The 144,179-nt window shown below is 44.0% G+C and overlaps 1 protein-coding gene across 1 annotated transcript; it reads right to left on the reverse strand.

Moving 5' to 3' along the window:
* Positions 1-29,255: 29,255 nt before the first annotated feature.
* MAT1A (methionine adenosyltransferase 1A) lies at positions 29,256-117,575 on the reverse strand. The gene is made up of 9 exons (XM_069755815.1): positions 117,353-117,575; positions 75,336-75,413; positions 72,636-72,758; positions 72,429-72,541; positions 53,273-53,416; positions 37,524-37,742; positions 37,203-37,385; positions 36,982-37,115; positions 29,256-32,911 (listed from the first exon to the last, which is right to left on the reverse strand). Exons 1-9 carry the CDS (start codon positions 117,444-117,446, stop codon positions 32,809-32,811), a joined length of 1,191 nt encoding a protein of 396 aa, XP_069611916.1. The 5' UTR covers positions 117,447-117,575; the 3' UTR covers positions 29,256-32,808.
* Positions 117,576-144,179: the final 26,604 nt, after the last annotated feature.

Consider the following 144,179-nt stretch of genomic DNA (forward strand, 5'->3'; position numbering starts at 1 on the left):
CTGCCCCATATTCTCCAGTATTGCCCCAGTGTGTCCAGCAATCTGCCCCATGGTCTCCAGTATTGCCCCGGTGTGTCCAGCAATCTGCCCCATGGTCTCCAGTATTGCCCCGGTGTGTCCAGCAATCTGCCCCATGGTCTCCAGTATTGCCCCAGTGTGTCCAGCATTGCCCCCAGAGTCAGACATAAAGAAAAAAAAAAAGTAAAATCCTCACCTCTCCCGTTCCTAGCACAGGTACGATGCAGTCAGCGTCTCTCCGGCTCTGCGACGCTCAGGACAGAGAGGCTGAGCGGCGCGCACAGTGATGACGTAATCGCGCCCTCTGCTCTGAGACGTCACAGAGTCAGAGGACGCTGTAGCTGCCGCAGGAACCAGGAGAGGTGAGTATTAGAGCGGGGGGCGGGGGCCCGGGGGTGGGGGGAGCCTGGTCGTGGCGGCGGACGGCGCCACCCGAAGATTCTGAAGATTTAAAGGGGCGTCTTTTTTTTTTTTTTCTTCTTCTTTCTCCTCCTGCAGCGCCGGCCGCCCCCCGAATTGTGCTGCTCGGGGCGGACCGCCCCCCCCCCCGCACCCCCCTTCCTACGCCACTGCCAATGGAGCATGACTGCTGACGTCAAGCTGATAGACAGCCGACTCCCTCCTACCCAATTGCTGTCAGAGAGTTGTCATTCAGCATGATGTGGCACCCCTGAGGGTCCAGTCACCACAGAGGTACTGCACCTCAGCCAGAGGTGTGGAGCCCCAACTCTCTGGTATGGAGGGGACACTGTAAAGAACATTAACCCCTTTCTGACCTCGGATGGGATAGTACGTCCGAGGTCAGAAGCCCCGCTTTGATGCGGTCTCCGGCGGTGAGCCCGCATCAAAGTCGGGACATGTCAGCTATTTTGAACAGCTGACATGTGCCCGTAATAGGCGCGGGCAGAATCGCGATAGCGGCATTTAACTACCGCATCCGGCCGGTCGGCCGGAAATGACGGCATCGCCGACCCCCGTCACATGTTCAGGGGTCAGCGATGCTTCAGTATTGTACCCATAGAGGTCCTTGAGACGTCTATGGTTACTGATCCCCGGCAGCACACCTGATTTTCTGCTACATAGCAGCAAACAGCAGATCGCTGCTATGTAGCAGAGGCGATCGTGCTGTGCCTGCTTCTAGCCTCCCATGGAGGCTACTGAAGCATGGCAAAGGTAAAAAAAAAAGTTAAAAAAATGTGAAAAAAATGAAAAAATGTAAAAGTTTAAATCACCCCCCTTTCGCCCCAATCAAAATAAATCAATAAAAAAAATCAAATCTACACATATTTGGTATCACCGCGTTCAGAATCGCCCGGTCTATCAAATAAAAAAAGCATTAACCTGATCGCTAAACGGCGTAGCGAGAAAAAAATTCAAAACGCCAGAATTACGTATTTTTGGTCACTGTGACATTGCATTAAAATGCAATAACGGGCGATAAAAAGAACGTATCTGCACCAAAATGCTATCATTAAAAACATCATCTCGGCACGCAAAAAATAAGCCCTCAATCGACCCCAGATCATGAAAAATGGAGACGCTACGAGTATCGGAATATGGCGCAATTTTGTTTTGTTTTTTTTAGCAAAGTTTGGAATTTTTTTCACCACTTAGGTAAAAAATAACCTAGTCATGTTAGGTGTCTGTGAACTTGTACTGACCTGGAGAATCATAATGTCAGGTCAGTTTTAGTATTTAGTGAACCTAGCAAAAAAAGCCAAACAAAAAACAAGTGTGGGATTGCACTTTTTTTGCACTTGGAATTTTTTTCCCGTTTTCTAGTACACTACATGCCAAAACCAATGATGTCGTTCAAAAGTACAACTCGTCCCACAAAACATAAGCCCTCACATGGCCAAATTGATGGAAAAATAAAAAAGTTATGGCTCTGGGAAGGAGGGGAGTGAAAAACGAACACGGAAAAACGAAAAATCCCAAGGTCATGAAGGGGTTAACACTTGCACCCATCACTAGACCTCTCCAGGCCAGGGAGGGATTAAGTAGAAGGTGTGGGTGGAGACAGTTAGAGGAGTTGTTATAGAAACCGGTGAGGAGTTAAGTGGAGTGAATGAGAGCTGGAGCCAGGGACTAGAGCTGTAAGGAGAGAGAGGAGAAAAGGAATAAAGGGGTTCAAGGTGCATGGGAAGTGTGGAAACCACCCATGGGGCCTGCATCCATGCTGACCATCGTCAGGTGGAGGGTCCTGGTCGCAGTAGGGGACCAGCCCCGAATTAGTGGAGGAACTACATGTCCCAGCTAGGAATCCAGAGGCTGTCGTGTCTGCATGTGCGACAGCCAGATCCACACATATCTCACTAAAAAAGGAGCCAAAGAGGGTCAAGGGGACAGTAAGGATGTAGCCCAACAGGACCCACGGTGACCAGCTTGTGTATGAAGTGCAGGGCAGGAGAGGTGGAAGCCAGCGCAGTGAGTCAGACAGAAAAAGGCACATAAGAAGGGGGTTTTGGACAAGTGCCAAAAGCTACTGGAGAGTTGGCTTGACCACTGACCCAGAGGACACAGCACCCGGCTGTGTGACCAGACCGGGAAAGGACCCAAAACTTGGACTTTACCATGACAGCTGCTTTGTCTATTAGATAAACTACAGTCTTGGCCAAAAGTATTGACACCCCTGCAATTCTGTCAGATCAACTCATTTTCTTCCTGAAAATGATTGCAAACACAAATTATTTGGTATTATTATCTTCATTTAATTTGTCTTAAATTAAAAAACACAAAAGAGAATGAAGCAAAAAGCAAAACATTGATCATTTCACACAAAACTCCAAAAATGGGGCAGACAAAAGTATTGGCAACCTCAGCCTAATACTTGGTTGCACAATCTTTAGCCAAAATAACTGCGACCAACCGCTTCCGGTAACCATCAATGAGTTTCTTACAATGCTCTGCTGGAATTTTAGACCATTCTTCTTTGGCAAACTGCTCCAGGTCCCTGATATTTGAAGGGTGCCTTCTCCAAACTGCCATTTTTAGATCTCTCCACAGGTGTTCTATGGGATTCAGGTCTGGACTCATTGCTGGCCACCTTAGAAGTCTCCAGTGCTTTCTCTCAAACCATTTTCTAGTGCTTTTTGAAGTGTGTTTTGGGTCATTGTCCTGCTGGAAGACCCATGACCTCTGAGGGAGACCCAGCTTTCTCACACTGGGCCCTACATTATGCTGCAAAATTTGTTGGTAGTCTTCAGATTTCATAATGCCATGCACATGGTCAAGCAGTCCAGTGCCAGAGGCAGCAAAACAACCCCAAAGCATCAGGGAACCTCCACCGTGTTTGACTGTAGGGACCGTGTTCTTTTCTTTGAATGCCTCTTTTTTTCTCCTGTAAACTCTATGTTAGTGCCTTTGCCCAAAAAGCTCTACTTTTGTCTCATCTGACCAGAGAACATTCTTCCAAAATGTTTTAGGCTTTTTCAGGTAAGTTTTGGCAAACTCCAGCCTGGCTTTTTTATGTCTCGGGGTAAGAAGTGGGGTCTTCCTGGGTCTCCTACCATACAGTCCCTTTTCATTCAGATGCCGATGGATAGTACGGGTTGAACAAGGCAGCTTGAACTTGTTTGGATGTTAGTCGAGGTTCTTTATCCAACATCCGCACAATCTTGCGTTGAAATCTCTTGTCAATTTTTCTTTTCCGTCCACATCTAGGGAGGTTAGCCACAGTGCCATGGGCTTTAAACTTCTTGATGACACTGCGCACGGTAGACACAGGAACATTCAGGTCTTAGGAGATGGACTTGCAGCCTTGAGATTGCTCATGCTTCCTCACAATTTGGTTTCTCAAGTCCTCAGACAGTTCTTTGGTCTTCTTTCTTTTCTCCATTCTCAATGTGGTACATACAACGACACAGGACAGAGGTTGAGTCAACTTTAATCCATGTCAACTGGCTGCAAGTGTGATTTAGTTATTGCCAACACCTGTTAGGTGCCACAGGTAATTTACAGGTGATGTTAATTACACAAATTAGAGAAGCATCACATGATTTTTCGAACAGTGCCAATACTTTTGTCCACCCCCTTTTTATGTTTGGTGTGGAATTATATCCAATTTGGCTTTAGGGCAATTCTTTTTGTGTTTTTTCATTTAAGACAAATTAAATGAAGATAATAATACAAAATAATTTGTGTTTGCAATCATTTTCAGGAAGAAAATGAGTATTATCTGACAGAATTGCAGGGGTGTCAATACTTTTGGCCATGACTGTAAGTGTGATTTAGTGCCTCTTGTGTTAAGATCTATGTACAGTCAGAATTGCAGCACTGCCAACAAATTGTAATCCCTATGACATTAGGTCCAGTCACCGCTCAAGAGACCTATGAGATAGGGACTCATATTGAGAGCGAAAAGACTTTTAAGTGGGAAAAGAGAATGATGTACTGTAGAGATGGGCGAACATGAACAGTAAAGTTCGGCATCCATACCAAACACCTACTGAGCAGGCACGGATACCGAACACAGACTTCACCAGAAAGCTTGTGTTACTGTTCGAGTTTGGTCCCCGAACACTGGGTGTTTGTCGTGCGGTCATTTGCATGATAGTGCAGCAAACACATCTTTTAATCAGCGGTAAAATCATCACCGCTGGTCACACATTGTCAAAAGACAGCATGAGCCTGCAGCTTTGATCGGAGGTAGCTATAAAGTTTGCCTCCGGTCACTGGTGTCAGCTGATGAGACTACTGCTCCAATGAGCCAACGCCTGCTGCCGCTAATATTGGTGAGAGCATAAGCGGCTGATGGGAGTATTCATCAGCCAGCTCCTGCTCTGTAAATAAATAAATAAAAAAATAAACTGCGTGGGCTCCCCTGTATTTTTTTTATAACCAGTCAGGCAAATACTCATGCCATATTTTCTAATTATTTAAATAAATAATTTAAAAAAACAGTGTGGGTTCCCCCCACTTTTGACAACCAGCAAAGTTAAAGCATACAGCTGGGGGCTGGTATTCTCAGGCTAGTAAGGGGCCATGGATATTGGGCCCCCTAGCCTAAAAAGAGTAGCCTGCAGCTACCCAGAAAAGGCGCATCTATTAGATGCACCAATTCTGGTACTTTGCTATTTGGGGGTTGATGTTACCTTTGTATTGTCAGCTGACATCAAGCCAAAGAATTAGAAACGGAGAGGCGTCTATAAGACACCTATCCATTACTAATCCTTTAGTCACATGGTAAATAAAGACACAGCCAGAATAAAATCTTTTATTTGAAATAAAAAAACACTTTTACTTTTTTATTTAAAAATAACAATCACAGTTATTCTCACCTAACGTCTAGTTACACTGAATCCATCGTCTCCTGTAATAAAACAAAAATAAAAACAGCAATATCCCTCACCTATCCGATGTTCTGTCCCAAGCTGTAATCCATGTCTACGGGCTAAACAATTCTCCTGGTTAATTAGGCAGTGAATTAATAGTGAGGGGTCGATTTTTGAGGCAACAAAACAATGATGACTATTAGATGTCTGTCAGATACCTTCATTACTAATGCTATGATACAGTGTTATAAAAAACAAAAATACTTCATTGAAAAACTAAATTAAAATTGCTAAGCTATACCATTCCCATTTTATCATTTTATTAAAGAACCAGACTCCATCTTGGTGCACCGTAGTCCATCAAATACAATGTAGTCCAAAAAAATGATAACAAAAATGAAAGAAATCTCTGATATTTAGTTTCGCACATGTTTTCTTAAGTTACACAGCGTTGTCCTCTTTTTTGTTGCAATGTTTAACCTTTCTTATTTCTACAGTAAATGAATAGTGGGCCCGAAAATGATGTTATCTGGTGGGCCTTGTGTTCTCCAGTCCAACACCTTAACCTTAACACTCAAACCATCCTATCCATTTCTTCACTGGTGTAAATAGGAAGAAGAGGGCCCTGTGCAAGAACAATAAATGAGCCCTTTCCAGTGCAATAGCTCATAACGCAAAATTCCACCTGCTTTACAGGTTGTAGTGGCCCCTATATCTCTTGGACCCCTATGCAGCTGCACAGGTTACACCAATGATATGTCCACCCCTGCATCCCTTCACAGTCACCTTTCAAACATTGTTGTCCATAGGCACCTGTTTACTGCACTTGTTACCCCAGCCTTTTAAGGCTATGTGCACACTTTGTGGATTTAGATGCGGATCCGCAGCGTTTTTGGACACGTGTAATTGCATCAAATCCACAGTGTAGTGGCTAAGCAATGTTAGTCCATGGGAAATTGAGAATTATTGTGCACATGCTGTGGAAAACAAAAGGAATTGCAGTGTTTTATTTTCCACAGCATGTCAATTCTTTTTGTGGATCTGCAGTGTTTCTGCACCCATTGACTTCCATTGTGTCAGGCCAATCCACAGCAAAACCGCAGTTTAAAAACAAGATCTGCGGTTTTGCTGCGGATGTGCCTGCAAGAAACGCTGCAGATCGGGAGGGGGAAGAGTGTGTGGGCAAAGTGTGTGTGCAGAGAAGATGTGCATGTCTGTGTTCGAGTGTTTGTGTGTGTCTATGTGTGTCTGTGTATGTCTGCAGGAGTCTGCGGGGGTGTGCGAGGCTGTGTGTGTGTGCGGTGCTGTGTGTGTCTGTGTGTGTGCGTTGGTCTGTGCGTGTCTGCAGGCCTATGTGTGTGTGCGGGGCTGTATGTGTGTGTGTGCGGGGCTGTATGTGTGTGTGCAGGGCTATCTGTGTGTGTGTGTCTGTGTTATGGCAGGCATCGTCTGATGGGACAACTAGTCCCATCCGGCTATGCTTGCTACAGTGACAGCTAGCCAATGATGGGACAGCAGTAGTCCCATCATCCGGCTACTGTGTTCAAGTGTAAAAAACAAACAACCACATACACACATATTCAGTGCATACATTTAGACATACAGTACATACAGTACATACAACATACAGTATATACTCACCATACAACTAAACCCCCAAGGCCTCGATCACCTGAAAAAAGAAAATAAAAAATAATAAACCAACAGTATACTCCCTGATCCGATGTAATCCTTTTAATATTGAGTGTCTCCTGTGGAGAGCTGTCACATCGGCAGATGAGACTACTCTCCAGGAGCTCCGGTGATACAATGATGGAAGATATCCTTCCTTACTGCATTCCTCCACCGCTGTGAGTGCAGAGTTCATACTGTCACTTGCGGCATTGCTGTGTGGGAAAATTCTCATGCAGCAGTGTCGTAAGGTGAGAGGTCATTGAACCCTCAGTGATAACACTGCATGAGCCATTGTCTCCTGTCAGTGTGACACTGGAGGTCTATAGAGCTGCCACATCTCCTGATTCAAAGGTGACATTAACCCCCTATTACACCATTTTCCACCAATACAGGGCAGTGGGAAGAGAGAGACTAAGTGCCGGTATTTTGGGGGCGGCTGGGAGCTGGTATTTGTAGCCGGGGGGACCCAATATCCATAGTCTCTTCCTAGGCTATGAATATCAGCCCACAGTTGTCAGCATAGCCTTTTCTGTGGCATGCCCACAGCATGTGGGTTTGAAATAAAACCACCTTTTTTCACCTTTAATCTATGGAGTGCTGCCTGCATTTTTTCCTATGTCTGGATTGAGGCAACTCTTGGATATTTTGTCTGGGAGGCGTGGACCCACCTGTTCGTTAAGTGCTGTTCCAATTGTCTGTGCTTGGATCTATAGATAGATAGATAATAGATAGATATATAGATCTATTGATAGATAGATCTATAGATAGATAGATACCTCGCCACACTGTGGTGAGGCAAAAGCATCCCATGACTGCACACAGAGCCTTCCCTCTTGTTTCCTTTCCACAGCACAGGTTATGAGGAAGCTGCAGATTCTAGTGTATCAGAAGAAACTGTTTGATATTTTAGATTCAGCGTTGGAGGAAGACATCATCCCTAAATCTATCTGGGAGGGACTGCGTTCTGAATTACCAACTGTCCCTACACTATATTTGTTACCCAAAGTCCATAGGAGTATGATAGATCCCCCTGGGCGCCCTATTATATCTGGGAATGGGAGTTTATTGGAACCAGTTTCTAAATTTTTGGATTTTTATCTAAAACCTATTGTAGCGGAATTACCATCATTCATTAGGGACACTACTGAAGCCCTCCAAAGATTGGATGGTATACATATGAGCCCTGATATGTATATCATAATGTGCGACGTCGAATCATTGTATACGTCGATACCCCATAATTTTGGCCTGAATGCGGCTAGGCGTTATTTATGCAGCCGTAATCTGGATACGAGCTTTATTGAATTTCTGATGGAACTTTTGGAGTATGCATTATTTCATAATTATTTTATTTTCAAAGATCGGTTCTATTTGCAAAAGAGGGGCATGGCTATGGGTGCAGCATTCGCGCCCTCTTACGACAATCTTTTCATGGGGTCATGGGAACATGATTACGTCCAAAATGAAGAGCACACCATGACTGGCACAGTAATATCATGGATGAGATTTATTGATGATATTCTGTTTATTTGGCAGGGTCCACGAGAAGAACTGGACAACTATCTCCAATATTTAAATAGGAATGATAATAACATCAAACTTACATGGATGATAAAACAGGATGCCATCAATTTCTTGGACATTGGTATTAAGATTGACGAATCGGGCCATCTCCATACATCGATATATATCGGAAGGAAACTAGTGTTAACGCACTCTTACATGCTCAATCTGCCCACCCTGCCCATGTCATTCGTGCGATTCCAACTGGTCAATTCCTTAGAACGAGACGGATTTGTGATCAAGACACTAATTTTGAAGAACAAGCAGAAGATCTCGCTGATAGATTTCTGAAACGTGGATATAGAAGTGATGTCATACAGAGAGCTTACACGAGAGCAAAAAGTACTGATCGACAGACTTTAATGACTTCCCGAAAGAGGAATAGGGAAACAGATGGACCAATACGCTTTATTACCAACTATCACTCAAGATGTCGAGAAATGACTGATATATTTTCAAAATTTTGGCCTATTCTTTTACAGGATCCAAGTATATCAAAAATAATACCTAAAAAAAACCTTATTGTCGCAAGACGCTGTAAGACTTTGGGTGAGTCATTGGTCCATAGTCATTATGTCCCTCCAACATCTAACTTTATTTTCAATTCGAAGGGCCCTAAATGGGGGTCATACAGTTGCGGATCATGCAAAGCTTGTAGATACATGACAAAAACGGATGTTTTTTGTAATTCAACAAAAACTCGAGAATATAAGATCTTACATCATCTGAATTGCCGTACATCGATGGTAATTTACCAAGCGACATGCCCTTGTGATCGTATATACGTGGGCATGACGACAAGGGAATTGCGAGTCCGCATTTTGGAGCATATTAAGGACATTAAAACAGCAGAGAAAGTTGAGATTAATGATGTCAATGCTATGTCCAGGCTGAAACCTTTAGCGAGACATTTTCGCCATCATCAGCCTAATCAATCACACTTGCTTCAGGTAAAAGGAATAGATCGGCTACACTTGGGTAATAGGAGAGGGGATGTCAGCAAAAGACTTGCACAGAAAGAGTGCAAGTGGATTACTATGCTACAAAGCATGACTCCCGTAGGCCTCAATGAACAATGGGGATTTTCGAGTTTTCTCTATACCTGCTTTATCGTGCTTTTCAATCTTCTTCCAATGTTCATATATATATATATATTCATGAACTTATTATTGATTTTCCTTTTTCTGAATTACTGTTTTCTCTTATTTTTAGTATTTAATTAAAATGTATTCAATACATTATTGATTAATTTACTGATTTAATAAACAAAAAATTTTCTTTACAGGTTCAATCATTATTTTCTTATATATTTTTCTTGTACATTTTTTATTATAATTATTTTTCATATTTTTTATATTTTTATACAATTCCTGATTCATAATTTTTATTTTGTATACTAATTTTATATTATATATTTCTTTATATATTTTTTTCTTTATATATTTTTTTATATATATATTTTTTTATTTTTAATAAAATTTATGGCTCCCTTTTTGTGTTCTTCCTTTAGGTGTAGGGTGCTTCTGGTTTCTAGTTTAGGCTTTTTATTTGTTCTTATATCTTTTTATTATTTTTTACTCATTTGGGGCTGGTAAACATGATTTTTTCCCAAAAAATTTTTTTCATTGTTTGCTATACATGCACTTTATATAGGGATTTATTTATTTAATGGTGTATATATATTTTTTTTATATATTTTTAATATTATGGATTTAATTGTTTTCCAATATTGGGAGATATTGTATTCATGTGTATGTGCAGGTGTATGTATTTATGTATGCGGATATATGTATATAATTATTTTATTTTTGGTTGTGTATGGTAGATTGACTGATTTCAGGAATGACTGTTGTGCGCATGATTCATTTATAATTATTTACTTACAATTAATAAATTACAGTATTACAATGAATTGTCATGAATATACATTGTCTATTAAGTATTGGCATACTTTGTGCCCCAATGTCTGACTCCCAAACACTGATATATGCGTTTCCTGCTCAGTATTGTGTTCTATGCCCTCTTGTTTTCCCTTAAATATCATGGCTGCTGGGACGCTGTGCGCCGGACAGCGCGTGCGCGCGCTTAGTCCTGGCGCCGGGGGCTCGGCGCGTCATTGATTGCGACCTTCGGACGCACTCGCTGACGCGCTTCCGGTCTCCGGCTCTATGGACGGAGCTGCGCGATCGCTCTGTACCGGCGCCATGTAATTATGGCGCCCCTTATTTCATTCTTTGCAGCTGTGGGGATGCTATTTATATGCGGTCGCACCCTACACACGCCAATCCCTGACGAAGCGGTTGCGAAACGTGCGTTGGAGTGGTGTGTGCGGGGGCTGCGGCATGCATATCTGGTTGGTAACGGCTGAGTTTACTTTATTCATTATATGTACGCTTTTCTTATTTCTGTATAGGTATAGCCACACACTTGTTCATTACATTGTTACGCTATCAGCATCCTTGTATACTCTGGGGCTGCTATACAATCGGCTAGTGTTGAGATTCCCATATACTCCTTTCCTTTTTTGCACAGGTTTTTACATGGTAATTTTCAGTATATGAATTAACACTATTATATTTATACTCAGTTTTACTGCACGCACTAATGGTTAATATATATACATATTCCTTTATTTATTCATAGTTTCACATTTAAAAACACTTTTTTATTATAATCTTTTACACATATTTTAGTTTTCAGGATTGATTTACACTTAGTTTTATTTATTTTTTCTTTTTTGCACACATTTTATTTTACAACACATATTTTGTATCAATTCCTATTTAATTTCCCTTATTTCTCATCATATTACCGATTGTATTAATTACATAGATCTATTGGTAATGATCAGGTGTGTGGACCAATTCAAATGTTGCCCATATTATCACAAGAATTATTAAATATTATTTATTTATTATCATAATTCTATTGAATAAGTTTATACTTATTTGGTTTTGGTCAGCCATATTGTTATTTTCTCGTCAATTATCAAGATTTCTTGTATTACTTTGTATATTTAATTGATGTTGGATATTATTTTTATTAATTGTTGCCAATCAGTTTCTGCGTGCCCTAGCCCCCTCGCATACTTGTTGTATTTTATTTTTTAACCAATTTTTCGTATATTTGGATACTGTCACATACAATAATAAAATTAAAAGAATGTTATTTGCTGTGTTCATGTCCTCTTTTTAACAAATAAAATTATTTTATTAAATTTATGATTGGTTTGTCAGTAAATATTTTTTTAGGTTATACAGTGGGGCAAAAAAGTATTTAGTCAGTCAGCAATAGTGCAAGTTCCACCACTTAAAAAGATGAGAGGCGTCTGTAATTTACATCATAGGTAGACCTCAACTATGGGAGACAAACTGAGAAAAAAAATCCAGAAAATCACATTGTCTGTTTTTTTATCATTTTTTTTGCATATTATGGTGGAAAATAAGTATTTGGTCAGAAACAAACAATCAAGATTTCTGGCTCTCACAGACCTGTAACTTGTTCTTTAAGAGGCTCATCTGTCCTCCACTCATTATCTGTAGTAATGGCACCTGTTTAAACTTGTTATCAGTATAAAAAGACACCTGTGCACACCCTCAAACAGTCTGACTCCAAACTCCCCTATGGTGAAGACCAAAGAGCTGTCAAAGGACACCAGAAACAAAATTGTAGCCCTGCACCAGGCTGGGAAGACTGAATCTGCAATAGCCAACCAGCTTGGAGTGAAGAAATCAACAGTGGGAGCAATAATTAGAAAATGGAAGACATACAAGACCACTGATAATCTCCCTCGATCTGGGGCTCCACGCAAAATCCCACCCCGTGGGGTCAGAATGATCACAAGAACGGTGAGTAAAAATCCCAGAACCACGCAGGGGGACCTAGTGAATGAACTGCAGAGAGCTGGGAGCAATGTAACAAGGCCTACCATAAGTAACACACTATGCCACCACGGACTCAGATCCTGCAGTGCCAGACGTGTCCCACTGCTTAAGACAGTCCATGTCCGGGCCCGTCTGAAGTTTGCTAGAGAGCATTTGGATGATCCAGAGGAGTTTTGGGAGAATGTCCTATGGTCTGATGAAACCAAACTGGAACTGTTTGGTAGAAACACAACTTGTCGTGTTTGGAGGAAAAAGAATACTGAGTTGCATCCATCAAACACCATACCTACTGTAAAGCATGGTGGTGGAAACATCATGCTTTGGGGCTGTTTCTCTGCAAAGGGGCCAGGACGACTGATCCGGGTACATGAAAGAATGAATGGGGCCATGTATCGTGAGATTTTGAGTGCAAACCTCCTTCCATCAGCAAGGGCATTGAAGATGAAACGTGGCTGGGTCTTTCAACATGACAATGATCCAAAGCACACCGCCAGGGCAACGAAGGAGTGGCTTCGTAAGAAGCTTTTCAAGGTCCTGGAGTGGCCTGGCCAGTCTCCAGATCTCAACCCTATAGAAAACCTTTGGAGGGAGTTGAAAGTCGTGTTGCCAAGCGAAAAGCCAAAAATATCACTGCTTTGGAGGAGATCTGCATGGAGGAATGGGCCAACATACCAACAACAGTGTGTGGCAACCTTGTGAAGACTTACAGAAAACGTTTGACCTCTGTCATTGCCAACAAAGGATATATTACAAAGTATTGAGATGAAATTTTGTTTCTGACCAAATGCTTATTTTCCACCATAATATGCAAATAAAATGTTAAAAAAACAGACAATGTGATTTTCTGGATTTTTTTTTCTCAGTTTGTCTCCCATAGTTGAGGTCTACCTATGATGTAAATTACAGACGCCTCTCATCTTTTTAAGTGGTGGAACTTGCACTATTGCTGACTGACTAAATACTTTTTTGCCCCACTGTATATCTTTTGAGTAATATTTACTTAATTGGTCACACATTATATTTTGGTATTTCTTTTCTGTATAGGATTTCTTTGCGTTTTTTTGAAAAGACCAGCTAATATGGATTACAAAAATCGAGACACAAATTGGATGTCACAACTTAATAATATCTTTAAGGAAGTGGGAAGGTACACCAGTGAAGGAATACCTGATAATATCCAGGAAGATAAAACATATTTGAAAGAATTGTTATATAAAAGGACTAAATCCTGGTGGAACAAAAGTTCACTTGAACAATATATACAACGAAATCTGATACCTCGTGGACTTCGCATACAGGTATTCCCTTCGTTCTCATTAGATGATATATTATTGAAGAAATGGGAGGATGCGTGTAATTTATGTTCGCGCACTTTTATGGAAATATTGATTGAAATTGATAAGAGGATTGTGGAGAAATTGGAAGCAGATATCAAAACCATCCAGGAGAAAATTCAAAAGAATCTATCTGCGGAACAATTAATGAGTTTTGATAATGATCTGAATGCATCCTTCACTAAGTGGGAATCGGAAATTCAAAAGCTTAAAGTGACCAAATTCCAAAGGGATTTACATGATTATCAGGATGGGAGGATATATAAATGGCGTGGAAAACCAGCTGTCAAGAGATCTGTATCAACTACTTCTTTGGCTAGTATCAGCTCATCAAGTGCAACAAATACTTCAATTGGGGATTCTTCAGAAGTGTTCAGTGGATACAATACCAGATTCATGGGTGTTAAAAGGAAAAATTATCGGGAACAAGATTACAATAATGAAGGTACTTTGAAGGTAATTAACCTTTCGAATATACAATTGACACCTACCCAGATTTCCGTATTATCCCTTGGATTGGGCTTTTGTCCTACAGCCAAATTAGAACAATTTTCGGTCATTAAGGATACCTTTCTGTTTGCTCGGAAAATCTTATTAAAGAAGTTTCATACTGATAAATTCATGTCTAATGTTTTCTCCACAGAAGAGGAATTGGAAGCCTTACAGGCGCTTGAAGCCTTAATTGCAGAGCAAGAGGATTTACCAGGTAAATTTCCGGATTTTGTTAAGAAAAGATCAAGAAATTTTCCTCCATTAGCACAGAACTCTTCTGTGGAAGTTTTCGTTAAAATGGTATGTGATGAGGTGAACAAGATATCGGTGAATAGGTCGTATGATAATCTCCGGTATGAACAGAGGATGGCACTTGATGAGTTGACAAAAATGAGGGAAGTTGTATTTAAACCATCCGATAAGGGCGGGAATATTGTTGTATGGCCATGTACACAATATGAAAAAGAGGCATTCAGACAGTTAGGAGATGTATCTTGCTATGAGCGACTGTCCCAAGACCCCACTTTTTTGTATCAGAAGAAACTGTTTGATATTTTAGATTCAGCGTTGGAGGAAGACATCATCCCTAAATCTATCTGGGAGGGACTGCGGACTGAATTACCAACTGTCCCTACACTATATTTGTTACCCAAAGTCCATAAGAGTATGATAGATCCCCCTGGGCGCCCTATTATATCTGGGAATGGGAGTTTATTGGAACCAGTTTCTAAATTTTTGGATTTTTATCTAAAACCTATTGTAGCGGAATTACCATCATTCATTAGGGACACTACTGAAGCCCTCCAAAGATTGGATGGTATACATATGAGCCCTGATATGTATATCATAATGTGCGACGTCGAATCATTGTATACGTCGATACCCCATAATTTTGGCCTGAATGCGGCTAGGCGTTATTTATGCAGCCGTTGTTAGGAGTCGAGTTTCCTCTGCTGCACAGGGGGAATCTCGATCCGTGTCTGCTGCGGTCTCCCATTCGGTATCGGCCGCAGTGGGCTCTGCTCAGCGGAGACGTCGCTCCCAGCGTCTCGCTGGGGCTGATTCGGTGCATAGGGTCACTACTGCCTTTTCTGGCTTTCCTATGGTACCCTGCACTGATCTGCGGCGAGCGAGCCTCTCTGGGACTAAGTCCTTGTTTACTCACACTGAGCATGCCCAGGGCAGGGTCTCCCATTGGAGGTCGGGGGCCACATGTTCGGTCACATGCTCAGGTGCTGCAGTACATTCCTTTGGTCCTTCTGGAAGGTCCTGAAAGGGCAAAACATGCTCAGGTACTGCAGCACATTCCATTGGTCCTTCTGGAAGGTCCTGAAAGGGCAAAAACTTCAGTAGCAGCTTCCTGTGCTGCAACTATATAAACTACGCATGACCGCACGGCCATGCGCTAGTATCGTCTTATGCTATATGCTTTGCGCCAATGTGGTCATGTGTTTAAATGTGTTCAGGGACCCGGCTGAAATAAGCCCCTAGAATGCTGGCACCTCCGGCGAGGAGATTGTGTTTAAGTGTGTTCAGGGACCCGGCTGAAATAAGCCCCTAGAATGCTGGCATCTCCGGCGAGGAGTTTTGTATGCATGCATGACCACTCACTGCTCACATCTGGGTAGTTGGCCTGTGCCTCTGTGAAAGTCTAACAGGGCACAGAGCTTTCCTCTCGCGGTTACTCTGTGAAGCTAACAGAGTTGGTATATACCGCCATATAGAGCCGCCATTATTTAGCAGCAGGTGCTTTCCTGCACGGTGGATCCCGGGTTGCGAACGCACCAATTCCATTTAATAAATTATATATTTGGTGCATTCCGCCAACCCTAACAGTATACTAGCGCCAGGATCTGGCTAAGTAATGGCGGATGAACAGCGATTGCAGGGGTACATCCAGCTGCTGGAGGGCCGGTTGGCGTCTCTTGAGCGTGCAACCTCGGCGGTGGATGTTACCGCAATAGCTGTTCAGGCTGCTAGCGTGGCTGCAGCAGCTTTACCCACTGCCACCTCTGTTCCAACCCTATCTCACCTTCCTTTGCCTGAGAGATACTCTGGGGACAGTAAGTCCTGTAGGGGTTTCGTGAGCCAATGTGGTATACACCTCGAGCTTCTGGCTGCACGTTTCCCTACTGAGCGGGCAAAGGTGGGATTCATAATCTCTCTCCTGTCGGACAGAGCGTTGGAGTGGGCTACGCCGCTCTGGGAGTGCAAAGATCATGTGGTGCGGAGTGTTCCTAGGTTTCTGGACACTCTGAAACAGGTCTTTTTAGGACCTCAAGTCACCCATGATACAGCGCTCCAACTGCTGGCTTTGACTCAGGGTTCAACCATGGTCAGCCATTTTGCTGTTCACTTCCGGACATTAGCGTCTGAGTTGGAATGGCCAGATAAAACCCTCATTCCCGTATTTTGGAGGGGGCTGGCTGACCATGTGAAGGACGCTTTGGCCACTAGGGAGATTCCCGCCACACTGGAGGAGCTCATAGCCGTATCTACTCGTATTGACCTCCGTTTTAACGAGCGGAGGTTGGAGCGAGCCCAGTGTAGGCAGAGGTTTCGGCTGGCTCCCACCTTCGCCAAACCTTTGGAATCTCCAGTCCAGGCATCCGAGTCACTTGAGGCCTTAGAGGTGACATGAGCGGGATCCAAGTCTCAGTCTGCCCGTGCACATAAGGTCCGTCATGTTTGCCAGCAGTCAGGACACCTTGCCTCCAAGGGTCCTCAGCGGTCGGGGAAACGTCAGCGTCTAGTGGCAGTTGGAGGAGGTACACTAGACACGGCGACGTTTGCCTCAAAGTTGTCCTTCAAGGGGACAATTACCATAGGCCCATCCACTCTTATGGTCGAGCTATGCGTGGATTCTGGGGCAGAGGTTAACTTTATGTCTTCCGCTTTTGCCCAGCGTCACGCAATACCCTTGGTGATGCTCGCCAAGCCGGTAACCGTTCGAGTGGTAAATGGGTCAACACTACCTTCACAGATTACCCACCAAACCATTCCTTTCACGCTATCTGTGTCTCCATCACATCAGGAGATAATCTCCCTATTAGTCATTCCTGAGGGAATTGATGAGGTCCTGTTGGGGATACCATGGCTTCGCTACCATTCTCCTCATATTGAGTGGTCCTCTGGGAGAATTTTGGGTTGGAGTAAATCTTGCGAGGGTAGATGTCTGAGGGAGTGCGTTCAGGTTGCTACTACACAGGTACCCGCAGATCTTTCCTCTCTCCCCAAGCACTATTAGCCCTATGCAGACGTGTTCTCCAAAAGAGCTGCGGAGACCCTTCCGCCTCACCGCCCCTATGACTGTCCTATTGACCTCTTGCCTGGTGCTGAGCCTCCCCGGGGTCGAGTCTATCCGTTATCTCTCCCGGAGACGGAGGCAATGTCCCAGTACATCCAGGAGAATCTGGCAAGAGGATTCATTAGGAAGTCAGTGTCACCGGCAGGGGCAGGGTTCTTCTTCGTACAGAAGAAGACTGGAGACTTACGTCCATGCATAGACTACAGGGGTCTTAACGCCATCACCGTTAAGAACAAGTACCCACTACCCCTGATATCTGAGCTGTTTGATAGGCTACGGGGAGCGAGGGTATTTACAAAGTTAGATCTGCGGGGTGCTTACAACCTGATTCGCATCCGTGAGGGGGATGAATGGAAGACGGCTTTTAACACCAGGGATGGGCACTATGAATATCTGGTGATGCCCTTCGGGCTCTGTAATGCCCCAGCCGTTTTCCAAGACTTTGTGAACGACATCTTCCGGGATATGCTCACCACCTCGGTCGTAGTCTATCTGGATGATATTCTCATCTTCTCTCCAGATATTGACTCCCATCGGAGAGATGTTCGCAAAGTCTTCGACCTCTTACGGGCAAACTCCCTCTACGCCAAGTTGGAGAAGTGTGTGTTTGAGCAGGAGTCCTTGCCTTTCCTTGGTTATATCATTTCTGCCCAGGGTTTGGCTATGGATCCTGCCAAGCTACAGGCTGTAATGGACTGGCAGGAACCCCATTCTCTTAAAGCGGTGCAGCGCTTTATGGGGTTCATTAATTACTATCGCCAGTTCATTCCACACTTCTCAACTTTGGTAGCTCCCTTGGTTGCCCTCACCAAGAAGGGAGCAAATCCCAAGTTGTGGTCAGAGGAGGTCTCCAAAGCCTTTCTCTCGATCAAGTCACACTTTGCTAGCGCTCCCATCCTACATCGCCCCGATGTTGATAAGCCATTTATCTTGGAGGTGGATGCCTCATCCGTTGGTGCTGGAGCAGTCCTTTTCCAAAAGGATGCTCAAGGTCGGAAGCATCCTTGCTTCTTCTTCTCCAAGACCTTCACACCAGCGGAGAGGAATTATTCCATCGGGGACAGGGAGTTGCTGGCCATGAAGTTGGCTTTTTCGGAGTGGAGACATCTCTTGGAGGGAGCTCGCTTTCCCTTCCAAGTCTTCACTGACCACAAGAACTTGGTGTATCTGCAAACGGCCCAGCGGCTGAATTCTCGCCAGGCTAGATGGTCCCTGTTCTTCTCCCGGTTCCATTTTACTCTCCATTTCCTCTCCGGGGAGAAGAACGTTCGTGCTGACGCTCTCTCCCGCTCCGTGGTGTCATCGGAGGAGGAGGAGCCTCGGCTTATTGTCCCTTCTGAGAGCCTGAGAACTGTAGCTCCAGTTTCGCTAGAGTCTGTGCCCCCGGGCAAGACTTTCGTACCAGCTAACTTGCGACCGGAGGTTCTCTCTTGGGCTCACTCCTCCAGAGTGGGTGGGCATTTTGGGACCAAGAGGACATCTGAGCTTCTGGCGAGAACATACTGGTGGCCGCATATGGCCCGAGATGTCAAGGACTATATTCAGGCGTGCGCTTCTTGCGCCCAGAATCGGTCTCCTCGGCAACGGCCTGCTGGGTTGCTTTACCCTCTACCGGTGGCAGACAGGCCCTGGGAGATGGTCGGGATGGACTTTGTGGTGGGTCTACCCAAGTCGCGTGGCTGCTCCATTATTTGGGTTGTCACCGACCATTTCTCCAAGATGGTGCATTTGGTGCCGCTTCCTCGGTTACCCTCAGCACGGGCCTTGGCGGTGTTGTTCATTAAACACGTTTTCCGTTTGCATGGTATGCCTGATAAGATTGTCAGTGATCGGGGTCCCCAGTTCGCATCTCGGTTTTGGAGAGAGCTCTGCCGTTTACTCAGCATAGAGTTAAACCTCTCCTCTGCATACCATCCCGAGACGAATGGGTTGGTGGAGAGAACCAACCAGACTCTGGTGACATATTTGCGACATTTTGTCTCTGCTAGGCAGGATGACTGGGCATCTTTGCTACCTTGGGCGGAATTTGCCCTGAACAACGCCGTAGCCGATTCCACTGGTCAAACTCCTTTTCTCCTTAATTACGGCCAGCATCCGCGTGTCCCTGTGCCCATGCCCGTGTCATCCACCGATTCTAGGGTGGCAGACTTGGCGGTGGAGGCACGTGACATCTGGGACCGCACACAGGATGCCATCCGGGCCTCCAAGGAGAGAATGAGGGTTTCGGCTGATACACACCGGCGCCCCGCTCCGGTCTTTGCTCCTGGCGACTTAGTGTGGCTCTCCGCCCGTAACATCAGGCTGCGAGTTGAGTCCACTAAGTTTGCTCCTCGCTACATTGGCCCGTTTAAAGTTCTGGAACAGGTCAACCCTGTGGTCTACCGTTTGGCTATTCCTCCACGCCTTGGTATCACCGATACTTTCCACGTTTCCCTCTTAAAGCCCGTTCATTTGTCCCGGTTTTCCGAGTCATCTGCTGGGACATAGGGTTCATCCACGGATGAGTTTGAGGTGAATGCTATTGTGGGGTGCAAGGTGGTACGTGGCAAGAAATTTTATCTGGTGGACTGGAAGGGTCACGGCCCAGAGGATAGAACCTGGGAGCCTGTGGAGCACATTCGGGCTCCGCTGCTTATCGCAGCTTTTGAGCATAGTGAGGCTCAAGGAGGGGGGGCCCTAGGAGGGGGGGTAATGTTAGGAGTCGAGTTTCACCTGCTGCACAGGGGGAATCTCGATCCGTGTCTGCTGCGGTCTCCCATTCGGTATCGGCCGCAGTGGGCTCTGCTCAGCGGAGACGTCGCTCCCAGCGTCTCGCTGGGGCTGATTCGGTGCATAGGGTCACTACTGCCTTTTCTGGCTTTCCTATGGTACCCTGCACTGATCTGCGGCGAGCGAGCCTCTCAGGGACTAAGTCCTTGTTTGCTCACACTGAGCATGCCCAGGGCAGGGTCTCCCATTGGAGGTCGGGGGCCACATGTTCGGTCACATACTCAGGTGCTGCAGTACATTCCTTTGGTCCTTCTGGAAGGTCCTGAAAGGGCAAAACATGCTCAGGTACTGCAGCACTTTCCATTGGTCCTTCTGGAAGGTCCTGAAAGGGCAAAAACTTCAGTAGCAGCTTCCTGTGCTGCAACTATATAAACTGCGCATGACCGCACGGCCATGCGCTAGTATCGTCTTATGCTATATGCTTTGCGCCAATGTGGTCATGTGTTTGAATGTGTTCAGGGACCCGGCTGAAATAAGCCCCTAGAATGCTGGCATCTCCGGCGAGGAGTTTTGTATGCATACATGACCACTCACTGCTCACATCTGGGTAGTTGGCCTGTGCCTCTGTGAAAGTCTAACAGGGCACAGAGCTTTCCTCTCGCGGTTACTCTGTGAAGCTAACAGAGTTGGTATATACCGCCATATAGAGCCGCCATTATTTAGCAGCAGGTGCTTTCCTGCACGGTGGATCCCGGGTTGCGAACGCACCAATTCCATTTAATACATTATATATTTGGTGCATTCCGCCAACCCTAACAGCCGTAATCTGGATACGAGCTTTATTGAATTTCTGATGGAACTTTTGGAGTATGCATTATTTCATAATTATTTTATTTTCAAAGATCGGTTCTATTTACAAAAGAGGGGCATGGCTATGGGTGCAGCATTCGCGCCCTCTTACGCCAATCTTTTTATGGGGTCATGGGAACATGATTACGTCCAAAATGAAGAACACACCATGACTGGCGCAGTAATATCATGGATGAGATTTATTGATGATATTCTGTTTATTTGGCAGGGTCCACGAGAAGAACTGGACAACTATCTCCAATATTTAAATAGGAATGATAATAACATCAAACTTACATGGATGATAAAACAGGATGTCATCAATTTCTTGGACATTGGTATTAAGATTGACGAATCGGGCCATCTCCATACATCGATATATATCGGAAGGAAACTAGTGTTAACGCACTCTTACATGCTCAATCTGCCCACCCTGCCCATGTCATTCGTGCGATTCCAACTGGTCAATTCCTTAGAACGAGACGGATTTGTGATCAAGACACCAATTTTGAAGAACAAGCAGAAGATCTCGCTGATAGATTTCTGAAACGTGGATATAGAAGTGATGTCATACAGAGAGCTTACACGAGAGCAAAAAGTACTGATCGACAGACTTTAATGACTTCCCGAAAGAGAAATAGGGAAACAGATGGACCAATACGCTTTATTACCAACTATCACTCAAGATGGCGAGAAATGACTGATATATTTTCAAAATTTTGGCCTATTCTTTTACAGGATCCAAGTATATCAAAAATAATACCTAAAAAAACCCTTATTGTCGCAAGATGCTGTAAGACTTTGGGTGAGTCATTGGTCCATTGTCATTATGTCCCTCCAACATCTAACTTTATTTTCAATTCGAAGGGCCCTAAATGGGGGTCATACAGTTGCGGATCATGCAAAGCTTGTAGATACATGACAAAAACGGATGTTTTTTATAATTCAACAAAAACTCGAGAATATAAGATCTTACATCATCTGAATTGCCGTACATCGATGGTAATTTACCAAGCGACATGCCCTTGTGATCGTATATACGTGGGCATAACGACAAGGGAATTGCGCGTCCGCATTTTGGAGCATATTAAGGACATTAAAACAGCAGAGAAAGTTGAGATTAATGATGTCAATGCTATGTCCAGGCTGAAACCTTTAGCGAGACATTTTCGCCATCATCAGCCTAATCAATCACACTTGCTTCAAGTAAAAGGAATAGATCGGCTACACTTGGGTAATAGGAGGGGGGATATCAGCAAAAGACTTGCACAGAAAGAGTGCAAGTGGATTACTATGCTACAAAGCATGACTCCCGTAGGCCTCAATGAACAATGGGGATTTTCGAGTTTTCTCTAGACCTGCTTTATCGTGCTTTTCAATCTTCTTCCAATGTTCATATATATATATTCATAAACTTATTATTGATTTTCCTTTTTCTGAATTACTGTTTTCTCTTATTTTTAGTATTTAATTAAAATGCATTCAATACATTATTGATTCATTTACTGATTTAATAAACAAAAAATTTTCTTTACAGGTTCAATCATTATTTTCTTATATATTTTTCTTGGACATTTTTTATTATAATTATTTTTCATATTTTTTATATTTTTATACAATTCCTGATTCATAATTTTTATTTTGTATACTAATTTTATATTATATATTTCTTTATATATTTTTTTATTTATATATTTATTTATATATATATTTTTTTATTTTTAATAAAATTTATGCCTCCCTTTTTGTGTTCTTCCTTTAGGTGTAGGGTGCTTCTAGTTTCTAGTTTAGGCTTTTTATTCGTTCTTATATCTTTTTATTATTTTTTACTCATTTGGGGCTGGTAAACATGATTTTTCCCCCGAATTTTTTTTCATTGTTTGCTATACATGCACTTTATATAGGGATTTATTTATTTAATGGTGTATATATATTTTTTTATATATTTTTAATATTATGGATTTAATTGTTTTCCAATATTGGGAGATATTGTTTTCATGTGTATGTGCAGGTGTATGTATTTATGTATGCAGATATATGTATATAATTATTTTATTTTTGGTTGTGTATGGTAGATTGACTGATTTCAGGAATGACTGTTGTGCGCATGATTCATTTATAATTATTTACTTACAATTAATAAATTACAGTATTACAATGAATTGTCATGAATATACATTGTCTATTAAGTATTGGCATACTTTGTGCCCCAATGTCTGACTCCCAAACACTGATATATGCGTTTCCTGCTCAGTATTGTGTTCTATGCCCTCTTGTTTTCCCTTAAATATCATGGCTGCTGGGACGCTGTGCGCCGGACAGCGCGTGCGCGCGCTTAGTCCTGGCGCCGGGGGCTCGGCGCGTCATTGATTGCGACCTTCGGATGCACTCGCTGACGCGCTTCCGGTCTCCGGCTCTATGGACGAAGCTGCGCGATCGCTCTGTACCGGCGCCATGTAATTATGGCGCCCCTTATTTCATTCTTTGCAGCTGTGGGGATGCTATTTATATGCGGTCGCACCCTACACACGCCACTCCCTGACGAAGCGGTTGCGAAACGTGCGTTGGAGTGGTGTGTGCGGGGGCTGCGGCACGCATATCTGGTTGGTAACGGCTGAGTTTACTTTATTCATTATATGTACGCTTTTCTTATTTCTGTATAGGTATATCCACACACTTGTTCATTACATTGTTACGCTATCAGCATCCTTGTATACTCTGGGGCTGCTATACAATCGGCTACTGTTGAGATTCCCATATACTCCTTTCCTTTTTTGCACAGATTTTTACACGGTAATTTTCAGTATATGAATTAACACTATTATATTTATACTCCGTTTTACTGCACGCACTAATGGTTAATATATATGCATATTCCTTTATTTATTCATAGTTTCACATTTAAAAACACTTTTTTATTATAATCTTTTACACATATTTTAGTTTTCAGGATTGATTTACACTTAGTTTTATTTATTTTTTCTCTTTTGCACACATTTTATTTTACAACACATATTTTGTATCAATTCCTATTTAATTTCCCTTATTTCTCATCATATTACCGATTGTATTAATTACATAGATCTATTGGTAATGATTAGGTGTGTGGACCAATTCAAATGTTGCCCATATTATCACAAGAATTATTAAATATCATTTATTTATTATCATAATTCTATTGAATAAGTTTATACTTATTTGGTTTTGGTCAGCCATATTGTTATTTTCTCATCAATTATCAAGATTTTTTTGTATTACTTTGTATATTTAATTGATGTTGGATATTATTTTTATTAATTGTTGCCAATCAGTTTCTGCGTGCCCTAGCCCCCTCGCATACTTGTTGTATTTTATTTTTTAACCAATTTTTCGTATATTTGGATACTGTCACATACAATAATAAAATTAAAAGAATGTTATTTGCTGTGTTCATGTCCTCTTTTTAACAAATAAAATTATTTTATTAAATTTATGATTGGTTTGTCAGTAAATATTTTTTTAGGTTATATATCTAGTGGAGAGCCGCCTGAAGGATCTGTGATGATGTCAAGAAGAGGGAGGGCTCTGAGCTGTCATGTGATGCTCCAACCCGCCCACTCCTGACATCAAACAGGTCCTGTTTGTGCACAGCACTTGGCGTCCAGCCCAGGCATGGCAGGCAGGCAGGTATGCAGCAATCTCCTCTCTCCTCTGGCCCCTGCTGCTGCTTCCTCCCCCGGACATACAGATCTCCCCAGCTGCTGCAGGAATCAGCGCTGAGGAAGCCATGTGTGTCCCTGCTTAAGTGCAGTATTCATTTGCTGCTCTGGCTCATCACTCAGCTGATAGGTGGGTGTGGAGCCGCTAATGAATATTCACTGCACTTAATCATCGGGACCACATGGTTTCCCCAGCACTGATTCTGCGCAGCAGGGACATCCTGAAGTGGCATAACAGTGCGATCCCCCTCCCCACATCCGTACCATAAGACGCACCCACACTTTCCTCCCAAATTTGGAGGAAAAAAAGTGCGTCTTATGGTCGGAAAAATATGGCATATATCTATCTACATATCTATTATCTACCTATCTATTATTTATCTATCTATCTATCTATCTGTGTGTGTAAATATTATTCTTCAATAGAGTATGTAATTGAAGAGGTTGGGCACGAAATGACATTACAATTCTTTTTTTTTTTGTTCATTAATAGATCTTTATTTAGCTTTCAAAAACGCATGGAAAAAAAACCTGAAAATCCACATAAAAAAATGCATCAAATCCGCACGGATTTTTCGCTGTGCTTTCTGCCATGAGATGCAGAATCTGCACAGAAAATTCCACAGGCAAATCTGCAACGTGTGCACATACCCTAAGAAGCACGGGGAGAGCCATTGTATAGGTTTTCGGCTCTTCCCTTTAAAGAGACAAATTATACATGAAACATCAGAAATAAAACAAATTCTATTTTATTGTATATCACAGATTTCCAACATGAATTACAAAAATCACATTTGCTTCTATAAGGCATGTTAGATAATATCTCCTAACATTAGCAGCATTTGTCTTTAGCTTAATTATGTTACAGTCCAGTGATATGACTGAGTTGTTCTGCCATTGATTTTAGCAGAAGTATTTTTTAGCGGGCTATCACAATTGTGTCTGGCTACAAGCAGTGAAAGTGCGTCTCATTGCTTTTGCAGAGATATTTGATAATGGACCAAAAAAGTCTCCTAGCGTTTGATCCCAAAGACCAGCGCTAAACTATAGCAAGGGCGAAACAGTTAATTTTTCAGGGTCCGACATACTCTGATCCATGAGCATGCAAATTCATCAACACAATACTGTAAACCTTGTCTTCCTCCACAGCAGTGCTGCCCTCATACACATTTGCCTGTCATTGAGTGTTGTCTGCATCAGCAGAATCTGCTGAGGAAAACAACCAATATATGCGTCAAGTATAAGTTGCGGTACCTAACAAGAGACTTCAGATTACAAAATATTGTTTTCTTGCGTAAAACAAATTGCGTACTCTTCTAGGTGACGACTCACTAGTAGGGTCTTTGAACTCTGGCACTGATCCTTTCATTTGTATTTGCAAATTAATCATTATACGATTTTGCAAAACAGGTTACATGATGTTCTGGGAGTTTTCAGCTGTCTCCTTTGACCTTGGAGCAAACATTTATTAACAAACATTTGATAACCAAGTTTTAAAAACACTTTCAGTGCTGTACCTCACAGTACACATCTATGGAACCTCACATTACAACTGTAGATTTATGATGTTTTTTTCTATCAGTCTCCATATAAATAAGAACAGTATGATAACACCTCAGGGACCAATATTCATGTAACAATTAGTTTAAAGAATTTAAGTTATATAACAAAATACAGTAAGCTGTCCCTGGTGTTATATCAAAGAAGTGGTGACTAGTGATGAGCGAATATACTCGTGATTTCCCGATCACGCTCGAGTGTCCTCCGAGTATTTTTTAGTGCTCGGAGATTTAGTTTTCATCGCCTCAGCTGAATGATTTACATCTGTTAGCCAGCACAAGTACATGTGGGGGTTGCCTGGTTGCTAGGGAATCCCCACATGTAATCAAGTTGGCTAAGAGATGTAAATCATTCAGCTGATGTGAGGAAAACTAAATCTCGGAGTGCTAAAAAATACTCGGAGGACACCCGAGCGTGCTCGGGAAATCTCGAGTAACGAGTATATTCGCTCATCACTAGTGGTGACCACTCAAATGCAGGAAGAAACCAACCTCCAAAACTATAGAGTAAACCTTGAAAGTCCAGACAAGGTTATATAATTTAAAATATATAACTTTATTTAATAATAGCAACAGTTATACTAAAAGAGATTGTGTGCACGTATCAGGACAGTTTATACAAAAAATGTAAAAAAAATTAAATTAAAATGCAAATATAGTCAATATAGGATGGTGGACCTATATCTCTTTTAGTATAACTGTTGCTATTATTAAATAAAGTTATATATTTTAAATTATATAATCTTGTCTGGACTTTCATGGTTTACTCTATAGTTTTGGTGGTTGATTTCTTCCTCCATATAAATCAGGAAGCAAAAATGGGTTAATTTCCATCAGAATCCTTGTGAACTCTTTTAAGACCTATTTCATTTTTTTCACTTAGTTTTTTCCTGCTGTTCTTTCACAAGTGAAATAACACTTTTCTGCCCTTATAGCCGTATGTGACTTGTTTTTTGTAGGAAGAGTGATAGTTTTAAATGACGCTATTCATTTTATCATGTAAGCTACAAAAAAAACTGTAAACAAATTTCAAGTAGGGTGATATGGTAAAAAAAAATGCAATTCAGACATTGTTTTTTCCATTGCACTATACAGGTGAATTGGCAAAATGATTCTCCAGGTCAGTAAGATAAAGGCAATACTAAACTTAGCAGATTTCTTAAACTTTTAGTGGTTAAAAATAGGTTGAACTTTGTTAATAAAATTGTGTCAAAACATACTGAAATCTGTAACCTATTGATTTTACAGTAGATGGAGCGGTATGCAGGCTTGTTTTTTACTGATACCATTTTGGGATTCATGTAATGTCTTGAACAGCATTGACCAACAAATGGCAATTCTGGCATTCTATTTCTCATCTGTTTTTCTTCTTCATTTATTCCTTTATTTTACTGAAGTTGGGATAATTTTTTGTTACTATATGCTACAGAATTATTGTGATACTGAAGTTTTCCTATGTAGCCACAGAAGGACTTAGGTGGCAGCCAGGGGCAGATTATCAGAGGGTCAATATGGGCGGTAGCCCAGGGCCCAGTGGTCTGGGGGGCCCTGGGCTACCGCACAGATTGACCCTCTGATAATCATCTGTGAATGCCGGCATTTATGTGCCCCCCTGCCGTACCCGGTGGGCAGAGAGAGGGGGCCTGCATCGGGCCCCTTCTCATCTGCTCACCGGGCCCCTTCCGGCGCTGCGGCGGTTTCCTATTGACGTGTGGGCGCGCTCCCGCACGTCAATAGTTAACAACAGCCGCCAGCCAATTGGAGGCTGGCGGCTGATGTCGGCCGCAGGCGCACACGTCGCCGGTGTCTGACGTCATTGTCAGTCGCCGGCGAGTGTGCTCTGCTGCAGGGAGCTCATCGCTGGAGCGCGGACAGGTGAGGAGACTGCTTGTTTTTTGTTTTTTTTTATAATGGTGGACACACTGAGGGCAATGCTGGAGGACACTGGGGCAATGCTGGAGGACACTGGGGCAGATGGCTGGAGGACAATGGGGCAGATGGCTGGAGGACACTGGGGCAGATGGCTGGAGGACACTGGGGCAGATGGCTGGAGGACACTGGGGCAATGCTGGAGGACACTGGGGCAGATGGCTGGAGGACACTGGGGCAGATGGCTGGAGGACACTGGGGCAGATGGCTGGAGGACACTGGGGCAGATGGCTGGAGGACACTGGGGCAGATTGCTGGAGGACACTGGGGCAGATTGCTGGAGACACTGGGGCAGATTGCTGGAGACACTGGGGCAATGCTGGAGACACTGGGGGAAATGCTGGACATACTGGGGCAGATTGCTGGACACACGGTTGGTAATATTCTTGACACACTTTCTGGGGGCAATGCTGGACGCACTGGGGCAGATTGCTGGACACACTGTCTGGAGGCAATATGCTGGACACACTGGGGCACTATGCTGGACATACTGGGGCAGATTGCTGGACACACTGGGGGTAATATGCTGGACACACTGGGGCAGATTGCTGGACACACTGTCTGGGGGCAATGCTGGACACACTGGGGGCAATATGCTGGAGACACTGGGGCAGATTGCTGGACACTGGGGCAATATGCTGGACATACTGGGGCAGATTGCTGGACACACTGGGGGCAGGACTGGAGGTATGGGCAGAATGTAGACACGGGGCATGATTGGAGACACGGGGCAGAATGAAAGACATGGGGCAGGATTGGATCATGGGGCAGGATGGATACGATGGAGACATATGGGGCAGGATGTGGAGATCATATGGGGTAGAATGGATACTCATGAGAGCAGGATGCGAGAACATATGGCTGGAGCCAGGAATGAGACACACGGGGCCAGGATGTGGAATATTATTACCATAGCGGCTAATTAAGGGATATTATTACTGCAGTGATGTATTTATTTTATTTTTTGAGTATACTGTTTTAAATGGGGGTCGGTCCTGTTACTGTGCAGAGTGACACTATATCGCCTTTTTTTCTTCATGTGGTGTAATGTAGAAGTTGTGAAAAATTAAGTAATGTGTTCTACAAGCGGAGCTCGAGATAACTGTTATTTCCTGCAGAAACGAGTCCTGGCTGGAAGAAATGATGGCGGTCTGTGCTGGATGAAAGATGAAGGACTTCACCTAGAGACGTCACTGGTGAGTCAGTGTTACCTATACACTGACACTATACACTGTATACTATATAGAGGTCCTGTGTATAATGTCACCAGTGATCTCTGTATTACCTCTACACAGACACTGCATACTAAGTACAGATCTCCTGTGAATACTGGCACTTATGGTGATAGTATTGTGTTGTTGCTTTTTACTGATCAGTATTGTAGTATTCAGTCACTATGTGGTGGTAAAATGTGGTCTGGAAATGGTGTTGTGGTATTTGTCCCTTGTATGTGATATTTGGTCACCAAGTGGTGGTAATATGTGGTCTTGACATGGTGCAGTGGTATTTGTTCCTTGTATGTGATATTATTCGATCACTGTGGTTGTAATTTGTGGTCTGGTCATGTTGCGGTGGTATTTGTTCCTTGCATGTGATATTATTGGTCAAAATATTCCTAAATTGTATTGCAGATTCTACCAAATATTTAATAGGTTACAGTAGAGTAGGGCCCGGCCATTTTTCTGGAATAATCTGGTTCGAGTATATCATGATCCTCGTCACATGACCCCCGTCTCATGACCCCCGTCACATGACCCCCGTCACATGACCCCCGTCACATGACTGGGGGGGGCACAGTGTCTGAACAGCCCGGGGCCCTGGCTACCCTTAATCCACCCCTGGTGGCAGCCATGGGGGCCTTCAGCAGGCCACCTGGTCCCTGTGAGAGCATCATGAGGGGCCTATTCGAGACAGCGAGTGAGCACACTAGTGAGCAGAATATGTAAGTGCCATGTGAATGATTTAAATAGTTAAACAGCTGTGACCTGAGGTAGCTCCAGTCACTGATGTTGGTGGCAGATGCTGGCTGTGAAACACTGCTGGCCTGCCTCTGCTCAGTATGAAGTAGGCACACCTCCTGAGCCTGCTCTAAGGATCCTACACAGGGCATAGGCTGTTAAAGTGTTAAAGAGTTATTATCACCTACTATGTAAAAAAAACCACAGTCCACCCACAGGAGTTGCATAGCCGTTGATCGCTGATTGATTTTGCTAATGAACGAACACATTTTGCCGATTACAAGATGCGGCAGACCATAGGACACTCCCCAAATTTTGGGGAGGAAAATAGGAAAGAAATATTTTTAATAAGATAGTGGTGTGTCTTATAGTCTACTTTTACTATAGCTTACCTCGGGAGCTGAGACAATGGAGCAGTGTCCCAGAAAGCTGCTGCAGGAAGCCGGCGACAACACGAGGGGGTGTCCGGTGGTGCAGCAGGCCCCGGGCTTTCACAAATTGTCTACGGAGCCCCCTTATTTCCATGGCTTTCAAAGCGGTGGACATAGGAAAAATGGCCGCCAGAATCGATGCATGCACAGTTTTGAGCTCTCGACACAGAGATCTCAGTAGAAAAAATCTAGGTGCCCAGATCTCAATCTGCACATGCGCCGCCTCCGGAGGACATTTTCCCAAAGTCCCTCGCATTGAAAACCATGGAAGTGAGGGTGCTCCAGTGACATTTTGTGAGTGCAAGGAGCTGGCCGCATCATCGCACCACCAAACATCCCCTTCTACCAGCCTGGGGCCCACAGTATTGTACCACTCCTGCCGCCACTGCCAGCTGGCTAAAGCAACAACCTTGCCTCTTGAGACCCCACTTCACCACAGCCATCCCCCACCGGTAAGATACATTCGGATTATAATACCCACCACCATTTTCCTGCTAGATTTGGAGAAAAAGTGCATCCTATATTCCAAAAAATATGGTGGTTATTTGTAACAATTTATAGGGAAATAACTGATTTAATGTGTTATGTCAAATGCAGCACCTGTAATTGAGTACATGACACAGAGACTCAAAGAGCAACAAAAGAGGGAATCCTGGATACTTTATGGGCTGGAATTTTCAAATTCAAGGCTAAAATTTCAGTTTATGACTTTATTACCTTATAGAATATTTCTGAAAACAGTAAAGTGGTCTTTTAAGACACAAGTCTACATTGATTAACAAACTATAATGTCTAATGGACATGGAAATTTAAAGATATAGGAGTTTGTATAAGCATACCTGCAATCAAAATTCACTGGAATTAAGTGAGTTGGCACCAATACAGGAAAGATAAAATTAGTCAAAGTCAAGTGATGTGTGAATGGATATAAAATATATTGAACCTGCACAGATACACAAAGGCCTAGTTAATAACACAGCCCATCACCACCTCAGAGGACCACTCCAGGGTGTACATTATAGCATTTAGTGGTCAGGGTGTTTTGCCATGTCCAGCATGGCCCTGGTCCTGTGACTGCAGCTCTCATTGGCCAGCTTACACAGAGAATGGCCATTGTCTTATAGACTTATATAGACTCATATAGAAGACGTTGTATGAGTCGGGGTGGGCGTAACTGCAGTCACATAATGGGGCAAAGGACTAGAGCAGCATCGGAAGCGGCAGAAGTCAGCAATGTGTAAGTATTTTATAGCACACACTGTACACAAATAACTGATAGCTAAAGGAGGGGGAAATAAAAGAAAAAACACTGGAATGGTCCTTAAAAAGTAGTTTCCTACTATATTAGATTGTTTATGTACTAAGCTCACTAATTCTATCTTTTACTGTTTGTTACAGATTGTTAAAGAAATATAAGACACTGCCTTTTTATAAGCTTCTAGATAGTAAGAGATCCATAAACTGTTCTTTTACAGGTGTCCATCGTTATTAATGTCATCCTTTATGTGCACTAATCTTCCTATAACAACACTAAAACGAGCAGTGCACCTGAAGATCCATCATGTTACCGGAACAGATTTTCATCCCCTGAAACTACAGGATGAAGTATTGAATAAAAGCAAGCAAAGATTGTGAAAACCATAATGAATTAATAAAGAATGTATAATGAATATGTTTTTGATTTTTTAAATTATTTTTTTGCAAACATTTGTTAATGTGGCCTAATTAATGATAACAATTTGTGTAAACTGGAAAAATGGCTTTAAGATGGTGCATCGAGTCTTACAAAACGTATGAAAACCTTATTTTTAACATCAGAAATATTAATGTTAGGTTATGTAGTGGAGTTTATAAACCTGAACTGTTAAGTTATTAATACCATGAGAACAATCTACAAACAGAAAAGCTAGATATTCAGCACAATACAGTATGAAGTAATGTAGAATATCTGCTTGAGTTCGGATTAATACTTTTTACTCCCAGATGATCCATTCCTTGCTATTGCTTCACATGATATTTTCCTTGATGTCATCACAAATGTTAATTAATAGTAAATTAGGAATTCTTGAAGGAGAATGTTCTATGTTGCTCTATTTTTTTACTCGATATTGTCAGTTCTTCTATCTCCTGTTAAAAGATCAATTCCTTTGGAACTTCCCAAGAAAATCCTTCTCTACCAAAATGCCCATAACATGCAGTGTTCTGGTATAAAGGCTTCTTCAAATCAAGGTCCCTGTAGAAAGACAAATAATCTACATTGTTAAATGTGCATATATTCTTTTATGACGTGTATAGCATTTACATTACATTGAAATTGCAGTACGAAAAAAATGAAAAGTTGTAGAATAAAGAAAATCATAGACTGGATAGATACTTTGATGATAGGCAAAATATGAAGTAATGGAAACCAAATTTATGGGGAAAAAGAGTGCATCTTATAATCCAAAAATTATGGTACTTTCAAAGTACTGATGGATTTCAGCTGGTATCATGACTTTCCATGGTTTTTTGCACCTCTCTTTCCCTGACTTCAATTCCCTTTCCCTGTGTCATTTATCATTATTTCACATAACTTTATTCACGGCCATCTATTGTTTGATTATTTTGCCTGTGTGGATAAGATGGGTTGTTACCAACTTCTGGTGAGATTTTAATGCCAACAGCACTTAAAGAAATATATTTAATTAGAAAATTGATGAAGTGTTGAATACTTCTTTGACCTGTTGTATACAGTTGTGCTCAAAAGTTTACATGCCCCTGCAGAATTTTTGCTTTCTTGGCAATTTTTTAAGAGCATATCATTGATAACACCAAAACTTTTAAACTTTTTCTCCACTCATAGTTAGTGGTTGAGTGAAGCCATTTATTGTCAAACTACTGTGTTTTCTCTTTATAAATCATAATGACAACCTAAAACATCCATATCACCATGAACAAAAGTTCACATACCCCATTTCTTAATACCATGTGTTTCCCTCTCTAGCATCAATGACAGCTTGGAGTATTATGTGGTAGTTGTGGATGAGGTTTTTTATTAAGTCAGATGGTAAAACTGCCCACTCTTCTTGGCAAAAAGCCTTCAGTTACTGTAAATTCCTGAGGGGTAAGGGTATGTTTCCACGGGGCGTATTCCTTTCAGGATTTGCTTCGGATTGGAGGCTGCGTACAGCCATAGCGTCCAATCTGCAGCGTCCAGATGTTACAGCATAGTGGAGGGGATTTTATGAAACCCCTTCTCCACTGTGCGTACAAACACGCAGGTGGCAGAGCTGCGTAACCAGAAATGCGGCGCGTCTTTCTAAACCGCAGCATGTCTATTTATCTTGCGGAGACGCTCAGTCTCCGCAAGATAAATAACACAGTCCAATGTATAGGATGCGGTGAATCCTCCTCTGTTCAATGAACACAGGTGGAATCACGGCGCATACAAAGGGGGCAGCACTTTGGGCAGAGCGCGGTATCCGCTGCTTCCAAAGCGCTGGGATTCTGGACCATGGACACATACCCTACGGCTTCTCCTTGTGGAAAGTAACATAGCAGCTCTGGCTTGTCAACGTAAGGAGGCTTATTTGCCATACAATGCTCCTCTGGGAAATTTTATATGCAAATTGCCTCTTCAGAGAGAAAGAGGACTTGAACTCTATATAGCGCCACCTGTTGGAAGTAGCAATCCTACATGTCACAATCAACCTTTTAACAAGTCTTGCAATATGACACAAGTAGAAGCCTTACCCCTTAGACCCCAGTCCAGAGCCAAATCAGATCTCATACTTTGCACTGATGAGGGCCAACAGCCCAAAAAAAGTGTCTGCAAATTGAGATCCTGATTTGACTTTTATCCTAAGTCATATTGTAAGACTTGTTAAATGGTTGATTGTGACTTGTAGGATCGTTACTTCCAACAAGAGGCACTATATAGAGTTTAAGTCCTCTTTCCCTCTGAAGAGGTAATTTGCATGTAAATTCCTGAGCTATCTAGCATGAACTGCATGCTTGAGATCTCCCCAGATTGGCTCAAGGATATTAAGGTCAGGAAACTGAGATGGCCACTCCAGAACCTTCACTTTGTTCTGCTGTAGCCAATGACTGGTCGACTTAGACTTGTGTTTTGGATCGTTGTCATGTTAGAACGTCCAAGTACGTCCCATGCGCAGTTTCCGGGCTGATGAGTGCAAATTTGCCTCAAGTATTTGCTTATAATGTGCTGCATTCATCTTTCCTTCAACTTTGACCAAGTTTCATGTGCCTTTGTAGCTCATACAACCCCAAAACATCAGCGATCCACCTCCGAGGTTTACAGTAGGAATGGTGTTCATTACATAATAGGCCTTGTTTACCTCTCTAAATGTAACATTTATGATTGTGGCCAAAAAGTTCAATTTTGGTCTCATCACTCAAAATTACCTTGTTCCAGAAGTTTTGAGGCTCATCTCTGTGCAATTTTTCAAATTGTAGGCAATACTTTATGGCATTTGCGCAGTAATGGCTTTTTTCTGGCGACTCGACCATGTAGCCCATTTTTCTTTAAGTGCCTCCTTATTGTGCATCTTGAAACAGCCACACTGCTAGTTTTCAGAGAGTCCAGTATTTCAGCTGATGTTATATCTGGGTTTTTCTTTGCATCCCAAACAATTTTCCAGGCAGTTGTGGATGAAATGTTTGTTGGTCTACCTGACTGTGGTTTTGTTTTTACAGAGCCCCTGCTTTTCCATTTGTTCATCACAGTTTGAACGCTGCTGACTGGCATTATCAATTCTTTGGATATCTTTTTGTATCCCTTTCCTGTTTTATTCAGTTCAAGTTCCTTTTCCTGTAGATCAGATGACAATTCTTTTGCTTTCCCCATGACTCACAATCCAGAAACATCAGTGGCTCGATGAAAGATGCAAGAGTCTGTCTGGATCCCAGAAACTCACTCAGCTTTTATGCACACACACTGATTACAAGCAAACAGGTCACAGGTGAGGATGTTACATTTTGTAGCCATTCAAACCAAATTGTGCTAACTTCTGGGCATGTTATCAGGCCAAAAACATCAGGGTATGTGAACTTTTGATCAGGGTCATTTGGATGTTTTGGGTTGTCATTATGATTTAAAAAGAGAAATCACAGTAGTTTGTTAACAAATGGCTTCACCCAACCACTAACCATGAGTGGAGAAAATGTTCAAGTGTTATCAATCATATTCTCTGAAAATAGGCCTAGAAAGCAAACATTCTGCCGGGGTATATAAACTTTTGAGCACAACTGTATGTGTGTATATACAAATGTGAGCAGTGCATCAGGGGAATGCGGCTAGGTGAGTATTTATTACTTTTTCAGTCAATCCTTGTGGGGACTATACTAGGTATAAAGGAGCAGTGGGAGCTATCATATTGCATATAGCTATCATAATACTATGCATAAGGAATTGTGGAGCCATCATACGAGTATAAGGGAGCTCTGAGAGCCATCACACTATGTATATGGGGGAATCATACTGTTTGTAAGGGAGCTGTAAGGGCATCATACTGTATATTGGGGAGCTCTAAGAGCATTGTACTCTATATAGGGGAGTTGTGGGGGCGTATATGCATAGGAGGTGTGGTGGCCTTCACACTGTATATAGGGGAGCTATGGTGGGCATGATACTGTTCATAGGATAGCTGCAAAGCCTCATACTCTTCAGAGGTGGCTGAAGGATCTTCATATTATATATGGGGAGTTGTAGGGCATTATACTGTATATAGGGGGCCACCATACTTTGTATTTTGTGCCTTCATAATGTGTAAGGGGAGCTGTGGAACAATCATGCAGGGTATAAATGAGATGTGAGAGCATCATACTAAGTATAGAGTGGCCATTATACTTTGTAAATGTATATGGAGCTGAGGAGGCATCATACCATATATAGGGGAGCTAGGAGGCCATTATGTTGTGTATAGGGAGCCGTTGGGGCCATGATACTGTGTATACGGAGCAGTTAGTGCTATAATACTCTTTGAAGGAAGTTATGGGACTTAATACTGTAGTGGAGCAGTAAGAGCATCATACAATGTATAGGAAAGCTGCAAAGCATTATACTGTATATAAGGGAGATGTGGTGACATTAAAGGTGTCTGGTGGGAGAGAATGCTAAGGTGCTTCAAAAAGGGAACAAATACTTTCGTTGTTCAGCAACACATTTCTTTTCTTTAAAAGGTGTGAGATATGCCCTTTTGTGACTGCCATGACAGGTAAGTATCAAGAACCAGTCTTATACAACAGTAAATGAATAAACTGAATAAGAAACTCTCATAATTAGATGTGTTTCATTAATTTTACCTGACTATGACTCCAGGTCTCAGATCAAAGTTTTTATTGACAATATCCAACAGCTCCTTTTCAGTTTTTTCCGAGGTCCCATAAGTAAACAGTGAAACTGATAATGGCTGGGCCACACCGATGGCATATGACACCTATGTAAATCCATATAAAAATGAACTTTACAGGTAGTTCTTTAAGCAAACTAAGTAACACAAGAAAAAAAAGCAAATTAACCATACTTGAACCAAGACACGGTGGCAGAGCTTAGAATGCACCAAAGATTTTGCAACCCATCGGGCAGCATAGGCAGCAGATCGATCTACTTTTGTGTAGTCTTTTCCTGAAAAAGCTCCACCACCATGGGCACCCCATCCTCCATATGTATCTACAATAATCTTTCGGCCTGTGACGCCAGCATCACCCTGTAATATATCAAAAAACATTTTGTTCTAAAGATTAATAAAATAACATTTTGACAAAATAGAAAAAAATATATAAGAGTGATGAAAAATCTACTGTATATGTTCCAGACATATTCAAAAATTAGGTAATGAAGTCACCTGGGGACCACCAATAACAAAACGCCCACTTGGCTGTAAATGGTAAATAGTCTTCTCATCCAGATACTTGTCGGGAACAACAGCCTTTATAACTTTATTCTTTAAGGCTTCCTGCATGTCACTTAAGGAGACGGTCTCATCATGCTGCACTGATATTACAATAGTATGAACCCGGACAGGAATAACAGCACCATTCTGCTGAATGTATTTCACTGTAACCTAAATTAGATTTTTAAAAAATTGTCAGAATCGGGATATGTAGAAGTTATACATAAAAAAATAACATTTAAAAAAATTATGCAGTAGGGAAAAAAACAATTATAAAATTTAGATAATATTTATTAATGCACTTTTTCTAATAAAAAGTATAGTTCTAATTTATTTGCAATATTTCTTTTGTAATTATAGGCACTCTTACATTTTGCTATAATTCTGACAGTCTTATGTAATAAACAGTACTTCTATTGTAGCGTGGCACAGGGCGATAGCCACAGGTGAGGCATTCATCTTCTCCTCTCACGCCCCAATGCGCTACTTGAAAAAGTGTGTCCTGCCTGGGTCAGTGAGTTGGTGCTGTTAGGGCTTTGTGCCCATGCAGGCCGTCTGTAGCCAATGCTGTTGGCTGGCCAGGACTATGAGTTCCACAGTTCAATGAATGAGTCCATCGTTCAAACATAAGGTCTTTACTGAATGATAACTTGGAAAGGGGTCTACCGTATTTTTCTGTTTATAAGACGCACCTGATTATATGACGCACCCCCAAATTTGGTGAAGAAAAATAAAAAAAATATTTTTTTATGTTAAATGGGAGTTTGTTTTATAATGCCAGTGCCTGTCTTACAAATCATATATTTGTCCCTCATTCTGGTATCTATATAACCCCCATCCTGGCACATTGCCCCCCTTTGCTGCTGGCACATTGCCCCCTGTGCTGCTGGCACACTGCCCACTTGTGCTGGACCATTACCCCTTTGTGCTGGCACACTGCCACTTGTGCTGTCACATTAGCACATTGCCCCCTCTGGCACATTGCCCCCTTGTGCTGGCATATAGCCCCCATTCCATCCTGGATATAGCGCCCCCGGTCACTATATGACCCCCTGCTGGCACACACATGTCCCCCCTCTCTCTATATGCACTCCTGCTGGCAAACACATGGTTCCCCCGGTCACCATATTCCTCCTGCTCTCACACACTTGATAAAATAACAAACACTTAACTAACCTTACGATGATGGCTCCGTGCTCCCAGCTCCTCGGTTGCGCTTCCTGTTTCCTGGGCATCCAATCATGTGACCTGGGCACACAGTGATGACATCACTGTGCTGTGCCGATCGGATGTTGGCAAAGACACAGGAAGAGCCACGGGGCAGCTGTGAGCACGAAGCCATCATCGGAAAGTGAGTTAAGTGTTTGTTATTTTATCATGTGCCTGTGAGCAGGGGGCATATAGAGTGACAGGGAGGGCCATGTGCATGTCAACAGGGGGCATATAGAGTGACCGGGGGCATTTTCATGATGGGGGATTGCAGGCACTTGCAATATGCGCCGCTCCCCTGTCAACCAACTCGGCGCGACTTCCTGCCTGATGGGGTGATGTGCCTCCTTCCCCATGTGTGCTGCTGTCCTCACTCTGCATGTCCTCCTGCCAGGTTGGGTCAGTCATTATGTCATCCACCACCTCATCTTCCACATCCGCACCCTGCTCCTCGTCCTGACTTTCTGGCAATTGTGTCTCATCATCGTCCACTTCTTGTGATACTTTCCCACCATCGCCTTTGTGTGACCGTGGCTGCTCATCTGGCCCCACTTCAACTTGACTGGCCGAGAGTACGGAATCTTGAAAGGGAAAACTGAACAGCTCTTCGGAGTGTCCAAGTGTGGGATCAGTTGTCTCAGGGCTCTCGGCATGGTGGGAGGAAGGAGGATCAGGGTGAGGAATATCCGTCCACACTCACGGCTACTCAGACTTGACCGTGTGGAAGACATGATAGTGCTGGCTAAGTGACTGGAAGCATTATTCGCTATCCAACCTACAACCGTTTCACACTGCACTAGCTTCAATAGTGATTGTGCTGCCATCCCCTAGAAACTAGGACAGGAAGGTCGAGCGAGAAGATGTGGGTCTTTGCTGTGGCCCAATTTCAACTTGGCCACGTCCTCGTCCTCTGCATGCACCATCAGCATCACGTTCACTTCCCTGTCCCTTGACCTCCCCATTTTCAAAAGCTCAACACAAATGTATTTATTTGGAGCAAAATTATATCTGATCAGTATGCCTTCAAAGCTACGATTTTTGCACCACAGATACACCAGGCCTCAGCCTGACATAACAGACTGTATAATTTTTCTTTTGGGGGGTGAATTTTTTTTTTCAAAAAGAAGACCAAGGCTAGCACGCAGAACTATGATACGTATGCCTGCAAAACTATGATTTTTCCACCACCGATACACCAGGCCTCAGCCTGACGTAACAGACTGTATACATTTTATGGGGGGTTTTGGAGAATTAAAAAAAAAAAGTGGAACAAGTCTAGCAGACAGAACTATGAAACTTATGCCTGAGAAGCTACGATTTTTCCACCACAGATAAAACAGGCCTCAGCCTGACATAACAGACTGTATACATTTTTGGGGGGGGGTTTGGGAGAATTTTTAAAAAAAAGTGGAACAAAGCTAGCAGACAGAACTATGAAACCTGCGAAGCTACGATTTTTCCACCACCGATACACCAGCTCACAGCCACAGATAACAGACTGTCTATTTTTTTTTCTCTTGTATGTGAAATTTGGCAAAAAATAAAAAATGAGTACAACAACACTAGCTGACACAACTATGAACTTATGCCTGCGAAGCTACGATTTTTCCACCACAGATACAACAGGCGTCAGCCAGACATAACAGACTGTATAAATTTTGGGGGGTTTTGGAGAATTTGTAAAAAAAAAGTGTGGAACAAGGCTAACAGACAGAACTATGAAACTTATGCCTGCGAAGCTACAATTTTTCTACCATATATACCCCAGCCATCAGCCTCAGATAAAAGACTGGTGTAAATGTGGCCTTGATTTTTTTGGACACAACAAAATTGTGTCAACAAGTTAGCTATGACACAAGAAAAAATAAAAGATTTTTTGGCACACTCACATCTGGTGTCTGGGTCCTCCCCCCCCGCCCCCCCAAAAAAAAGGTAGATTTGCACGTTCTTAGATTTCAATAACCTGGCTGTAGTAGGCAGCGTGAACAAGCAAATAAATGTTAAAATATGGGGCTAATGGATTGCTTTAGAAAAAGGGAACAGGAATCAGGAGAAGAAAAAAAGCCACAGAAAACTGCAGCTAGATATACAACCCCTGGCAAAAATTATGGAACCCCCCGCCTTGGAGGATGTTCACTCAGTTGATTAATATTGTAGAAAAATAGCAGATCACAGACATGGCACAAAACTAAAGTAATTTCAAATGGCAACTTTCTGGCTTTAAGAAACACTAAAAGAAATCAAGAACAAAAAATTTGGTAGTCAGTAATGGTTACTTTTTGTAACTAAGATAGGGGAAAAATTATGGAATCATTTAATTCTGAGGAAAAAATTATGGAATCACCCTGTAAATTTTCATACCCAAAATTAACACCTGCATCAAATTAGATCTGCTTGCTAGTCTGCATCTAAAAAGGAGTGATCACAACTTGGAGAGCTGTTGCACCAAGTGGACTGACATGAATCATGGCTCCAACACAAGAGATGTCAATTGAAACAAAGGAGAGGATTATCAAACTCTTAAAAAAGGGTATATTATCACGCAATGTTGCAAAAGATGTTGGTTGTTCGCAGTCAGCTGTGTCTAAAATCTGGACCAAATACAAACAACATGGGAAGGTTGTTAAAGGCAAACATACTGGTAGACCAAGGAAGACATCAAAGCGTCAAGACCGGAAACTTCAAGCAATATGTCTCCAAACAGGAAAGGCACAACAAAACAAATGAGGAACGAATAGGTGGAAACTTGTTGTGAATTCTGCTGTCGGGCTCCCTCCTGTGGTCATGAATGGTACTTCGGCTGGTTCTGTCCATGGACTTTCTCTGGTGGCTGTGGGTGTTTCTGAGTTTCCTTCCACAGGTGACGAGGTTAATTCGTTAGCTGCTGCTCTATTTAACTCCACTTAGATCTTTGCTCCATGCCACCTGTCAATGTTCCAGTATTGGTCTAGTCCACTCCTGTATCGTTCTTGTGACCTGTCTTCCCAGCAGAAGCTAAGTGACTGCTTGTTTTTCTCTGGTTTGCTATTTTTCTGTCCAGCTTGCTATTTTGATTTTTGTCTTGCTTGCTGGAAGCTCTGGGACGCAGAGGGAGCGCCTCCGCACCGTGAGTCGGTGCGGAGGGTCTTTTTGCGCCCTCTGCGTGGTCTTTTTGTAGGTTTTTGTGCTGACCGCAAAGCTACCTTTCCTATCCTCAGTCTGTTCAGTAAGTCGGGCCTCACTTTGCTTAATCTATTTCATCTCTGTGTTTGTATTTTCGTCTTTACTCACAGTCATTATGTGTGGGTGGCTGCCTTTTCCTTTGGGGAATTTCTCTGAGGCAAGGTAGGCTTTATTTTTCTATCTTTAGGGCTAGCTAGTTCCTTAGGCTGTGCCGAGTCGCATAGGGAGCGTTAGGAGCAATCCACGGCTATTTCTAGTGTGGTTGATAGGATTAGGGATTGCGGTCAGCAGAGTTCCCACATCCCAGAGCTCGTCCTATATTATCAGTAACTATCAGGTCATTCCGTGTGCTCTTAACCACCAGGTCCATTGTTGTCCTGACCACCAGGTCATAACAGTACAGGTGGCCCAAAGTACTAATGCATCTAAATAGAGGGATAAGAGAAGTTCTGAGACCATTTTTTTTCTTTGCAGTGTGTTTTGTCTCTCTTTTCCCCTTTACATCTGGGTGGTTCAGAACACAGGTGTAGACATGGACATACAAGGTCTGTCCTCTTTGATGGATAATCTCACTATAAGTGTACAAAACATTCAAGATTTTGTGGTTCAGAATCCGATGTCAGAGCCTAGGATTCCAATTCCTGATTTGTTTTTTGGTGATAGATCTAAGTTCTTGAATTTCAAAAATAATTGTAAATTGTTTCTTGCCTTGAAACCTCGCTCCTCAGGTGACCCTGTTCAACAAGTAAAGATCATTATTTCTTTGTTACGTGGTGACCCTCAAGACTGGGCATTTTCCCTTGCGCCAGGAGATCCGGCATTGCGTGATGTTGATGCATTTTTCCTGGCGCTTGGATTGCTTTATGATGAACCTAATTCAGTGAATCAGGCAGAGAAAATCTTGCTGGCTCTGTGTCAGGGTCAGGATGAAGCGGAGATATATTGTCAGAAGTTTAGAAAGTGGTCTGTGCTCACTCAGTGGAATGAATGTGCCCAGGCAGCAATCTTCAGAAAGGGTCTCTCTGAAGCCCTTAAGGATGTCATGGTGGGATTTCCCATGCCTGCTGGTCTGAATGAGTCTATGTCTTTGGCCATTCAGATCGATCGACGCTTGCGTAAGCGTAAAACTGTGCACCATTTGGCGGTACTATCTGAGCATGGGCCTGAGCCTATGCAATGTGATAGGACTTTGACCAGAGCTGAACGGCAAGCACACAGACGTCGGAATGGGCTATGTTTTTACTGTGGTGATTCCACTCATGCTATCTCCGATTGTCCTAAGCGCACTAAGCGGTTCGCTAGGTCTGACACCATTGGTACGGTACAGTCTAAATTTCTATTGTCCGTTACTCTGATTTGTTCTTTGTCATCCTATTCTGTTATAGCATTTGTGGATTCAGGCGCTGCCCTGAATTTGATGGACTTGGAGTATGCTAGGCGCTGTGGTTTTTTCTTGGAGCCCTTGCAGTATCCTATTCCATTGAGAGGAATTGATGCTACGCCTTTGGCCAAGAATAAGCCTCAGTACTGGACCCAATTGGCCATGTGCATGGCTCCTGCACATCAAGAGGATATCCGCTTTCTGGTGTTGCATAATCTGCATGATGTGGTCGTTTTGGGGTTGCCATGGCTACAGGTTCATAATCCAGTATTGGACTGGAAATCTATGTCTGTGTCCAGCTGGGGTTGCCAGGGGGTACATGGTGATGTTCCATTTTTGTCTATTTCGTCTTCCACTCCTTCTGAAGTTCCAGAGTTTTTGTCGGATTATCGGGATGTATTTGATGAGCCCAAAGCCAGTGCCCTACCTCCTCATAGGGATTGCGATTGTGCAATTAATTTGATTCCTGGTAGTAAGTTTCCTAAGGGCTGATTGTTCAATTTATCTGTGCCAGAACACGCCGCTATGCGGAGTTATATAAAGGAATCCTTGGAGAAAGGCCATATTCGCCCGTCGTCATCACCGTTAGGAGCAGGGTTCTTTTTTGTGGCCAAGAAGGATGGTTCTTTGAAACCTTGTATTGATTACCGCCTTCTCAATAAAATTACAGTCAAATTTCAGTATCCTTTGCCGTTGCTGTCTGATTTGTTTGCTCGTATTAAAGGGGCTAGTTGGTTCACCAAGATAGATCTTCGAGGGGCGTATAATCTTGTGCGTATTAAACAAGGCGATGAATGGAAAACAGCATTTAATATGCCCGAGGGCCATTTTGAGTACCTGGTTATGCCATTCGGGCTTTCCAATGCTCCATCAGTATTCAGTCCTTTATGCATGACATCTTCCGAGAGTACCTGGATAAATTCCTGATTGTGTATTTGGATGATATTTTGGTCTTATCGGATGATTGGGAGTCTCATGTGAAGCAGGTCAGAATGGTGTTCCTGGTCCTTCGTGCGAATTCCTTGTTTGTGAAGGGGTCAAAGTGTCTCTTTGGAGTTCAGAAGGTTTCATTTTTGGGGTTCATTTTTTCCCCTTCTACTATCGAGATGGACCCTGTTAAAGTCCAGGCCATTTACGATTGGACTCAGCCGACATCTGTGAAGAGCCTGCAAAAGTTCCTGGGCTTTGCTAATTTTTATCGGCGCTTCATCGCTAATTTTTCTAGTGTTGCTAAACCGTTGACTGATTTGACCAAGAAGGGTGCTGATGTGGTCAATTGGTCTTCTGCAGCTGTAGAGGCTTTTCAGGAGTTGAAGCGTCGTTTTTCTTCTGCCCCTGTGTTGTGCCAGCCAGATGTTTCGCTCCCGTTTCAGGTTGAGGTTGATGCTTCTGAGATTGGAGCTGGGGCTGTTTTGTCGCAAAGAAGTTCTGATTGCTCGGTGATGAAGCCATGTGCTTTCTTTTCTAGAAAGTTTTCACCTGCTGAGCGCAATTATGATGTTGGTAATCGAGAGTTGTTGGCCATGAAGTGGGCATTCGAGGAGTGGCGTCATTGGCTTGAAGGAGCCAAGCATCGCGTGGTGGTCTTGACAGATCACAAGAATTTGACTTATCTTGAGTCTGCCAAACGGTTGAATCCGAGACAGGCTCGATGGTCGTTATTTTTCTCCCGTTTTGATTTTGTGGTTTCGTACCTTCCGGGCTCTAAGAATGTGAAGGCTGATGCCCTGTCAAGGAGTTTTGTGCCTGACTCTCCGGGTGTTCCTGAGCCGGCGGGTATTCTCAAAGAGGGGGTAATTTTGTCTGCCATCTCCCCTGATTTGCGGCGGGTGCTGCAAAAATTTCAGGCTGATAGACCTGACCGTTGCCCAGCAGAGAAACTGTTTGTCCCTGATAGATGGACTAGTAGAGTTATCTCTGAGATTCATTGTTCAGTATTGGTTGGGCATCCTGGAATCTTTGGTACCAGAGATTTGGTGGCTAGATCCTTTTGGTGGCCGTCTTTGTCACGGGATGTGCGTTCTTTTGTGCAGTCCTGTGGGACTTGTGCTCGGGCTAAGCCCTGCTGTTCTCGTGCCAGTGGGTTGCTTTTGCCCTTGCCGATCCCGAAGAGGCCCTGGACGCATATTTCTATGGATTTTATTTTGGATCTCCCCGTCTCTCAAAAGATGTCGGTCATTTGGGTGGTTTGTGATCGCTTTTCTAAGATGGTCCATTTGGTACCTTTGTCTAAATTGCCTTCCTCCTCTGATTTCGTGCCATTGTTTTTCCAGCATGTGGTTCGTTTGCATGGTATCCCGGAGAACATCGATTCTGACAGAGGTTCCCAGTTTGTTTCGAGGTTTTGGCGATCTTTTTGTGCTAGGATGGGCATTGATTTGTCTTTTTCCTCGGCTTTCCATCCTCAGACAAACCGAACAAACTAATCAGACTTTGGAAACATATCTGAGATGCTTTGTTTCTGCTGATCAGGATGATTGGGTGTCCTTTTTGCCGTTGGCTGAGTTCGCCCTTAATAATCGGGCCAGCTCGGCTACTTTGGTTTCGCCGTTTTTCTGCAATTCTGGATTCCATCCGCGTTTTTCTTCAGGGCAGGTTGAGTCTTCGGACTGTCCTGGTGTAGATACTGTGGTGGATAGGTTGCAGCAGATTTGGACTCATGTGGTGGACAATTTGACATTGTCCCAGGAGAAGGCTCAACGTTTCGCTAACCGCCGGCATTGTGTGGGTCCCCGACTTCGTGTTGGGGATTTGGTTTGGTTGTCGTCTCGTTATGTTCCTATGAAGGTTTCCTCTCCTAAGTTTAAGCCTCATTTCATTGGTCCGTATAAGATTTCTGAGGTTATTAATCCTGTGTCATTTTGTTTGGCCCTTCCTGCTTCTTTTGCCATCCATAATGTGTTCCATAGGTCGTTGTTGCGGAGATACGTGGCGCCTGTGGTTCCATCCGTTGATCCTCCTGCCCCGGTGTTGGTTGAGGGGGAGTTGGAGTATGTGGTGGAGAAGATTTTGGATTCTCGTATTTCGAGACGGAAACTCCAGTACCTGGTCAAGTGGAAGGGTTATGGTCAGGAAGATAATTCCTGGGTTTTTGCCTCTGATGTTCATGCTGCCGATCTGGTTCGTGCCTTTCATTTGGCTTGTCCTGGTCGGCCTGGGGGCTCTGGTGAGGGTTCGGTGACCCCTCCTCAAGGGGGGGGTACTGTTGTGAATTCTGTGGCTGAATTCACTCCTGTGGTCACAAGTGGTACTGCAGCTTCTGAGCTTCCTCCCTCAGGTGTTCTGGTGAGCTCGTTAACTGCTTCATTACTTAACTCCACCTGATGATGCTATCCTTGCTCCTTGTCAATGTTTCAGTGTTGGATCTGAGCTTCTCCTGATTGTTCCTGTGACCTGCTGCTCTGTATAGCTAAGTGCTTTTTGTTTTTTTTGTTGCTTTTTTTCTGTCCAGCTTGTCTTTTGTTTTGCTGGAAGCTCTGAGACGCAAAGGGTGTACCGCCGTGCCGTTAGTTCGGCACGGTGGGTTTTTTTTGCCCCCTTTGCGTGGTTTTGCTTTAGGGTTTTTTGTAGACTGCAAAGTTCGCTTTACTGTCCTCGCTCTGTCCTAGAATATCGGGCCCCACTTTGCTGAATCTATTTCATCCCTACGTTTTGTCTTTTCATCTTACTCACAGTCATTATATGTGGGGGGCTGCCTTTTCCTTTGGGGAATTTCTCTGGGGCAAGTCAGGCCTATTTTTCTATCTTCAGGCTAGCTAGTTTCTTAGGCTGTGCCGAGTTGCCTAGGTAGTTGTTAGGCGCAATCCACAGCCGCTTTTAGTTGTGTTTAGGATAGGATCAGATGTGCAGTCTACAGAGTTTCCACGTCTCAGAGCTCGTTCTTGTATTTTTGGGTATTTGTCAGATCACTGTGTGCGCTCTGATCGCTAAGCACACTGTGTTTCTGGATTGCCTTCAGAACACCTGTCATTAGCAAACATAACAGTACAAGGAGCCCAACTAATGATTCTCAATAGAGGGAAAGGAAAAGTTCTGACATCATTTTTTTTTTTTTTTTCTGCTCTGTGTTCACTTTTTTTTTTCCCCTAGACATTTGGGTGATTCTGGACACAGGTGTGGACATGGATATTCAGGGTCTGTGCTCTTCAATGGATAATCTCGTTATAAATGTACAAAAAATTCAAGATACTATTGATCAGAAATCTATGTTAGAACCAAGAATTCCTATTCCTGATTTGTTTTTTGGAGATAGAACTAAGTTTCTAAGTTTCAAAGATAATTGTAAGCTATTTCTGGCCTTGAAACCTCATTCTTCTGGTAATCCTATTCAACAGGTTTTGATTATTATTTCTTTTTTGCGCGGCGACCCTCAAGACTGGGCATTTTCTCTTGCGCCAGGAGACCCTGCATTGAGTAGTGTCGATGCGTTTTTCCTGGCGCTCGGATTGCTGTACGATGAGCCTAATTCAGTGGATCAGGCTGAGAAAAATTTGCTGGCTTTGTGCCAGGGTCAGGATGATATAGAAGTATATTGTCAGAAATTTAGGAAATGGTCAGTACTCACTCAGTGGAATGAATCTGCGCTGGCAGCTTTGTTCAGAAAGGGTCTCTCTGAGGCTCTTAAGGATGTCATGGTGGGATTTCCTATGCCTGCTGGTTTGAATGAGTCTTTGTCTTTGGCCATTCAGATCGGTCGACGCTTGCGCGAGCGTAAATCTGTGCACCATTTGGCGGTACTGCCTGAGGTTAAACCTGAGCCTATGCAGTGCGATAGGACTATGACTAGAGTTGAACGGCAGGAATACAGACGTCTGAATGGTCTGTGTTTCTACTGTGGTGATTCCACTCATGCTATTTCTGATTGTCCTAAGCGCACTAAGCGGTCTGCTAGGTCTGCCGTCATTGGTACTGTACAGTCCAAATTCCTTCTGTCCATTACCTTGATATGCTCTTTGTCGTCGTTTTCTGTCATGGCGTTTGTGGATTCGGGCGCTGCCCTGAATCTGATGGATTTGGATTATGCTAAACGTTGTGGGTTTTTCTTGGAGCCTTTGCGGTGTCCTATTCCATTGAGAGGAATTGATGCTACACCTTTGGCCAAGAATAAACCTCAATACTGGGCCCAGCTGACCATGTGCATGACTCCTGCACATCAGGAAGTTATTCGCTTTCTGGTGTTGCATAATCTGCATGATGTGGTCGTGTTGGGGTTGCCATGGCTACAAACCCATAATCCAGTATTGGATTGGAATTCCATGTCGGTATCCAGCTGGGGTTGTCAGGGGGTACATGGTGATGTTCCATTCTTGTCGATTTCGTCATCCACCCCTTCTGAGGTCCCAGAGTTCTTGTCTGATTATCAGGATGTATTTGAAGAGCCCAAGTCCGATGCTCTACCTCCGCATAGGGATTGTGATTGTGCTATCAATTTGATTCCTGGTAGTAAATTCCCTAAAGGTCGATTATTTAATTTATCCGTGCCCAAACACGCCGCTATGCGCAGTTATGTGAAGGAATCCCTGGAGAAGGGACATATTCGCCCATCGTCATCACCACTGGGAGCAGGGTTCTTCTTTGTAGCCAAGAAGGATGGTTCGCTGAGACCGTGTATTGATTACCGCCTTCTTAATAAGATCACTGCTAAATTTCAGTATCCCTTGCCATTGTTATCTGACTTGTTTGCTCGGATTAAGGGGGCTAGTTGGTTCACTAAGATAGATCTTCGTGGTGCATATAATCTGGTGAGAATCAGGCAAGGAGATGAATGGAAAACTGCATTCAATACGCCCGAGGGTCATTTTGAGCATCTAGTGATGCCGTTCGGACTTGCCAATGCTCCATCTGTGTTTCAGTCTTTTATGCATGACATCTTCCGTGAGTATCTGGATAAATTCCTGATTGTTTACTTGGATGACATTTTGATCTTCTCAGATGATTGGGAGTCTCATGTGAAGCAGGTCAGAATGGTTTTTCAGGTCCTGCGTGCTAACTCTTTGTTTGTGAAGGGATCAAAGTGTCTCTTCGGTGTGCAGAAAGTTTCATTTTTGGGGTTCATCTTTACCCCTTCTACTATCGAGATGGATCCAGTTAAGGTCCAAGCCATCCAGGATTGGATTCAGCCGACATCTCTGAAAAGTCTGCAAAAGTTCCTGGGCTTTGCTAATTTTTATCGTCGCTTCATCTGTAATTTTTCTAGCATTGCCAAACCATTGACCGATTTGACCAAGAAGGGTGCTGATTTGGTTAATTGGTCTTCTGCTGCTGTGGAAGCTTTTCAGGAGTTGAAGCGTCGTTTTTGTTCTGCCCCTGTGTTGTGTCAGCCAGATGTTTCTCTTCCGTTCCAGGTCGAGGTTGATGCTTCTGAGATTGGAGCAGGGGCGGTTTTGTCACAGAGAGGTTCTGATTGCTCAGTGATGAAACCATGTGCTTTCTTTTCCAGGAAGTTTTCGCCCGCTGAGCGTAATTATGATGTGGGCAATCGAGAGTTGCTGGCCATGAAGTGGGCATTCGAGGAGTGGCGTCATTGGCTTGAAGGAGCTAAGCATCGCGTGGTGGTATTGACTGATCATAAGAACTTGACTTATCTCGAGTCTGCCAAGCGCTTGAATCCTAGACAGGCCCGTTGGTCGTTATTTTTTGCCCGCTTCGACTTTGTGATTTCGTACCTTCCGGACTCTAAAAATGTGAAGGCGGAGGCTCTGTCTAGGAGTTTTGTGCCCGACTCTCCGGGTTTATCTGAGCCAGCGGGTATCCTCAAGGAAGGAGTCATTGTGTCTGCCATCTCCCCTGATTTGCGGCGGGTGCTGCAAAAATTTCAGGCGAATAAACCTGATCGTTGTCCAGCAGAGAAACTGTTCGTCCCTGATAGGTGGACTAATAAACTTATCTCTGAACTTCATTGTTCGGTGTTGGCTGGTCATCCTGGAATCTTTGGTACCAGAGAGTTAGTGGCTAGATCCTTCTGGTGGCCATCTCTGTCACGGGATGTACGTACTTTTGTGCAGTCCTGTGGGATTTGTGCTAGGGCTAAGCCCTGCTGTTCTCGTGCCAGTGTGTTGCTTTTGCCCTTGCCGGTCCCAAAGAGGCCTTGGACACATATTTCGATGGATTTCATTTCTGACCTTCCCGTTTCTCAAAAGATGTCAGTCATTTGGGTGGTCTGTGATCGCTTTTCTAAAATGGTCCATCTGGTGCCCTTGGCTAAATTGCCTTCCTCCTCTGATTTGGTACCTTTGTTCTTTCAGCATGTGGTTCGGTTGCATGGCATTCCTGAGAATATTGTTTCTGACAGAGGTTCCCAGTTTGTTTCAAGGTTCTGGCGATCCTTTTGTGGTAGGATGGGCATTGACCTATCCTTTTCCTCGGCTTTCCATCCTCAGACTAATGGCCAGACCGAACGAACCAATCAGACCTTGGAAACATATCTGAGATGTTTTGTTTCTGCAGACCAGGATGATTGGGTGTCCTTTTTGCCGTTGGCTGAGTTCGCCCTTAATAATCGGGCCAGCTCGGCTACCTTGGTTTCTCCATTTTTTTGCAATTCTGGGTTCCATCCTCGTTTCTCTTCAGGACAGGTTGAGTCTTCGGACTGTCCTGGTGTGGATTCTGTGGTGGATAGGTTGCAGCAGATCTGGACTCAGGTAGTGGACAATTTGATCTTGTCCCAGGAGAAAGCTCAACTTTTCGCTAATCGCAGACGCCGTGTGGGTCCCCGACTTCGTGTTGGGGATCTGGTTTGGTTATCTTCTCGTCATATTCCTATGAAGGTTTCCTCTCCTAAATTTAAACCTCGTTTTATTGGTCCGTATAGGATTTCTGAGGTTCTCAATCCTGTGTCTTTTCGTTTGACCCTCCCAGACTCCTTTTCCATACATAATGTATTCCATAGGTCGTTGTTGCGGAGATACGTGGCACCTATGGTTCCATCTGTTGAGCCTCCTGCCCCGGTTTTGGTGGAGGGGGAATTGGAGTATATTGTGGAGAAGATTTTGGATTCTCGTGTTTCTAGACGGAAACTCCAGTATCTGGTTAAATGGAAGGGTTATGCTCAGGAAGATAATTCCTGGGTTTTTGCCTCTGATGTTCATGCTTCCGATCTTGTTCGTGCCTTTCATGCGGCTCATCCTGGTCGGCCTGGGGGCTCTGGTGAGGGTTCGGTGACCCCTCCTCAAGGGGGGGGTACTGTTGTGAATTCTGTGGCTGAATTCACTCCTGTGGTCACAAGTGGTACTGCAGCTTCTGAGCTTCCTCCCTCAGGTGTTCTGGTGAGCTCGTTAACTGCTTCATTACTTAACTCCGCCTGATGATGCTATCCTTGCTCCTTGTCAATGTTTCAGTGTTGGATCTGAGCTTCTCCTGATTGTTCCTGTGACCTGCTGCTCTGTATAGCTAAGTGCTTTTTGTTTTTTTTGTTGCTTTTTTTCTGTCCAGCTTGTCTTTTGTTTTGCTGGAAGCTCTGAGACGCAAAGGGTGTACCGCCGTGCCGTTAGTTCGGCACGGTGGGTTTTTTTTGCCCCCTTTGCGTGGTTTTGCTTTAGGGTTTTTTGTAGACTGCAAAGTTCGCTTTACTGTCCTCGCTCTGTCCTAGAATATCGGGCCCCACTTTGCTGAATCTATTTCATCCCTACGTTTTGTCTTTTCATCTTACTCACAGTCATTATATGTGGGGGGCTGCCTTTTCCTTTGGGGAATTTCTCTGGGGCAAGTCAGGCCTATTTTTCTATCTTCAGGCTAGCTAGTTTCTTAGGCTGTGCCGAGTTGCCTAGGTAGTTGTTAGGCGCAATCCACAGCCGCTTTTAGTTGTGTTTAGGATAGGATCAGGTGTGCAGTCTACAGAGTTTCCACGTCTCAGAGCTCGTTCTTGTATTTTTGGGTATTTGTCAGATCACTGTGTGCGCTCTGATCGCTAAGCACACTGTGTTTCTGGATTGCCTTCATAACACCTGTCATTAGCAAACATAACAGGGGGGGTACTGTTGTGAATTCTGTTGTCGGGCTCCCTCCTGTGGTCATGAATGGTACTTCGGCTGGTTCTGTCCATGGACTTTCTCTGGTGGCTGTGGGTGTTTCTGAGTTTCCTTCCACAGGTGACGAGGTTAATTCGTTAGCTGCCGCTCTATTTAACTACACTTAGATCTTTGCTCCATGCCACCTGTCAATGTTCCAGTATTGGTCTAGTTCACTCCTGGATCGTTCTTGTGACCTGTCTTCCCAGCAGAAGCTAAGTGACTGCTTGTTTTTCTCTGGTTTGCTATTTTTCTGTCCAGCTTGCTATTTTGATTTTTGTCTTGCTTGCTGGAAGCTTTGTGACGCAGAGGGAGCACCTCCGCACCGTGAGTCGGTGCGGAGGGTCTTTTTGCACCCTCTGCGTGGTCTTTTTGTAGGTTTTTGTGCTGACCGCAAAGCTACCTTTCCTATCCTCAGTCTGTTCAGTAAGTCGGGCCTCACTTTGCTTAATCTATTTCATCTCTGTGTTTGTATTTTCATCTTTACTCACAGTCATTATATGTGGGGGGCTGCCTTTTCCTTTGGGGAATTTCTCTGAGGCAAGGTAGGCTTTATTTTTCTATCTTTAGGGCTAGCTAGTTCCTTAGGCTGTGCCGAGTTGCATAGGGAGCGTTAGGAGCAATCCACGGCTATTTCTAGTGTGGTTGATAGGATTAGGGATTGCGGTCAGCAGAGTTCCCACGTCTCAGAGCTCGTCCTAAATTATTTGTAACTATCAGGTCATTCCGTGTGCTCTTAACCACCAGGTCCATTATTGTCCTTACCACCAGGTCATAACAGTGTTTGCCGAGTACACCGAGCATAGTGATACTCGGGCGAGTACCGAGTAGTGGTGAGCACGTTCACTCATCACTAATTTTTATGCTTTCCAAATGAAACAATTTATTAACAAAAGAATACTACTTTAAAGGAGAGAAGAAAAGAATTTCCCTATTTTACATACCTGTGTTTTGGAATCTGGTCTAAGCCAAGGAAGATCACCACTGCGCCGTAATTCTGCTAATTTTGCATTTAGTTTGTGTGCAAGAACAATAGTCAATGGCATACCCTCTTCTGTCTCATCCGTGGCATAGCCAAACATCAATCCCTATAACAGAAATGGAATAGAATAGAAAATCAAAATTGATTAATTCAAATATTTACCAGTAAAAAATAATACTTTATTCACAGCCAAGTTATTTGCAGGATTCAGAACAACTTTTGATATACCTCAATTATTTTATTTGATTTTTTTTTAAAGTAGAAGACAGAGCGATCTAATGACATTCTACAGATTTATAAATGGATAGAGATCTGTATAATGATTATTTTCTACCTAGACCTGTAACCGTGAGAAGGCAACATCCTCTATGTCTAGAGGAAAGAAAATGTCACCATCAACACAGGCAGGTATTTTTTTTTAATAAAATTAAATTTGCGCACACTACGAGAGTTTAAACAGAACCAGAAACTGTATTCAATAAAATGGTGGTACAGTGACGTAATTCTAAATACGCACGTGCTGCAGACAGATTAAGCCTGATCGTAAATCTGCTGTGTGCACTCAGCCTGTTATCTTAAGTTGGAGCTCACGTGTTAAGGAGAAGAGGCGATGATCCTTCTTCGGTGCTTAATCTGTCTGCAGCACGCAGCTCTGTCTTTTTGTATTGAAGCATTGCCACCGGCCGGGGCTGCTTCATTTCACTCAGTTCTTTCACAGCATTTTTTTACATGCATGTCCTAGAAAACGAGACTTGAAAGCTTCCCATCTCATCGTGGAGACTTTTTTATAGTGGGAATCATATACAGTGGGGCAAAAAAGTATTTAGTCAGTCAGCAATAGTGCAAGTTCCACCACTTAAAAAGATGAGAGGCGTCTGTAATTTGCATCATAGGTAGACCTCAACTATGGGAGACAAACTGAGAAAAAAAAATCCAGAAAATCACATTGTCTGTTTTTTTAACATTTTATTTGCACATTATGGTGGAAAATAAGTATTTAGTCAGAAACAAACAATCAAGATTTCTGGCTCTCACAGACCTGTAACTTCTTCTTTAAGAGTCTCCTCTGTCCTCCACTCATTACCTGTAGTAATGGCTCCTGTTTAAACTTGTTATCAGTATAAAAAGACACCTGTGCACACCCTCAAACAGTCTGACTCCAAACTCCACTATGGTGAAGACCAAAGAGCTGTCAAAGGACACCAGAAACTAAATTGTAGCCCTGCACCAGGCTGGGAAGACTGAATCTGCAATAGCCAACCAGCTTGGAGTGAAGAAATCAACAGTGGGAGCAATAATTAGAAAATGGAAGACATACAAGACCACTAATAATCTCCCTCGATCTGGGGCTCCACGCAAAATCCCACCCCGTGGGGTCAGAATGATCACAAGAACGGTGAGCAAAAATCCCAGAACCACGCGGGGGGACCTAGTGAATGAACTGCAGAGAGCTGGGACCAATGTAACAAGGCCTACCATAAGTAACACACTACGCCACCATGGACTCAGATCCTGTAGTGCCAGACGTGTCCCACTGCTTAAGCCAGTACATGTCCGGGCCCGTCTGAAGTTTGCTAGAGAGCATTTGGATGATCCAGAGGAGTTTTGGGAGAATGTCCTGTGGTCTGATGAAACCAAACTGGAACTGTTTGGTAGAAACACAACTTGTCGTGTTTGGAGGAAAAAGAATACTGAGTTGCATCCATCAAACACCATACCTACTGTAAAGCATGGTGGTGGAAACATCATGCTTTGGGGCTGTTTCTCTGCAAAGGGGCCAGGATGACTGATCTGGGTACATGAAAGTATGAATGGGGCCATGTATCGTGAGATTTTGAGTGCAAACCTCCTTCCATCAGCAAGGGCATTGAAGATGAAACGTGGCTGGGTCTTTCAACATGACAATGATCCAAAGCACACCGCCATGGCAACGAAGGAGTGGATTCATAAGAAGCATTTCAAGGTCCTGGAGTGGCCTAGCCAGTCTCCAGATCTCAACCCTATAGAAAACCTTTGGAGGGAGTTGAAAGTCCGTGTTGCCAAGCGAAAAGCCAAAAACATCACTGCTCTAGAGGAGATCTGCATGGAGGAATGGGCCAACATACCAACAACAGTGTGTGGCAACCTTGTGAAGACTTACAGAAAACGTTTGACCTCTGTCATTGCCAACAAAGGATATATTACAAAGTATTGAGATGAAATTTTGTTTCTGACCAAATACTTATTTTCCACCATAATATGCAAATAAAATGTTAAAAAAACAGACAATGTGATTTTCTGGATTTTTTTTCCTCAGTTTGTCTCCCATAGTTGAGGTCTACCTATGATGTAAATTACAGACGCCTCTCATCTTTTTAAGTGGTGGAACTTGCACTATTGCTGACTGACTAAATACTTTTTTGCCCCACTGTATATATTTTTTGATTAACCCCTTTCTGCCATTGGACATACTATTCCGTCCATGTGGGGTGGGCCCTAATTCCCAAGGACGGAATAGTACGTCCAGCGCAATCGGCCGCGCTCACGGGGGGAGCGCGACCGATCGCGGCCGGGTGTCAGCTGCCTATCGCAGCTGACATCCGGCACTATGTGCCAGGAGCGGTCACGGACCGCCCCCAGCACATTAACCCCCGGCACACCGCGATCAAACATGATCGCGATGTGCCGGCGGTACAGGGAAGCTTCCCGCAGGGAGGGGGCTCCCTGCGGGCTTCCCTGAGACCCCCGCAGCAACGCGATGTGATCGCGTTGCTGCGAGGGTCTCCTACCTCCTTCCTCGCTGCAGGCCCCGGATCCAAGATGGCCGCGGCATCCGGGTCCTGCAGGGAGGGAGGTGGCTTCAGAGCCTGCTCAGAGCAGGCACTGTGAAGGCTGCACTGCTCTAAGTGAGATCAGTGATCTGACAGAGTGCTGTGCACACTGTCAGATCACCGATCTGTGATGTCCCCACCTGGGACAAAGTAAAAAAGTAAAAAAAAACATTTCCACACGTGTAAAAAAAATAAAACAAAAAATTCCTAAATAATGAAAAAAATAAATAAATATTATTCCCATAAATTCATTTCTTTATCTAAATAAAAAAAAAAAAACAATAGAAGTACACATATTTAGTATCGCCGCGTCCGTAACGACCCCACCTATAAAACTATAACACTAGTTGACCCCTACAGTAAACACCTTTAAAAAAAAAAAAAAACGAGGCAAAAAACAACGCTTTATTATCATACCGCCGAACAAAAAGTGGAATAACACGCGATCAAAATGACAGATATAAATAATCATGGTACCGCTGAAAGTGTCATCTTGTCGCACAAAAAATGAGCCGCCATACAGCATCATCAGCAAAAAAATAAAAAAGTTATCGTCCTCAGAATAAAGCGATGCAAAAATAATTATTTTTTCTATAAAATAGTTTTTAGCGTACAAAAGCGCCAAAACATTAAAAAATGATATAAATGAGGTATCGCTGTAATCGTACTGACCCCAAGAATAAAACTGATTTATCAATTTTACCAAACGCGGAACAGTATAAATGCCTCCCCCAAAAGAAATTCATGAATTGCTGGTTTTTGGTCATTCTGCCTCACAAAAATCAGAATTAAAAAAAAAAAAAAAATGTCACGTGCCCAAAAATGTTACCAATAAAAACATCAACTCGTCCCGCAAAAAACAAGACCTCACATGACTCTGTGGACCAAAATATGGAAAAATTAAAGCTCTCAATATGTGGTAATGCAAAAAATATTTTTTGCAATAAAAAGCGTCTTTTAGTGTGTGACGGCTGCCAATCATAAAAATCCGCTAAAAAACCCGTTATAAAAGTAAATCAAACCCCCCTTCATCACCCCCTTAGTTAGGGAAAAATTAAAAAAATGTATTTATTTCCATTTTCCCATTAGGGTTAGTGTTAGGGCTAGGGTTAGGGCTAGGGTTAGGGTTAGGGCTAGGGTTAGGGCTAGGGTTAGGGTTAGGGTTAGGGTTAGGGCTAGGGTTAGGGTTAGGGCTAGGGTTAGGGCTAGGGTTAGGGCTGAGGTTAGGGCTAGGGTTAAGGCTACAGTTAGGGTTGGGGCTAAAGTTAGGGTTAGGGTGTGGATTACGGTTGGGAATAGGGTTGGGATTAGGGGTGTGTCTGGGTTAGAGGTGTGGTTAGGGTTACCGTTGGGATTAGGGTTAGGGGTGTGTTTGGATTAGGGTTTCAGTTATAATTGGGGAGTTTCCACTGTTTAGGCACATCAGGGGCTCTCCAAACGCGACATCGCGTCCGATCTCAATTCCAGCCAATTCTGCGTTGAAAAAGTAAAACAGTGTTCCTTCCCTTCCGAGTTCTCCCGTGTGCCCAAACAGGGGTTTACCCCAACATATGAGGTATCAGCGTACTCAGGACAAATTGGACAACAACTTTTGGGGTCCAATTTCTCCTGTTACCCATGGGAAAATACAAAACTGGGGGCTAAAAAATAATTTTTGTGAGAAAAAAAAGGATTTTTATTTTCACGGCTCTGCGTTATAAACTGTAGTGAAACACTTGGGGGTTCAAAGTTCTCACAACACATCTAGATAAGTTCCTTGTGAGGTCTAGTTTCCAATATGGGTTCACTTGTGGGGGTTTTCTACTGTTTAGGTACATTAGGCGCACTGCAAACGCAATGTGACGCCTGCAGACCATTCCATCTAAGTCTGCATTCTAAATGGCGCTCCTTCACTTCCGAGCCCTCCCATGTGCCCAAACTGTGGTTCCCCCCAAATATGGGGTATCAGCGCACTCAGGACAAATTGGACAACAACTTTTGGGGTCCAATTTCTCCTGTTACCCTCGGGAAAATACAAAACAGGGGGCTAAAAAATAATTTTTGTGGGAAAAATTCTTTGTTTTATTCTTACGGCTCTGCATTATAAACTTCTGTGAAGCCCTTGGTGTTAGGGGTCAAGTTCCCGCTTCTGCACAGGGGGAATCTCGAGCCACCTCCGCTGCGGTCTCCCATTCTTGTCCAGCCGCAGTGGAGTCTGCTCAGCAAGGACGTCGGTCCCAGCGTCTTGCTCATTCTCACTCTGTTCTGAGAGTTATTGCTGCTTCTCCAGTCTCTGCTATTAAAGTCTGTGCTGGTCAGCAGCGAGCGGACTTCTCTGGGACTAAGTCCTTGTCTGCACGTACTGAGCATGCCCAGCGTAAGGTCTCCCGTTGGAGATCGAGGGTCATGTGCTCAGGCTCTACAGCACATTCCATTGGTCCTCTTGGCAGGTCCTAGAAGGGCAAAAGTGCTGTGGCCACTTCCTGTGCTGCTGCTATATAAACTGCGCATGACCGCACGGCCATGCGCTAGTATTGTCAAACAATTGCTAATGTGTGTATGTTGTGAGTGCAAGTCGTCCTTGGATACCCCTACCCTATAGTATGACTGTTCGCGGAAGGTGTATGGCTGCTACCTAGCGCCTGACTTATCCTACAGCACTAGTCACACATTATAGCGTCCAGTTGCTGTGACCGCCAGTACGGCGCCGTGCACTTTCTCTGTGCTTTCCTTACCCAAGCCTGGGTGGTTAGTGGCGTTCGTCAGTGCGGCACTGCATGCTCTTCTGTTTCATTTCACACCCAGTTGCGGTGTTGCGCCAGCAAGGGTCTAATCGGACTTCAATCCCAGTTGGGGTTGAGTTTGCTGACTACTTGCTCGCGCTTTAGGTGCGGTACCGCGGTCCTGTGCCTTAACAGGATTGCTTCTTTCACGCTGGGTGAGGTTAACCCACGCGTGTATACTCTAGTGTACCGCCATATAGTCTGCTAATTACTAGCAGCAGGTTTTCACCTGCACGGTGGACCCCGGACTGCGAACGCATCTATACCATCTGTCTTGGTGCGTTCCACCAGTCCTAACAGAATACTAGCGCCAGGGTCTGGCTAGTAAAATGGCGGACGACCAGCGTTTACAGCGGTACATCCAGCAGCTGGAGGGAAGGTTGGCGGCTCTTGAGCCTTCAACCTCAGCTGTGGATGTTACTGCTGTCGCTGTTCAGGCTGCAAGTGTGGCTGCAGCTACCTTGTCCACTGCCGTTCCTGTACCAACGCTATCTCGCCTCCCGCTACCAGAGAAATTTTCTGGTGACAGTAAGTCCTGTAGGGGTTTCGTGAGTCAGTGCTCAATACATCTCGAGCTTCTGGCCTCTCGTTTCCCTACAGAGCGGGCTAAGGTGGGCTTTATAATTTTCTTATTGTCGGACAGGGCGTTGCAGTGGGCTACGCCGCTGTGGGAGCGTGGCGATCATGTGGTGCAGAGTGCTCCGTTATTCCTGAGCACTCTGAAACAGGTCTTTCTAGGACCTCGTGTCACCCATGACACGGCGCTCCAACTGTTGGCACTGACTCAGGGCTCGTCCTTGGTCAGCCTTTTTGCCGTCCATTTCCGCACTCTGGCATCTGAGCTGGAGTGGTCGGATAAAGCCCTTATCCCTATATTTTGGAGGGGGCTGGCTGACCATGTTAAGGATGCTCTGGCCACTAGGGAGATTCCCGCCACACTGGAGGAGTTAATAGCAGTATCTACTCGCATTGACCTCCGTTTTCACGAGCGGAGGTTAGAGCGATCCCAGTGTAGGCAGAGGTTTCGGCTGGCTCCCACCTTCGCCAAACCTTTGGAATCTCCAGTCCAGGCTCCTGAGTTCCAGGAACCTAAGGTGGTGTCATGAGCGGGATCTAAGTCCCAGACCGCTCGTGCACTCCAGGGTTGCCATGTTTGCCAACAGTCAGGACATCTTGCCACCAGATGTCATCAGCGGTCGAGGAAACGTCAGCGTCTAGTGGTAGTAGGTGGAGGTGCACTAGACACTGCGACGTTTGCCTCCAAATTGTCCTTTAAGGGGACAATTACCTTTGGCTCATCCTCCCACTCGGTAGACCTCTGCGTGGATTCTGGGGCGGAGGGCAATTTTATGTCTTCTGCCTTCGCCCAACGTCACGCAATACCCCTGGTTATGCTATCTCAACCAGTAACGGTACATCAGACCATCCCTGTTACTCTGTCCCTGTCGCCATCCCATCAGGAGATTATTTCTCTGCTCGTCATTCCTGAGGGTATTGATGAGGTCCTGTTGGGGATACCTTGGCTACGGTACCACTCTCCTCACATCGAGTGGTCCTCAGGCAGAATTCTGGGATGGGGTGAATCATGTGGGGGTAGGTGTCACCGAGAGTGCGTTCAGGTTGCCACTACTGAGGTACCCGCAGATCTATCCTCTCTCCCCAAGCAATATTGGTCTTACGCAGACGTGTTCTCCAAGAAGGCAGCGGAGATCCTTCCGCCCCATCGCCCCTATGACTGTCCTATCGATCTCTTGCCTGGTGCGGAGCCTCCCCGGGGTCGAGTTTATCCATTATCTCTCCCGGAGACGGAGGCCATGTCTCAGTACATTCAAGAGAATCTGGCAAGAGGGTTTATCAGGAAGACAGTGTCACCTGCTGGGGCAGGGTTCTTCTTCGTGCAGAAGAAAAATGGGGAGCTACGTCCATGCATAGACTACAGGGGTCTTAACGCTATCACCGTTAAGAACAAGTATCCTTTGCCCTTGATATCTGAGCTCTTCGATAGGCTTCGGGGAGCAAGGGTATTTACTAAATTAGATCTGCGGGGTGCTTACAACCTGATTCGCATCCGTGAGGGGGACGAATGGAAAACGGCGTTTAACACCAGAGATGGGCACTATGAGTATCTGGTGATGCCCTTCGGGCTCTGTAATGCCCCAGCCGTTTTTCAAGACTTTGTCAACGACATCTTCCGTGATATGCTTTCCACCTCAGTTGTAGTCTATCTGGATGATATTCTCATCTTTTCTCCAGATATTGACTCCCACCGGAGAGATGTTGGCAGAGTCTTCGACCTCCTACGGGCAAACTCTCTTTACGCTAAGTTGGAGAAGTGTATGTTTGAGCAGGAGTTTTTGCCGTTCCTGGGCTATATCATCTCCGCCCAGGGATTGGCTATGGATCCTGCCAAACTACAGGCTGTGATGGACTGGCAAGAGCCCCATTCTCTTAAAGCGGTGCAGTGCTTTATGGGGTTCATTAACTATTACCGCCAGTTCATTCCCCACTTCTCAACTCTGGTAGCTCCCTTGGTAGCCCTCACCAAGAAGGGAGCGAATCCTAAATTGTGGTCGGAAGAGGTCTCCAAGGCCTTCACTTCTATTAAGTCCTACTTTGCTAGCGCTCCCATCTTACATCATCCCGATGTGGATAAGCCATTCCTAATGGAGGTGGATGCCTCGTCCGTTGGTGCTGGAGCAGTCCTCTACCAGAAGGATGCTCAAGGTCGGAAGCATCCATGCTTCTTCTTCTCTAAGACTTTCTCGCCAGCGGAGAGAAACTACTCCATCGGGGATAGGGAGCTGCTAGCAATGAAGTTGGCCTTTTCAGAGTGGAGACATCTTCTGGAAGGTGCGCGGTTTCCCTTCCAGGTTTACACTGACCACAAAAATTTGGTCTACTTACAGACAGCCCAGCGGCTAAATTCTCACCAAGCCAGATGGTCCTTGTTCTTTTCCCGGTTCCACTTTTCTCTTCATTTTCTCGCCGGGGAGAAGAATATTCGTGCTGATGCTCTCTCTCACTCCCTTATGTCAACTGAAGAGGAGGAAGAGGAGCCTCGGCTTATTGTTCCCTCTGAGAGCCTGAGAACCGTAGCACCGGTTTCGCTTGAGTCTGTGCCTCCGGGCAAGACTTTTGTGCCCATTAATTTGCGACCGGAGGTTCTCTCTTGGGCTCATTCGTCCAGAGTGGGTGGACACTTTGGGACAAAGAGGACATCTGAGCTACTGGCGAGGATGTACTGGTGGCCGCATATGGTCCGGGATGTCAGGGATTATATTCTGGCGTGTGTCTCCTGCGCCAAAAATAAATCTCCGCGTCAAAGGCCAGCTGGGTTGCGCTATCCCTTGCCGGTGGCAGATAGGCCCTGGGAGATGGTCGGGATGGACTTTGTCTCGCGGCTGTACCATCATTTGGGTCATCACCGATCATTTCTCGAAAATGGTGCATTTGGTGCCGCTACCACGGTTACCTTCTGCACGGGCCTTGGCTGCGTTGTTCATTAAGCACATCTTCCGCCTACATGGTATGCCTGACAAAATTGTCAGTGACCGGGGTCCCCAGTTTGCATCTCGGTTCTGGAGAGAGCTGTGTCGTCTTCTCAGTATTGAGTTGAATCTCTCTTCCGCTTATCATCCCGAGACGAATGGGTTGGTAGAGAGGGCCAACCAGACCTTGGTCACATACCTGCGACATTTTGTTTCAGCCAGGCAGGATGACTGGGCATCCTTGCTATCATGGGCAGAGTTTGCGCTGAACAACGCCGTAGCCGACTCCACTGGACAAACCCCATTCTTCCTCAACTATGGTCAGCATCCACGGGTACCTGTGCCTATGCCCGTGTCTTCCGCAGACTCCAGGGTGGCAGACTGGGCTGTGGAGGCACGGGATATTTGGGACCGCACTCAGGATGCCATTCGGGCCTCTAAGGAGAGAATGAGGTCCTCCGCCGATGCTCATCGGCGCCCCGCCCCGTCCTTTGCTCCTGGCGACTTGGTGTGGCTCTCCGCCCGTAACATCAGGCTGCGAGTTGAGTCCACTAAATTTGCTCCTCGCTACTTGGGTCCCTTCAAGGTCCTCGAACAGGTTAATCCTGTGGTCTACCGTCTGGCCCTTCCTCCACGCCTTGGTATCACCGACACCTTTCATGTGTCCCTCCTTAAGCCCGTATACATGTCTCGGTTTTCTGAGTCATCTGCCGGGACATCGGGTTCGTCTACGGACGATTTCGAGGTGAACGCTATCTTGGGGTGCAAGGTGGTACGTGGCAAAAACATTTTTTTGGTGGACTGGAAGGGTTACGGCCCTGAGGATAGGTCCTGGGAGCCTGCTGAGCACATTCGGGCTCCGCAGCTCATTGTTGCCTTCGAACGTAGCGAGGCCCAAGGAGGGGGGGTAATGTTAGGGGTCGAGTTCCCGCTTCTGCACAGGGGGAATCTCGAGCCACCTCCGCTGCGGTCTCCCATTCTTGTCCAGCCGCAGTGGAGTCTGCTCAGCAAGGACGTCGGTCCCAGCGTCTTGCTCATTCTCACTCTGTTCTGAGAGTTACTGCTGTTTCTCCAGTCTCTGCTATTAAAGTCTGTGCTGGTCAGCAGCGAGCGGACTTCTCTGGGACTAAGTTCTTGTCTGCACGTACTGAGCATGCCCAGAGTAAGGTCTCCCGTTGGAGATCGAGGGTCATGTGCTCAGGCTCTGCAGCACATTCCATTGGTCCTCTTGGCAGGTCCTAGAAGGGCAAAAGTGCTGTGGCCACTTCCTGTGCTGCTGCTATATAAACTGCGCATGACCGCACGGCCATGCGCTAGTATTGTCAAACAATTGCTAATGTGTGTATGTTGTGAGTGCAAGTCGTCCTTGGATACCCCTACCCTATAGTATGACTGTTCGCGGAAGGTGTATGGCTGCTACCTAGCGCCCGACTTATCCTACAGCACTAGTCACACATTATAGCGTCCAGTTGCTGAGACCGCCGGTACGGCGCCGTGCACTTCCTCTGTGCTTTCCTTACCCAAGCCTGGGTGGTTAGTGGCATTCGTCAGTGCGGCACTGCATGCTCTTCTGTTTCATTTCACACCAAGTTGCGGTGTTGCGCCACCAAGGGTCTAATCGGACTTCAATCCCAGTTGGGGTTGAGTTCGCTGACTACTTGCTCGCGCTTTAGGTGCGGTACTGCGGTCCTGTGCCTTAACAGGATTGCTTCTTTCACGCTGGGTGAGGTTAACCCACGCGTGTATAGTCTAGTGTACCGCCATATAGTCTGCTAATTGCTAGCAGCAGGTTTTCACCTGCACGGTGGACCCCGGACTGCGAACGCATCTATACCATCTGTCTTGGTGCGTTCCGCCAGTCCTAACACTTGGTGGGTCAAAGTGCTCACCACACATCTAGATAAGTTCCTTACTGGGTCTACTTTCCAAAATGGTGTCACTTGTGGGGGGTTTCAATGTTTAGGCACATCAATGGCTCTCCAAACGCAACATGGCGTCCCATCTCAATTCCTGTCAATTTTGCATTGAAAAGTCAAACGGCGCTCCTTCCCTTCCGAGATCTCCCATGCGCCCAAACAGTGGTTTACCCGCACATATGGGGTATCAGTGTACTCAGGACAAATTGTACAACAACTTTTTGGGTCCAATTTCTTCTCTTACCCTTGGGAAAATAAAAAATTTGGGGCGAAAAGATAATTTTTGTGACAAAAACAATTTTTTATATTTAACAGTTCTACATTATAAACTTCTGTGAATCACTTGGTGGGTCAAAGTGCTCGCCACACCTCTAGATAAGTTCCTTAGGGGGTCTACTTTCCAAAATGGTGTCACTTGTGGGGGGTTTCAATGTTTAGGCATATCAGTGGCTCTCCAAACGCAACATGGCGTCCCTTCTCAATTCCAGTCAATTTTGCATTGAAAAGTCAAATGGCGCTCCTTCGCTTCCGAGCTCTGTCATGCGCCCAAACAGTGGTTTACCCCCACATGTGGGGTATCGGCGTACTCAGGACAAATTGTTTAACAACGATTGGGGTCCATTTTCTCCTGTTACCCTTGGTAAAATAAAACAAATTGGAGCTGAAGTAAATTTTTTGTGAAGAAAAGTTAAATGTAAAATTCCTGTGAATCACCTGAAGGGTTAATAAACTTATTGAATGTGGTTTTGAGCACCTTGAGGGGTGCAGTTTTTAGAAAATACACAAGTGTAACACCATTCTATCATATAGACCCCTCAAAATGATTTCAAATGAGATGTGGTCCCTAAAAAAAAAATGGTGTTGTAAAAATGAAAAATTGCTGGTCAACTTTTAACCCTTATAACTCCCTAACAAAAAAAAAATTTGGTTCCAAAATTGTGCTGATGTAAAGTAGACATGTGGGAAATGTTACTTATTAAGTATTTTTTGTGACATATCTCTGTGATTTAATTGCATAAAAATTCAAATTTGGAAAATTGAGAAATTTTCAACATTTTTGCCAAATTTCCATTTTTTTCACAAATAAGTGCAGGTAATATCAAAGAAATTTTACCACTATCATGAAGTACAATATGTCTTGAGAAAAAAATGTCAGAATCACCGGGATCCGTTGAAGCGTTCCAGAGTTATAACCTCATAAAGGGACAGTGGTCAGAATTGTAAAAATTGGCCCGGTCCATAACGTGCAAACCACCCTTGGGGGTAAAGGGGTTAATCAGACTCTGATCCTTCAGTGACTAGCATTTTATTAAAATCAGTCTAGCTATTCCGTGTACGGGCTGCCATTCTCAGATACAAGCTCATTATTTTGGTTTCAGCAATTAACCCTGTTGTATGGTTACTACAACATATGTTTTCTATTCATCCGCATATATCCGTGGGTATTTATATCTACTGGCATTAGGTTGGGTAACTGCATACAAGTTTTATTGATACTATTGCAAGTTGTTCTTTGGTTTGCGTATTTAGAATTATGTCACTGTGCCACCATTTTATTGAATACAGTTTCTAGTTCTGTTTAAACTCTCATAGGGTGCGCAAATTTATTTTTATCATTTTCATGCGTTGTATTTGACAAAAGAGTGTTTTTTTTTGTCCAAATTTGCAGCCCAACGAGCCATTATATATTAAGCGCCGCTCCAATCTCTCTGTTTTGAGGTATTTTTTTTTACTGAAAGAGCATTGAAATTATGTAACTGTACCACAACATGTTTATAATATTACTTTTCTGAAGGCGGCACATACCTATAGGTCAGTCTTGATTTGCTTGTTTATTTTTTACTTTATCAATGACATAACTATCTGTGCATATCAGAACTAATACCCATCACTACTAAAAAATATAGGATGAAATATTATTTTGGGATAGGTGTATGTTTACTTGTTTGTTTATTTTGTTCATTTTTATACATTTATTTTAGAGGACAATCTACCATGTATGTTTTCTTTTGTTTCTCAATGTTCTGAAGCACTAACTGATTTGTAAATACTCCGTAGCACTTGTTTATACTGTTATGGGTATAGTAAACATGTGACGGCTATATCTCAGAGCAAAGAATGAATTAAATAAGGTGTCTTTAACCCCTTTCTGACATCGGACGTACTATCCCGTCCATGTGGGGTGGGCCCCTATGACCATGGACGGGATAGTACGTCCAGCGCGATCGGCGGCGCTCACGGGGGGAGCGCCGCCGATCGCGGCCGGGTGTCAGCTGCCTATCGCAGCTGACATCCGGCACTATGTGCCAGGAGCGGTCACGGACCGCCCCCGGCACATTAACCCCTGGCACACCGCGATCAAAGATGATCGCGATGTGCCGGCGGTGCAGGGAAGCATCGCGCAGGGAGGGGGCTCCCTGTGGGCTTCCCTGAGCCCCCCGCAGCAACGCGATGTGATCGCGTTGCTGCGAGGGTCTTACCTCCCTCCCTCCGTGCTCGAGCCCCGGATCCAAGATGGCCGCGGATCCGGGTCCTGCAGGGAGGGAGGTGGCTTCACAGAGCCTGCTCAGAGCAGGCACTGTGAAGCCTGCAGCGCTGCATGTCAGATCAGTGATCTGACAGAGTGCTGTGCAAACTGTCAGATCACTGATCTGTGATGTCCCCCCCTGGGACAAAGTAAAAAAGTAAAAAAAAAAAATTTCAAACGTGTAAAAAAAAATAAAAAAAAACATTCCAAAATAATGAAAAAAAAAAAATATATATTATTCCCATAAATACATTTCTTTATCTAAATAAAAAAAACAAAACAATAAAAGTACACATATTTAGTATCGCCGCGTCCGTAACGGCCCGACCTATAAAACTGGCCCACTAGTTAACCCCTTCAGTAAACACCGTAAGAAAAAAAAAAAAAACGAGGCAAAAAACAACGCTTTATTATCATACCGCCGAACAAAAAGTGGAATAACACGCGATCAAAAAGACAGATATAAATAACCATGGTACCGCTGAAAACGTCATCTTGTCCCGCAAAAAACGAGCCCCCATACAGCATCATCAGCAAAAAAATAAAAAAGTTATAGTCCTGAGAATAAAGCGATGCCAAAATAATTATTTTTTCTATAAAATAGTTTTTATCGTATAAAAGCGCCAAAACATAAAAAAATGATATAAATGAGGTGTCGCTGTAATCGTACTGACCCGAAGAATAAAACTGCTTTATCAATTTTACCAAACGCGGAACGGTATAAACGCCTCCCCCAAAAGAAATTCATGAATAGCTGGTTTTTGGTCATTCTGCCTCACAAAAATCGGAATAAAAAGCGATCAAAAAATGTCACGTGCCCGAAAATGTTACCAATAAATACGTCAACTCGTTTCGCAAAAAACAAGACCTCACATGACTCTGTGGACCAAAATATAGAAAAATTATAGCTCTCAAAATGTGGTAACGCAAAAAATATTTTTTGCAATAAAAAGCGTCTTTCAGTGTGTGACGGCTGCCAATCATAAAAATCCGCTAAAAAACCCGCTATAAAAGTAAATCAAACCCCCCTTCATCACCCCCTTAGTTAGGGAAAAATTAAAAAAATGTATTTATTTCCATTTTCCCATTAGGGCTAGGGCTAGGGTTAGGGCTAGGGTTAGGGCTAGGGTTAGGGCTAGGGTTAGGGTTAGGGCTAGGGTTAGGGTTAGGGCTAGGGTTAGGGCTAGGGTTAGGGCTAGGGTTAGGATTAGGGTTAGGGTTAGGGCTAGGGTTAGGGCTAGGGTTAGGATTAGGGTTAGGGTTAGGGCTAGGGTTAGGGCTAGGGTTAGGGCTAGGGTTAGGATTAGGGTTAGGGTTAGGGCTAGGGCTACAGTTTGGGTTGGGGCTAAAGTTACAGTTAGGGTTTAGATTACATTTACAGTTGGGAATAGGTTTGGGATTAGGGTAAGGGGTGTGTCTGGGTTAGAGGTGTGGTTAGGGTTACTGTTGGGATTAGGGTTAGGGGTGTGTTTGGATTAGGGTTTCAGTTATAATTGGGGGGTTTCCACTGTTTAGGCACATCAGGGGCTCTCCAAACGCGATATGGCGTCCGATCTCAATTCCAGCCAATTCTGCGTTGAAAAAGTAAAACAGTGCTTCTTCCCTTCCGAGCTCTCCCGTGTGCCCAAACAGGGGTTTACCCCAACATATGGGGTATCAGCGTACTCAGGACAAATAGGACAACAACTTTTGGGGTCCAATTTCTCCTGTTACCCTTGGGAAAATACAAAACTCGGGGCTAAAACATATTTTTTGTGGGAAAAAAAAAGATTTTTTATTTTCACGGCTCTGCGTTATAAACTGTAGTGAAACACTTGGGGGTTCAAAGTTCTCACAACACATCTAGATTAGTTCCCTGGGGGGTCTAGTTTCCAATATGGGGTCACTTGTGGGGGGTTTCTACTGTTTAAGTACATTAGGGGTTCTGCAAACGCAATGTGACGTCTGCAGACCATTCCATCTAAGTCTGCATTCCAAATGGCGCTCCTTTCCTTCCGAGCTCTGCCATGCGCTCAAACGGTGGTTTCCCCCAACATACGGGGTATCAGCGTACTCAGGACAAATTGGACAACAACTTTTGGGGTCGAATTTCTCCTCTTACCCTCGGGAAAATACAAAACTGGGGGCTAAAAAATAATTTTGGGGGGAAAGATTTTTTTTAAAATTTTCACGGCTCTGCGTTACAAACTGTAGTGAAACACTTGGGGGTTCAAAGCTATCACAACACATCTAGATGAGTTCCTTAGGGGGTCTAGTTTCCAAAATGGTGTCACTTGTGGGAGGTTTCTACTGTTTAGGTACATTAGGGGTTCTGCAAACGCAATGTGACACCTGCAGACCATTCCATCTAAGTCCTCATTCCAAATGGAGCTCCTTCCCTTCCGAGCCCTCCCATGCGCCCAAACAGTGGTTCCCCCCCACATATGGGGTATCAGCGCACTCAGGACAAATTGGACAACAAATTGTGGGGTCGAATTTCTCCTGTTACCCTTGGGAAAATACAAAACTGGGGGCTAAAAAATAATTTTTGTGGGAAAAAATGTTTGTTTTATTTTTACGGCTCTCCATTATAAACTTCTGTGAAGCCCTTGGTGGGTCAAAGCGCTCAGCACACATCTAGATAAGTTCCTAAGGGGGTCTACTTTCCAAAATGGTGTCACTTGTGGGGGGTTTCTACTGTTTAGCTACATTAGGGGCTCTGCAAACGCAATGTGACACCTGCAGACCATTCCATCTAAGTCTGCATTCAAATGGCACTCCTTCCCTTCTAAGCCCTTCCATGTGCCCAAACAGTGGTTCCCCCCACATATGGTGTATCATCGCACTCAGGACAAATTGGGCAACAAATCTTGGGGTCCAATTTCTCCTGTTACCCTCAGGAAAATACAAAACTGGGGGCTAAAAAAATAATTTTTGTGGGAAAAAAATTTTGTTTTATTTTTACGGCTCTGCATTATAAACTTCTGTGAAGCACTTGGTGGGTCAAAGTGCTCACCACACCTCTAGATAAGTTCCTTAGGGGGTCTACTTTCCAAAATGGTGTCATTTGTGGGGGGTTTCAATGTTTAGGCACATCAGTGGCTCTTCAAACGCAACATGGCGTTCTATCTCAATTCCTGTCAATTTTGCTTTGAAAAGTCAAACGGCGCTCCTTCCCTTCCGAGCTCTCCCATCCGCCCAAACAGTGGTTTACCCCCACATATGGGGTATCAGCGTACTCAGGACAAATTGTACAACAACTTTTGGGGTCCAATTTCTTCTCTTACCCTTGGCAAAATAAAAAATTGGGGGCGAAAAGATAATTTTTGTGAAAAAATATGATTTTTTATTTTTACGGTTCTACATTATAAACTTCTGTGAAGCACTTGGTGGGTCAAAGTGCTCACCACACCTCTAGATAAGTTCCTTAGGGGGTCTACTTTCCAAAATGGTGTCACTTGTGGGGGGTTTCAATGTTTAGGCACATCAGTGGCTCTTCAAACGCAACATGGCGTCCCATCTCAATTCCAGTCAATTTTGCATTGAAAAGTCAAATGGCACTCCTTCGCTTCCGAGCTCTGCCATGCGCCCAAACAGTGGTTTACCCCCACATGTGGGGTATTGGCATACTCAGGACAAATTGTACAACAATGTTTGGGGTCCATTTTCTCCTGTTACCCTTGGTAAAATAAAACAAATTGGAGCTGAATTAAATTTTTTGTGAAAAAAAGTTAAATGTTCATTTTTATTTAAACATTCAAAAAATTCCTGTGAAGCACCAGAAGGGTTAATAAACTTCTTGAATATGGTTTTGAGCACCTTGAGGGGTGTAGTTTTTAGAATGGCGTCACACTTGGGTATTTTCTATCATATAGACCCCTCAAAATGACTTCAAATGAGATGTGGTCCCTAAAATAAAATGGTGTTGTAGAAATGAGAAATTGCTGGTCAAATTTTAACCCTTATAACTCCCTAACAAAAAAAAATTTTGGTTCCAAAATTGTGTTGATGCAAAGTAGACATGTGGGAAATGTTACTTATTAAGTATTTTGTGTGACATATCTCTGTGATTTAATTGCATAAAAATTCAAAGTTGGAAAATTGCGAAATTTTCATAATTTTCGCCAAATTTCCGTTTTTTTCACAAATAAACGCAGGTACTATCAAAGAATTTTTACCATTGTCATGAAGTACAATATGTCACGAGAAAACAATGTCAGAATCACCAGGATCCATTGAAGCGTTCCAGAGTTATAACCTCATAAAGGGACAGTGGTCAGAATTGTAAAAATTGGCCCGGTCATTAACGTGCAAACCACCCTTGGGGGTAAAGGGGTTAAAGAGGACCTGTCAGCACATTTGACCAATATAATATACGGCCATCACCTTTCAGGGCTGACATACAGCATTCTATATTGCTGCATTTAAGCCCCCGGTCCAACCTGGAAGAACTGAAAAATAAGTTTTATTATACTCATTTGTGAGGTGGTCCGGTCCATTGGGTGTTGCTGGTTTTGGTCCGGCACGTCCTATCTTCTACCGATCTCCGTCCTCCTGCTTGCTTCTTATGGATAACGCGACCCTGCATCATCCACACAGGCTCCCCGTTGTCGCACTCCTGTGCAGGCATACTTCTCTGCCCTATTGGGGTTGAGCAAAGTACTGCAGTGCGCAGGTGCCAGAAAAGGTCAAAGAGCCATCGCACCTGTGCACTGAAGTACTTTGCTCTGCCCTCAACAGGGCAGAGAACTGCAACTGTGCAGGAGCGTGATGCCGGGGAGACTGCGTGGATGATGCAGGGTCACGTCATCCACAAGAAGCAACCAGGAGGGTGGCGATCATAAGAAGATGGGAGGCGCCGGACCAAAACCAGCGACACCCATCGGACCGGAACGCCCCGCAAGTGAGTATAATAACACTTATTTTTCAATTCTTCCAGGTCGGGTTGGAGGCTTATATACATCATTTTACAATTCTGTATATAAGCCCTAAATTCTGATGGCCGTATTTTATATCGGCCAAAACTGCTGACAGGTTCCCTTTAAAGAGGACGTTTCACTTGATTTTATTTTTAGTTAAACTGAGTATCTCCAAACAATTGGAGAAAATACATAGCTTTGATTAAAAGTGCAGGTAAAGTTCCTCTGTAAAGGGGTATGTTGACAGTGCATATTGTGTACAGTCAGGATTACTCTGTATAGAGGGGGTAATCACCTGAAAACCAGTAAATGATTTTTATAATTGTAGTTAAATGCTGACTAGTTTCTGATCCATTTCGCTCAATGATCTATTGAGTAAATCGGAGAGAATTCTTCTCTGTTGATTCCCATCTATTTGCCAGATCGTTCTGGCGGTCACATTGGAAAATGGTAATCTAGTTGTCATGTGTCTGACAGTACAAAAATTGCAAACTGATGCTCATGCAACTGTCCACTTTATGTGGCAATAGAGGGGAATCCTGACATTGTGCATAATGCACACTTAAGCATTCGCTAACCTGCAGTCACACAGAGATAATCGCTATAAATACCTCAAACTTTTGATGCACTTTTACAGTAAATCAAGATGCGGGAAGGGTTTTATATACAAAATAGTCTTTCTATTACATAGAATTTACCCCCTTGTAGCACTCTTACCTGATCACCAGCTCCAACATCTTCCTCTTTTCGGTCTAAATGAACACCTTGTGCAATATCAGGAGATTGTTGTTCCAGAGCTACGAGAACATTGCAGGTCTTGTAGTCAAAACCTGCATCAAGAACAGAAATATACAGTGAGGAACAAATTAGATATGGTTAATAATAGTTAATTTCAGCTAAATAAACTTTGAAACATGAACCCACCTTTTTCGGAATCATCATAACCTATGTACTTGATGGTGTCACGAACCACCTTCTGGTAATCCACAACCGCTCGGGATGTTATTTCCCCACAAAGCAGAACCATGCCAGTTTTACAAACTGTTTCTGGAATATAAACGCTTGTCTTTAATTAAACCCTTCATTGTTGTATGTTATACCTTTCATTGTCTTTGGTATAACAAAACCATTGAATCAGCAGGCATCATTCATACATTTAGGATGACAGAAGGCATGCTCAGAATGTCTTACTCCATCCACCTGTTATTTTAGACAAAAAAGCTTAATGTGAAGTCATGTGCATGTACAGTACAACTCAGCATAGGGGCTACTAAGGCATTGGTGTTACGCTGCAGCTATGTAGGTAACTGCAACTTCCACTAGATGGCAATAGAGTGGAAGGATAGTAACAAGTCTGTCAAGGCAGACCTGCAGTGCTAGAGCAAAGCTACCACCAGGTGGCAACAGAATAGTCAAACAAGCCGAGTCAAAACTTAGACCGTCATACAGTACAAAGGGAAAAAACAAGCCCAGAGTCAGTGGAGAGCCAAAGGGTCAATACCAGACAAAGGCAGAAGTACCAGGGACCAGAGGCAAAGTCAAGTCAGAGTCAAAGCTGAGTCAAACACCGCGAAATCCAAAAGCAATCGGGAAATGCTAAGATAGGATGGGCAGGGAAGGAGGAATAAACACGGGCAAGGTCAGTAAGCGCAGCAGGACTAATCAGGGTACTACCAGAGTCAGATACTCATCCCGTAGGCATAAAATATAACTGACACTGCCTGCAGGATGCAGCGGAGCTAAGTAGCAAACTTGAACCCAGAATGAGGAAGAGCAAAGTTAACCCTTGAATTGATCAGCCCAGGAAAAGGGCAGACAGGACTCAAAACCTGGACTGGATCATGACAATTGGTAGATTATCTGTATCTGATGAGATATCCACTTTCAGAAGACAACTGGCACAGCAATCAGCTAACTGCTTAGGGGCATGCTGCTACCACCCTCCACAAATAGTTCACTTTGTTAGAAAAAGCCACAAGTATCCAGGAATTTCTCCTGTAGTAGCAGCTGAATGACTACCATGTGGTATTGCATGGAAGCCATTCAGATACATGGTCGTCAAGGTCATACAAGTGTAAGGAGCAAAGGGAGGTAGTCATGGACAAGGGCCTATTGTTCTCCCACACCCTGGCACACCACAAATAAATGGTGTCCCAGTTACCATATGCTGTGAGTGCAGTGCAGTTCACTCATGTATTGGCCACAAGCCTCTGCTGTTTCCATTATCCGGGATCCTGGAACAGCCACACCTTCACTGGGGGACACCCAGTTCTTTTAAATAATAAGTTCATCTTTATTGAACAGTTCAAGTACAGCCATCTTAACACACATTATCGGTCACAGCACCCTCCATCACTTGCTTTCTCCACACAGAACACCTCAATCCTGTTCTCACGTTCAGCACGGACTATCCCTACGCTTGATCCCCATGGTTTCCCAATCTGGCTCTGCAGTATGCCCAAGATCCATGACGTTTCTCTCCCACGGTTCCCCAGCCATCTTCCACTGTATGGAAGGGTTGTTGGTGCTCTCCATACTCCCCAACTCAAGCTTTAGGCTCCAGACGTTGCAGGAATATTCCTAGAGAGTTTTGTGTAACCTCACACCGCCTGAATGTCTTCACCCACAATGTGCTTCAGCCCACTGCACCTTGAACTTGCCCTAGCAACTGTCACCAACAAACTCTACTCACTCATTGACTAAACCAGGAAGATGTTGCCTTTTTGCCTTTCTCTTGTTCAAACCCCTCTCACTTTGGGCTGGACCAATCACCACCTGTCTCTTTTCTCTGTTTGCCCCAGCAGTTGGTTACTGGGCAAACTTCATCTTTCAATTATTTAACTTCAGTCACTACCTTCAAACAGTATGCACTGAACTTCCTATATCTAATGTGCCCCCCCAACTACGGTAAATCTTCCCACTTTCTAACTTATTCCCTAAGTCCTAAGCTATGATATATATATTCTAAACGTAACCCTAGACTTTTCCTATACACTATGCATGAATAATATTATACATTATTCACAATACATTACATTCACAGAGTACATAGGTGCCTATGAAACTCTGTGCAGATTCACATATTAATGCAATCACAAAAATACAATAATATCATACACTTGGTATAAACACTGTTTAGAGAGAGAGAGGTATATGACAGCCTGTGTCATACCCCTACACAAGAACAACGTGAATCTGCCAGAATGGGAGTCAGTCTTAGCGCTGTTGGATTCTCAGATCTAGATCATAGAGGTGGGACTTGAGACGCTTGTCATTACAAGAGGCAAGATGGTTAAGTCATTTAAAGCATGTTGTTGTTAAGCTAAACTAGGTACAGCACTGGTTCAGGAAAACCCTTTAAGTTCCTGTTTGGGGAGGTCCCTAGAAAATGTCCCTAAATATAGATCACACAAAACATACATTTTCAAATATAATAAATAAAACAAATCATCCCTTGTGTAATGTTGCTATTTCACATTTGTTTCCTATTTGCTTGAATTTGTTCCAACCCTTCCATACATACAAGAATAAATCTGTACTAAAAGTTCCCTGTAGCTAATCACTTCGATGAGTTCATAACTGACCTGTTATCATACAGCTAAGATTGTGAATCTGTGTCCTTACCACATGCAACCTTGGCATCTGGATCTTGTTGTAAATGAGCATCTAGGACAGCATCACTTATCTGATCACAGATCTTGTCTGCAAGAAAAGAATGTTATAGTGAGCCTTTAAATAATTTGATTTCTAATGGAACACTCATTGTGGGCTAGACCCCGTTGTTTACACTGTTTTGATATCATACAAAAAGAGTCACAGATAATTATCATACTCCTATAGACTTGAAAAGTTTTTTATCAAGTTCGGAAGTTTTCATCTATCTGATCACTGGGGGTCCAACCACTGAGATCCCACTGAACCCATCAAGGTTGAGCATGTGCTCCTTTGCTCCATGTATTCTTAATCAGCCCACTGGAGATAGTCGAGCTGCTGTTACCCGTCTGCTTCAGGTTGGCAGGACTTCATCCCCTTTCTCTAGGGTTGCTGCCCATGGCTCTGCTTCAAGTTGGGGATTACATGATCCACGACATGATCTGCCCACTATTTGGGGCCCACTAGGTCCTGTGTTCTCTTTGTTTGCTTCTCTCCACTATGAGCTCCTGGTCTTCATCTTCCTTCTGACACGGCGTACCTGCTGCCTCTTTTGCTTCAAACTTGCCTGCATCCTCTCTGCACCTGTCCTGCTGTGATCTCCAGGTTCTAAGTCCTCGCTCCATGCGTACCTTTCTGCCTGCTACACCAATGCCTGGGGTCTACGTGCCCACCAAGACCTGAGGCTTAGAGGATTCGTCTAACCTGGTGAGCCTAACAGTTGTACTTGGCTGATAACTCACACTCCTATTAAGAATGTATAATGTTTAAGTGTGCATGTTTGACCTCGGGTCCATTATATTTTTTGTGTACCCATTCACTAATAATGGTCATGTCTGTTCCAAAATACTTATCAAAGTAGTGCACATGTAAAAACTTTATGAGAACTATCGCATTGATATGCATTGGTCCATTTGCTGTATAGTACCCATAGTGCTAACGGACAGAACACGGATGTTTAATACGCTCATCTGTACGATCCCTAATGAATATGTTCTTATCTCCTATTGTGATACGAGAGATTAGTGCAGCAAAAAGTTGATTCATGTGTCTTTTTTCCCTAGAGAACCAGAAACTATTGCTAGGTTCTAACACATGGAAAGTTTCTATGAAAGAGATGGAGAACTAGATCTATTTTTAAACCCATCTCATTTTACAAAACCTCCAGTGCCAACTACTCAACACACAGTTCATACTACACACTAAACACTCTTGTTCTGGAGAAGAGTCAAGTGACGGCACTTTTTTCTAGTTAAATATATCTGAGAATACATTGGCGACACATTCCAAATTATTATTTTTTTTAGAAACTTGGAAATTTTATTTCACTACTTAAACAAAAAACAAAACTATACTGCCCATCTTTCTTAACTGACCTGGGAAATCACATTGAGGCTATGTGCCCACGTTGCAGAATGTAAGCAGTATTTTCCTCATCAAAACCGGACTCCCTTGCAGGAAATCCACTAGCGTTTTTCTACCGTTTTGTCCCGGGGTTTTTTTTCGCCTTTTTATCGCATATTTGTTGCATTTTTCCTGCGTTTTTTTTTTTTCATGCGTCCCAATACAATTATATAGCAGCAAAATCACAGCAATTCTGCAAAATTAATGAACATGCTGTGTTTTCTTCCGCAATGCATTTCCGCTGTGGAAAAAAACTCAGCATGGACACAACAATGCGGAATTCCATTAAAAATAATCAGATGCATTTTGTAAGCGTTTTTTAAGCGTTTCCTCAGCGGAAAAACGTGTAAAAATGCTTAAAAAACGCTATGGGTACACCTGTTCCTGTCAGATCATGTGCCGTCGATGGGCCGTGTCCTCTTTTGGGCACGGTACATCGACAACATATTCTTGATCTGGCAGGGACCAGCCGAAACTCTAAAAGAATTTATTGGTCAGTTAAATCAAAATGTATATAATATACATCTGACATATCAGTACAGCAAGGACCATATAAATTTCTTGGATGTCAACATTCATAGGGACGACGATGGCTGTTTGAAGACTAGTTTGTTCCGCAAACCCACAGCAGTTAACTCCTTTTTACACTCATCTTCTGCACACCCACCAACAATGATAAGGTCGATTCCCATCGGCCAATTTTTACGGCTCCGACGAATTTGCTCAGGTGATGAAGATTTTAAAAAACAGGCTGAGGATTTAAAATTGAGATTTTTGGACTGTGGCTATAGCCGCCGTTCAGTTAAAAGGGCTTATAATAGAGAAAAAAACACAACTAGACATCAAGCTCTATATTCCTCAAAACCATCAAATAGTAATCAAACTGTAAGATATATGTTAGGAGTCGAGTTTCCTCTGCTGCACAGGGGGAATCTCGATCCCTGTCTGCTGCGGTCTCCCATTCTGTACCGGCCGCAGTGGGGCCTGCTCAGCGGAGGCGTCGCTCCCAGCGCCTTGCTGGGACTGATTCTGTGCAAAGGGTTACTGTTGCCTTTTCTGGCTCTCCTGTTGTACCCTGCACTGATCTGCGGCGAGCGGGCTTCTCTGGGACTAAGTCCTTATTTGCACACACTGAGCATGCCCAGGGCAAGATCTCCCGTTGGAGATCGAGGGTCACATGCTCAGGTACTGCAGCACATTCCATTGGTCCTCCAGGAAGGTCCTGAAAGGGCAAAACTTCAGTAGCAGCTTCCTCTGCTGCAACTATATAAACTGCGCATGACCGCACGGCCATGCGCTAGTATTGTCTTGATAATATGTTTGTGTGTTGTGTGTGAAAGTCGCTCTTTAAAATACCCTCCCTATTGGATGACTGTTCGCGGAAGGTGTATGTTTGCTATCTAGCGCCCGACTTATCCAACAGCACGTTACACACATAACAGCGTCTAGTTGCTGTGACCGCCTGTACAGCGCCGTGCGCTTCCTCTGCGCTTTCCTTACCCAAGCCTGGGTGGTTAGTGGCGTTCGTCAGTGCGGCACTGCATGCACTCTTGTGCCTTTATATACTATTTTAATAGTTTCCTTACACACCCAGTTGCGGTGTTGTGCCAGCAAGTGGTCTAATCGGACTTCAATCCTGTGTTGGGGTTGTGTTCGCTAACTTCTTGTTCGCGCTCTATGTGCGGTACCGCGGTCCTGTGACTCAACAGGATCGCTTCCTTCACGCAGGGTGAAGTTAACCCGTGCGTGTATACTTTTAGTACCGCCATATAGTCCGTCTTACTAGCAGCAGGGTTTTTACCTGCACGGTGGACCACGGACTGCGAACGCACCTAGTTTCATATCATCTATACTTGGTGCGTTCCGCCAGTCCTTAACAATATATTACTCAATTTAATGGTCAGACTGAATTATTAAGGTTCTATTTGGAGAAATCATGGCCTATCTTACAGGCTGACCCAATAATTTCTCAATATATCGATAAGAAGCCCAGCATAACATTTAGAAGGTGTGCCAACTTAGGTGATAAATTAGTAAAAAGCCACTATACCAACGAACCCATTTCTTTCCTATCATCTCAGAAACCTGTTAAGGGTTGTCGCCCTTGTGGCAAATGCGTGGCGTGTCCAAATATCACAAGGGCCAAAACATTCTCCAGCTCAGATGGCCAAAATACTTATGAAATAAAACATCTCATAACATGTAATACTCAAGCTGTAATCTACTATGCTACATGCCCTTGCTCAATGATTTACGTGGGCCTCACTACCCGTAAATTAAAAGTACGAATCCGGGAGCACGTACGGGGTATCATTGCAGCAAAGGAAGTGGAAGACATAACTACATTGAAGACCCTTCCCAAGCATTTCAAGAATTTTCATAACTCTGATGCCTCCCTCTTACATGTAGGGTTGAGCGAAACGGGTCGAACATTTTCAAAAGTCGCCGACTTTTGGCTAAGTCGGGGTTTCATGAAACCCGATCCGACCCCTGTGCGTGGTCGGCCATGCGGTACGCGACTTTCGCGCCAAAGTCGCGTTTCAATGACGCGAAAAGCGCCATTTCTCAGCCAATGAAGGTAAACGCAGAGTGTGGGCAGCGTGATGACATAGGTCCTGGTCCCCACCATCTTAGAGAAGGGCATTGCAGTGATTGGCTTGCTGTCTGCGACGTCACAGGGGCTATAAAGAGGCGTTCCCGCCGACCGCCATCTTACTGCTGCTGATCTGAGCTTAGGGAGAGGTTGCTGCCGCTTTGTCAGAAGCAGGGATAGCGTTAGGCAGGGTCCATTAACCACAAAACCGCTTGTGCTGCAGCGATTTGCACTGTCCAACACCACCCTCGGTGTGCAGGGACAGTGGAAGTTTTTTTTTTTTTTTTCCCCTCAGCGCTGTAGCTCATTGGGCTGCCCTAGAAGGCTCCCTGATAGCTGCATTGCTGTGTGTACGCCGCTGTGCAAACCAACTGCTTTTTTCAAAGCACAAATCCTCTTGTTCCTTCCTTTCTGCACAGCTATCTTTTTTGTTTGTCCACACTTTTTATTTCATTTGTGCATCAGTCCACTCCTTATTGCTGCCTGCCATACCTGGCTGAGATTACTGCAGGCAGGGAGATAGTAGCTGCCTGCCATACCTGGCTGAGATTACTGCAGGCAGGGAGATAGTAATTGTAGGACATTCCCTGTGTTTTTTTTTTTTTTTTTTTTGGTGGGAGATTAAGATTGGCAATTTGGCATTTCTGCTAGAGTGCCATCCCTGTGTGTGCCATCTCTCTCACATAGTGGGCCATAGAAAGCCTTTTCATTTTTCTGTATTTTTTTTTGTGGGGTGTATAAATTCTCCCTGATAAAAATACAGTGGGAGATTAATATTGGCCTTTGGGCTTGTGTGCCAGTCCTGAGTGTGCCATCTCTCTCACAAATAGTGGGCCATAGAAAGCCTATTTTATTTTTTTGGGGGTTTTATAAATTCTCCCTGAAAAAAAGGGAGATTAATATTGGCCTCTGGGCTTGTGTGCCAGTCCTGAGCGTGCCATCTGTGCCAGCCCTGAGCGTGCCATCTCTCTCACAAATAGTGGGCCATAGAAAGCCTATTTAATTTTTTTTTTGGTTTTATAAATTCTCCCTGAAAAAAAGGGAGATTAATATTGGCCTCTGGGCTTGTGTGCCAGTTGTGAGCGTGCCATCTGTGCCAGTCCTGAGCGTGCCATCTCTCTCACAAATAGTGGGCCATAGAAAGCCTATTTAATTTTTTTTTTTTGTTTTATAAATTTTCCCTGAAAAAAGGGAGATTAATATTGGCCTCTGGGCTTGTGTGCCAGTTGTGAGCGTGCCATCTGTGCCAGTCCTGAGCGTGCCATCTCTCTCACAAATAGTGGGCCATAGAAAGCCTATTTAATTTTTTTTTTGGTTTTATAAATTTTCCCTGAAAAAAGGGAGATTAATATTGGCCTCTGGGCTTGTGTGCCAGTTGTGAGCGTGCCATCTGTGCCAGTCCTGAGCGTGCCATCTCTCTCACAAATAGTGGGCCATAGAAAGCCTATTTAAATATTTTTTTGGTTTTACAAATTCTCCCAGAAAAAAAGGGAGATTAATATTGGCCTCTGGGCTTCTGTGCCAGTCCTGAGCGTGCCATCTGTGCCAGTCCTGAGCGTCCCATCTCTCTCACAAATAGTGGGCCATAGAAAGCCTATTTTTTTTTGGGGGGGGTTTTAGAAATTCTCCCTGGAAAAAAAAAGGGAGATTAATATTGCCCTTTGGGCTTGTGTGCCAGTACTAAGCGTTCCATCTCTCTCTCTCTCTCTTAGTCAGTGGGCCATAGAACGCCTATTTTTGGTTTTATTTGTTTTCTAAATTCTCCCTGAAAAAATCATTTTATTTTATTTGGTTTCTAAATTCTTCCTGACAAAATCATATTTTTTTTATTATTTTTTTTTCTAAAGTCTCCCTGAAAAAAAAAAAAAAACAGTGGGAGATTAATATTGGCCTTTCTGCTTGTGTGCCAGTCTTGACTCCTGGGTGCGTCATCTCTCAGTCAGTGGGCCATAGAACGCCTATTTTTGGTTTTATTTGTTTTATAAATTCTCCCTGAAAAAATCATTTTATTTTATTTGGTTTCTAAATTCTTCCTGATAAAATCATATTTTTTTTATGATTTTTTTTTCTAAAGTCTCCCTGAAAAAAAAAAAAAAAAAACAACCAAAAAAAACAGTGGGAGATTAATATTGGCCTTTCTGCTTGTGTGCCAGTCTTGACTCCTGGGTGTGCCATCTCTCTCTCTCTCTCTCTCTCTCTCTCTCTCTCCAATTGTGGTCCATAGAAAGCCTATATTTTTTTTCCTTGATTTGGGTTCCAAAATCTACCAGAGAAAATAACTCCATCAATCATTGGTAGAAAAATATTGGCCTCTGGGCTTGTGTGCCACTCCTGATTCCTGTGTGCGTCATCTCTCAGTCAGTGGGCCATAGAACGCCTATTTTTGGTTTTATTTGTTTTATAAATTCTCCCTGAAAAAATCATTTTATTTTATTTGGTTTCTAAATTCTTCCTGATAAAATCATATTTTTTTTATGATTTTTTTTTCTAAAGTCTCCCTGAAAAAAAAAAAAAAAAATCAACCAAAAAAAACAGTGGGAGATTAATATTGGCCTTTCTGCTTGTGTGCCAGTCTTGACTCCTGGGTGTGCCATCTCTCTCTCTCTCTCTCTCTCTCTCTCTCTCTCTCTCCAATTGTGGTCCATAGAAAGCCTATATTTTTTTTCCTTGATTTGGGTTCCAAAATCTACCAGAGAAAATAACTCCATCAATCATTGGTAGAAAAATATTGGCCTCTGGGCTTGTGTGCCACTCCTGATTCCTGTGTGCGTCATCTCTCAGTCAGTGGGCCATAGAACGCCTATTTTTGGTTTTATTTGTTTTATAAATTCTCCCTGAAAAAATCATTTTATTTTATTTGGTTTCTAAATTCTTCCTGATAAAATCATATTTTTTTTATTATTTTTTTTTCTAAAGTCTCCCTGAAAAAAAAAAAAAAAAAAAAAAAAAACAGTGGGAGATTAATATTGGCCTTTCTGCTTGTGTGCCAGTCTTGACTCCTGGGTGCGTCATCTCTCAGTCAGTGGGCCATAGAACGCCTATTTTTGGTTTTATTTGTTTTATAAATTCTCCCTGAAAAAATCATTTTATTTTATTTGGTTTCTAAATTCTTCCTGATAAAATCATATTTTTTTTATTATTTTTTTTTCTAAAGTCTCCCTGAAAAAAAAAAAAAAAAAAAAAAAAAACAGTGGGAGATTGATATTGGCCTTTCTGCTTGTGTGCCAGTCTTGACTCCTGGGTGTGCCATCTCTCTCTCTCTCTCTCTCTCCAATTGTGGTCCATAGAAAGCCTATATTTTTTTTCCTTGATTTGGGTTCCAAAATCTACCAGAGAAAATAACTCCATCAATCATTGGTAGAAAAATATTGGCCTCTGGGCTTGTGTGCCACTCCTGATTCCTGTGTGCGTCATCTCTCACTCAGTGGCCCATAGAAAGCATATAGTTTGTTACATTTGTTTTCTAAATTCTCCCTGCAAAAATCAATGTTTTTTTTTTGGGGGGGTTTCTAAAGTGTTCCTGAAAAAAATAAAAATAAAAAAAAAATAATAGTGTGACATTAATATTAACATTTGTGCTTCAGTGACAGTCCTGCGTGTGGGGCATCTCTCTAATTTGCAGCCACCAAAAAAAGAGTGTGTAACATTGGGCCTGATTTTCGCTGTGGTCTCACCAACCTGTAAAGGGGTAGCTAAATCATACTGAAGTTATAGCTCACCGTGTAAGTTGTGTGACTGCAACAAATAACGTTAGTTTGGTTACGTTTTTAAAACAATGAGGAAGTCTAGTGGAAGAGGTCGTGGCCGGGGGCGTTCATTGTCAGCTGGTAATGAGGGTAGTGGTAGTGGTGGAGCATCAGGTGGTCGTGGGGAAAAAAATATTGCACCTAAGTCTGGAGCTGTGGAGCCAGGTTCGTCGTCCGGCTACACAAGGCCTCGAACGCTCCCTTTTCTGGGATTAGGAAAACCGCTTTTAAAGCCGGAGCAGCAAGAGCAAGTTTTGGCTTATCTTGCTGACTCAGCCTCTAGCTCTTTTGCCTCCTCTCGTGAAACTGGTAAAAGTAAAAGCAGCGCGTCGTTAGTGGATGTTCACGGTCAGGGACAAGTCACTTCCTTGTCCTCTTCAGCAAAAACAACAACAGAGAAGAATGCAGCAGGCGACACAACGGGTTACTCCATGGAGCTCTTTACACATACCGTCCCTGGCTTAGAAAGTGAAGCAGTTAACAGTCCATGCCCATTACAAATTGAATCTGACATGGAGTGCACTGACGCACAGCCACAGCCAGACTACTATGCTGGTCCTTTGACTCAGACCACAACATTGCCCTCGCAGGGTGCTGATCAAGAATCAGACCCTGATGAGACTATGTTGCCCCATCACGAACGCTATACCACCGAACGACACGGTGACACAGACGAAGTTGCGCAGGAGGTACAAGAAGAGTTATTAGATGACCCAGTTCTTGACCCCGATTGGCAGCCATTGGGGGAACAGGGTGCAGGCGGCAGCAGTTCTGAAGCAGAGGAGGAGGAGGGGCCGCAGCAGGCATCAACATCGCCACAGGTTCCATCTGCCGGGCCCGTATCTTGCCCAAAACGCGTGGCAAAGCCAAAACCTGGTGGAGGACAGCGTGGCCATCCGGTTAAAGCTCAGTCTGCAATGCCTGAAAAGGTATCCGATGCTAGAAAGAGTGCAGTCTGGCATTTTTTTAAACAACATCCAATTGATCAGCGCAAAGTCATCTGTCAAAAATGTTCTACTTCCTTAAGCAGAGGTCAGAATCTGAAAAGTCTCAATACTAGTTGCATGCATAGACATTTAACCACCATGCATTTGAAAGCTTGGACTAACTACCAAACGTCCCTTAAGGTTGTTGCACCCTCGGCCAATGAAGCTAGTCATCAACGCAACATCCCTTCCGGCAGTGTAGGACCACCATTTAGCGCACCACCTGCTGTATCTGTGCAGGTATCTTTGCCAGGCCAAAGCAGTCAGGGTCAGGGAATCACCAGTTTCGTAGTAGGAAACACTGCATCTAGGGCACCGGCGGCAACAATACCATCTCCCACCGTCTCTCAGTCTGCCATGTCCACCGGCACCCCCGCTAGTTCCACGATCTCCATCTCTCCAGTCCAGCTCACCCTACATGAGACTATGGTTAGAAAAAGGAAGTACTTAGCCTCGCATCCGCGTACACAGGGTTTGAACGCCCACATAGCTAGACTAATCTCGTTAGAGATGATGCCCTACCGGTTAGTTGAAAGCGAAGCTTTCAAAGACCTGATGGACTACGCTGTACCACGCTACGAGCTACCCAGTCGACACTTTTTTTCCAGAAAAGCCATCCCAGCCCTCCACCAGCATGTTAAAGAGCGCATCGTCCATGCACTCAGGCAATCTGTGAGCACAAAGGTGCACCTGACAACAGATGCATGGACCAGTAGGCATGGCCAGGGACGTTACGTGTCCATCACGGCACACTGGGCAAATGTGGTGGATTCAGGGTCCACAGGGGACAGCAAGTTTGGGACAGTTCTGCCTAGCCCACGGTCTAGTAAACAGTTGTCTGTAGCCGTTCGCACCCCCTCCTCCTCCTCCTCCTCCTCGTCCTCCTGCAGAAGCAAGAGCTCGTCCACAGACCGCAGTCGCACAAACACTCCATCCGCACCTGCCACAGTTGCACACCAGGTCTCCCATTATGGGGCAGCTACTGGCATACGTCAGCAGGCTGTATTGGCTATGAAGTGTTTGGGCGACAATAGACACACCGCGGAAGTTCTGTCCGAGTTCTTGCAGCAAGAAACGCAGTCGTGGCTGGGCACTGTAGATCTTGAGGCAGGCAAGGTAGTGAGTGATAACGGAAGGAATTTCATGGCTGCCATCTCCCTTTCCCAACTGAAACACATTCCTTGCCTGGCTCACACCTTAAACCTGGTGGTGCAGTGCTTCCTGAAAAGTTATCCGGGGTTATCCGACCTGCTCCTCAAAGTGCGTGGACTTTGCGCACATATCCGCCGTTCGCCTGTACACTCCAGCCGTATGCAGACCTATCAGCGTTCTTTGAACCTTCCCCAGCATCGCCTAATCATAGACGTTGCAACAAGGTGGAACTCAACACTGCACATGCTTCAGAGACTGTGCGAACAGAGGCGGGCTGTTATGTTTTTGTGGGAGGATACACATACACGGGCAGGCAGTAGGATGGCAGACATGGAGTTGTCAGGTGTGCAGTGGTCGAAGATTCAAGACATGTGTCAAGTCCTTCAGTGTTTTGAGGAATGCACACGGCTGGTTAGTGCAGACAACGCCATAATAAGCATGAGCATCCCCCTAATGCGTCTGCTGATGCAAAGTTTGACGCACATAAAGGATCAGGCGTCTGCACCAGAGGAAGAGGAAAGCCTTGATGACAGTCAGCGATTGTCTGGTCAGGGCAGTGTACATGACGAGGTACCGGGCGAAGAGGAGGTGGAGGATGAGGAGGATGATGGGGATGAGTATATTTTTAATGAGGAAGCTTTCCCGGGGGCACGGGAAATTGGTGGCGTGGCAAGGCCGGGTTCTGGTTTTTTGAGGGACACAAGTGACGTAGATTTGCCTGCAACTGCCCCTCAACCAAGCACAACCGCAGATTTGACAACGGGAACTTTGGCCCACATGGCGGATTATGCCTTGCGTATCCTCAAAAGGGACACACGCATTACAAAAATGATGAACGATGACGATTACTGGTTGGCCTGCCTCCTTGATCCTCGCTATAAAGGCAAATTGCAAAATATTATGCCACATGAGAACTTGGAACTAATATTAGCAACAAAACAATCAACTCTTGTTGACCGTTTGCTTCTGGCATTCCCTGCACACAGCGCCCGTGATCGTTCTCACACGAGCTCCAGGGGCCAGCAGACCAGAGGTGTTAGAGGGGCAGAAATCAGAAGTGGCGTTGGCCAGAGGGGTTTTCTGACCAGGTTGTGGAGTGATTTTTCTATGACCGCAGACAGGACAGGTACTGCAGCATCAATTCAAAGTGACAGGAGACAACATTTGTCCAGTATGGTTACAAACTATTTTTCATCCCTTATCGACGTTCTCCCTCAACCGTCATTCCCATTTGATTACTGGGCATCCAAATTAGACACCTGGCCAGAATTGGCAGAATATGCATTGCAGGAGCTTGCTTGCCCGGCAGCTAGTGTCCTATCAGAAAGAGTATTCAGTGCTGCAGGTTCAATACTAACAGAAAAAAGGACTCGTCTGGCTACCCAAAATGTAGATGATCTAACCTTCATTAAAATGAACCACAACTGGATTTCAAAATCTTTTGCCCCACCCTGCCCGGCTGACACCTAGCTTTCCTATGAAAAGGTCTTGCCTGTGGACTATTCTGAATGACTTTTCCAATCTCGTAATTTTCTTCACCTGATTGTCCAGCATACGACATGTTTCCACCTCACGAAATGGCCAAACTCCCCACACGGGGCCGTGCTATCGCCACTTTGCGCTTGGACCCTTGAGAGTGCTGTTTGTCTGAAGAGGTGGGTGTGGCCGCTTTTGGTCGACGGCACTGCCACTGGGTCCCTCATAGTACAATAAAGTGTCTCTGGCGGTGGTGGTGCGCACCCAACGTCAGACACACCGTTGTAATATGAGGGGCCCTGTGCCTGTACCGCCGGCCACAAGCCAGTTCCCCCCCCAGCTCAAACAGTGCTCTACCACTAGCAAAATTATCTCTCACAGCTTCACCAATGTGTAGTCTAGGCGCTGACATCCTTCAATGCCTGGCACTGACAATACCATTGTTTTGACATTTTTGTTATGTTAGGCCTTCGAAGCCTGTCTGCGGTCCCTTCTTTCTACAACTACTACACTGACCAGGCCACTGCTGGCCGTGTTACCCTGGAACCAATTTAAAAGTGCCTATAGTCAGCCCAATTTTGTTATGTTAGGCCTTCGAAGACTGTCTGCCGTCACTCCTTCCACTAGACTTCCACTGACCATACACTGCTGCCCATGTACCCCTGGAACCAATTTAAAGTGCCTACAGCCAGCCCAATTTTGTTATGTTAGGCCTTGGAAGCCTGTCTGCGGTCACTCCTTCCACTAGACTTCCACTGACCAGACCACTGCTGCCCATGTACCCCTGGAACCAATTTAAAAGTGCCTACAGCCAGCCCAAGTTTGTTATGTTAGGCCTTCGAAGCCTGTCTGCGGTCACTCCTTCCACTAGACTTCCACTGACCAGACCACTGCTGCCCGTGTACCCCTGGAACCAATTTAAAAGTGCCTACAGCCAGCCCAAGTTTGTTATGTTAGGCCTTGGAAGCCTGTCTGCGGTCACTCCTTCCACTAGACTTCCACTGACCAGACCACTGCTGCCCATGTACCCCTGGAACCAATTTAAAAGTGCCTACAGCCAGCCCAAGTTTGTTATGTTAGGCCTTCGAAGCCTGTCTGCGGTCACTCCTTCCACTAGACTTCCACTGACCAGACCACTGCTGCCCGTGTACCCCTGGAACCAATTTAAAAGTGCCTACAGCCAGCCCAAGTTTGTTATGTTAGGCCTTGGAAGCCTGTCTGCGGTCACTCCTTCCACTAGACTTCCACTGACCAGACCACTGCTGCCCGTGTACCCCTGGAACCAATTTAAAAGTGCCTACAGCCAGCCCAAGTTTGTTATGTTAGGCCTTGGAAGCCTGTCTGCGGTCACTCCTTCCACTAGACTTCCACTGACCATACACTGCTGCCCGTGTACCCCTGGAACCAATTTAAAAGTGCCTACAGCCAGCCCAAGTTTGTTATGTTAGGCCTTGGAAGCCTGTCTGCGGTCACTCCTTCCACTAGGCCTCCACTGACCACACCACTGCTGCCCGTGTACCCCTGGAACCAATTTAAAATTGCCTACAGCCAGCCCAATTTTTTTATTTTAGGCCTTCGATGCCTGTCTGCGGTCCATTCTTTCAACTACTACTACACTGACCAGGGCACTGCTGCCCAAGTACCCCTGGAACCAATTTAAAATTGACTACAGCCATGTGTTAATATTTTAGGCCTTCGATGCCTGTCTGTGGTCACTCCTTCCACTAGGCCTCCACTGACCACACCACTGCTGCCCGTGTACCCCTGGAACCAATTTAAAATTGCCTACAGCCATGTGTGATTATTTTAGGCCTTCGATGCCTGTCTGCGGTCACTCCTTCCACTAGGCCTCCACTGACCACACCACTGCTGCCCGTGTAACCCTGGAACCAATTTAAAATTGCCTACAGCCATGTGTTATTATTTTAGGCCTTCGATGCCTGTCTGCGGTCACTCCTTCCACTAGGCCTCCACTGACCACACCACTGCTGCCCGTGTACCCCTGGAACCAATTTAAAATTGCCTACAGCCAGCCCAATTTTTTTATTTTAGGCCTTCGATGCCTGTCTGCGGTCCATTCTTTCAACTACTACTACACTGACCAGGGCACTGCTGCCCAAGTACCCCTGGAACCAATTTAAAATTGACTACAGCCATGTGTTAATATTTTAGGCCTTCGATGCCTGTCTGTGGTCACTCCTTCCACTAGGCCTCCACTGACCACACCACTGCTGCCCGTGTACCCCTGGAACCAATTTAAAATTGCCTACAGCCATGTGTGATTATTTTAGGCCTTCGATGCCTGTCTGCGGTCACTCCTTCCACTAGGCCTCCACTGACCACACCACTGCTGCCCGTGTAACCCTGGAACCAATTTAAAATTGCCTACAGCCATGTGTTATTATTTTAGGCCTTCGATGCCTGTCTGCGGTCACTCCTTCCACTAGGCCTCCACTGACCACACCACTGCTGCCCGTGTACCCCTGGAACCAATTTAAAATTGCCTACAGCCAGCCCAATTTTTTTATTTTAGGCCTTCGATGCCTGTCTGCGGTCCATTCTTTCAACTACTACTACACTGACCAGGGCACTGCTGCCCAAGTACCCCTGGAACCAATTTAAAATTGACTACAGCCATGTGTTAATATTTTAGGCCTTCGATGCCTGTCTGTGGTCACTCCTTCCACTAGGCCTCCACTGACCACACCACTGCTGCCCGTGTACCCCTGGAACCAATTTAAAATTGCCTACAGCCATGTGTGATTATTTTAGGCCTTCGATGCCTGTCTGCGGTCACTCCTTCCACTAGGCCTCCACTGACCACACCACTGCTGCCCGTGTAACCCTGGAACCAATTTAAAATTGCCTACAGCCATGTGTTATTATTTTAGGCCTTCGATGCCTGTCTGCGGTCACTCCTTCCACTAGGCCTCCACTGACCACACCACTGCTGCCCGTGTACCCCTGGAACCAATTTAAAATTGCCTACAGCCAGCCCAATTTTTTTATTTTAGGCCTTCGATGCCTGTCTGCGGTCCATTCTTTCAACTACTATTACACTGACCAGGGCACTGCTGCCCGTGTACCCCTGGAACCAATTTAAAATTGCCTACAGCCATGTGTTATTATTTTAGGCCTTCGATGCCTGTCTGCGGTCACTCCTTCCACTAGGCCTCCACTGACCACACCACTGCTGCCCGTGTACCCCTGGAACCAATTTAAAATTGCCTACAGCCATGTGTGATTATTTTAGGCCTTCGATGCCTGTCTGCGGTCACTCCTTCCACTAGGCCTCCACTGACCACACCACTGCTGCCCGTGTACCCCTGGAACCAATTTAAAATTGCCTACAGCCATGTGTGATTATTTTAGGCCTTCGATGCCTGTCTGCGGTCACTCCTTCCACTAGGCCTCCACTGACCACACCACTGCTGCCCGTGTAACCCTGGAACCAATTTAAAATTGCCTACAGCCATGTGTTATTATTTTAGGCCTTCGATGCCTGTCTGCGGTCACTCCTTCCACTAGGCCTCCACTGACCACACCACTGCTGCCCGTGTACCCCTGGAACCAATTTAAAATTGCCTACAGCCAGCCCAATTTTTTTATTTTAGGCCTTCGATGCCTGTCTGCGGTCCATTCGTTCAACTACTACTACACTGACCAGGGCACTGCTGCCCAAGTACCCCTGGAACCAATTTAAAATTGACTACAGCCATGTGTTAATATTTTAGGCCTTCGATGCCTGTCTGCGGTCACTCCTTCCACTAGGCCTCCACTGACCACACCACTGCTGCCCGTGTACCCCTGGAACCAATTTAAAATTGCCTACAGCCAGCCCAATTTTTTTATTTTAGGCCTTCGATGCCTGTCTGCGGTCCATTCTTTCAACTACTACTACACTGACCAGGGCACTGCTGCCCGTGTACCCCTGGAACCAATTTAAAATTGACTACAGCCATGTGTTAATATTTTAGGCCTTCGATGCCTGTCTGTGGTCACTCCTTCCACTAGGCCTCCACTGACCACACCACTGCTGCCCGTGTACCCCTGGAACCAATTTAAAATTGCCTACAGCCATGTGTGATTATTTTAGGCCTTCGATGCCTGTCTGCGGTCACTCCTTCCACTAGGCCTCCACTGACCACACCACTGCTGCCCGTGTAACCCTGGAACCAATTTAAAATTGCCTACAGCCATGTGTTATTATTTTAGGCCTTCGATGCCTGTCTGCGGTCACTCCTTCCACTAGGCCTCCACTGACCACACCACTGCTGCCCGTGTACCCCTGGAACCAATTTAAAATTGCCTACAGCCAGCCCAATTTTTTTATTTTAGGCCTTCGATGCCTGCCTGCGGTCCATTCTTTCAACTACTACTACACTGACCAGGGCACTGCTGCCCAAGTACCCCTGGAACCAATTTAAAATTGACTACAGCCATGTGTTAATATTTTAGGCCTTCGATGCCTGTCTGTGGTCACTCCTTCCACTAGGCCTCCACTGACCACACCACTGCTGCCCGTGTACCCCTGGAACCAATTTAAAATTGCCTACAGCCATGTGTGATTATTTTAGGCCTTCGATGCCTGTCTGCGGTCACTCCTTCCACTAGGCCTCCACTGACCACACCACTGCTGCCCGTGTAACCCTGGAACCAATTTAAAATTGCCTACAGCCATGTGTTATTATTTTAGGCCTTCGATGCCTGTCTGCGGTCACTCCTTCCACTAGGCCTCCACTGACCACACCACTGCTGCCCGTGTACCCCTGGAACCAATTTAAAATTGCCTACAGCCAGCCCAATTTTTTTATTTTAGGCCTTCGATGCCTGTCTGCGGTCCATTCTTTCAACTACTACTACACTGACCAGGGCACTGCTGCCCGTGTACCCCTGGAACCAATTTAAAATTGCCTACAGCCATGTGTTATTATTTTAGGCCTTCGATGCCTGTCTGCGGTCACTCCTTCCACTAGGCCTCCACTGACCACACCACTGCTGCCCTTGTACCCCTGGAACCAATTTAAAATTGCCTACAGCCATGTGTGATTATTTTAGGCCTTCGATGCCTGTCTGCGGTCACTCCTTCCACTAGGCCTCCACTGACCACACCACTGCTGCCCGTGTACCCCTGGAACCAATTTAAAATTGCCTACAGCCATGTGTGATTATTTTAGGCCTTCGATGCCTGTCTGCGGTCACTCCTTCCACTAGGCCTCCACTGACCACACCACTGCTGCCCGTGTACCCCTGGAACCAATTTAAAATTGCCTACAGCCAGCCCAATTTTTTTATTTTAGGCCTTCGATGCCTGTCTGCGGTCCATTCGTTCAACTACTACTACACTGACCAGGGCACTGCTGCCCAAGTACCCCTGGAACCAATTTAAAATTGACTACAGCCATGTGTTAATATTTTAGGCCTTCGATGCCTGTCTGCGGTCACTCCTTCCACTAGGCCTCCACTGACCACACCACTGCTGCCCGTGTACCCCTGGAACCAATTTAAAATTGCCTACAGCCAGCCCAATTTTTTTATTTTAGGCCTTCGATGCCTGTCTGCGGTCCATTCTTTCAACTACTACTACACTGACCAGGGCACTGCTGCCCAAGTACCCCTGGAACCAATTTAAAATTGCCTACAGCCATGTGTTATTATTTTAGGCCTTCGATGCCTGTCTGTGGTCCCTCCTTCCACTAGGCCTCCACTGACCTGTCTACTGCGGTCCGTGTACCCCTTGAACCAACCTAATAAAATATTTAAAAAATTAATTTGATTATAAAAAATAAGATCGTGTTGAGATCTCAAATGCAGACATTTTAACAATCAAAACAAACACACAACAAATATCTGGAACTGTACTACAAAGGTCCAACAGCTACAATTTCTTTCTCCTGCAAGAAGTTAACTGAAAGTTTTTTGGAGTTGTTAACACAGATATGGCATCCACCGAGTGTTGTCCTGTCGCGTCTCCTTTAAATTATTTCCAATAAGATGTTAAACTATTAATTTAATAAAATCAATAATTAAAAAAATAATTGAGTAAGTCAAAAGCACATTGCAAATAAACATTAATTACAAATCAAGAAGCATGGCGCGTCCGAGGGTGAGTAGATACCGAATAAGAATATAATCACCCTCGGACGCGCAATGCTTATTTACAACAGCCTTCCTTCCTAAGAATCAGCCCTTCCGTGGTGTAGAGAGAGGTTGTGTTACACTCCAAGGTGTTCCCCAGGTTGCCTTTCCTGAGCTTCTATCTTCAGGCTCTCATTAAATTGTGGTTAAATGGAACAACTGCATTTGGCGTACTAGTTGGTTTGGGGCCTACTATCGGTGTCTGCCACTCCTTGCTGTTCTCCTGGTTTCCTGTCCTGAAATTCCATTTTCAGCCTCTCGTTAAGTAGTTGTTAATGTTAGACTGCATTTGGCCTACTAGTTGGGTTGGGGCCTACTATCGGTGTCTGCCACTCCTTGCTGTTCTCCTCCACTGAACAAAGCTGTGCCGCCTGTTTACTACGGTTGCCAATTTTGAACTGCATTTCGACTACTTACTGATTTGGCCCTACTCTCTGTGTCAGCCTCTCATTCCAGTTGTCCTCCACTGCAATGCCCCCTGGTTATTCCTGTGTTACCAATTTTGAACTGCATTTAGCCCACTTTCTTCTTTGGGCCTATATCTGTGTTTCCACTTCATCGTGCCCATTGCCCAGCCAGTGATAGATGAGTCTGCTGGTACATTGACCCATAACGCAACATTCCCCGTGCACGCTACACAACAACATTGTGACCCTGCTGAAAGTCAGGTTGCTCTTCCCGCATACCATACCACCTTACACGGGGACAAAGAGGAAGGTGCAGATGAAAGTGCAGGTTCCTTCATCAGGTGGGGGGAGGAATACTAGTTGGCGACGTCACTGGCACAGGGCCTCTCATAGTACGCAAAAGTGTTGCTGCCGGTGGGAGGCGCCCCCGCCGTGCAAACACACCGCTGTACTTTGAGGGGCCCTGTGCCAGTGCCAATGCCAACGAGTGGGCCCCCCCCTGCTTGCTCAGGATCACAGCACTTGCAAAGTTGAAATACTTACCTCTCCCTGCTCCACTGCCGTGACGTGGTCCAGATTTACTGGGCCCACTAATTACTTGAACCAGCCCTACCCCCCACAACTTTAGCCAAATGACCCCCAATTTCAAATGCCTTCCAATTATTTTAAGGTAAATTACGCTTGACAAGCTTCATTAAGAAGAATGGATGGTTTTGACATTAAAATGGGCACTCTAGGTGTTTTCCTGGCCCCCACTCACTGCCGACTATGCTGCCCCATTGACTTGCATTGGGTTTCGTGTTTCGGTCGATCCCGACTTTACGTCATAATCGGCCGATTTCACTCGACCCGACTTTGGACATAGTCGGGTTTCGCAAAACCCGGCTCGACTCTAAAAAGGTCAAGGTCGCTCAACTCTACTTACATGTTATTGGGATTGATATGATCAATCCCACCATCAGAGCTGGTAAGGTAAGTACTCCCTTGGCCATGATGGAGGCCAAGTGGATTTGGACCCTAAAAACGGTTACACCTCTAGGGTTGAACGAAAATTTAAGCTTTGCCCCTTTTTTGTGAACTAGCATTATTCCATACTCAGAACCCTTTTATTTTATTTATTTATATTTATTTTTATATATGTGAACTCGTGACTGTGCTTATGTATACGCATATAATAATATATGACAAAACCTCTATTTCCTATAAAAAGGTATATATGTACATATGTCACATGTTTTCACATGATTTGTTTTTATATATTTTTATATTCCTTATATATACTTACCTCATATGTCTTCATTTTTATTGGTATGGCATTTTATACTGTTTTTATTCCTTTGTATTGCTGTTATGGGTTAGATCGTAATCCTCCTTTTAAATTTAAATTAAATCTATATTTTACTAATTGAATATTCTAAGTTGCATAATAATATTTTAATATTTTATAAATTTGTAACGATGTACCCCATAATTTCAAGATAGGGATACTTTTATTGTGATATTTTCCTCCCCTCCTTTCCTTCCCTTCATCCCCTTATACCACCCCCTTCCCACCCCACCACCACCCCCCTCTTGTTGCCCCTTTTTTTTTTTATATTATGTATTTTTCTGCGCAATATTTTTTCTTTCTTTTTATGTTATACCTCATTATTTCTTGTTTTGTCTCCTTTGTTCTTTTTTAATATAATTTTTTTTGCTTATGCAAATATTATATATGGAATTTCTGCTTACGTTTATTATAGCTACTTATTTCAGTGGCTAAAATATATGTTGTATGCACAGTGCATTCTTTGATGTTATATATTTATGTTTCATATATTATATAATTTATATGATTGATTTATTCAATCTCACGTATCTCTAATTTCTTTATATGTTTTGTGTATGCATTATATTTATTTATTGGTCTGTGCCCTTTCAACGTATATTATATTTTTTTTTTTGATTAGCGTAGTAAGCGGGTCCTTTTGGATCTTTCTTCTCTTCCCCCCTCTCCCCTTTTCTTGCCTCAGCTCCCCACCCTGTTTACCGTCCATACCTGGTATTGTTTCCAGATTCTCATACGTCCATAGCGTTGGGCATGACTGTGCGCATGCACTGTCTGTGTCCCAGCTGGCTCTCATCCAGCGTCTTGGTTGCCTAGCAGCGGCTCTTCCACTGCCGGTTTGCGTAACGCTGGCTCTGAGCGCTTCCGGTGTCCTCCTGATAGCGCGTGCGCCGCGATAGTCATCAGCTTACTCTTATCGGCGTCCTCCGGTGAGTATATATACCCTCTCGGTTCTGCTCGCACATCACCCCCTGACGAAGGAATCACCGAAACGCGCGTCGGGGTGCTCTGTGCTTGGGCACGCAGGACCGGCAGGTATATATACGGCTATATCCTATTAAATCCCCATACATCTCACAGCAGACATTGGATGCATGTATGATATTATAGCGCAGGAGGGGACATATTGCACACTATAGACTTTGTCTCTTCTTTTTACTTGCAAATTTTGCACATTATACTCTGGCACCTTTTTGCACATTGTTTTTGTTGATAAAATATGTACAAATAGATTTTATATATATTTTTTTTTCATGCATATTTAGCACCTTTTCTACTAGTTTAAATATTTGGTTTTTGTCCCTTGGATGCACGTAATAATTTTTTTCATACATGCGCTTATAATTGTGGGATTGTCTGTATATATATTTTTTATCGTATTTTTTACCTGTATACCTGTGTGTAATTATTCCCCAAGCACATGCACTTTTGTGCTGATGTTGCCATACTATTATAATAAAGGCCTTTTTATTTGACTTACCTTTCTGTGGCTCTCTTATAATATATAAGTATATTTCCTGTTTTTATATATATATATACATATGGTTTGCTGCTAACATTGGGAGTCCTTTGACAGCTCTTTGACCCTTTATGCCAAGCCCGGGTGGTCTGCCACTCTCTTTCTTTTCTTTACTTTTTAGCAACAAGTAATTTGTGTATACGTATATATCTACTATATAAAGCTGAATGTGTGTGTGTGTGTGTATGTGTGTGTGTATGTCCGGGATTGGCATCTGCACCGTCGCAGCTACAGCCACAAAATTTTGCACAGTCACACGTCTGGACCCCGAGAGCGTCATAGGCTATGTTGTGAGGCGAAATTTTAACCCCGCGCGTTCCAATTCACCAAACAATTTTGCCCCTATCTACATAATAGAGAAAAAAGTGAAAGGAAAAGTGTTGGAGGCGTCGCAGCTACAGAAACAAAATTTTGCACAGTCACACGTCTGGACCCTGAGAGCGTCATAGGCTACGTTGTGAGGTGAAATTTTAACCCCGCGCTTTCCAATTCACCAAACCATTTTTCCCCTATCTACATAATGGGGAAAAAGTGAAATGAAAAGTGTTGGAGGCGTCGCAGCTACAGCCACAAAATTTTGCACAGTCACACGTCTGGACCCTGAGAGCGTCATAGGCTATGTTGTGAGGTGAAATTTTAACTCCGCGCTTTCCAATTCACCAAACTATTTTTCCCCTATCTACATAATGGGGAAAAGTGAAAGGAAAAGTGTAGGAGGCAAATTGACAGCTGCCAGATGTGAACAAGGGGGACTTAAAGAATGAGAGCGATGGCGCCAAAGAGTATATACCGTACAGTTGCTAAGGTGGGGCCCCGACATGAGATACTCACCACACATGGGGATATGAACACACACACAAAATGCGCCACACACTACCACGTGCTTGAACACATATTACCCTCAGCACACATTTCACCACACATACACCAACCTCGCCACATAAAAGTCGAAACACAAAAGTCGCCGCTCAAAACTCACCACGCGCAAAACTCGCCACATGCAAAAACTAGGCTCACGCAAAACTCGCCACAAGTGCAAAACTCACCTCATGGAAAACTCGCCACACGCAAAACTTGCACACGTGGAAAAATTGCCACATGCACAAAATTTGCAACACATGCAAAAGTTGCCTCACACAAAACTTGCACATACTCAAAAGGCACCAGACATAAAACTCACCACGCGCAAAACTCGCCATGCGCAAAACTTGCTGCACACAACTTGCTACACTAACCTGTCACATGCAACTCGACACACAAAAAGTTGCTACACGCATGTTGCCACACAAAACTCAACACACACAACTTGACAAACGAAACTCTCCCTAAAACACACACAAGTCTGGTATTAGCCTTCAAAAATAAAAATCTGATTAATAAGCAGACAAACTACAAGAGCAACAAATGTACCATATAGGAAATACGGCAGCTGTCAGTCACATGACCTGTCTATTATGTGTATGTGTGAGCTAATATATACTGCCAGGGGGGAGGGCTTCCTGTTGGCTGGGGATCAGGCTGCCAATTTATCTTACAAATACTGAGGTAAAAATACTGAGCAAATAACGTGTGAACGAGGTCTAATACAGGAGATCACACAGGTATATACTATATACAGGGGAGATGACACACAGATATATACTATATACAGGAGAGATGACACACAGGTATATACTATATAAAGGAGGAGATGACATACAGGTACATACTATATACAGGAGGAAATGACATACAGGTATATACTATATACAGGAGGAGATGACACACAGGTATATACTATATACAGGAGCAGATTACCTACAGGTATATACTATATACAGGAGGAGATGAAATACAGGTATATGATATATATAGATGACATACAGGTATATACTATATACAGGAGGAGATGACACACAGATATATACTATATACAGGGGAGATGACACACAGGTATATGCTATATACAGGAGGAGATGACATACAGGTATATACTATATATAGAAGGAGATGACATTCAGGTATATACTATATATAGGAGGAGATGACATACAGGTATATACTATATATAGGAGGAGATGACATACCGGTATATACTATATATAGGAGGAGATGACATACAGGTATATACTATATACAGGGGAGATGACACACAGCAGGTATATACTATATACAGGGGAGATGACATACAGGTATATACTATATACAGGAGATGACATACAGGTGTATACTATATATAAGGGAGATGACAAACATGTATATACTGAGGTGAAAATGAGAGGTGTGAGGTGAAAATGAAAAGGTGTGAGTGCAAAATGAGAGGAGTGAGGGAAAATAGTGTAGTGATCGGAAAATGACAGATGTGAGGTCGAAATGACAAGTGTTAGGCGGGAATGAGAGGTGTGAGGGAGAAAATGAGAGATGTGAGGGGGAAAATTAAAGATGTGATTGGGAAAATGAGAGGCGTGATGGGAAAATAAGAGAAGTGACATGCTATAACTAACCACAGATATTTACTATGCCCAGGCAACGCCGGGCTTTTTCGTTCTCTCTAAAGGGAACTTTATATTATTTGTTGAAATCCATGGTGTTTGCATGTATGGGAGTCCAGTAGGTGGTCCTACTCAGTGATGGACAGTCTTCCCTCTATGACTAAGCATGCGGATAGCGGTCAGTCACTAGTAGGACCACCCACTGGACTCCTATACATGCAGTCACCTGGTATTTCAATGAATAAAATACAAGTTATACTGAATGTTTTCCAACAAAATTCTATTCCATTTATCCTTCTCTATACCACGCTGTCCAAAGGGACAGATTTGCTTTAACTGTTCTCCCCTAGTCTTTACTTTCTGGTTACATTGTGACTCATGAAAAATGGGAGAATAAGTCCCTTCAGCCAATCACTGGCTGTAACATTGACCTGTCTCAGCCATTTACAGTGTGTCGAGGCCAGGAAGCTAAGAGCAGCGGGGAACAGTCAGGAAGGGTGCTGCAGGAAGGATTTCGAGTCATTTCATTTCTTTTTAAATCAGACTAGTCTTGTAGTAAATACATTTTAACACCCGATAACCCCTTAAAGCAAGGGTGGGGAACCTCAGGTCCTATGGCCATTTACGGCCCATGATGACCTTTTCTCTGGCCCACGGGCAGATTCCTGGGGGCCTCAGAGCTTGAGCTGGCAGCTGTATTTTGATGTCTACTGGCCTTCTAATTTCTTCTTTCATTGCACACATTTTTGTATGCACATTCTCACAGAGCAAGATTATGTCCTGACACCAGTGCCAGCGACAGAACATACTTTGTGGGCGGAGTTAGAGTAAAATTTGAACGGCCATCGAAGGATGGCGTAAATATCATAAATTACACTTGACAGAAAGAAGGCTCCTCACCCCTGCCTTAAAGGGTCCTATCATGTATCTGTAGGAAACATCTGTTTTTTCTAACAATCCAAAGAAGTAACCATACATTTGGCTGCTCGTGGATTCAACGAAATAAAAACTGATTCCTTTAAACATTACATAAAGGGTTTCATTGATCAAAACAAACACAGATACAAAAATGGAAGAATGCAGTGCCATCAGTTTATTTCATTTCTAACATATGCAATAATGACTGGGGTTTCTACAGTAAATGAAGGTTACTTACTGGCCCTGACACTCACAGACAATTAGTAAGTTGTACAGTGCGTAAGACAACACTATTATGTGCTATGTATGGTTACCTAAATGGACTCTGTGTCCTGGAGAGTATATTTTTGGGCTTGGACTGCCTTCTACTACTGTACACAAAGGTCTTGCATGTTGGGTTCCTGTCAAAAAATGTAAACTATCTGAAATCTGCATCAAAAAGCAAATACAGAGTGTAGGAATTAGCATCGAGAGTGAAGGCCGTACAATATGTGAAACACGCACAAGTACGCAATTTTTCCCCTCTTTCTTGTTACTTATTAGAAGGCAATTCCCTCATATTTGTGCTTCTAAATCACATAGAGCAAGTCCGGACCTAATGTATAGTATGTGGTATATGGGGCTGTGGAGATTTTTTTAAATCTCAAAATAATTATGAAAATGAAACATCTGGAAGCAAAATATAAAGTTGTTATACAGAATTAAACAAAATCACTAGAGAGTAGAATGTCAACGTAATCCATGCATGCATTTTTCCACTTTTGTATACTTCTGATAAAAGTGATGATTTAGTTATGAATGGGGTTAATACACATCCAGTTATTTTGTGTTTAATAGGCGAAATCAATGTACATCACTCCCATCTTTTCCATCTGGCCCAGACCGACATGACAACTTCTCCAGCCACAACTCATCTGCAAAGTTTATAACAAAAACACCTTTCACTTCTCATATTGCCCTCAGGCCTAGAGTGTCTCACAGAATACACAACAGAGAGTGGTAGCGCATAATGGCAATGGTACATAGGATACAAAGTTGTTGTTTGGAACTGACTTATTGAAGGCCGATCCTTAGGATAAGTCAAACACCATGGATTTCAACAAATAATATAAAGTTCCCTTTAGAGAGAACGAAAAGGTGCTGCGGGGAATAGGTAAGGAAATATATATAAATATGTATATTACTAGCTGAAGAGCCCGGCGTTGCCTGGGCATAGTAAATATCTATGGTTAGTTATAGCACTAGACAACCAAAAAGAGCACAATATCCTAAAAAAATATTTTATTAATGATATCTAAAATATGTAATAAAGAAAAATATACTTAAATGTATGCTACCGACATCAACCACCTGGGTTTAGGGAAAGGTAGGAAAAAATTCAGGAAATAGTACCAAATATATTCCTGAAGCAGTCCTTGTTAGGTGGCCCTAGAGTATCTTAAACCTACCTAACAGCGGAGGTTGGCACCCTAAATAGCGATGTGGCGCCCCCGCTCCACGTCGACTGTCCCTTCTTGCCCTGACTGGGCCCTACCAACTACCCACGCCCAGGAGCCCCACAGACATACACACAAATTGACCAGACAGGTCACACTAACCAAAAACGTGAAAAAAATGTGAAAAAAAGTGAAAAAAGTGTAACAAAAACCTACTAAGAAACCGCAGCAAAAAAATAGTGCTACGAAACAGTCCACTAAATTACATGTACCCCAGGGCTATGTCAGCCAAACTGGTATATATATTGCTCAAAAAAATAAATAATAATACCCAAGCAATAAACAAAACCAGGATTATGGGGTACAGTAGAGCACCACTCCTGTGCTCATAAATACTTCTGAGGTTATAAAGAGGTAAAAACCCCTAGTATAAATACTAATATGTCACTATTTTAGTTAGTACATAATCCACATGTCATAAGCGGCAGACCTATACCTAGAACCCACACAAGAAGTTTACTAGACTGAGTGTCTAAGATACAGAAATAGCAGGTTTCAGCATAAGATGTCAGATACCAAAAAATATATTCAACAAAAAAGAAGAAAAAACAATAATCAGACACAAAAGAAAAAAATACCAGGTATCATATACGATGTCTCTAATTTAGACTGGGCCAATATGTAAGCAAACCCAATGTGGCTGAGGCCAATCCCCCAGAAAACTTCTCTTTTATAGATGCTATACTAGATCAAATACGAGCCCTTTTGTCTAAGAGATATTTGATGTCACATATAATGAGCACATACGAGGCCAATCCCTCATTCTTTTCATATAAATAAGTGCTATGCTCCGTCCTATGAGAGCTTATTTAGATTGGTGATATATAAATTTGCACCCTAGGTGCCATACAGGCTCAGCATCAGATGTAAATGCAAAACATATAGAACTAAATAACACCAAATAATCAAAAATAGAATGAAAACATCTCTGCATCAGGTGTTACATATGGCGTCTCTCATTTTAATTAGGCCTGCAAATATAGGAGCCCAAGACGGCTGAGGCCAATCCCTCATTAATTTCCTGTAAGTAAGTGCTAAGTTCGGTCTGCCATGACTGAAAAAATAGAAAAACTTATCTGAGTATGTGACATAGTTCGTCCCATCTCGCCATCCCCATTAGTTATAGCACGTCACTTCTCTTATTTTCCCATCGCGCCTCTCATTTTCCCAATCACATCTTTAATTTTCCCCCTAACATCTCTCATTTTCTCCCTCACACCTCTCATTCCCGCCTAACACTTGTCATTTCGACCTCACATCTGTCATTTTCCGATCACTACACTATTTTCCCTCACTCCTCTCATTTTGCACTCACACCTTTTCATTTTCACCTCACACCTCTCATTTTCACCTCAGTATATACATGTTTGTCATCTCCCTTATATATAGTATACACCTGTATGTCATCTCCTGTATATAGTATATACCTGTATGTCATCTCCCCTGTATATAGTATATACCTGCTGTGTGTCATCTCCCCTGTATATAGTATATACCTGTATGTCATCTCCTCCTATATATAGTATATACCTGTATGTCATCTCCTCCTATATATAGTATATGCCTGAATGTCATCTCCTTCTATATATAGTATATACCTGTATGTCATCTCCTCCTGTATATAGCATATACCTGTGTGTCATCTCCCCTGTATATAGTATATATCTGTGTGTCATCTCCTCCTGTATATAGTATATACCTGTATGTCATCTTCTATATATAGCATATACCTGTATGTCATCTCCTCCTGTATATAGTATATACCTGTAGGTAATCTGCTCCTGTATATAGTATATACCTGTGTGTCATCTCCTCCTGTATATAGTATATACCTGTATGTCATCTCCTCCTGTATATAGTATGTACCTGTATGTCATCTCCTCCTTTATATAGTATATACCTGTGTGTCATCTCTCCTGTATATAGTATATATCTGTGTGTCATCTCCCCTGTATATAGTATATACCTGTGTGATCTCCTGTATTAGACCTCGTTCACACGTTATTTGCTCAGTATTTTTACCTCAGTATTTGTAAGATAAATTGGCAGCCTGATCCCCAGCCAACAGGAAGCCCTCCCCCCTGGCAGTATATATTAGCTCACACATACACATAATAGACAGGTCATGTGACTGACAGCTGCCGTATTTCCTATATGGTACATTTGTTGCTCTTGTAGTTTGTCTGCTTATTAATCAGATTTTTATTTTTGAAGGCTAATACCAGACTTGTGTGGGTTTTAGGGCGAGTTTCGTTTGTCAAGTTGTGTGTGTTGAGTTTTGTGTGGCAACATGCGTGTAGCAACTTTTTGTGTGTCGAGTTGCATGTGACAGGTTAGTGTAGCAAGTTGTGTGCAGCAAGTTTTGCGCATGGCGAGTTTTGCGCGTGGTGAGTTTTATGTCTGGTGCCTTTTGAGTATGTGCAAGTTTTGTGTGAGGCAACTTTTGCATGTGTTGCAAATTTTGTGCATGAGGCAATTTTTCCGCGTGTGCAAGTTTTGCGTGTGGCGAGTTTTCCATGAGGTGAGTTTTTCACTTGTGGCGAGTTTTGCGTGAGCCTAGTTTTTGCATGTGGCGAGTTTTGCGCGTGGTGAGTTTTGAGCGGCGACTTTTGTGTTTCGACTTTTATGTGGCGAGGTTGGTGTATGTGTGGTGAAATGTGTGCTGAGGGTAATATGTGTTATGGCTGGCAATCAGGCAACACAGCGTGCAGTAATCAGCGCACATACAGAGATCTGGCAATAACCAAAAACAATAGGACGAGCTCTGAGACGTGGAATCTCTGTAGACTGCAGTACCTGATCTATCCTCACACAACTATAAGCAGCAGTGGATTGCGCCTATCAACTACCTATGCAACTCGGCACTGCCTGAGGAGCTGACTAGCCTGAAGATAGAAATACAAGCCTGACTTACCTCAGAGAAATACCCCAAAGGAATACATAGTAACATAGTAACATAGTTAGTAAGGCCGAAAAAAGACATTTGTCCATCCAGTTCAGCCTATATTCCATCATAATAAATACCCAGATCTACGTCCTTCTACAGAACCTAATAATTGTATGATACAATATTGTTCTGCTCCAGGAAGACATCCAGGCCTCTCTTGAACCCCTCGACTGAGTTCGCCATCACCACCTCCTCAGGCAAGCAATTCCAGATTCTCACTGCCCTAACAGTAAAGAATCCTCTTCTATGTTGGTGGAAAAACCTTCTCTCCTCCAGACGCAAAGAATGCCCCCTTGTGCCCGTCACCTTCCTTGGTATAAACAGATCCTCAGCGAGATATTTGTATTGTCCCCTTATATACTTATACATGGTTATTAGATCGCCTCTCAGTCGTCTTTTTTCTAGACTAAATAATCCTAATTTCGCTAATCTATCTGGGTATTGTAGTTCTCCCATCCCCTTTATTAATTTTGTTGCCCTCCTTTGTAGGCAGCCCCCCACATATAATGACTGTTAGCAAGATGAAAAGACAAACGTAGGAATGAAATAGATTCAGCAAAGTGAGGCCCGATATTCTAGACAGAGCGAGGATAGCAAAGAGAACTATGCAGTCTACAAAAAACCCTAAAACGAAAACCACGCAAAGGGGCAAAAAGACCCACCGTGCCGAACTAACAGCACGGCGGTGCACCCCTTTGCTTCTCAGAGCTTCCAGCAAAAGTTAATAGCAAGCTGGACAGGAAAAAACAGAAAACAAACTAGAAGCACTTATCTAGCAGAGCAGCAGGCCCAAGGAAAGATGCAGTAGCTCAGATCCAACACTGGAACATTGACAAGGAGCAAGGAAGACAGACTCAGGTGGAGCTAAATAGCAAGGCAGCCAACGAGCTCACCAAAACACCTGAGGGAGGAAGCCCAGAGACTGCAATACCACTTGTGACCACAGAAGTGAACTCAGCCACAGAATTCACAACAGTACCCCCCCCTTGAGGAGGGGTCACCGAACCCTCACCAGAACCCCCAGGCCGACCAGGATGAGCCACATGAAAGGCACGAACAAGATCTGGGGCATGGACATCAGAGGCAAAAACCCAGGAATTATCTTCCTGAGCATAACCCTTCCATTTGACCAGATACTGGAGTTTCCGTCTAGAGACACGAGAATCCAAAATCTTCTCCACAATATACTCCAATTCCCCCTCCACCAAAACAGGGGCAGGAGGCTCCACAGATGGAACCATAGGTGCCACGTATCTCCTCAACAACGACCTATGGAATACATTATGTATGGAAAAGGAGTCTGGGAGGGTCAGACGAAAAGACACCGGATTGAGAATCTCAGAAATCCTATACGGACCAATAAAACGAGGTTTAAATTTAGGAGAGGAAACCTTCATAGGAATATGACGAGAAGATAACCAAACCAGATCCCCAACACGAAGTCGGGGTCCCACACGGCGTCTGCGATTAGCGAAAAGCTGAGCCTTCTCCTGGGACAAGGTCAAATTGTCCACTACCTGAGTCCAGATCTGCTGCAACCTGTCCACCACATAATCCACACCAGGACAGTCCGAAGACTCAACCTGTCCTGAAGAGAAACGAGGATGGAACCCAGAATTGCAGAAAAATGGAGAGACCAAGGTAGCCGAGCTGGCCCGATTATTAAGGGCGAACTCAGCCAACGGCAAAAATGACACCCAATCATCCTGGTCAGCGGAAACAAAACATCTCAGATATGTTTCCAAGGTCTGATTGGTTCGTTCGGTCTGGCCATTAGTCTGAGGATGGAAGGCCGAGGAGAAAGATAGGTCAATGCCCATCCTACCACAAAAGGCTCGCCAGAACCTCGAGACAAACTGGGAACCTCTGTCAGAAACAATATTCTCAGGAATGCCATGTAAACGAACCACATGCTGGAAGAACAAAGGCACCAAATCAGAGGAGGAAGGCAATTTAACCAAGGGCACCAGATGGACCATTTTAGAAAAGCGATCACAGACCACCCAAATGACCGACATTTTTTGAGAAACGGGAAGGTCAGAAATGAAATCCATCGAAATATGTGTCCAAGGCCTCTTCGGGACCGGCAAGGGCAAAAGCAACCCACTGGCACGTGAACAGCAGGGCTTAGCCCTAGCACAAATTCCACAGGACTGCACAAAAGCACGCACATCCCGTGACAGAGATGGCCACCAGAAGGATCTAGCAACCAACTCCCTGGTACCAAAGATTCCTGGATGACCGGCCAGCACCGAACAATGAAGTTCAGAGATAACTTTACTAGTCCACCTATCAGGGACGAACAGTTTCTCGGCCGGACAACGATCAGGTTTATTAGCCTGAAATTTCTGCAACACTCTCCGCAAATCAGGGGAGATGGCAGACACAATGACTCCTTCCTTGAGGATACTCGCCGGCTCAGATAACCCCGGAGAGTCGGGCACAAAACTCCTAGACAGAGCATCCGCCTTCACATTTTTAGAGCCCGGAAGGTACGAAATCACAAAATCAAAACGAGCAAAAAATAACGACCAACGGGCCTGTCTAGGATTCAAGCGCTTGGCAGACTCAAGATAAGTAAGGTTCTTATGATCAGTCAAAACCACCACGCGATGCTTAGCACCCTCAAGCCAATGACGCCACTCCTCGAATGCCCACTTCATGGCCAGCAACTCTCGGTTGCCCACATCATAATTACGCTCAGCAGCAGAAAATTTCCTGGAAAAGAAAGCACATGGTTTGAACACTGAGCAACCAGAACCTCTCTGTGACAAAACCGCCCCTGCACCAATCTCAGAAGCATCAACCTCGACCTGGAACGGAAGAGAAACATCAGGTTGACACAACACAGGGGCACAGCAAAAACGACGCTTCAACTCCTGAAAAGCTTCCACGGCAGCAGAAGACCAATTAACCAAATCAGCACCCTTCTTGGTCAAATCGGTCAATGGTCTGGCAATGCTAGAAAAATTACAGATGAAGCGACGATAAAAATTAGCAAAGCCCAGGAATTTCTGCAGACTTTTTAGAGATGTCGGCTGAGTCCAATCCTGGATGGCCTGAACCTTAACCGGATCCATCTCGATAGTAGAAGGGGAAAAGATGAACCCCAAAAATGAAACTTTCTGCACACCGAAGAGACACTTAGATCCCTTCACGAACAAGGAATTAGCACGCAGTACCTGGAAAACCATTCTGACTTGCTTCACATGAGACTCCCAATCATCTGAGAAGATCAAAATGTCATCCAAGTAAACAATCAAGAATTTATCCAGATACTCACGGAAAATGTCATGCATAAAAGACTGAAAAACAGATGGAGCATTGGCAAGTCCGAACGGCATCACCAGATACTCAAAATGACCCTCGGGCGTATTAAATGCCGTTTTCCATTCATCTCCCTGCCTGATTCTCACCAGATTATACGCACCACGAAGATCAATCTTAGTAAACCAACTAGCCCCCTTAATCCGAGCAAACAAGTCAGAAATCAATGGCAAGGGATACTGAAACTTAACAGTGATCTTATTAAGAAGGCGGTAATCAATACACGGTCTTAGCGAACCATCCTTCTTGGCTACAAAAAAGAACCCTGCTCCCAATGGTGACGACGATGGGCGAATATGTCCCTTCTCCAGGGACTCCTTCACATAACTGCGCATAGCGGTGTGTTCAGGTACGGACAAATTAAATAAACGACCCTTAGGGAATTTACTACCAGGAATCAAATCGATAGCACAATCACAATTCCTATGCGGAGGTAGGGCATCAGACTTGGACTCTTCAAATACATCCTGAAAGTCCGACAAGAACTCTGGGATGTCAGAAGGAATGGATGACGAAATAGACAAAAATGGAACATCACCATGTACTCCCTGACAACCCCAGCTGGTTACCGACATAGAGTTCCAATCCAATACTGGATTATGGGTTTGTAGCCATGGCAACCCCAACACGACCACATCATGCAAATTATGCAGTACCAAAAAGCGAATAACTTCCTGATGTGCAGGAGCCATGCACATGGTCAGCTGGGCCCAGTACTGAGGCTTATTCTTGGCCAAAGGTGTAGCATCAATTCCTCTCAACGGAATAGGACACCGCAAAGGCTCCAAGAAAAATCCACAACGTTTAGCATAATCCAAATCCATCAGATTCAGGGCAGCGCCTGAATCCACAAACGCCATGACAGAATATGATGACAAAGAGCACATTAAGGTAATGGACAAAAGGAATTTGGACTGTACAGTACCAATAACGGCAGAGCTATCGAACCGCCTAGTGCGTTTAGGACAATTAGAAATAGCATGAGTAGAATCACCACAATAGAAACACAGTCTGTTCAGACGTCTGTGTTCGTGCCGTTCTACTTTAGTCATAGTCCTGTCGCACTGCATAGGCTCAGGCTTACTCTCAGACCATTCCGCCAGATGGTGCACAGATTTACGCTCGCGCAAGCGACGACCGATCTGAATGGCCAAGGACATAGACTCATTCAAACCAGCAGGCATAGGAAATCCCACCATTACATCCTTAAGAGCTTCAGAGAGACCCCTTCTGAACAAAGCCGCTAGTGCAGATTCATTCCACAGAGTGAGTACTGACCATTTCCTAAATTTCTGGCATTATACTTCTACATCATCCTGACCCTGGCATAAAGCCAGCAGATTTTTCTCAGCTTGATCCACTGAATTAGGCTCATCGTAAAGCAATCCCAGCGCCTGGAAAAATGCATCAACATTACTCAATGCAGAATCTCCTGGTGCAAGAGAAAACGCCCAGTCCTGTGGGTCGCCGCGCAAAAAAGAAATAATAATCAAAACCTGTTGAATAGGATTACCAGAAGAATGAGGTTTCAAGGCCAAAAATAGCTTACAATTATTTCTGAAGCTCAGGAACTTAGTTCTGTCACCAAAAAACAAATCAGGAATCGGAATTCTTGGTTCTAGCATCGATTTCTGATCAATAGTATCTTGAATCTTTTGTACATTTACAACGAGATTATCCATTGAGGAGCACAGAGCCTGAATATCCATGTCCACAGCTGTGTCCTGAAGCACTCTAATGTCTAGGGGAAAAAAAAGACTGAAGACAGAGCTAAGAAAAAAAAATGATGTCAGGATTTCTTTTTTCCCTCTATTGGAAATCATTGGTTGGCTCCTTGTACTGTTATGGCTGGCAATCAGGCAACACAGCGTGCAGTAATCAGCGCACATACAGAGATCTGGCAATAACCAAAAACAATAGGACGAGCTCTGAGACGTGGAATCTCTGTAGACTGCAGTACCTGATCTATCCTCACACAACTATAAGCAGCAGTGGATTGCGCCTATCAACTACCTATGCAACTCGGCACTGCCTGAGGAGCTGACTAGCCTGAAGATAGAAATACAAGCCTGACTTACCTCAGAGAAATACCCCAAAGGAATAGGCAGCCCCCCACATATAATGACTGTTAGCAAGATGAAAAAGACAAACGTAGGAATGAAATAGATTCAGCAAAGTGAGGCCCGATATTCTAGACAGAGCGAGGATAGCAAAGAGAACTATGCAGTCTACAAAAAACCCTAAAACGAAAACCACGCAAAGGGGCAAAAAGACCCACCGTGCCGAACTAACAGCACGGCGGTGCACCCCTTTGCTTCTCAGAGCTTCCAGCAAAAGTTAATAGCAAGCTGGACAGGAAAAAACAGAAAACAAACTAGAAGCACTTATCTAGCAGAGCAGCAGGCCCAAGGAAAGATGCAGTAGCTCAGATCCAACACTGGAACATTGACAAGGAGCAAGGAAGACAGACTCAGGTGGAGCTAAATAGCAAGGCAGCCAACGAGCTCACCAAAACACCTGAGGGAGGAAGCCCAGAGACTGCAATACCACTTGTGACCACAGAAGTGAACTCAGCCACAGAATTCACAACAAATATGTGTTCAAGCACGTGGTAGTGTGTGGCGCATTTTGTGTGTGTATTCATATCCCCATGTGTGGTGAGTATCTCATGTCGGGGCCCCACCTTAGCAACTGTACGGTATATACTCTTTGGCGCCATCGCTCTCATTCTTTAAGTCCCCCTTGTTCACATCTGGCAGCTGTCAATTTGCCTCCTACACTTTTCCTTTCACTTTTCCCCATTATGTAGATAGGGGAAAAATAGTTTGGTGAATTGGAAAGCGCGGAGTTAAAATTTCACCTCACAACATAGCCTATGACGCTCTCAGGGTCCAGACGTGTGACTGTGCAAAATTTTGTGGCTGTAGCTGCGACGCCTCCAACACTTTTCATTTCACTTTTTCCCCATTATGTAGATAGGGGAAAAATGGTTTGGTGAATTGGAAAGCGCGGGGTTAAAATTTCACCTCACAACGTAGCCTATGACGCTCTCAGGGTCCAGACGTGTGACTGTGCAAAATTTTGTTTCTGTAGCTGCGACGCCTCCAACACTTTTCCTTTCACTTTTTTCTCCATTATGTAGATAGGGGCAAAATTGTTTGGTGAATTGGAACGCGCGGGGTTAAAATTTCACCTCACAACATAGCCTATGACGCTCTCGGGGTCCAGACGTGTGACTGTGCAAAATTTTGTGGCTGTAGCTGCGACGGTGCAGATGCCAATCCCGGACATACACACACACATACACACACACACACACATTCAGCTTTATATAGTAGACTAGCTGAAGAGCCCGGCGTTGCCTGGGCATAGTAAATATCTGTGGTTAGTTATAGCACGTCACTTCTCTTATTTTCCCATTACGCCTCTCATTTTCCCCCTCACATCTCTCATTTTCTCCTTCACACCTCTCATTTTCTCCCTCACTCCTCTCATTCCCGCCTAACACTTGTCATTTCGACCTCACATCTGTCATTTTCCGATCACTACACTATTTTCCCTCACTCCTCTCATTTTGCACTCACACCTTTTCATTTTCACCTCACACCTCTCATTTTCACCTCAGTATATACATGTTTGTCATCTCCCTTATATATAGTATACAGCTGTATGTCATCTCCTGTATATAGTATATACCTGTATGTCATCTCCCCTGTATATAGTATATACCTGCTGTGTGTCATCTCCCCTGTATATAGTATATACCTGTATGTCATCTCCTCCTATATATAGTATATACCTGTATGTCATCTACTCCTATATATAGTATATACCTGTATGTCATCTCCTCCTATATATAGTATATACCTGTATGTCATCTCCTTCTATATATAATATATACCTGTATGTCATCTCCTCCTGTATAAAGTATATACCTGTGTGTCATCTCCCCTGTATATAGTATATATCTGTGTGTCATCTCCTCCTGTATATAGTATATACCTGTATGTCATCTTCTATATATAGCATATACCTGTATGTCATCTCCTCCTGTATATAGTATATACCTGTAGGTAATCTGCTCCTGTATATATTATATACCTGTGTGTCATCTCCTCCTGTATATAGTATATACCTGTATGTCATCTCCTCCTGTATATAGTATGTACCTGTATGTCATCTCCTCCTTTATATAGTATATACCTGTGTGTCATCTCTCCTGTATATAGTATATATCTGTGTGTCATCTTTCCTGTATATAGTATATACCTGTGTGATCTCCTGTATTAGACCTCGTTAACACGTTATTTGCTCAGTATTTTTACCTCAGTATTTGTAAGATAAATTGGCAGCCTGATAAATCCCTAGCCAACAGGAAGCCCTCCCCCTGGCAGTATATATTAGCTCACACATACACATAATAGACAGGTCATGTGACTGACAGCTGCCGTATTTCCTATATGGTACATTTGTTGCTCTTGTAGTTTGTCTGCTTATTAATCAGAATTTTATTTTTGAAGGCTAATACCAGACTTGTGTGTGTTTTAGGGCGAGTTTCGTTTGTAAAGTTGTGTGTGTTGAGTTGTGTGTGGCGACATGCATGTAGCGACTTTTGTGAGATGAGTTTTGTGTGGCAACATGCGTGTAGCAACTTTTTGTGTGTCGAGTTGCATGTGACAGGTTAGTGTAGCAAGTTGTGTGCAGCAAGTTTTGCGCATGGCGAGTTTTGCGCGTGGTGAGTTTTATGTCTGGTGCCTTTTGAGTATGTGCAAGTTTTGTGTGAGGCAACTTTTGCATGTGTTGCAAATTTTGTGCATATGGCAATTTTTCCGCATGTGCAAGTTTTGCGTGTGGCGAGTTTTCCATGAGGTGAGTTTTGCACTTGTGGCGAGTTTTGCGTGAGCCTATTTTTTGCATGTGGCGAGTTTTGCGCGTGGTGAGTTTTGAGCGGCGACTTTTGTGTTTCGACTTTTATGTGGCGAGGTTGGTGTATGTGTGGTGAAATGTGTGCTGAGGGTGGTATATGTGTTCAAGCACGTGGTAGTGTGTGGCGCATTTTGTGTGTGTGTTCATATCCCCGTGTGGTGAGTATCCCATGTCGGGGTCTTACCTTAGCAACTGTACAGTATATACTCTTTGGCGCCATCGCTCTCACTCTTTAAGTCCCACTTGTTCACATCTGGCAGCTGTCAATTTGCCTCCAACACTTTTCCTTTCACTTTTCCCCATTATGTAGATAGGGGAAAAATAGTTTGGTGAATTGGAAAGCGTGGAGTTAAAATTTCACCTCACAACATAGCCTATGACGCTCTCAGGGTCCAGACGTGTGACTGTGCAAAATTTTGTTTCTGTAGCTGTGACGCCTCCAAACACTTTTCCTTTCACTTTTTTCCCCATTATGTAGATAGGGGCAAAATTGTTTGGTGAATTGGAAAGCGCGGGTTTAAAATTTCACCTCACAACGTAGCCTATGACGCTCTCAGGGTCTAGACGTGTGGCTGTGCAAAATTTTGTTTCTGCAGCTGCGACGCCTCCAACACTTTTCCTTTCACTTTTTTCCCCATTATGTAGATAGGAGCAAAATTGTTTGGTGAATTGGAAAGCACGGGGTTAAAATTTCACCTCACAACGTAGCCTATGACGCTCTCAGGGTCCAGACGTGTGACTGTGCAAAATTTTGTTGCTGTAGCTGCGACGCTTCCAACACTTTTCCTTTCACTTTTTTCCCCATTATGTAGATAGGGGCAAAATTGTTTGGTGAATTGGAACGCGCGGGGTTAAAATTTCACCTCACAACGTAGCCTATGACGCTCTCGGGGTCCAGACGTGTGACTGTGCAAAATTTTGTGGCTGTAGCTGCGACGGTGCAGATGCCAATCCCGGACATACACACATACACACACATACACACACACACATACACACATTCAGCTTTATATAGTAGATTTTTTATTTAATCAACTCTGAACCATTTTTTAAACAAAATTTTATCAGCTTGACAACCACTGTACTCACTTGGGGAAAGAGAGCCATTGTCATGGAGTTTTTGACAAGTAGACCTAGCTCTATGCTTTAGCTAAGGCTCTGTTCACATGTCCATCTATTTTTTCCCATTTGACTCTTCGGTTTAGAACAGACAAATTAAACAAATAAATTGAATTTGCATCCTGTGCATTTCTGCGTCAAAGGAAAGAAGGGGCCCATTTGTCTATATGGGGGTCCTCTCCTTTACACTTGTTAATTTTCATAATGTTAAAAAAAAACTTCTGCATCCAGGATTTTTTCTTCCATTATAAAGATAAACACCAACTGGAAAGCAGATGACCCTATATAAATCAATGGGTCCCCTCTGCTTCCATTTGGCACAGGAATGTACAAGATGAAAATTCCTTTTATCTGTTCTAAATAAAAGAGACAAATGGAAAAAATAAATGGACATGTGAACAGAGCCCAAGCAAGGTTCTAATTTAAAACAAGCACTATAGAAGCATTTGACAAAGTGTTATCATTGTCATTATCTTTTGAACTACATTAAGAGCATAGGTTATAAGGGTACAACTTTAACCCTTTGCCACAATTAGGTGTATAGTTACATTCTATTGCGGCTTCCTGACGTTGATGTGAGGTCACTGGCAGATGATAGCTGTGATATTCAGCTATCATCTACCTGAAGCAGCTGTGCATGGAGCGGAGCACCAGCAACATCTGTTAATTTGTTGAATGTCGCTGTCAATCTCTGACAGTAGGATTTACAGTGAGCTGGCAGGGGGCATATTATTCTACGCACCCATCAGCACCCTTGTGACACCATCGTGGGGCGCCGATGGGTTACTATTATGGTATCTGCTGAAAATACCCATGCCTGTCACGTCAGCACTCTTGTGAATGACAGCTTCTGACTGGTGGTCATATTAGACTGTCATTTTTGCTATATATAGCAATACTGTGGTATTGTATATAGTACAAACGATGAGACAATGAGAGACAAGTCCGCAGATGATGTTGGACATAATAGCACGTTTAGACCATGTAGGCTTCTTACAGTAAGAAGCATGAGAAACATCTAGCTTACAATTGACAAAGAATGTACAAGATTCAAATTCCTTTTATTGTTGTGTTGAAAAACAGCTCTTGGGAAACTTTGGAGAAATGGCCGCACCACTGTTTCCACCACCAACTCAGTGTAACTCTGAGCTGTCAGTGTGCCTGGAATGAAGATTAGCGGGGACCGGCTACTGTACATAATGTCACCCCCACATCGTAATCTCAGGAGAAGCACTGGTGTGACCTTCTCATAAAGGTCTCTTCATAGCACTGCCCAAGTGGTCTTCAGACGAATCTCCAGATAGCATTGTATTCAAGACCAATAGAGCACCTGCAGTTGGATGTCTGTGCTCATAGCCCAAAGCCCTGCAAACACCTTCTGATGGTTTGTGTACACTCTACTTGTCACATTAAGCTTGTTTTATGATTTCAAATTCCACTGGTAGAACGGAATGGATTACTAAGCGGCATTTTCATATGATGAAACCACGTGGCAATGCTATGAAGAAGGCATCATGATGGAACATCACACCTATCCTGCTCACAGGATTATGGTGGAGTGACACATACTGTAGGCGGACCTTTCTGAACTTCATTTTAGTTGCACTTTCAGCTTGGCATCAAATTCATTTGGTGTTGGAAACAGTAATTCAACCATTTCACCAATGTGTCTCAGAAGACATTTCTCAACACAACACCACCAGGCCACATGCTGTTTGTGTTACTGTGACAAGCCTTCAAGGCTACCATCGCCTGCAGGCTTTCCAGACTTGTCTCCCAACAATCACATCTGAGATGTCATTGGTTGGCAATTGCAAAGGCAACTGACAGCAGAGGATCTTGATGATTTGTTTGCCCAAATACATTCAGCCTGGCAGAAGATTCCTCAGACAACCATTAACTCATTAACCCCCCGGAGCTTTTTTTCGGTTATGTGCTTTGGTTTTTCGCTCCCCTTTCTCCCAGAGCCATAACTTTTTATTTTTCCATCAATATGGCCATGTGAGGGCTTGCTTTTTGCGGGACGAGTTGTACTTTTGAACGTCACCATTGATTTTGCCATGTCATGTACTAGAAAATGGGAAAAAAATTCCAAGTATGGTGAAATTGCAAAAAAGTGCAATCCCACACTGGTTTTTTTTTTTGTTTGGCTTTTTTACTCGGTTCACTAAATGCTAAAACTGACGTGCCATTATAATTCTCCAGGTCATTATGAATTTATAGATACCAAAAATGTCTAGGTTTTTTTTTAGCTAAATGGTGAAAAAAATTCCAAACTTTGTAAAAAAAAAAAAAATTGACCATTTTCCGATACCCGTATCATCTCCAGTTTTTGTGATCTCGGGCTGCGTGAGAGCTTATTTTCTGCACGCCAAGTTGTCGTTTTTAATACCATTTTGATGCAGATACGTTCTTTTGATCACCCGTTTTTCAATTTTAATGCAATGTCGCGGCAACGAAAAAAATGTAATTCTGGAGTTCTGACTTTTTTTTTCACTATGCCGTTTAGCGATCAGGTTAATCCTTTATGTTAATTGATAGATCTGGCGATTCTGAATGCGGCGATGCCAAATATATGTAGGTTAGATTTTTTTTTTATTGTTTTATTTTGAATGGGGCGAAAAGGGGGTGATTTGAACTTTTATATATTTTTTATATATTTTTATAAACTTTTTTTTATTTTTGGCATGCTTCAATAGTCTCCATGGGAAACTAGAAGCATCCATAACTCAATCGGCTCTGCTATGAAGGGGCGATGATCAGATCGTCTCTATATAGCAGAATTACTCACTTGCTATGAGCGCCACTTTACTTTACAGCAATTGCGGTGGGTGGATCGTGATTCCACCCGCGGCTATTCCGGGCACATGTCAGCTGTGCAAAACGGCTGACATGTACCGGGAAAGATATGGGCTCACCGCAGGAGCAAACATCAAAGGGAGGGAGTCCGACATCGGCTTAAATGTACGCCCGATGTCGAAAAGGGGTTAATAATCTCATTGATACAGCCAGGATGTGTAAGGCTGGGGATTTCTATACGTGGTGCCAGACTCGATTTCTAAATAAATTGAGAAGTTTTAAAAATGTTTCCATTTTTTTTCATGCTTTGCAGATCATTAATATACTGTATATTTCCTTCTTGTGACTTCCAGAATTTCACAACCCTTTCTTCTTGGTGTTCCAATTTCAATGTTGACGAGTGTATTAGAAAGCATTCAGCCATGTCACAACTTTACAGTCTTTTATTTGTCACTATATTAAATTATTGAATGAAGATGGCGCTTCATATGTCCCCACCCAGCAGCTAGTGTTGCTTCATGCTGGTTCTGAATAGGCTGCAATAAAACTATTCATATGGTATACCTTGAAGTAGTACTGTAAAATACTGTATATCACCAACTGTTAATGACACGGCTTTGTAGTGATAATAATTCCATTCCGCACACCAAATACTGTACTTTTAACTTCCAGATGACTGTGTGATGAAGCTCATGAATAGTCCCTGTCTCTGCTCTCTTTGAATGTATCAGTGTCATGAGTGAATGGCTCCTAGGAATTCCACATGCCGTTCATGGCAGTTTAAAGAAGACATAATTGGGCATTGAGCCAATGCCTGAAGTGTCATAGTTAATTACGGCTTTGAAAATGCATATGTTGCAGATATAATGGGCATTTCTGTACACATGAAGACTTCAGGGCAAGTTCAGTAATTCACTCATGAGAATGCATGTATACAGTGGTTAGAAGAGTCAATAGGCAATCAGATTAGGCATTCTCAAATTGAGACCAAGCATAATTCATCATTTCATAGTAAACCATATCAGCTTACAGCAGCCAGCACAAACAACTTTATCTAAGTCTTTACCCAGTCTAATTGTTATGATACCCACCGTGACAAATTGTTGTATTTTCAAGCTTTAGATTTTTTTCTCTCACTATGTGCTTTTTTTCCTATTATAGCAATTTGCCTTCTTTATTAGCTTTTATTTATGCATATATTTATTTAGCTGACCCTTTTACATAACCTATTGTACTCACCGGGATGTCCTTCTCCCACCGACTCTGACGTGAACATAAATGCTGCAATATCTTCCACAGGTTGGTCACCTAAACCATCTACTGGTCCATTCATGGTCGGGCTTTAATTTAAGACGTCTGAGGACGATTAAAAAAAAAAGTTTACGGAGTACTTGTGTAGACCTGACAGCTGAGGGGGCTTTTTTTTAACTCGGCGAGGCTGCAAGCTCTTGTTACTGCTAGTAGCTCAGTAACTTGACTGTGTGTATTTAAGACTGAGCCCGCCTATCACATATCACTGTTCAGCTCAGCTGTCAGTCAGGCAGGTTCTCCTATATATGGGAAGTAACAGTTTTTCAATGAACATATTAAAAAGAAAAGAAAAAAAAGAACTAACATTTGCCTGGAAGAAGTCCCAACGTGTACCTGATTGTTTATATTGCAACTCAATATCAGATGTAAAAGAGATCACAGAAATATTTTATCAAATGAGCGTCATTGATATTATATATTATATATTTCCACCTATTTTAGATCTTACATAATTCCTTCGTTATGGTGGGAATATAATTTGTCCTAGCATAATGATTATGAGGTAAATAATTGAATATACAGGTAAGATATACAGGTAATATTTTGGAAAATGTGTTCTTATCTAGGCTTAAAGGGAATCTGTTACTTGACTTTACACAAAAATGTACCTAGAGTCCTCATATTTACCACATGCCTTATATTTTAATTCTGGTAAAGCTGTTCTTAAAGGGGTATTATCATGTTATTAAATTGTTTTAGTTAGACAGCATAAAAATCCTCACGTTTGCAATATGCTGTCTTTCTTCTTATATGAGAGCTTTTATCTTTCATAGTGTACAGCTCGCTGAACAGGAGAATGATCACCAGAGCCTGGGAGAGTATGGGCAGTAGTTGCATTCTAGGCTGAGGCACTAGCTCCTAACCAACCAACTACCTCTCAAGCTTTCCTATTCCCTCCAACTCCTTTTCAGCTCCTGATCGGTCCTACAATATCACCAGCCCCCCCTACTCTAGCCCACACCATCACCAGTTTCCCGAAAAGTTCTTCTAATCACAGCTCTCATTTTCCTGAGTCGTGTGCTTGTTCAAAGGCTCTGCTAACATATCTCTATGTGTAAATAAAGTTGTTATGGTGGAGTTATGGTTTATATCAATCACAATCTGATATCCCTGTACACCTGGCAGCTTGTCCTGTAAGTATATAAAAGAAATGAGTGATTAGCTAACAGTTGTTGGAAAGGCAAACTGTGACTGTTTAATCCTCATTACCAAAGAGGATGCCTCTTCACTCTCACTTCCTTTGGACAAAGCTGACATCCAGAAGAAGAGCTGCTGCTGTCTCACTTTTTCTTGATGTCAATTTTCTCAAAAGGAAGTTAGAGAGAAGCAGCCCATTAGCGGCCACTGATTAGCTGCAGAGCTCATGTGACATAACAACACCATGCAACACCCAGAGCCGACACTGCTGGAACGGCTCCACAGGAAAATGCAGACTGTTTCCAATTTACAACAGGAAATACAGAAATTGATAAGGGGTTGTCAAAAAAATTGACAGTCCCTTTAAATATCAACTTACTGATTCTGAAAATGGAATCCAGCTCTGTTGTACATACTACCAGTTCTGGGCCTGACTGTACTCCACTTGAACCACTGATCTCTGATGACCTAGCGGTACACTGACCAGTGACCACCACTGTATAAAGTATTGTAACCTGCTTGATAAACTGAAATGTGATGTTATAGCTGCAGTGTATTATGGAGAAGCCCATTTGGCCACACAAAACACCACTAGCTCTCACTCTGATGCTTCATTAGTGGGGGAAAAGGGGGCTCAGCTACATTTTTTTTTTAAATTGCAAATCGAATCTTAAAATGTGGGAATTCACATAGAACCGTATAGATAAGGAAATTCAAGTCAAACTCAGTCCTTCACGGACCGATCCATTCCCTTATAATAGCTATCACCTAAAATATTTTAGTTAATTATAAGATAAGGGCAAGTAAAGGGAATGAGATAAATATAAGGCATTGAAATATGATAAATAGTGGATATCTTCTGAAAGACAAAGAATGTAATGGCTTAAAAAATTTGATCAAACAGTGTCAAATATTTTATTCCACTTTTGTTTTGATGGTATGATGATAGAACATTGTTTTTTGCCTTGTTTTTTTATGGTGTTCACTAAAGGGGTTAGCTACAGTAGTTGTACAGTTTTTGGAGGTAGGGTCGTTGCGGACATGGCGATACCAAATATGTGTACTTTTATTGTTTATCTTTTTTTCATTCAATTATTTATTTATATAGATACAATATATTTAGATTTTTTGGTCATTATTTGATTTTTTTAAACATTTTTACAATTATTTTAAAAAAATTACTTTCTTTCAACTTTTTTTGTTTGTCCCACTATGGGGCTCTCATTTGCCATTAATGAGTAGGGATGAGCGAACCCAAACTGTAAACTTTAGGGTTTGCACTGGACACCTAGTTTCCAGTGCCGAACTCTTTTTACTGTTCGGGTTCGTTGCCGAATAAAAAGTTTGTCGAAAGGCTGCAGCGCAGCCATTCAACAAGCTCTTAGGATGTGGCATGGCTGTGATTGTCTGGCGCAACACGTGATCTGGCTTGCATAACCAGATCATGCATGGATTGTGGAAGCATTTTATTCTGAGCCTGGTATAGAGTGTCATAACAGCTGGGTTCAGCATGCCCTAACAGCCTAGTGCACAGTGCCATATCAGCATGGTGTACAGTACCATAACAGCCTGGTGCACAGTGTCATAACAGCCTGGTGTACAGTGCCAAAACAGCCTGGTGCAGCATGCCATAAAAGCCTGGTGCAGCAATCCCTAACAGACTCTTGCATAGTGCCTAAATAACTTGGTGCAGAGTGCCATAACAGCCTAGTGCACAGTGTCATAACAATCTGGTGTAGAGTGCCATAACAGCCTGGTGTAGAGCACCATATCAGCCTGGTGCCATAACAACCTGGTGTAGAGTGCCAAGACATTCTGGTGCAGTGTACCCTAACAACCTGGTGAACAGCAACGTAACAGTCTGGTGTAGAGTGCCCAAACAGCCTGGTATGGTGTGCTCTAACATCCTGGTGAACAGTGACATTATAATCAGGTGTGCCATAACAGCCTGGTGGAGCAAGCTCTAACAGTCTCATGCAGCGTGCCCTAACAGCCTGGTCAACGTGGAGTGATGGGATGGGTTTTGCATTGTTTTAGCAAAAAACATGTAAACTAAGTACCGTATATTATTTTCATGCACTATGCTACTTATTTATTTACTGCAGGGAATTTAATCATTATGTTTCTGTCTTTGTTTTTGTCTTTTCAGTGGTTAGTGTGACGTGCACTTACACGCTGCAATCAGTGTCAGACTCAGGTGACAAGGGCCCACCAGTAACAGTGACTGTGGGGGCCCGCTTTTCACTTGCATACAAATATTACACTACCCTCACTCACAAATTTACCTATATCTCTATATAATAACAAACTGGATAGTTTGGTTAACGAATGAGATGCTGCTTTTTATGTACAGAGTGAATCAATTGAATTATACCAAAAAATGCCCATATAGTGGGGTTGAGGGCCCACCGGGGGATTCCCCTGTTACCCTGTGGGCCAGTCCGAGCCTGCGCTGCATGCACACCAGTTTTTATCCCAGTTCAAACCTTTTGGGGTTTTTTCATGACAGCCTGGTTCAGTGTGACCTAACAGCCTGGTGCACAGTGCCATAACAGCGTGGTGTAGAGTTCTATAACAGCCTGGTGTAGAGTGCTATAACAGCCTGGTGTAGAGTGCTATAACAGCCTGGTGTAGAGTGCCATAACAATCTAGTGTAGAGTGCCATGACAGCCTGGTGTAGAGTGCCATAACAATCTGGCGTAGAGTGCCACAACAGCCTGGTGTAGATGCCATAAAAGCCTGGGGTAGAGTGCCATAACAATCTGGTGTAGAGTGCCATAGCAGCCTGGTGTAGAGTGTCATAACAATCTGATGGAGCCAGCTCTAAAAGCCTGGTGCAGCACGCCCCAACAGCCTGATGTAGAGTGCTCTAACAGCCTGATGTGTAAGGAGGTGGCAGGGACCCTCAGTTGTTCCCTCTCTCCTTTATGTCGGGCACATGTCCCCCATGCGATGCTCTGATAGTTTGGCTATGCATCAATGTATTACTAATATGAACTACTGTTTTATTGCTGCATGTGTACTGTGTGATGTTTATCTGATTTCATGTCTTTGTATTATATTGCACTGTACTGAACATGACTAGTTCAGGGACAGAAAGGTTAACAAAAAGGGGCTGGGTTAGCAGCCTGGAAGAAGCAACAATTACCGGCTTCTGTAGCAGGGCCCGGGCAGGCTTGCCCATGGCAGGATTTGCTCCAGCTATGGGAGCATTACATACCCCTGGAGGGGAGGAAGTGCTGCTAAAAGGACTACTGGGCACCTGAAATGGGCATTAGGACTGTGCGAATGCTCCATAAAGGACTGTTTGCTCCCCTGAACCGGATGGGAGCTGCTGAAGCAAAGTATCTGGATAGGGACAGTCCAGGAACTGTTATCATAGTAACATACATAGTAACATAGTTGGTAAGGCCGAAAAAAGACATTTGTCCATCCAGTTCAGCCTATATTCCATCATAATAAATACCCAGATCTACGTCCTTCTACAGAACCTAATAATTGTATGATACAATATTGTTCTGCTCCAGGAAGACATCCAGGCCTCTCTTGAACCCCTCGACTGAGTTCGCCATCACCACCTCCTCAGGCAAGCAATTCCAGATTCTCACTGCCCTAACAGTAAAGAATCCTCTTCTATGTTGGTGGAAAAACCTTCTCTCCTCCAGACGCAAAGAATGCCCCCTTGTGCCCGTCACCTTCCTTGGTATAAACAGATCCTCAGCGAGATATTTGTATTGTCCCCTTATATACTTATACATGGTTATTAGATCGCCCCTCAGTCGTCTTTTTTCTAGACTAAATAATCCTAATTTTGCTAATCTATCTGGGTATTGTAGTTCTCCCATCCCCTTTATTAATTTTGTTGCCCTCCTTTGTACTCTCTCTAGTTCCATTATATCCTTCCTGAGCACCGGTGCCCAAAACTGGACACAGTACTCCATGTGCGGTCTAACTAGGGATTTGTACAGAGGCAGTATAATGCTCTCATCATGTGTATCCAGACCTCTTTTAATGCACCCCATGATCCTGTTTGCCTTGGCAGCTGCTGCCTGGCACTGGCTGCTCCAGGTAAGTTTATCATTAACTAGGATCCCCAAGTCCTTCTCCCTGTCAGATTTACCCAGTGGTTTCCCGTTCAGTGTGTAATGGTGATATTGATTCCCTCTTCCCATGTGTATAACCTTACATTTATCATTGTTAAACCTCATCTGCCACCTTTCAGCCCAAGTTTCCAACTTATCCAGATCCATCTGTAGCAGAATACTATCTTCTCTTGTATTAACTGCTTTACATAGTTTTGTATCATCTGCAAATATCGATATTTTACTGTGTAAACCTTCTACCAGATCATTAATGAATATGTTGAAGAGAACAGGTCCCAATACTGACCCCTGCGGTACCCCACTGGTCACAGCGACCCAGTTAGAGACTATACCATTTATAACCACCCTCTGCTTTCTATCACTAAGCCAGTTACTAACCCATTTACACACATTTTCCCCCAGACCAAGCATTCTCATTTTGTGTACCAACCTTTTGTGCGGCACGGTATCAAACGCTTTGGAAAAATCGAGATATACCACGTCCAATGACTCACCGTGGTCCAGTCTATAGCTTACCTCTTCATAAAAACTGATTAGATTGGTTTGACAGGAGCGATTTCTCATAAACCCATGCTGATATGGAGTTAAACAGTTATTCTCATTGAGATAATCCAGAATAACATCCCTCAGAAACCCTTCAAATATTTTACCAACAATAGAGGTTAGACTTACTGGCCTATAATTTCCAGGTTCACTTTTAGAGCCCTTTTTGAATATTGGCACCACATTTGCTATGCGCCAATCCTGCGGAACAGACCCTGTCTCTATAGAGTCCCTAAAAATAAGAAATAATGGTTTATCTATTACATTACTTAGTTCTCTTAGTACTCGTGGGTGTATGCCATCCGGACCCGGAGATTTATCTATTTTAATCTTATTTAGCCGGTTTCGCACCTCTTCTTGGGTTAGATTGGTGACCCTTAATATAGGGTTTTCATTGTTTCTTGGGATTTCACCTAGCATTTCATTTTCCACCGTGAATACCGTGGAGAAGAAGGTGTTTAATATGTTAGCTTTTTCCTTGTCATCTACAACCATTCTTTCCTCACTATTTTTTAAGGGGCCTACATTTTCAGTTTTTATTCTTTTACTATTGATATAGTTGAAGAACAGTTTGGGATTAGTTTTACTCTCCTTAGCAATGTGCTTCTCTGTTTCCTTTTTGGCAGCTTTAATTAGTTTTTTAGATAAAGTATTTTTCTCCCTATAGTTTTTTAGAGCTTCAATGGTGCCATCCTGCTTTAATAGTGCAAATGCTTTCTTTTTACTGTTAATTGCCTGTCTTACTTCTTTGTTTAGCCACATTGGGTTTTTCCTATTTCTAGTCCTTTTATTCCCACAAGGTATAAACCGCTTACACTGCCTATTTAGGATGTTCTTAAACATTTCCCATTTATTATCTGTATTCTCATTTCTGAGGATATTGTCCCAGTCTACCAGATTAAGGGCATCTCTAAGCTGTTCAAACTTTGCCTTCCTAAAGTTCAATGTTTTTGTGACTCCCTGACAAGTCCCCCTAGTGAAAGACAGGTGAAACTGCACAATATTGTGGTCGCTATTTCCTAAATGCCCAACCACCTGCAGATTTGTTATTCTGTCAGGTCTATTAGATAGTATTAGGTCTAAAAGTGCTGCTCCTCTGGTTGGATTCTGCACCAATTGTGAAAGATAATTTTTCTTGGTTATTAGCAGAAACCTGTTGCCTTTATGGGTTTCACAGGTTTCTGTTTCCCAGTTAATATCCGGGTAGTTAAAGTCCCCCATAACCAGGACCTCATTATGGGTTGCAGCTTCATCTATCTGCTTTAGAAGTAGACTTTCCATGCTTTCTGTTATATTTGGGGGTTTGTAACAGACCCCAATGAGAATTTTGTTACCATTTTTCCCTCCATGAATTTCAACCCATATGGACTCGACATCCTCATTCCCTTCGCTAATATCCTCCCTTAAAGTGGACTTTAGACAAGACTTTACATAGAGACAAACCCCTCCTCCTCTCCGATTTTTACGATCCTTTCTAAACAGACTGTAACCCTGTAAGTTAACTGCCCAGTCATAGCTTTCATCTAACCATGTCTCGGTTATTCCCACTATGTCAAAGTTACCTGTAGATATTTCTGCTTCTAGTTCTTCCATCTTGTTTGTCAGGCTTCTGGCGTTTGCGAGCATGCAGTTTAGAGGATTTTGTTTTGTTCCAATCTCCTCACTGTGGATTGTTTTAGAAATGTTCTTACCTCCCTTCTGATTATGTTTTCCTGGGTCGTCTTTGTTCGAGTCTAATGTTTTTCTTCCCGTCCCCTCTTCTTCTAGTTTAACGCCCTCCTGATGAGTGTAGCGAGTCTTCTGGCGAATGTGTGTTTCCCAGGTTTGTTGAGGTGTAGTCCGTCTCTGGCGAGGAGTCCATCATACCAGTAATTCACACCGTGGTCCAGGAATCCAAATCCTTGTTGTCTGCACCATCGTCTTAGCCAGTTGTTTGCATCAAGGATCCTGTTCCATCTCCTGGTGCCATGCCCGTCTACTGGAAGGATAGAAGAAAAAACTACCTGTGCATCCAGTTCCTTTACTTTCTTCCCCAACTCTTCAAAGTCCTTGCAGATTGTCGGTAGGTCCTTCCTTGCCGTGTCATTGGTGCCAACATGTATCAGAAGAAATGGGTGGACGTCCTTGGAGCTGAAGAGCTTTGGTATCCTATCGGTCACATCCTTGATCATCGCACCTGGAAGGCAGCATACTTCTCTTGCAGTTATGTCCGGTCTGCAGATGGCTGCTTCGGTGCCTCTCAGTAGTGAGTCTCCCACCACCACCACTCTTCGTTGCTTCTTGGCTGTACTTTTTGCTGTCACTTGTTGCTGTGTGCCCTTTTCTTTTTTGCTTGCTGGTATTGCTTCATTCTTAGGTGTGCCATCTTCATCCTCTACAAAGATTTGATATCGGTTCTTCAGTTGTGTGGTTGGTGATTTCTCCATGGTCTTTTTGCTTCTTTTGGTCACATGCTTCCACTCATCTGCTTTTGGAGGTTCTCTGACACTTTTTGCACCTTCTGTGACCAGTAGAGATGCTTCTGTTCTGTCTAGAAAGTCTTCATTCTCTTTGATGAGTTTCAAAGTTGCTATTCTTTCTTCCAGACCCCGCACCTTTTCTTCTAAAAGGGCCACTAGTCTACACTTCTGACAGGTGAAATTGGATTCTTCTTCTGGTCGATCTGTGAACATGTAGCACATGCTGCAGCTCACCATGTAGGTTGTCACATCTGCCATGTTGCTCCTAGATCCTGCTGACTTGCTGTGTGTTTTCCTTCTTGTGTAATCTACTCAGCCAAGCTCTCTTGCAATAATGTCCTACAGGCAAAAATTCTTACGGCGCGCGGTTTGGTGATGCTTTCGAAGCAGCTGGTCCCGGCTGTACCCAACGATCTTCTAGCTTAGGGAGACTTCGCTTCTCCCAGAAGGCACCTGGAATATGCAAATTAGCCTCCTGAAGCTTGAATCCCTGGTTTGGTGATGCTTTCGAAGCAGCTGGTCCCGGCTGTACCCAACGATCTTCTAGCTTAGGGAGACTTCGCTTCTCCCAGAAGGCACCTGGAATATGCAAATTAGCCTCCTGAAGCTTGAATCCCTGGTTTGGTGATGCTTTCGAAGCAGCTGGTCCCGGCTGTACCCAACGATCTTCTAGCTTAGGGAGACTTCGCTTCTCCCAGAAGGCACCTGGAATATGCAAATTAGCCTCCTGAAGCTTGAATCCCTGGTTTTCTCTTATCTTATCTCTTTTCACCGTTATTAAAGTTCTACTGTTGGAAAATAGCTGTGAATCTGTGGTGTTTCATGGGACCAGAATTCCAGCAGACACAGTGAGTACCTATCCCTCCATGTGCAAGGTGTCGGGGTGTTCACTCACTGTTTACTTAATAGACTCGCCCACGACTACCACCCCGAGCCACCTTGTTACAGATGCACAGTGCCGTAACAGCCTGATGTAGTGTGCTCTAACAGCCTGATGTAGAGTGCAATAACAACTTGGTGCAGCATGCCCTAACAGCCTGGTACTGCGTGCATACCCTAATAAAATTTAATTTTGTTGTTTAAGTTTTAATGAGTAAAAATCATGAATGTGTCTCCAGGATCTACAATATGACAATTTTTCCAGGGAGAGAACTGTCACACATTCTCTTCAATTAGAAAATAGGTTTTTTTTTTGTTTTTATCTCATCCAAGCTAGGTCAGAATGTATGGACAGGTTCCAGAATGCAATTGAATGAGAACTAAAAAACCCTGATATTTTTACCAAATGTACAAAACACCTCTATAATTTAACTGCAGCACAATACTCGGAAGTACATGAAGTAAAACAACTGTCTTAAATTGTCATTAAAATGCCAGACAAGGGAGGACTAGTTGTGTTCATGGATTTGGATATGTATGAATCACAGATCATGTCGATGTTACAAGATACATCAACTTACAAACAACGCATAATCCGACCCCTAAATTTCAAAAGGACACATTGAGAATTATTTAGGGGTCCTCACTAGGTGGCAACGAGATTATTTGGTAGTGGATCATTCTATTCTATCCACTTTGCATGATCTTCCCAAAGTTCATAAAACAGTTATGTCTTCCCCAATGAGACTGATAGTCTTCAGTACCGGATCAATTACAGAGCACCACAGTGATTGGCTAGATTCCCTTCTTTAACCATTATCCCAGAGAATACCAGAATTTCTTAAAAACTCCAAAGATATATTAGAAGTTTGCTAATGCTATTTGGTTAGAGGTTCTTTCCAAGGTTTTTGCTTTATATACTTTGATTCCCCAGGATATTGCTACGGAATTTCATCTGTCAAGATATACTGCTTATTCAAGTGACTTGTGTTTGTATATTGTTCAGGTAACTCAATTCCTCATGGTACACCATTATTTTTACTTTGACAATATTTTTTTTCAGTGCAGAGGGGTCCATGGATGCAAAGCACTCACCCTCTTTCGCTAATCGGCACGCGTGGCTCCTTTAAGAACGAGGGAGCACCCGCACCCTAAGCACAGTGCCCCGGGATCTGCGCGCCTTGCGTGCACATCGCGCTGGAGCCGAGGAGGAGGTGCAGGATGAGGGCTGCGGCAGTGAGTGATATGGCTTCCCTGCCGGGGAGAGAGGCAGCGCGCAGTGTTACATAATCTCTTACTAGTCCATCTTCTATTTCATTTTTAGACCTACAACTAGAAGGAATGTGTGATAAATTGATTTCCACTTCTACGTTTTTCAAACCATTGTCAGGTAACACAATCTTACAGTAGCCATCCGAGGAACACTATTAAATCAATACCAGTAGGTGAATTCACACGAATTAAATGGAATTGTAGTGATGAATGATAATAATCTTACTGTTGAACTTGAATATTATAGCAAGAAATTGGGGAAAATTGGATGCCCCACTCGGTTTTAAATAGAGCTAGCAATATTACATCTGGAAAACGTTGTCAAAATGTAATTACATACAAACAAAATCCAGAAATCAATAAGGGGAGTAAATTGGTTTTATCTTTACAATTTAGCCCTCAGTTCAATCAAATCAAAGCTATTGTCCTCATACATTCCTATGCTGCGCAAAGATTACATTCTTTCTAATATATTGGAATCAGGCTGTCTAGTTGTAGCTAAGTGAACAGTTACCTTCGGTAACATTTTATCCCCAAGCTATTTCAATTCCAAAACATTACATAGGACCTGTTTTATTTTAAGTGCAGTGTTACTGGCTGCAGAACTTGCCAACATTGCATGAAATCTTGCACTTTTACCAAAAATGATGGTTCGCAGTGGTTTACTGTAAAGGAATACTGTGTATTAACTAGAGCACACAAAATGTGGTGTACACCAGGGGTGTCAAACTGCATTCCTCGAGGGCCGCAAACCATGTGTGTTTTTAAGATTTCCTTAGCTTTGCACAAGGTGCTGTAATCATGATGTGTGTAGGTGATTAAATTATCACCTGTGCAGTACAAGGAAATCCTGAAAACATGACCTGTTTGCAGCCCTCGTGGAATGCAGTTTGACACCTCTGGTGTACACAGCTCTGGCAAAAATTAAGAGACCACTGCAAAATCTTCAGTTTGTCTGATTTTTCTCTTTATAGGTATATTTTTGAGTAAAATGTAAATTGTTATCTTATTCTATGAACTACTAACAACATGTCTCTGAAGTTCCAAGCAATACATTTAGTATTTATTTTCTGAAAATGAGAAACGGTCAAAATAACAAAAAAAAATACATTGCCTGCAGACCTTAAATAATGCAAAAAAAAAAAACAAGTTCATGATCATTTAGAAACAACAATACTAATGTTTTAACTCAGAAAGAGTTCAGAAATCAATATTTTGTGGAATAACCATGATTTTTAATCACAGCTTTCATGCGTCTTGGCATTCTTTCCACCTGTCTTTCACACTGCTTCTGGGTGACCTTATTCCACTCCTGGTACAAAAATGTAAGCAGTTCTTCTTTGTTTGATGGCTTGTGACTATCCATCATCCTCTTGATTACATTCCAGAGGTTTTCAGTGGGGTTCAGGTCTGGCGATTGTGCTGGCCATGACAGGGATTTGATGTGTTGGTCCTTCATCCACACCTTGATTGACCTAGCTGTGTGGCATGGCCATTGTCCTGCTGGAAAAAACAGTCCTCAGAGTGGGGGAACAGAACAGAAGGAATCAACTGTTTTTCCAGGATAACCTTGTATGCGGCTTGATTCATACGTCCTTTGCAAAGATTAACCTGCCCAATTCCAGCCTTGCTGAAGCATCCCCAGATCATCACCGATCCTCCACCAAATTTCACAATGGGTGAAAGACACTGTGGCTTGTACACCTCTCCATGTCTCCGTCTAACCATTAGACAACCAGGTGTTGTCAATTCGGAGACATGTTGTCAGTAGTTTATAGAATAAAAGAACAATTTACATTTTACTAAAAAATATACCTATACAGAGAAAAAACAGACAAACTAAAAAGTTTGTAGTGGTCTCTTAATTTTTGTCAGAGCTGTATATAAGCTATATGGAATGCTATGTTATGCATGTGGGTTGCACCACTAGAAAGTTAAAGGTTCGTATATCCGAGAATTTGACTGACATAATCTCCTCTTTCAGCTCTCATCGCACAGTGCCACATGCATCCAGACATTTTATTAGGCTGGTTTCAGACTTGCGTTGCAGTGCGCTGCGGATGGCAATGTACTTCCTCCTTGCTTCCTCCGTGAAGCTCCACCCAGGCTCCCCCTACTGCCGGCTGCGTCCTGCGTTTCCCTGCGTGCCTATCTTTAACATTGGGTGCGCAGGGAAAATTTTGCGTTTCTGTGCGGGCGCCACACACCTCAAATCGCCGCATGCGGATGGATATGCATGCAATGCATGTCCCTGCATACCCAATGTTAAAGATAGGTACGCAGAGAAGCGCAGGACGCAGCCAGCAGTAGGCGGAGCCTGAGCGGAGCTTCACGGAGGAAGCACGGATGAAGTACATTGCCATCAGCAGTGCACAGCATTGCAAGTCTGAAACCAGCCTTACCTTGAACGTCGAACCGCCTCCCTAAAAGTGCTGGGTATAGAAAAGGTACGGAAATTACCTAGAGGAGGAGACATCAAAAGACGCCTCCTGAGAAAGAGGCGTTCTGGATGTATAATCTTGGCACCTGTTATTCTGGAGGACTGAAAGTCGCAAAGAAATCATGTTCCATTATTGATCTCTTCTGGACTGCACAAATATGATTTTTGTATTATAGTATTTTATTTATTTGCATCTTTTTTGTCAGTTTTTTGTTTAATTACTATCATGTGTTCTATCTATCACTTTTCATTGTTTACACTAGTGGCAACGTCATGAGATTTTTGTACTAGCTTTTATTGGTTACACCTGTGTATATATATCTACAGTGAGCTATCAATATTAGTGTGGCACCCCTAGGGGTATTTGCCACAAAAATAGTTACTGACAGTAAATGCAAATACTAAAATAGCAAGACTGCACTACCACCTCCGGCCAGAAGGGGGAGCTCCAGAGACTCCCCTTGATCCATTCTGGTCTGAGAGAAGAAATGGCAGTTGGGCTAAGGAGCTGAAAGTGAGAGGTCATACAGTTGAATCTCTAACAGCCCTGTGACTGTTACCAGGCCTAAATCACCAGCCTGAGGAGAAGAGGGATAGAGAAAAAGGACATTGTGAGAACCGGGTAGCATTAATCACTACCCAGAACAGGCGCAAAGACGGATACCGGATCCGTGGCTGTATTCATTATATATAATACAGCAACCGGAAAAACGTGAGGTGATATCAGCTTCACTAGGGCCGGACGCAGCAACAGACACAGAGTTCAGCGGTACTCCCAGAGGGGGTAAACCGATAAAAGGACTCGGGTTGCCCGTCGAACCAGGACCCGGAGGGGACAGATTGGGCCGGCAGCCAGTTCACATACAGCAGCAGGGCCACACAGAAATTGCGCACAATAAGAGGCGAAGACCCCGGCAGGGTCAAAGTAACTCAGAGTTCCCATACAGACTCCGGTGACAGGGCTGGTTGTAAATCCTTTTATGTTAAAGTAAACTGGTTAAACGTTTCAGTGCCTCAGTCTTTCATTTGGACAATAGCCATCTATCCAGGATCGGGATCGTCACCGCTGGGAGAACCTGCTGCTGATCAAGTAAGTGCCTGTCCCCTCATGATACCCCTTACACTGTGCATTGCCTGAGGCCACAGCACCGGGTCAAGCCACCCGTGACATCCCCCTCAAGAGACAGACTCCATTGGTCCGGTGCTGGGTATCCCGGTCTCCTGGGCGTCACAATTGGCGTCACGAACAGGATCTAGCCAGCCCGTATACCGGGTATTGTGTGCCGTGATTGGAGCCCAAAACTGTGAAAACTGGGATGAAAAATCTTGAAAATTGACTTTATTAAAGAAAAATCCATTCCCCATTGAAAACTATTGAAGGTGACTTTTCCCCATTGGTTATAATGGAGTAAAGATGGCCGCCATCCCCTGAGGTAATCACTTCATAACCGTTAGGCACGAGACTGTTAATTGAGCTACGCCATTACCTGAGCCCCAGTCTAACTGAAAAACTTCAGAATCCGCCATTACTGAGCGCGCGGCGGGCGGGAGCAGCAGGGGGCGTGTCATTGTGGGCGGCACCAAGCTGAGCGCTCTGACATCAGAGCAAGGGGAAAATCGATCCTGCTGCACAGCGGAACGAATCTACACTATCCCGACGGAAGCGGAGGACCGGAAGGGTCCAGATTAACTAAGGGGGCACAGTATGTCGCAGCACGGAGACGCCGCAGCACCCGGCAACGCTAATGCAGCTGAAAGACAGAGTGTCAATAGAGAGTCCGGTAGCGCAGCGGTGCAAGGAGTGGCGCCCATCATGCCGGTGCTGATGCCATATACCCCGGGTGGCCCATGGCTTCCAATGTATGAAGGTGAGCCTAATACCCTTGACGATTTCAGAGAAAAGATGCTGGCCCATTTTGACATGTTCCCTGTGGGTGAAGTTCAGCGTGTTAGTCTCCTGATGATGCAGTTAAGTGGCCATGCTAAGCGAGAAGTCACAGCATGGGCAGCTGATCTAAAAGGCACTGTTGAACGCATATTTGCTGGATTAAAAGCTACATTTGAAACCACGGCCAGCAGCAAAGCTAAAATACGATTCTTTAATTGCAAACAAAAAGCTAATGAGGGCGTGAGAGACTTTGCCTTAAACCTGCAGGAAGCCCTTAAATCACTTACACTGGCTGAACCCATTTTTAACACCGGAGCGGATAAACTACTAAGAGATCAATTTATTGAGGGACTCTACACCCCTTCTCACCGGGGGCATGTGAGCATGCTTGTTTTTAAGAACCCTGAATTGACATTTGCCCAATTAAAGGAGAGCGCTATACGTCTCCAGCTGGCAGAGGCACCTCGGGATCAGGATCCTGCGCAACCCATGGCAGAGGCACCTCAACAACAGGGAGTGCCAGTGACATCAGCTATGTCTGGGGCCATTGCTAAGCCCCTGGGGCCCAGTACTAATGAGGCTCTTCAACAAAAGCTTGACTCTTTAGCTGATGTTGTTGCTTCAATGGCTAAAACCATGCAGGAGATGAGAGGACACAAGATGGAGTTGGCAAACTGTAGAGAGGATGTTCCATGGATGAGACCCCGGAGATACCCGACATGGAGAGGACGACCCCGCGACCGCTACCAACCGGATGGACAGCCCATTTGCCGCCGTTGCCAGCAGCCGGGCCACTTTACACGAGATTGTGATTTAAACGGGAATCCCCTGGGAATGCGGGCCGCTTCGCAGGAATGAACTTTCAAGGCCCAACACCCTGGCACGACAGGTACATCGGAGGACGACCCATTATCCCTATCGTGCTGGACGGAATTCCCCTCAACGCTTTGCTGGACACAGGTTCCCAGATTTCATCTATACCGTATATCCTTTATAAGAGGTACTGGGCTGATGCAGATATTGATAAAGGGCCCTCTGATGTTGAACTAGATATATGGGCCAGTAATGGTAAGTTGGTACCGAAACTAGGATTCAGGGAGATGACCATAAAGATTGGTAAAGTAGAACTGAAGAAACAGGGTATAATTGTTGTTGATGTTGACCGGCGGAACTGTGAACCAACTGTATTGATAGGAATGAATGTGTTAGAGAACTGCTTTTCCGAAGTCATTTCTGTCTTACAGCAAATTGCTGAAACTGCCCAATCCTGCCAGCAGAGAGTTCTCCGGAGGGAAATAAAAGTATTGCTGTTAAGGCAACAGGTAGAAGTTGCAGGTGGAGAAATCGGCAGTGTGAGGGTAAGTGATCCAACGTCTATTGTAATCCCACCAAAAACAGAAATGCTGGTATGGTGTAGAGCAGCCATTGGTACTAAGGGACGAGATTATCAAGCCTTAATAGAACCAGTGTACACCGACAGCAGGCCCACTATACTCACAGCACGAGGGATAGTCGAGGTACACCGGGGACGAGTGCCGGTACGACTTTTGAACTGTGGAGAGGAAGAGGTCACTTTGCCAAGGTATGCTACAATGGCAAAGCTATATACTGTTGACAACAATGCCATCACAACCATTGAGCCCTTAGAACCAACCTGTCAGGTGGAAGGCAATGGCTCAGATGGAGAAATGGAGGATTGGTGCCAACAGCTACACGTGGGCATAAATTCAACACCTACCCATCAAAAACAAGGGGTGTATAGGCTAGTGACGGAATATGAACAAGTCTTCAGTAAACACCCATTGGACTTCGGACGGATAGAAGGGGTAGAACACACAATCCCCACAGGTGACCATCCCCCAATAAAAGAAAGATATAGACCAATACCGCCCGCTCACTATCAATGTGCAAAAGATATGCTGAGGGAAATGAAACAGGCCGGGGTAATAAGAGACAGCTGTAGCCCCTGGGCGGCCCCTCTAGTGATTGTCAAAAAAAAGGACGGAACCATGAGAATGTGCGTAGACTACCGGAAGATTAATAACATCACCCATAAAGACGCCTACCCCTTGCCTAGGATAGAAGAGTCCTTAACTGCTTTGAAATCTGCTAATTATTTTTCCACCTTAGACTTAACAAGCGGGTATTGGCAAGTCCCTATGGCTGAGAGAGATAAGGAAAAGACGGCATTCACCACACCAATGGGTCTATGTGAATTTAATCGCATGCCGTTCGGACTCTGCAACGCATCCGGTACCTTCCAGCGGCTGATGGAATGCTGCCTCGGACACAAGAACTTCGAGACCGTCCTCCTGTACCTAGATGATGTGATCGTCTACTCGAAGACTTACGAACAACACTTAATAGACCTGGCAGAAGTGTTCGAAGCCTTATCTAGGTATGGCATGAAAGTCAAGCCATCCAAATGTCACCTTCTCAAGCCAAAGGTACAGTACCTGGGACACATCGTGAGTTCGGAGGGAGTAGCACCAGATCCCGAGAAAATAAGCGCCATAAGGGATTGGCCAAGACCTACCAGCGCAAAAGAAGTGAGACAATTCCTGGGATTGGTGGGTTACTATCGCAGATTTATAAAAGGATTTACCAAGTTGGCAGCACCCTTGCAAGACACCTTGGTAGGGCAGACGAAGAAACCTTCAAACCGAAACCCTCCTTTTCAGTGGAACGACGAAAGGGAAGACTCCTTTGAACAACTAAAGAAGGCACTAACCGGAGAAGAGGTTCTGGCATACCCAGATTACCATCAACCTTTCATCCTCTACACCGATGCCAGTAATGTGGGACTAGGAGCGGTGCTGTCACAAAAGCAAGAAGGTCGGGAGAAAGTCATCGCCTTTGCAAGTAGAAAGCTCCGGCCTACTGAAAGAAATCCAGAAAATTATAGCTCCTTCAAATTGGAACTACTGGCAGTAGTTTGGGCTGTGACGGAACGTTTCAAACACTATCTGGCCGCTGCAGAATTTATTGTCTATACTGACAACAATCCGTTGACCGACCTGGACACAGCCAAATTAGGTGCGTTAGAACAGCGATGGATAGCCCGGTTATCTAATTACAACTTCAAGATCAAGTATCGAGCAGGTCGCAAGAATGGAAATGCCGATGCCCTATCCCGGATGCCACACTTGAGAGATGTAGAAGAAGAAACGGGGGAGCTTGAAGAAATTGAACTACCAGCCTTCCATCATCCCAAGGCAAAACATCATCAGTCAAGTACCTATCAGAAACAACAAGAGGTGAATTTTAATCCGTTAGTACACCATAGATGGGCTGACACCCAAGACAGCAATCCGGCTGTGAAGTTGGTGAAGGAACTGTTAACTGAGCAAAGTGCATATCCCGATGAGGATGCCCCAGAAGAGACGCATCAACTCTGGAAAGAGAGAGGCAAAATGTTCCTGTATCAAGGGAAGCTCTGTAGAAGGTACACCAATCCGAAAACACATGAATTGGTTTGGCAGATTATCGTGCCTAAACAAGATGTCAAGATGGTCCTCGAAGCTTACCATAATGGTGCTGGTCACTTTGGTTGGAAAAAGTTAGAAGTACTTCTAAGAGAAAGATTTTATTGGGTCGGGATGAGAAAATCAATCGAACAGTGGTGCAGAAATTGTGGCCCGTGCAACCTCAGAAGAAACGATCAAAAGAACCAAAGAGCACCACTGCAGCCCATAATCACCAAACAACCACTTGAACTTGTAGCCATAGACCACGTGAAGTTAATACCAAGCCGGTCCGGCTATGTCTATGCCTTGACCATCGTGGACCATTATTCACGCTTCTTGGTAGTAGTACCCGTAAAAGATCTGACAGCAAAAACAGCAGCCAAAGCGTTCCAAACGTACTTTTGTAGACCCCATGGATATCCGGAACAGGTTCTCACCGACCAAGGTACAACCTTTGAATCAGAGATCTTCAGAGAATTCTGTAATATGTATGGTTGCAAAAAGATCAGGACGACGGCCTATCATCCACAAACAAACGGCTTATGCGAGAAGATGAACCATATTGTAATAGACCTACTAAAGACTTTACCTGAGACAGAAAGGAATCAATGGCCAGAGAAATTGCCTGACTTGGTGGATCTGTATAATCATGTCCCGGTGAGCTCCACCAACTGCACCCCAGCTTATCTTATGCGTGCAAGACCCGGCCAATTACCAATCGATCTAGAAATGGGAATTCTGAAACCAGACGCAGAAGTTCAAGACTCCAATTGGGATATCATATGGCAAAAACAGTATCGCCAAGTGCAAGAGAGTGTGGAAAGAAGCCTTCAGCAAACTAGAGAAAGACAAGAGCGAACTTTCAACCAGAATGCTCTAGCGACCCCATTAAGACCGGGTGACCAAGTGCTCAAGAGAAATCGTCGAACCAATAAACTAGACAATCAGTGGGAAGCCGTACCCTACACAGTTTTACCAACAAGAATGGATAATCCTAAAATGTGTCTCATTAGCAAAAACGGAGGCTTAACATCTGTATTAGTGTCAAGAGACAATCTTAAATTGTGTCCGGAAGCATTGAAAGAGCCAGAAGTTGTCCAGCCAGAATCAGAAGTTATTCAACCCATACAGGTTCAACCAGTAAAGGAAAAAGAAGAGGAAATGTATCACACCTGTATAGGAGACTTTCCCAAAACCCTACTAACATACCATGGTGCAGTAGTGGTTCCCATGGTGGCCTTTTACCCAACACCGAACCCAATACCAGAAGTCCCAAGACAGGAAGAGGCTGACCCCGTACTACGGGAGGTTCCAGGTCAGGAAGAACAGATTCCTGATCAGAGTAATCCCATTCACGGTGGACTTGCCAATTCCATAGTCGTGGAATTATCTTTAGCCGAGCTGGCAGATACTACATCCGCAGTAGACAGTAGTACACCACATGAAGAGATACCGCTATTACGTAGATCACAGCGTAGTACCCAGGGTCAATTACCGGCCAGGTATGCAGATTACCAACTATAAAGCTCATAATGTGAATTGTATATATGTTATGCCGTATATAGTTAAACAGAAAATGTAGTATAGTCATTGTTATCAGTCTGCAACGTTTAAGCCCAGTACCTACAGAGACTTGTCTGTATGAACTTCTTGCATATTCTTGAACTTGTTATCAGCCCGGAGGCACTAAATCAAAGCTCCGGAAAGACTGCTTTTTGAACTTTGCTTTTTGCTCTTTTTGAACTTTCTTTAGACTTTATATTGAGTACCTTCAAGGGTAGAACTGTATTAATGGACGCTATTTGAAGTGACTTTTTACAGAACTCTATTTTTGTTTCCTTGAGTGGTTTTTGTAACTTTTCATTTTTAAGACTCTGTACATATTAATTGTTATTTCAAAATGTTATCGTCTCACAGTCCCGGAGTACTGTTCTTAACTAAGGGGGAATGTGGCACCCCTAGGGGTATTTGCCACAAAAATAGTTACTGACAGTAAATGCAAATACTAAAATAGCAAGACTGCACTACCACCTCCGGCCAGAAGGGGGAGCTCCAGAGACTCCCCTTGATCCATTCTGGTCTGAGAGAAGAAATGGCAGTTGGGCTAAGGAGCTGAAAGTGAGAGGTCATACAGTTGAATCTCTAACAGCCCTGTGACTGTTACCAGGCCTAAATCACCAGCCTGAGGAGAAGAGGGATAGAGAAAAAGGACATTGTGAGAACCGGGTAGCATTAATCACTACCCAGAACAGGCGCAAAGACGGATACCGGATCCGTGGCTGTATTCATTATATATAATACAGCAACCGGAAAAACGTGAGGTGATATCAGCTCAGCGGTACTCCCAGAGGGGGTAAACCGATAAAAGGACTCGGGTTGCCCGTCGAACCAGGACCCGGAGGGGACAGATTGGGCCAGCAGCCAGTTCACATACAGCAGCAGGGCCACACAGAAATTGCGCACAATAAGAGGCGAAGACCCCGGCAGGGTCAAAGTAACTCAGAGTTCCCATACAGACTCCGGTGACAGGACTGGTTGTAAATCCTTTTATGTTAAAGTAAACTGGTTAAACGTTTCAGTGCCTCAGTCTTTCATTTGGACAATAGCCATCTATCCAGGATCGGGATCGTCACCGCTGGGAGAACCTGCTGCTGATCAAGTAAGTGCCTGTCCCCTCATGATACCCCTTACACTGTGCATTGCCTGAGGCCACAGCACCGGGTCAAGCCACCCGTGACATCCCCCTCAAGAGACAGACTCCATTGGTCCGGTGCTGGGTATCCCGGTCTCCTGGGCGTCACAATAGCTTTGAGAAAAAACGTCGGCGTATGTTTGAAACGCGTTGCTCTTGACTCCTTAGCTTTTGTTCACATTATGGATCCATGCATTTAAATTTTAATGATGTAACTGAATGCACTTTGGAATTTTAAGAAGCTGGAAAATTTCCCTTTTTTCTTTCAGTGCCATAAATGCTTGGTGATGCATGCCCTAACAGCTCGGTGCACAGTGCCATTCCAGCCAGGTGTAGAGTGCCATAACAGCCTGGTGCAGCGTTCCCTAACAGCCTACTGCAGTGTGCCTTATCAGCCTGGTGCACAGTGCCATACCAGCCTGGTATAAAGTGCCATAACAGCGTGGTGCAGAGTTCCATAACAGCCTGGTGTAGCATGCCCTAACAGCCAGGTGCAAAGTGCCATAATAGCCTGGTGTAGAATGCCACAACAGCCTGGTGCACAGTGGCACTGGTGTAGAGTGCCATAACAGTGTGGTAGAGTGTGCTATAACAGCCTGGTGCAGCATGCTCTAACAGCCTGGTGCAGCATACCCCAATAGCCTGGTTCACAGTGTCATAACAACCTAGTGTAGAGTGCCATAACAACTGGTGTAGAGAGCCATAAGAGCCTGTTGTAGAGTGCCATAACAGGGAAAAGCAAAGTCTATATACTGACTGCAGGTCACATAGACAGTACCACTATAAATAATATATATAACAAAGCATAAGTGGAAAAAATAAAACGTAACTTTTATTGTAACTAAAGCCACACAAAAACTAAACCAAACACCCAAGTGAATAAAAAATTGGGGCAAAGTCTCAACCATATGGTATGGTGACCACAGAGACTAGTTAACTGTTGTGAATTCCGCTCTTGGGCTCCCTCCGGTGGTTGTAAGAAGCATTTTTGTGAGTTCTGCTCTTTGGCTCCCTCCTGTGGTTTTGAGTGGTATGGCTGCTTCTTGGATTTAGCTTCAGCAGCTGTTTTCACTGATCGTCTTTCTGGCTCGGCTATATTAGTCTGGCCTTATCCCTCATTCAATTCCAGTTGTCAATTGTTCCTGCCTGGAGTCATTGCTCTTAGGACTTTCCTGACACTCTGACCAGTTCATCAAAGCTAAGTCCTTGCTTGTCCTTTTGTGGTTCTCTTGTTGTGGACTTTGTTGTTCAGCTCTTTCTTTGTTTTTGTTCATTTGTCCAGCTTTTCAGTATGGATCTATTCAGTTAAGCTGGAAGCTCTGGGCAGCAGAGTTTGCCCTCCACACCTTTAGTCAGGTGTGGAGATTTTTGCATTTCTCTGCGGTGGACTTTTTCTAGTTTTTTTTTACTGACCGCACAGCGTTCTGTTCTGTACTATTTCTATTTAGCTAGAAGTGGCCTCCTGTGCTAAATCTTGTTTCATACTACGTATGTCATTTCCTTCTCCTCTCACAGTCATTATTTGTGGGGGGCTTATCTATCCTTTGGGGATTTTCTCTGAGGCAAGATAGTTTTCCTGCTTCTATCTTTAGGGGTAGTTAGCTCTTAGGCTGTGACGAGGTGCCTAGGCCGAGTTAGGAGCATCCCACGGCTGCTTCTAGTGTTGTGTTGAGCTTAGGGACTGCGGTCAGTATAGTTGCCACCTGCTCAGAGCTAGACGCATGTCGCTCCCTAATCACCAGATCATAACAGTTAACCCCAAATAGGACTAAATGATTTCCTCTACAGAATGTTAGAGATATCAAATTGAACTAGGTTATGACCTATGAAGAAGCTGAAGTCGGAATAACATCTACAACACTCAGCGTCAAACCTAGTTGCATGAACAGACAATAAAAATACCATCGATAGTAGCATATGGTATGAGCAGTGCTTCTGGTGGCTATATAAATAATGTAAAAGGAACAATCTCACCGGTTCCAAGATGTGGGCACAGGAGCACCGGATAGTCTCTGGTCAGAGGATGATCCGGAAAATAAAGGAGACGACAGTCCCTATGTCAGTCCCTAATCCGCAGCATTGCACGCTTGGCGGTTCCAAGCGCTGTGGATTAGACTGGGGTGGAAAGAGATGATTTGCATAGCTCCGCCTACTGCAAAGGATTCTGGGTAAACCTGCTATTCTTTGTATTATGCTGCTTGCAAGTACTTTCCGTTTCAGGAAAGCATCTACTATGGGGCTATCAGTAAGCTATCCCCAAAGCTCCTGCCCTTACAAGGGCAGTCCACAGCTACCCCTGTATAAACATGCCCTGCACTCTCCCTGTATAGTCCGTCCCGACGCGTTTCATCCAAGCCAATTCTTCAGGGGACTTGCTTGTGCATGGAGATAGAGTGCCTATATGCTAAAAAGGAGGGACACAAAGTCCTGCCACCCTCTATGCTGTCTTGCAGACAACCTGTTGCAGAGTGCCCTAACAGCCTGGTGCACAATGCCATAACAGTCTGTTCTTGTGTGCAATAACAGCATACTGCAGTGTGCCTTAGCAGCCTGGTGGAGAGTACCAAAACAGCCTGGTGCAGCATGCTCTTACAGCCTGTTTCAGTGTGCTCTAACAGCCTGGTGAAGAGTGCCCTAACAGACTGGTGAACAGTGCCATAACAGCATAGTGCAGCGTTCCCTAGCAGCCTGCCACAGCGTGCTCTAACAGCCTGGTGCAGCATGCTCTAACACCTTTGCTGAAACATAGCGTAACAGCCTGGTGCACAATTCCATAATAACCTGGTATAGAGTGCCATAACAACTATTATGCCCACAGGGCATGGGAATGTATAGTGGACTCGCTAGACCACTGATGGAGCAATGGTAGCTGTATACCCGGTACACAAGAGACAGGAGAATGAGCTTCCAAAAACCAAAGGAATTTATTTAAAGGAAGCTTAATAAGGGAGAGTTGCCTGAGGGAAGAACCCTCTGGACCACGACACTGAACCACGTAGTGGCGCACCAGGCAAGGTGTATCCCTATACAGGGATTCCCCCATCGCAACATTAGGTGGCCTAAATGCCTCAGTACCCAGACCAGAGGGATTACCTGTACAGACCGTATTAAAAAGACAGTGGAATAGTGGCTTTGTCAGTGGAGAGAATCCTGGGAGCTCTGTGTAATCCCAGAAAGGCTGATCCAGCCGGCAGCGATATCTGGATGGCTCCATGAGGAGCTGCTTGGTCAACCTGGAGTGGAAACCGGAGAGTCCAGAAGGATCCAGAATAGGGAACTGCCAGCGGAGGATTCCGAGGAGACAGAGGTATTAGTATAACAAAAGTAACAAACTTCAGTTTGCAGACCACAGCAAAGTGTGGCCTGATCGTGGGATCAAAAGAATGAACAAGTTGCCCAGGCACCACCCATAAGGGGGAGGAAGCCTTTTATGCACCGAGCATCACAGAACAGATAGCCCTAATGGAGAACAGGTGCTCTACTGCTTTAAGTATGTGCAGGAAGCTGAGCGGGCCTCCTAAGAGCATTTCCAGGAGACCTGCCAAGGAAATGCAGGCTCCTAGCAGAGAAGGTAGCCGCCGATCGTTTTGAGCCATGGACAGGGTGAGCAATATCAGTGGAGCTTTATGATAGGCACCGGTCTCCATACACAGCGGAGACCGGACTTGCGGCTGAGGGCATGACAATAGGCTGGTGTGGAGTATCATAAGAGACCGATGCAGCGTGCCCTAACAGCCTGGTGCACAGTGACATAACATACTGTATTGGCATAACTGCCTGATGCAGCATGCTCTAACAACCTGGTGCAGCGTGCAATAATAGCCTGGTGTCTAGTGCAGTGTACCATACCATCCTGGTGCTGTGTGACCTAACTGCCTGGTGCAGTGTACCCTAACAGCCTGGTGCACAGTGCCATAATAGCCTGGTGTACATTGCCTTAACAGCCTGGTGCAGCATGCTCTAACAGCTTGGTGCAGCGTGTCCTAACAGCCTGGTGCATAGTGCCATAAAAGTCTGGTGTAGAGTGCCATAACAGTCTGCTGCAGGGTACCATAAGAGTGTAATAATATGCTGGGCATGTGCTCTTCTGTACTGTGCACTTTTTTGAGGTGGAATAAATTAGGAGAACGTCAAATAGAGGACGTGGACGTGGTACTGGTGGTGTAGTTGCTGCAGGGAGAGGATATGGTCATTTTGTGTCTGCTACGTGCACAAATGAGACACCTTCCTCTGATACACGGAGAGTAAAGGGCGTTCTGCATAACTTTGTAGGTCCAAGTACCGCTGGACAAATCATGAGCCCAAACATGTTTAGGTTGTTTTAGATTGCATTGCTGAGAGTGGCTCAAATTCCTTTGCATTATCTTCTACCTGATTCCTTGCTGAAAGAGCAGAGTTGGTACCTGTGGACCATGGTCAGCTGGCTTCCACCTCACCCCTTTGCAAATCAGCCAAGCAGTCTGAGCTCCAAATCGGGCAGCAGTCGCTTCTGCTTTTTGATAACTTCATTGGCTTGGGGTCCATGGGCCATCCGCCTGGCCTTGCCCCACAAGTAAAAGAGATTGACTGCACTGATACCTAACCACTTGTTCAGTTGGAGGATGAGTAGGTGGAAGGGTTAGTGCACACGGTCAGCAGACCATCATGGAATAACTCTAATGATGACGAAAAACAGGTGTGTAACTGCTGTGTGTTTCTGCAGTGTGCAGACCAGCAAGGAGGGCAGGGGAGTGGGTGGAAGATGAAGAGGGGTATGATGAGGTCCTAGACCTCACATGTAGTGAAGGCCATCTGTGTGACAAGTGCAGATCAGAGGAGTAAGTGGGCATGCTGCCCCAACTGCACAGCAACATAGGAAGCAGAGTGTAAACGCACAACGTGTGGTCCCTAGCCAGTATGTCATCTGATACTGCCCAATTTACTGCCAAACTGATTACACCAAAGCCAGTTAAAAGGAGCTCCCTGGAGGGGCATTTCTTCGGGCAATATACTGACGAATAGAGAAGGGTTATTTTCACTCTATGCAGTCAACTCATGAAGTGGAGCATAAATGTTCTGAATCTGGACACCACCTGCCTGACTTCAAAGCACGAGCTGCAGTGGAAAACACACCTGAAAAATAAGGGATGATTTAAGGCTCCTCCTGTTCCCTCTTCTGTTGCAGTCTCAACCTCTTCCTCTCGCTCGCAATCAACAGTGCCACCTGGCTCACCGCAAAGAGAGGATGTGACAGCACCACCAGTAGTATCGATAAGCATCTCCACACTGTCCCATGAGAGCTTTCCGTTGTCCATCCCCAAAACACTGGAGATAAAGCGAAAGTACCCCACTACCAACCCACGACCCCTGGTCCTGAATTAAAACATTTTAATATTCCTGGCATTTGAAATGCTGCCTTTCTGGCTGATGTAGATGGACAATTTTTAAAAACTGATGGTGGTGGCTGTCCCACAGTACATGGTTTCCAGGCGCCACTATGTCACAGCTGCTGCTGAAAGTGCGGGCCATCTGTCAGAGCTTTCTGCATTCTCACCATGCTGATGATCACCTGTCTGCGCTGCAGCATCACTTCTACCTTCTCATTCACGGCCTAATATGAGACTTCACCAGAAGGTAGAACTTCAACTTGTATATACTAGAGAGACTATGCGAGCAGCAGCAATCAATAGTGGAGTTTCAGCTGCAGCACGAGCGGGTGACTCGCTCTGTGATGGAACACTACTTCACAACCAGCAAGGGGGTCTTCATGCGGAACGTGTGTGCAGTGTTTCACTGCTTCGAGTACTCCACCATCATGGCCAGTGCTGATTACAATATCATCAGCATTACTACCACTTCTATGTCTCCTTGAAAAAATGCTTCATGCTACGATGGA

This window comes from Ranitomeya imitator, chromosome 2 (assembly GCF_032444005.1).
Source record: "Ranitomeya imitator isolate aRanImi1 chromosome 2, aRanImi1.pri, whole genome shotgun sequence".
In the NCBI taxonomy this organism is placed as follows: Eukaryota; Metazoa; Chordata; class Amphibia; order Anura; family Dendrobatidae; genus Ranitomeya; species Ranitomeya imitator.

Excerpts from the sequence above, each read along its gene's own strand:
- MAT1A (XM_069755815.1), bottom strand. The coding sequence starts at position 117,446 with ATGAATGGACCAGTAGATGGTTTAGGTGACCAACCTGTGGAAGATATT. Across the intron at positions 37,743-53,272 it reads GACCAGATTCCAAAACACAG|GTTACAGTGAAATACATTCA; the intron begins GTATGTAAAATA and ends AATCTAATTTAG. Across the intron at positions 32,912-36,981 it reads AGACCTGGAGTCATAGTCAG|GGACCTTGATTTGAAGAAGC; the intron begins GTAAAATTAATG and ends GTCTTTCTACAG.